We start from the raw sequence: 141,696 nt of genomic DNA, 5'->3' as shown, positions 1-141,696 counted from the left end.
CAACATATTTCACTCAATTATTCAAAATAATAATTTGTTTTATATCTAAACTTGTTATTTTTTATTTTCTTTTTTCAATTGTGAATCATAAACTAGTTTGGGGGTTTGGGGTTTAGGGTTTAGGGTTCATGATTTACAAATTTCGTACCAATATATTTCACTTAATTATTTGAAATAATAATTTGTTTTATATCTAAACTTGTTATTTTCAATTTTTTTTTTTTCAAATTGTGAATCATAAACTAGTTTGGGGTTTGGGATTTAGGATTTAGGGTTCAGAGTTTACAAATTTCGTACCATCATATTTCACTCAATTATTCGAAATAATAATTTGTTTTATATCTAAACTTGTTATTTTTATTTTCTTTTTCAAATTGTGAATCATAAACTAGTTTGGGGTTTGGGGTTCAAGGTTTACAAATTTCGTATCAACATATTTCACTCAATTATTCGAAATAATAATTTGTTTTATATCTAAACTTGTTATTTTTTATTTTCTTTTTCAAATTGTGAATCATAAACTAGTTTGGGGGTTTGGGGTTTAAGGTTCAGGGTTTACAAATTTCGTACTAACATATGTCACTTAATTATTCGAAATAATAATTTGTTTTATATCTAAACTACTTGTTATTTTAATTTCCATTTTCTTTTTCAAATTGTGAATCATAAACTAGTTTGGGGTTTAGGGTTTACAAATTTGGTATTGACATAAAAAAAAAATTTCAAACATATTTCACTCAATTATCCAAATCTAAAATTATAATTTGTTTTATATCTAAACTTGTTATTTTCATTTTTTTTTTTCAATTGTGAATAATAAACTAGTTTGGGGTTTAGGGTTTACAAGCATATTTCACTCAATTATTCGAAATATATCAAAATTTCAAATATCTCTACATAGAATACTCAAGTTTCTCATTTACTCCTTACTCTTTTTTTCATACTCAATCAAATACTCAGGTTTCTCATTTACTCCTTACTATTTTCATACTCAATCAAAACCCAATCAAAATCCTAAATTGAACACAAAGATGAAGAAGAAGCATTTGAGGTAATGTTTGAGGTGCAACAACAAATTAGAGAAGGAGAAAATAGAAGAATTGAAGGTGAAAAACAACCAATAGAAAATGAAGAAGTGGCAAAAAATATTGAAGGTGAAGGTGAAGAAGTTGAAGAAATAGAAGATGCAACTAGTCGAGCAAATGAGATTCTGAGAAATTGTCGACGACAAAGACAAGCAAACCTAAATAATGAGGTAACACTTGATTATAATGAATACAAAACACTTGATTGATTGAATGAATCTACAAGAGAGCATTGATTGAAATGAATGCAAAACACTTGATTGATTGAATAAATGAATGAATGGAAAACACTTGAATGAATGAATCAACAACATTTAGAACCCGAGCCCAAACGACACCTCTGGTCGTTTGGGGACTCTAGCAACCAACATGGCTGGGTCCGGAACTACATGACGGGGTCGTTTAGGAACCCTATTGACCGGCCGATGTGGATGGGTCATTTGGACCCTCTATAGAACTACATGACTGGGTCGTTTAAAAACCTTATTGGCCGATGTGCCTGGGTCGTTTGGACTAAATTTAGTGAGAAGTTCATTTTTTTGGTGACTTTGAAATCTCTCATTACACAAATTGTTTTAGACTCTTGTTTTATTCTATATATAGGATCCTTTGCCGCTATCCGAGAACTGGTCCTCTGCAAACTCGAATGATGTGGATTGTCAACCGATTTTAAGTGATACAATAGAAATATTTACTACAGAAGAGGTATGATGGAGTAGGCATTGATTTTATTTTTTATTTTATTTTATAAATGTAATTTTATTAGTGTATTAATAATAGTTGTTGTTTTTTATTTGTTTAAGTCTTTCATACACGTAGCGAGGCAATTGGTTTGGCAACCACTAGAGGAAAACAAGTTAATGTGGTTGTAGTAATTGAAAAGTCGAAGTATGCTAAGGAAAACCGAGTAGCAAGATTGAATTTGGCTTGCGAGTGTTCGGGTGTGTATCGGTCACACAAGGAGGAAGACGAAGGGAGGGCTAATAAGAGAAAATCGGGAACCAAGAAATCGGGATGCCCATTTAAGTTAAAAGGTGTTTTCCAACGCGGCACTGTCGATAGTTGGAAAATAGAAGTTAGAAATGGTATTCACAACCATGTATTGGCGAAGACCCTTGAAGGACATGCATTTGCTACACGTCTGACCGTTCCAGAGTTTGAGTACTTGTCAGAGATGAGAAAGTGTGGAATAAAGCCTAAACAAATTTTGGATTCCATAAAAATAGGTATCATGAAAACATATCTAGTATATCCCAAGTCTCCATTGCAAGGCAGAAGATGAGGAGATTGGATATGAATGGTCTCACACAATTGCAAAGATTACATGAGTTGTTAGCAAAAGAATATTATTTTGAGGAGTTGAGAGAGGATGAGAATACCGAGGAGATAACGGGTTGTTATGGGCCCATCCAGAAGACATTAAGTTGGCTCGGACTTTTCCAACAGTTTTCATGTTAGATACTACCTATAAAACTAACAGGTATCAGTGGCCTTTCGTACAGTTGGGGTGAGTTCAATGTGGAAGTCTTTCACCGCGGTGTCGTGTCGTCTTTGCTTCACCAAAACAACAAATGACTATGAGTGGGCCCTATGTCAATTTAGTGGCTTGCTTGGTGACATAAACACATCCGTGATCATGTCTGACAGGGACTTGGCCCTAATGAGTGTTGTTGATAAAGTTTTTCCTAATGCACACAAGCATCTATATAGATGGCATATCGTTACGTGCGTCTTTTCAAAATGTTACGATATTTTTCCAAGCACAGAATTTGTAAAGAAGGCTCAGTTCTCGTAGAACATTATAGTCAAATTGAAAACAGAGGTTATTTTCCAGTGTAGATGGGATGCTTTGGAAAAATATTACAGGGTTGAGTACTCCAATTTTGTTAGTTATTTGCGAGAGACTTGGTTTCCTCACAGAGATCGATTCGTATGTTATTAGACTGACCAACACATTCACTTTGGGAGTACAACGATTAATTGAGTTGAAGGGTCTCATGCTCAGATGAAGCGTGCACTAAGAAATGCAAACTGTCATGATTTTTTGAGTATGTTTAGCTTAATCCACCCGATTCTAGAGATCCAGATGTCCGAGATTAAAGCTACCTTTGAGAGGAGTATGATTGTAACTCAGCACCACCAGCAGATTCTTTTGTTTCATGAACTTAGAGGTCTTGTCTCACGTAAATGTTTAGACTTGCTATTTGAATAAATAGATACCCGCGTAAAACGTGTTAAAGATGGAGAGATCAGGTGTTGGTGCTAGCTATTTGCACACGAGCCATGAACTGCCATGTGCTCATGATTAATTGAGTTTGAAGAGCAAGAGCGGTCCATCCCTTTTACTGCTATCAACCCCTTTTGGAAAACATTGTCTGCTTCTCCCAATGTGTCAGTGGGTGTTGGTCTCGATGTTAGACCTTCGATCGACTTGTTCATAAAAAGGTTTGCAATGGTTTCTGAAGAATGGCAGAGGGTTATGATTAGGAAGCTTATGGAGATTGTCGTACCATAAAGTACATGGCTAGTACCGCCTTGTGAGGAAGCAAAAACCAAAGGTTTGCCGAAAGGTAACTGCAAGAGAAAGCTTCCAACTGAAGATGAGAACTCTTCAAAGTGAGATCTATCTCATTTTAAACATTCTCAATATGAGTATGAGGAGTGGGTCTCGTCACAACAAAATACTACACCCACCCAAAACATCCACACCATACCAAGAAAGAAACATTCTCCAAAAACACCAACCCAAAACACCCACACCACACTAAGAAAGAAGTTTTCTCCAAAAATAACCACCCAAAACACCCACACCACACCAAGCAAAAAGGTTTCTCCAAAATCACCAAAAACAACCACACCAAGAAATAAGGCATCTCCAAAAACAACCACACCACGAAATATGAAAGATGCGGTAGACTTTGAAAAGACGAGGGATCCTAAGGGTTACGGGTTGGATATTCCTGAAAAATACACAAATAAATTATTAGAGTTAATGACCCTGTTGACGATGGCAACTGCGGTTATAGAGCTTTATGCATTGCATTGGGAAGAAGTCAAGAAGATTGGCCGCAGATGAGAAAGGACTTGTACCAAGAGCTTATTGACCACCTCCCCATTTATTATACTTTGTACACTCAAAATAAGGTTGTTTATGTGAAGAAAATAATCCCACATGAAGAAGGTTATGCACCCTTAAATAAGTGGATGAGCATGCCCTTTGTTGGATACGTATTTGCTTTAAGATTTAATATTGTCCTCCTTTATTTAGAAGCTCGTCAGTGCTTTCTTATTATGCCACTGAGAACCCAAGCAAATCCTGAGAAAATGAAAAAAGTGTTAGGTAGCGCACATGTTGGTGGAAATTATTTTGTCAATGTTGAACTTGTTGAAGATTGTCCGGTTCCTCCATTAATGCACCAATAGCTTAGAGCTCGATATGATATTGTTGAAAGTTGGAATTTGACATTCACATCAAGGCAATTGCAATTTATGGCATTGAGCATTCCCAATCTAATATGGGAAGACGAGCCCGTTGAAAACCCAACAGTACATGTTATCGACTAAGTTGTTCATATGTTGTCGATATGATATTTTGATGTAATTTTTAAATTCATTTTGACATGTTATTTTGATGTAATTTTGAACAAGTGGAATTTGATTTTATTTTTATATGTTATTTGGAAATAATGTTTGGGCTTTTATTTGATTTGATTTGGAAATCGAGTGATCGACTAAGTTGATTCGGATGACAATCGAGTGATTTGGAAATAATGTTTGTATGTTGTCAATATGATGTTTTGATATAATTTGGATTAAGTGTAATTTGATTTGATTTGATTTGATTTGATTTTACTTGATTTTACCCCAAACGACAAAATCAAGTCGTTTTACGTTTGAACCAAATGATCTGGGCTGGTCGTTTGACCTTTGAACCAAACGGTCTGAGCTGGTCGTTTGAGAAAAGTTCTTTATTTTTTCATGAAACAATCTGAGCTGGTCGTTTGACCTTTGAACCAAACGATATGAACTGGTCATTTGACCTTTGAGCCAAACGGTCTGAGTTGGTCGTTTGAGAAAAGTTCTCTATTTTTTCATAAAACGATATGAGCTGGTCGTTTAGGAATTCTAAGGAACGATGTGGCTGGGTCATTTGAGAATTCAAGGGGACGACATGGCTAGGTCGTTTGGACAAAAAAAAAATTAGAATTTCATTTTGTTTTTACAACACTTTCATATCCATACAGCCACACAAACATCCATTCATTCCAAAATGCATTCATTCAAATAACAACAAATTTCACTTAATTTAACATCCATTCATTCCAAAATCAAAATTCATTCATTCCAATCACCACACAAACATCCATTCATTCCAAAATTCATTCATTCCAATAACAACAAATTCCACTTAACATCCATTTATTCCAAAATCAAAACTAATTCATTCTAATCAAAATTCATTCATTCCAATCAAAATTCATTCATTCATTTAATCCATTCATTCCTTCCAAAGTTACAAATGACAAAGTTAGAAACCCCAAACTGAAACAAATCATGAATTATAACGCCCACCACTGTATTTGCACCTAGTCAAGTTGTACACCTGTTCGAAGGAAGACCTTGCTTCCTCTGGAATATTATCCCTAGCCAATTGTAGACCTCTCTCTAGCATGCGACTAGTTTCATCGATAACGTCATTCTGTCGAAAAAAGGGAAATCAAGATAAGTTACCAATCGAATGCTAAAAATCACAATTAGAGAAACTTAATTAAAAATCACCATACTCACAATCGGTGTATAGTTGGGAAGTGTCTCTAGGGGAAATGAATAAGAGCACGCTCAGGGTTTACCAATCGAATGTGAGAATTCTTCGCATACCAAATCATGTAGTTTTGATGACACTCCCATAGATAAAACGAGATAGGTCATCGATTGCAAGGTTGGATCACGTGATTCTGTCATGACTCCCAATAAGTTGGCCTAATATTGTTCCATCTCACCTCATACCCGCGTCCTGCTACAATTCTTGTCCTCTAATTTGGTGTTGGAGGATCTATGGGTATAAGCTGTACGTGACCCAACTGACGCACAATTCTTGTGACAACGTAAAACTCGACAATGTTGAAAAAATATATCAATCCCTCAAAAAATGTAATGTCATCGATCGGGCTTGTAGCTCTAACATTATTGTAGGGATGTCAATCAACCTGAAACAAAATCAAATGTGTTATTAACAACTCCAATGATCAATTACTAATATAAACCCTAAACCCTAAACCCTATATATATATATATATATATATATATATATATATATATATATATATATATATATATATATATATATATATATATAAACAAACTTAAATACTTACATTAAAATAATTTAATTATATCATCAAGTATCGCCTCAATAATACTGCAATGTATGCGTTGTATCGTCATAGTCTTGAGGCAACCATCGTGTGTGTCTATGAGCACGCCTGAGACAAGCTATAGTCCATGTTTGGGATTGGTCCGAATATCGGAAGTACTCATAGATCAATGCCTATATATATATATATATATATATAAATATAACATATATATAGCAAACATTAAAAATAATCTAAAATACTAAAGTTTTACTTGTAAAAGATTATAAGCCTAATTTCACCTTCGCAAAATAGCCCCAAGACCTTTATACAAAAACGCCAAAAATTGATGCACCCTATGCATACTCTCTATCTCACTTTTCAACAACAGACCTCGGGATAACATAGAGGTACTCCAGGTCCCGTTGTTAGTAAAAACGCACATCTAAAGAAAAACAGGGATAAAAGCTCCCTCCACTACCTTCCCAAAGAAAAGCTTATCATGAACCTTATTAGCAAAATGATTATGGAGGAATTCTAGCCTTATTTTTGAAGTGAACTTGCTAGCTTCCATCTCCACCTTAATCAAAGAAATGGGGAGACCCAAGCACGATGTAGGAGATTTATCGATTGTTGTAAGTTCAACTCACTGTCCCCTTACACCGCTCTTCTTCGAACTGTGACTCCACAGATTTGCACAATATCATCCAAAGTCTCCTATCTCACTGAATTTCAACAACAGTTAGTAAAAGAGGTACTCAAATCACATAGTAAAAGAATCTAAAGAAAAAATGGGATAAAAGCTCGACTGACCCGTTGGACTTCCTGCAAACTCGAGGCCTTCTCCACTACCTTCCCAGCAGCGTTACATATGAGCTTATCATGAACCTTATTAGCAAAATGATTATGGAGGAATTCTAGCCTTATTTTTGAAGTAAACTTGCTAGCTTCCATCTCCACCTTAATCAAAGAAATGGGGAGACCCAAAGCACGATGTAGGAGATTTATCGATTGTTGTAAGTTCAACTCACTGTCCCCTTACACCGCTCTTCTTCGAACTGTGACTCCACAGATTTGCACAATATCATCCAAAGTCACAATCATCTCTCCAAATGGCATATGGAAGGTGTTGGTCTCCGGATGCCACCTCTCCACAAACGCAGAGACCAATGGTGGATCCATATGCTCGTGATAACTTAATACGAGATCATACAACCCAGTCCTTCTCAGCTCGTGGGCAAATCTCGAAGACTTTCTAAATTCATTCATGAAATCCTATTGGCACAACTTCACTAAGTGCGAAACACACTTCAATGCTCCGCGATCCTCTTGAAACAACCAAGCACGCATTAGACTCAATGAGCAGAAACAAAAGATTTTGTAAAAGAAAATCAAAGTACTAAAGAAAATCAAAATATTACCATTTTCTCTTAAACATCGCGAGCGACATGCACCGTATAGTCATACAACAGCTCTGACTCATACGGGCCACCCCCATACTCATCTCTTTTGAACTCCAAATCAGCATTGGATTTTCTCACAAAATTCAATACTAGAGGTGTTTCTTCCACTAGTGGTACGACTTCTACCACATTTTCTTCCACATCATCATCTTGCTCCTCCTACTCCTCCTCATCCCCATTGTCATTCTCTTCATCACCCTCCTCATCACTCTCCTCTTCCCCCTCTTCACCCTCCTTATCACTCTCCTTTTCCCCCTCCTCACCCACCCTCCTTATCATTCTCCTCTTCCATTATACTCTTCCCACGATCCATATTTACATCTAAACCTATATTGTTATCGCTATCTACACTATCTTTACTTAGAACTTCAGGAACCTCAGGAACCTCTTTTTCTTTGTGGTACCCTCTACACGCTGATGTCGTGGTGCCTTCTCCCCTTTTTCTCTTTCTTTCAGCTGCGTCACCACTAGAGGAACCGCCGCCAAATAACTTCTTCACACCATATAGTTTTCGCTACATTCTTTTCTTTGATCGATGACCCATTGCTACAAAGAAAAATAAAACAAGTATTAGTAACTATAATAAGTTTAATCAAATCTAAATTATTTCGAGCTAAATTACAATTCTTTCGACATTACAAATACTACAAAAATCCCAACAAGAATTACTTCGCAATGAAACAAATGCCATAATTGGTATACCACTAAAATTATTAAAAGAAAAATCAAACACCATTAAATTCAAACAATTTCCAATATCATTCATCTTGAGACCTACTTTGAGTAGCATAGATATTAGGACATAAACTTTCTTCCCAAAAATTTCAATCAAGAAAGCAAAATTTATCTCAAATAGCCGTCCAATATCCTTTTTATTGCAACCCAATTTTTCAAGAAAACACATCATGTCATGCATCCTACTCCAATTATATACACTTTCATATGACAAATGCCCCACAAACCAATCACTACTAACTCCTAGACCCTTCAACTTCTCAAGAACTCTGACAAAATCATCATTAACATCACCAACTAATAGCGATGGACTACAACTTACTAACTTAACAACAGTAGGTGGACTCAAACCCAATTTTTCATAACCCTGAAGTTTCAAAGCCAAGACTCCCTCACTGTACCCAAAAATATCTCTCACCTACATTCTACCAATTTTATTATTCATCTTGCATTATATAATAATCAACAATAGAAACCACAAATTATTTAACAATACAAAAATATTCAAGAATATTAAATAAAAAAATAAAAAAAATGGTACGGATGTGTTATTGTGGGCATAACACAGCCGCCCTCTAAACCCAACACTACGGATCTTACACTCACGATACCCTTAATAATCTTGGTAATGTTTTGCATCTTGATGAGACATTACTTGATAGTGCATTCCGTATACTTTTTCGTACTGTGAAAAGTATACTACGTGCTTGTCATTTGGCATTTTCTGGTGCACTGAAATATGCTCTCTGGGATATTACAGCTGATCCTGGTTCATTTATGCCCTAGGTTCGTCTCCTTTTTCTGCAGCACTGTACTCTGTAAGTTTTTCAACCACAGAATCGTCAGGAACGTCGTTCTGGTACTAGAAAAAACCTTCAGCAGAAATAGATTCTCCGTGCTTTGATGACATGGAATGAGTCTGGTGGGATGTTTCGTCTCTTAGAGTCTGTAATAGAGCCTCCTTCAATCCATCCACTCAAAGATTTGTCCCCATTCAGAATGTGCATCGATGCTTGCAGAAAGTTGCTGATAAATATTTTGCTGCAGCAGTAAAAGTGTTGCCTTCATCAGGAGTTGCCTCCAATACTGCGGAGACCATATGTGCATTAGAGGAGAAGCACCCGATGCAACAACCACCTGTAAGAACAACTGTTCCTTTTGTTGAGCCCCCTTTAGTGGTAGAGAGAGACGCCTTATTATCATGTATTAGGTCATTTCCGAAAGGTACTTCTTGTGTCCGTGATGGTCTTCAAGCTCAGCACTTGTTGGATTTCATGAGTGGTGTTGCAGCAGCTATATCGTCTGATTTGCTAGATGCATTGACCCCTGTGGTGAATCTTTGGTTTTAGGGACGATGTCCACAGCTGCTAACAGAGTTAATTGCGAGTACTCCACTTACTCCACTTCTTAAGCCAAATAATAGTATTCATCCTATAGTTGTGGGCATAGTTTAGCATCGTCTGGTCTCCAAGATTGCAATGAAAAGAGTTTCCAAAGACGTGGTAAGGTACTTACAAGATTTTCAATATGGGGTTGGTGTTTTTGGTGGAGCAGAAGCAATTTTGCATGTTGTCAACCGTATAGTGTATGCTAACAGGGACAATACCTCTCTTTCGATGCTGTTTGTAGATTTTCAAAATGCCTTTAACATGGTTGATCGGACTACCATGTTAAGAGAGGCTCGTATTCGGTGCCCAGCTATTGCCCCTTGGGTCGAGTACTTGTATTGTCAACCTGCAAGGTTATATTTGGGAGATGGCTACATATGGTCTGCTACTGGGGTCTAGCAAGGCGACCTTTTGGGTCCCCTTCTCTTTGCACTGGTGCTGCATCCTCTGATTCTACGGATCCAGTCCAGTTATCAGTTATTGCTATAGGCTTGGTACCTAGATGATGGGACTCTGATCGGAGATACAGAACAGGTGGCGACAGCTTTGGGTATGATTCAGGAAGAAGGACCTTCTTATGGGATGGTACTTAATGTGGCTAAAACTGAGGTATTTTGGCCATCACTGGATCCACGTCACTCCACTCCAGGTCTTTTTCCTTCAGATCTGTCCCGTCCTCAGCAGGGGGTCAGGTTGCTTGGAGGTGTGGTTAGCACTGATCCATCTTTTGTCAGGGGCCTTGCTCGAAAGTGTGTTGAAAAGGTTATGACTTTGATGGACCGTTTAGCTGTATTGGAAGATCCTCAGTGTGAGTTAGCGCTTCTACGAGCTTGTGTTGGGCTATCTAAGTTGGTTTTTGCGATTCGTACTTGTCCACCATCGCTTTTCAGAGAGGCAGCTAAGACTTTTGATCGCGGCATCTCCGCAGTGTTCTTCAAGGTATTATGGTTTCTGATGGCCCTGGCTTCAGTGATTTGCAGTGGCGTTTATCGACACTCCTATTACGTCTTTGTGGGTTAGGTATCTATTGTGCATCTGATGTCTCTATTTTTGCTTTCGTGGCCTCCCGTTGTCAGACTTATGAGCTTCAGAACCACATTCTTAGGAGTTGTGGCCCAGTGCCTGTTGATGCGATTCTTGATGTTGCTAGCGGTATCGAAGTCTCTCTCTACCCGATCTTGACCTTTAATTCTTTGGTGTGAATGCTACCGTCCCCTCAAAACCACAAAAAGTTTTGGTGGAAGCGTTCTACGGTAAGATTGTTGCTGGTCTTGAGAGGGAGTTTGAGTTATCTGCTCGTCAAAAAGCAGTCATTGGATGCTTGCAGTCAGAACACGGAAAGGATTTTCTACTTGCTATTCCGATGGAGGGACTTGAACAACATATGTCACCGGTGGAGTATCGTTCTATTCTCCGGTACCGTCTCATGATTCCTTTGTACTCTGACGGTGGTCTATGCTCTGTTTGCAAAAAGAGTAGACTGGATGCTTTCGGGGACCATGCAGCACATTGTCGACACTTTCCAAGTTTTAAATATCGATATAATCATGTCAGAGACATTTTATGTGATGTATTTTGGATGGCTGGGGTACAAGTGAAGAAGGAGGCTCCCGTCAATTTTCTCACTGATCTGAATGAGGAAAGATCGACACTTCGGCTTGCGGATGTATTGATCTACAGTTGGTCTGAGGGGAGGCATGTGTGTGTTGATGTAACTGGAGCCTCTCCGTTGGTAAGGATTGAGAATGGAGTTTTTGAGGTGGGTGACGCAGCTAATAAAGCAGCGGCAAGAAAGATTGAGAAACACGAGGAGGCTTGTAGGGCTAACCAGGATTGTTTTATTCTGTTCAATTTCGACACTTTTGGTTTCTTGACACAATAGTCTATTGAGCTCCTTAAGAAATTGCAGAAAGTTATGGACTGCAACGTAATGACAGCTGGTTCTAACGAGTTTGTATTTAGGAGGATAAGATTTGTCATTCAGAAAGGACTTGTGGCTCAGCTTGTTGCACGCTTGTCCTAATTATTTGTAAAACTCGTTATCATTATCAATAAAATTTCCACTTCTTAAAAATCAAACGACCTCACTAGGTCGTTTGGGCCATTTCCAAAACGACCTCACTGTGTCGTTTGGTAAAATAATCAATAATATAAACCACAAATTATTCAACAATAACAAGTTATATAATTGATTCACAAAATACCTGTAGTAGACGAGTGTTGCCCAAAAGAGAAAACGAGTGTTGCCCAAACTCAAATTAGATGAGAGCAAACAAGTGTTTTTATCAATGCCGCTTTCTTAACAATAGTTCAGTTTCTTAACAATAATAATGGTGGTTGCCCAAACTCGAATTAAAACGGTGAGAAAAGGTACGGTTTTTGGTTTTTGATTTTTTTTTGTGAGTGTGCGAGAGAGATGATATCGGTTGAAAAGGTTTTCCTTATCGCATTTAGGTTTATTGGGCTTTCTTTGGACTTCGCAGCTATTTGGGTAGTTGAAGGTGTCCATTGGGCTTTCTTTAGAGGATACTTCCGAACAAAGAATTTTTTATTTATTCTCGATGGTAATCAATTGTTGAAGGCTGCCCAATCCAATTTATGTTGGCGCCCTTCAAATTTGACAATGCGGACTCAAAAAATATTTGCCTGTTTTTTTTCTCACGGCGCCAACACATCTATTAATTTGCTTGAGGGGACTTGCACACTCAAGAGCATTTGGTGAATTTTGATCAAACAAAATTCCATCTCTAGGTGGTGCCTTTTTGTTCGCAAATTTGGCAATTTTGATTTTTCGCGGGCTTTTTGCAAATGTCTTTAGAGGATACCTTTAATGTCTACCCGGCCTGAACAAAGAATTTTTTAATTTGGTTCTCGATGCCAAATTTGCGACATCTATTGGTAAATTTGGGATTGCTTCTTCAAATAGGGACTTGCACCACCTAGAGATGCTCTAAAGTATCAACTCTGTTATTAGTCAAATAGTCTAAAAGGTCAGACCGTCAGAGTTTGCTAGCTTTTGGTTATAACCGATTCTGTTAGAATACAGATGTGATGCTGTCATGTAATCTGTTGTCTATCAAATTATCAATACTTGAATTTGTACATAGAGAATGGTAATGAAAATATTTCTATTTGCTCAATCCTCATTTGTCTATTACACACTACTGATATTGAAAGTTTTGCAACATGACAACATTGTTCTTACACATATGGTATCAACCGTCGATTGAATTTTGAGACATTTTCGAGGGCATAATCAATTGGCCTGTTTGTGTAACTAATTGCTTTGTTTATTTATGTTCAGCAAAAAAAGAATGACATCTAGGCTAAAGATCCTGTCCACCTTTCCACTATTATGTTGCTGGAAAGTATCAACTGAAAGCTGATAGGCTAAAGAGGATGGACATTGGACAAAGGTACCTGATCACAGTACTATTGATGGATAACACGAGTACTAATAGTGCCAAAAACTATCGATGATAACCATGCATATATCGATATCTTGGATTTTCAGGAAGATACTTGTCAGTCATTTAGTTGGGTCCTGCATGCATCATAATCATTCAGAAACTGCCACATGTATATCACATCACATATTTATTGGAATATTCACTTGGAAATTCATATAGAAATGTACAAGTTTGATTGTTTACATGACAATGCAATTTTGTAAGACTCCAAGTGAAGCTTCCAATGATATTGTGACCTAAGCAATTACAGAACAGTACACTGTGCACAAGGCAGGGTGATTGAAAGCAACAGTTTTAGATCCTCTATTCCTCTTATCTCTCTTTTACCTGTGAGGCCGGACTTTCCAATATGTTTCCTTCCCATCTAAATCGGCATTTCCAACAAACACTACGGTTAGATTCACGTGCTCTTCATTTTACAATTTCTTCCTTTTTAAGGCGAAGGAAGTTTGCTCTGTCCATGCAAGAGTGAACCCCAACAACTTCCAAACTTTTCATATCAATAAACTTCAGTATGTATTCCTCCTTTTCTTGGACATGGACTTCCCTTGTGTTTGTACTACTTTCTTATGTCTTCTATGCACTGACAAAGAAACGAAACAACAAATATTCAGAGAGTTTACCTCCTGGTCCTAAAGGAATACCAATCCTAGGAAACCTTCTAATGTTAGGTGAACTTCCCCATCGCGATCTCCATCATCTTTCCAAGCAATATGGCTCCATAATGTATTTACGTCTGGGCTTCATCCCTACCATCGTAGTTTCATCCCCTCAAGCAGCTGAATTATTTCTCAAAACCTACGATCTTAACTTTGCTAGTAGACCTTTCAATGAGGCAGCTAAATACATTTCTTATGAAAGAAAAGGATTATCATTTGCGGAATATGGTTCTTATTGGCGCAATGTGCGAAAGTTATGCACATTAGAATTACTTAGTAATCTAAAAATTGAGTCATTTAAAACAATGAGGAGGGAAGAGTTGGGGCTCTTCATTGAATCACTCAAAGAGGCTTCAAGAGATCATGTCGAGGTGGATCTAAGTGCAAAGGTGCTAACTCTTAGCACAGATATGTCATGCCTTATGGTGTTTGGGAAGAAGCGTATACACAATGAACATGAGCAGAAGAGTTTCCATGCTGTTGTTCAAGAAGGGTTGCAATTGGCTGCATTGTTCAATATAGCTGATTATATTCCTTATGTAGGGGCACTTGATCTTCAAGGTTTGGCTAAACGAATGAAGGTAGTGAGTAAAGTCTTTGATGACATGTTTGAGCAGATCATTGATGAGCATGTTGACGCTGGTGATAAGGGTCAGCATCGAGACTTCGTTGATGTTATGTTGTCCTTCATGGAATCCAAAGATAATGAGTTTCAGATTGAACGATCCAATATCAAAGCAATCATCTTGGTAAATAATCAGATTATTCATATTTACATATCTAAGAATAATGCTTAAAAATAACGAATAACCTTCTTGAGAGAAATATGGTCACAGACATGCTTAGCCATTGGCTCAGCTCATTTTCTGAAAAATACACTTCACTAACGAAACAATACCTAAAGTACTGCAATTAAGTTCATCTGTTTTTCTTAGGTAAAAGTGAAAGCACTGAAGATCCTGTAAGATCTTCTTAACAAAATTAAAACCTTAATTAAGTCTCCATAGTAGTATTCCTGAAGGGTTCACTTATATTTTTAATTTCTTGTTTAGCAAAGAGATGATGTATATTATCTGCTAGCGAAAAGTATGAACAACTACTTATAGCTTATACTCTTTTGTTTTCCTTTCGATCGAGTTAATTGCATTTTGTGATTTTCTCTACTTGTATGTTGTGAAATTTGGGTATTTGTCAAGAAAAGGGGGTTTATGCTTAAAACATGGTCACAAACTATAACTTATTCTCCCACTTGTAGGACATGCTTGTGGGCTCAATGGACACTTCATCAACTGCAATTGAATGGGTATTTTCTGAACTCCTTAAGCATCCAAATGTAATGAAGAAGGTGCAACAAGAAATAGAGAGAGTAGTGGGGCAAGACAGATTGGTAGAAGAATCAGATCTTACGAATTTGGAATACTTAGACATGGTTGTGAAGGAGGCTTTACGGCTACATCCAGTGGCACCTTTACTGATACCTCATGAAAGCATTGAAGACTGTACAGTTAACGGTTACCACATACCTCAAAAGTCTCGAATCATCGTAAACACATGGGCAATAGGACGTGATCCAAGCGTGTGGGACGATGCAGAGAATTTCATCCCAGAAAGGTTTATCAGTAGTGATATAGAGTACAAGGGACGTGACTTCCAATTTCTGCCTTTTGGTCAAGGAAGAAGAGGGTGTCCTGGAATGCAACTGGGTCTGACAGTAGTGAGATTGGTTGTGGCACAATTAGTGCATTGTTTTGATTGGGAGCTTCCAAATGGTATGCCGTGTACTGAACTGAACATGGATGAAGAGTTTGGACTTACAATGCCCAGGGCCAAACATCTATCAGTTATTCCAACATTCCGCCTTCGCATATGAGACCACACGCATTTTGGATCTTTGTGAAGATAAGCTGTAGTTTTCGCTTTTCAGTATGTTGTTTAGATATATCTGGCACCATTACTACAAATGCTCTTTTTGCATTAATTGCTTCGCATCACAATAGCTAATTAATCTAAGTTCAGATGCTCAATCATGCCTGTAATATAATATTTGTGCTGATACAACATGACAACCTAGGAAACCGGCATAAGTCTAATCCCCAACAAAGTAAAATGGTTAAATTGGTCCGAAAACACTCGATACCAATGAAATTAAACCATTACAGTAAATTATGATCAACCAGGTGATAACAATTTCAAGATTAAAGCCTATATTCTGTAACCGACTCTGAACGCTAACTATGTATCTAGGGTAACACTCTTTACGATGAAAAACCAGGGATAACACATCTAACTATGTCTCTAACACTTTTACTGAAAAACTAACCTCTGATAAAAAATCTGCCCGATTTATTATTCGGGATATTACCAAATTATGTATACATCTATTCAGTTAAGGAGAAGGGTCACAATATTGAAGAAGAACAGTTGTTAGACTAGAGAACACAAAGGAACAGAAGAGTCATTCATCATGCTTCGTCTTTTAGATGCCTAAAGCTTCCTTTCAGATGAATCCCTGAGGTGTCACCGATGGCTTAACTGAAATTTCAAGTTAAAGTCATCCCCACCTTTATTTGATACTCTTGGTATCAACTTATATCTCACCAATGCTAGCAGAAAAAAGGGACAGAGGACAACAAAACTGTTCTGGAAGGTTGAAAAGCATAACCAGGAAAGATAAAAATAAAAATAAAAATTAGGGAATGCTTTAACTAACTATATCCGTCTTCCATACTTTACTTTCAGAGTTAAAATATACAACCAAGAAAGACAAGGAACCTCAATGGCGATTAGTATATAACTCAAAAACATTTAATTATCCTCCGTCCATCATATACTTTCACAGTTACAATCTACAGTAGTGGTATTTTTTTTTTCTGTAAGTGGAATCAGCCTTCCATCTTCTTCGCGTCATTTTAACATACAAAGAATACAAAAATACAACCTTCTAAGTTACAAAACTACAAGAATGCATGGCAATAACAGTAGCAAGAGCTGTATCTCACGCAGTGGAGGTAGCAGTACCCTCATATTCTCTCCTTATGATTTCAAGAACAATCTCATTCCACGTATCGACTGGACCTGGCATGCACCAATGCAAGCAATCCTGGGGTGGTGGTTCCCCGTGCGGACCACGTTTTGTTTTCTTGTTTGGATCTGGATTTCGATATGGGCCTGGATGACCATCAAGCCTGTATGAAAATGCCTCTGTGATGTCCATTAACCTCAACTTTGACCGGTTAGACACCTTCTGGATTGCTTTGTTGAAACCTCCCACTTGTTTCTCATGCATAACATTTGTAAACCCATTTTCAACTAGTTCCCCTTCCAAGGTAGGCCGTGACTTCCCTGTGCATGAACCTCCTGTGTTCCAGGCACCACCCTCGTAATGATCAGGTGAATATGAACGGACTATAGTCAGACCAGTGTAATTTGGATGAGTTCCCATAGCCGTGAGAATTGTGTCTACAGAAATTCCAAATGCTTCAACATTGTCAATTTTCTTTGGCCGGCTATTGTCAGGCCACCACAACTGCCCCCCAACTATCTCATTGTTCAGGACATAGACAGATTGCTTTGCAAACCAGTGACCAGAAGAGAGGACAACTACATCAAAAGTTGGGAGTAAATCCATGAAACCCTCGTCAGGAGCATCTAAGTGGAGTTTAACCACTCCAGCCGGAGCAAAATCAAGGGGTGCTGATGTCTGGTGGATGAGCCAAGATGACCATATGCGAACAATGTTCACAGAGGTTGACTTAAAGTACCAACGTTGCATTCGTTTGTTGCCACGATTTCTTGGAACTTCCACCTGAAGTGTTAACCAACAGAAAATTAAAAAGATCGTGTCAGAGAAAATCATGCATGCACCTGGCTCTTATAAAGTCAAAATATTTTGAAGGTTTTTGCTGGAGCTAAGCTAATGGAAATACAAACTAACAGAGATCAGATATTAAGAGTTTTGATTTATTAAACAAGTTAAACAAGTTATAGAGACTTATGATGGTAACCAAGTATTTTTTCGAAAAAGAACATAGCAGTTTTCCAGTTGGCAGGGCTATTTTTCCTCATAAGTGAAGCCAGTGTTTCCGGCAAACTTTGGGCTTCTGTAGTTAAAGTTTTACGCTTAACATTTCCATATGACATAAATCTCAGTCTAGGAGGGATAGAATGGTAACCAACTGTAGGCACCTAAGAGATACACAGTCCTGATGGAAATATCCTGATAAGAATCAATTTTGTCTTACCTGCCAAAGAATGCATAACATAGATTCCATCTGGTTCCGGGCAACGGAGTCGCCAATAAAAGCTAGTGTTTTTCCTCTCATTAACTCCAAGAATTTCTTTGCATCAAAATGTGGGAGGTTACATTGAGAGGGTTTCCATCGATAGCTCTCATAATCCTTGTCAGGCCTGCCATTTCCCTGACAATTCTGCATCTGTGTCAGGACAGGACACGTGTTGTTTGTGTATAAGGGCCCGGATGAATCATAGAACCATTTTCCATGGTAAAGATCACAACTACCTACAAAACACACCACAAATAGCAATTTCACAATGTAAAAGCTAAGATAAGAAGAAAGAAATAAAGATGACAAGAATAAATAAGAACCCCCCAAAGTTTGTATCCCCTTTTGTGAAAACCCACCATTTTCAAAATCATTAGTGATTGCCCCCCACTCCATCAATTTTATGTGTAAAAGATGTTGGTATTTTGTATATTGGCAAATTTGGAAAAAGTGTTTTGTAACTTCACAATTTGTTTGCAAACATTAACTGAGAGGAACCGTAGTATGTTTGCCTCTATCCTAGACATTACATAAAGAGATTAGGGTGCAAGGGCAGAGACTAAATCATCTCCTATGTTTGCCTCTATAAACATAAAACCTAACACAAGGATGCTATAAGTATTTCAATCACTTATAGATATTGGATACATAGGTGATGGTCCAACATATCCCATTACATCAAATAGAATAGCTTTGACTTGAAGAACTTGTTTATTGTCATTTTGCTCACATAGGGTATTTTTTATCTTCATTGTCATTAAGTGCTCTTTCTTATATATACTGCTTGTTGAAACAGTATATATAATTCTTTATCTTCATTGCATAAAGGAAAATACAAATTATATCATAAATTTCTTCACTCTTCCAAATTAGTAAATTAATAACAAGAACACTGCAAAACTATATACCAAAACTGCAACAAACATAAAAATTCACCTGAATCAGCCTTGCTCGAATTTACAACCAGTTCCGAAGACGTGGAATTCAACGACTTCACAGAAGTTTCCTCATCTGTTTGATTATCTACACTAGTTGAATTCTCAACGACACTCTGAACCTCTGACGGGGCTATCTCCTTCGACCAAAATTCATTCTTAGAAACAGGACCAACTGAAATTTTCAAACCAGTATATATAAATATAACATATAAGACCATAAATCAAAATTAAACATAGCATTCCATTAAAACATATTGTTTACCTGATTCAACCTTAATATCAGAAATTTCCGACGGCGAATTTTCTGAAATCTTCTCAGGTGTTAATACATCACCACTCTTCTTCTGTACATTATTTGCACTAGGGGGAACCACAACTTCGAGCAATGTAGGCACCACCAGTGTGTTGGTATTTACAGAGTGGTCAATACCGACACCGCGGCCAAGGAAATAAACTTGAACGGTAGAACCAATTGGAGATGAAATTAAAAGCAATGAACCAAATATAAGAAACAAAGCTAATCCTCCTACTGATATTGCAATTGATGATATTGTCTTTGGCAATGCAGCTAGTGTAAACGCTTTCGGTGATGCCAACTTCATGGCTTGGCCTTCAACAATTCATCAAAAAAATTATAAAAAAAAAAAAACACCCAGCCCCTTAAAGAATGATTCTTTTTTTTTTATCTAGAACCTCAAATCTTGGATCTTGTTTAACAGAGTTGTGGAACAAACACTTGGTTTGCAGTTTCTCTATCGGGGAAATCTAATCTTGGATCTTGTTTTTTTTTTTTTTTTTTTTTAATAAAGGCAACAAAATCTGATTATGAGAAAGAGATCTGTTTTAAGTATGATTAATTAATGTTGTCAAAGTTGTTGGGTCTTTAATAACGAAAGGTTGAAATATTTCAGATTTTTTCCAAACTAAGAAGTCAAAAACTGAGTGGAAATAAATAATTTAAAATAAAGTCACGAGATTATATATGATGGGTTTGTTTTTCTTTTCGATAATGAAACGGATTTGTTTGTTGGAAATTGGAAAGTTGTATTTATTTATTTATGGTTGATGCATGTTTTAAGACGGATATTATTTGGTTAATTAACGTCCTTTTTAAAGTGACATGTTGGATGTCTTCCTTTCATGTGATTTTTGTTTGTCATGGCGCGGTATGGAACTTTGTTTATTAATGCCTTTGTGCCGACTTTGGCTCACTTGTAAATCACCGAAACTTAATTTTCACTGATTTTGGTGTCTGTGTTGTAGATAATGAAGAGTGGACCGTCGTCTCAGACATCCGCCTTCGACAAAGATCGACATCAATGAATTCGGGGATCTTGACTATGGAAAGGGAAACTTTCTAAATCCGACGTTGAATGTAAAATTAGTGCAAAGCAGCCTATGTATTTTCCGGCTGGACGTGGCCTATACCATAAACGGTTTTGATGACTTTATCAAATAATGTGAAGTACTCCTAATACTTATCCACATATTATTGTTTGTATTTTGAAAAAATAATATTATATTTAACCAGTTGCATATAAAACCCGTCTCATAGCTAAACAAGTTATTCTATCTCTCCTGTTTTTTCAAGTTTATTTTCGTTAGTTTATGTATGATTGTCCTCGGTTTCTCTTTTCTTATCTTTTTCTTCGCCCCAAACTCACATTCTCTCTCCCTCCTCCACTCTCCGCTCACTCCCCACTGCTAGCAGTTATACTAGAATATATTAGAATGTGAGGTCTCATTTACGTAAACGGAATCCGGATTCAACATATTGAGTGCAAGAAAATATTATACAACATAGTAATAATTGAAGTAAACACAGTAATAATTGAAGTAGGAGTGCGGGGTAATAGAACTTTTGTAAATTTTTTGGGGGTGCAAACCGTTTTAGTTTGGTGATTTTTGTACAAATCTTTGGGGGAGCCCTAGGGGTGTGCATAAAAATGGCCAAACCGAGAAACCTGACCGAATCGAATCGAACGGGTCGATTTCGGGTCGGTTATATTTATTAGTCGGTTTGGTTCGCTTCGGTTCAGTGTATGTGAAAACTGATAGAGTCAGTTCGGTCGTCAATTTAGTACAAACCTAACCCGAACCGACCCCCCATATATAATATATATTAAAAAATATATATTTAATTTTAAAATATGTGAAAATCTACCGGTTCGGGTTGGTTAATATCGGTTAAACTATAACCCAACCAATTTGATTCGGATATCGGTTCAGTACCCGAACCGAACCGACCCCGTTTCCATCTACGCTCATTTCTTTATGTTAAGAAAGTTTAATTAGACCGTAGTTCCATGATTCCACAATCAAGGCATGTATAATACACTACCGGACTAAACAGCTACTAGTAAACCACTAGCTTCCGAACCCGTCCTACGAACGGGTGATACTGCATTAAATTATTTAGAAAATTATTAGCAACGAACTATGCAGAGCTATGAGATGTGGATATTATATTGATCAGTCATCCAAATTTCTTGCAACGTGAAAACCTCACTCTCCATAAAAAGAAATAATACACTCTTGATAATACCCTTCAACTTCTTTTTGTTGCTTAATAATAGAAGTTTGATTGAAGTTTTAATTTGCGATAATGCCCAATGAGGCGAAGATCATATTGAAGCTACGTTCCCAATCATACAAAAAGAAATACGATAAACATCATTTACAAAACTACACTTGTCAAGACATTTCCACTACATATAGTACAACTACGTTTTGATGTTAGTTCAATGTATTTGCATCTAGTTTTTGATTTTCCGTTAATTATTCTTTAACGTTAGTTCAACGCATTTGCATCCAGTTTTCTATTTTCTGTTGATTATTCTTTGGGGTTAGTTCAATGAAGTTGTATCCACTTTTCAATTTCTCATTAATTATTATTTTAGATGAGTTCAATACAGTTGCATCTAGTTTCCAATTTCTTGTTAATTATTCTTTGAGATTAATTCAATACATTTGCATGCAGTTTTTTATTTCCCGTTAGCTATTTTTTTAGGTTAGTTAGTTGGATACATTTGCTTTTAGTTTCCGATTTTCCGTTAAATATTCTTTGAGGTTAGTTCGATGCATTTGCATACAACTTCTGATTTCCAGTTAATTATTATTTGAGGTTAGTTCTATGCAGTTGCGTCTAGTTTCTGATTTCCCGTTGTTTATTATTATTTGAGGGTAGTTCAATGCATTTGCATCCAGTTTTCGATATTTTGTTACTTGTTATTTGAGATTATTTCAATGCATTTGCACCTAATTTTTTATTTCCCATTAAATTATTATATTTGAGATTAGTTCAATGTATTTGCATGCAGTTTCTGATTTACCGTTAGTTACTTTTTGAGGTTAGTTAGTTGGATACATTTGTTTTTAGTTTCTGATTTATCGTTAAATATTCTTTGAAGTTAGTTCGATGCATTTGCATACAATTTCCAATTTTCTATTAACTATTCTTTGAGGTTAGTTCTATGCAGTTGCGTCCAGTTTCCGATTTCCTGTTGTTTGTTATTATTTGAAGGTAGTTCAATGCAATTGCATCCAGTTTTTTATATTTCGTTACTTGTTCTTCGAGGTCAGTTTAATGCATATGCACCCAATTTTTGATTTCCGTTTTTTATTTTTTTTAATAAGTTAGTTCAATATATTTGAATCCGGCCAGTTTCCGATTTTCCGTTAATTATTATTTTGATGCACTTGCTTCCAATTTCTGATTTACCGTTAAATATTCTTTGAGGTTAATTCGACGCAATTGAATCTAGTTTATGATTTTCCGTTAGTTCAATGTAGTTGTGTCAAGTTTCTAATTTTCCGTTTATTATAATTTAAGGTTAGTTCAATGCATTTTCATCATGTTTTCGATTTTCTGTTAATTATTTTTTGATGTTTGTTTAATACAGTTGCATCCAGTTTTCGATTTCCGTTAATTAATTATTCTATAAGGTTAGTTCGATGCATTTGCATTCACTTTCCGATTTCTCGTTAATTATTCTTTGTAGTGAGTTATATGCAATTCCATCATGTTTATGATTTGTCGTTAATTATTTTTTTAGGTTTGTTTAATACAGTTGTATCCAGTTTCATATTTCATGTTAATTATTCTTTGTAGTGAGTTCAATGCAGTTGCATCTTGTTTCCGATTTGTCTTTAATTATTCTTTGAGGTTTGTTTAATACAGTTGCATCCAGTTTCCGATTTTCCGTTAATTATTTTTCGAGGTTAACTCGATGCATTTGCACCCAGTTTCCAGTTTTCCGTTAAATATTATTATTTGAGGCTAGTTCAATGCATTTGCATCCAATTTCTAGTTTCTCAATAATTATTCTATAAGTTAAGTTTGATGCATTTGCATCTAGTTTATGGTTTACTGTTAATTATTCTTTTAAGTGAGTTCAATTCAGTGCAGTTGTATCCAGTTTCTGTTTTCTTATTAATTATTCTTTGAGATTAGTTCAATACATTTGTATCAAGTTTTCGATTTCCCATCAATTATTCAATTAGTTTGGTTCAATGAAGTTTCATCTACTTTCCGATTTTCCGTTAATTATTTTTCAATATTAGTTCAATACAGTTGCTTTTAGCTTCCGATTTTATGTTAATTACTCTTTGAGATTAGTTTAATGCATTTGCATCCATTTTTCAATTTTTCGTAAAATGCATCCAGTTTCCGATTAACGGTTATCCAGTTTTAGATTTTCCGTTATTCTTAGAAATTAGTTCAATGCAGTTGCACCTAGTTTCTAATTTCATGTTAAGTATTTGATCTTTAAGGTTAGGTCAATGCATTTGTATCTAGTTTCTGATTTCGGGTTATTTATTTTATGAGGTTAGTTAGATGTATTTCCATCGAGTTTTCAATTTTGCGTTAATTATTCATTGGTGTTAGTTCGATGCAATTGCATAATGTTTCTGATTTCCCGTTAATTATTCTTTGAGGGTAGTTTTTTGCATTTGCATCCAGTTTATGATTTCTTATTAATTATTCTTTGAGGTTAGTTTGATATTCGGTGCATTTTCATTTTTTTTCCCCAATTTTCTGTTAATTTTTCTTAAATATTCGTTTGATGCAGTTTAATCTAGTTTCTAATTTTCCATTAATTATTATTTGAACTTAGTTCAACTAAGTTGCATCCAATTTCTTATGTCCCATTAATTATTATTTGAGGTGAGTTCAATGCAATTACATATAGTTTCTAATTTTTTATTAATTATTATATGAAGTTAGTTCAACGCCAATTGCATCCGCTTCTGTATTCCCGGCCCCGTTAATTATTCTTTGAGGTTAGTTTGTTTGCATATAATTTTCGATTTCTCGTTAATTATTCTTTCAGGTTAGTTTTATGTCGTTGCATCCAATTTCTGATTTTTCGTTAATTATTATTTGATATTAGTTCAATGCATTTGCATCACAAATTAAAACTCATTATATGTAATGAACCGCCACAGAGTTAACATATTGGTTACCCTAGAAATGGAATACCTTTAAGCTCAGCGCCAGCCCCCAGTGTACCTTGTTCCCAAAAGGAACCTCATTATATATAGATTTTATAACGAGTAGAAAGCATTAGCTTGAACAATGTGTCAATTCAAAAGATTATACAATCAACCATTGTTGAGAAATATGAAAAAACATTGTTCAATCTATTGGTGTTTAATTTTCTGAGCGACATATTTTTAAGTCCAAATTAATTAAGCAACTGAATTTGTAGCATATTTGAGCCTTTGAAAGATAATTTCTAACACCACCTCTTTTAATTTCTAACAACACCTCTGTTAGATTACATGCAAGAGACATATATGCCTTAGGCACTAATTTTTTATTTAAGGATACAAATATATTATGTCCAAAGTAACATATATGTCTTAGGCACTAACTCTAAAACATGAATAAAGTTGATCCACACCATATGAAAAATCACTAATCACCAAAAAAAATCATGCAGGACCTACAATTCTACAAAGGAGGTTCCAGAACTGCACATATAAAAAAGTTGCAAATATTACAACCAGTGGATCAAATCATACCGACATTGTCGATTTCTTCGCTGGCCGATCTCCTCTTCATTGAGGTACCGGTTAGGGCTGGTCATCGAGCTACCCGAGTCGAGTTTTGCTATACTCGAGCTCGACTCGCACATGCAGAAGCTCAACTCGAACTCGCATTCGAGCTTAATATTGAAGCTCAAGCTCGACTCGTCTAGTTATACTAATAGCTCGAGCTCGACTCGGCTCGACTCGTTTTACACTTTGAGCTCGAGCTCAGGTTCGAGCTCGAGTTCAGTTATGCTTGTTTAAACTCAAACTCGAAAAAAAATGTATATAAAATATTAAAACTAGTATAAATTGTAAATTATAGATGGGTATAAAGTATAAAATGACGTATAAATTATAAATTATCTACTACGTATGGGTTTATAAAACGAGTAGCTCGTGAGCTACTCGAGCTCGAGCTCGACTCGAGTAACTCATGAATAGCTCGCGAGCTAACTCGAACTCGAACTCGATCGAACTACTCGTTATCTAGAATGAGCTTTAAATTAAGCTCAAACTCGACTCATACTTTTGTGCGGACGAGTTTGAGTCGAGCCTTCGATGAGCTGAGCTCGAGTTACTCACGAATAGCTCGACTCGATGACCAGCCCTAGTACCGGGTACAAATATACTTAATATGAGTTTCCATCGTTATTTTACTGCTCGGTGGCCTTAGACTGCTCCCTTCACTATCAATTCTCCGTATCAAACTTTTCACTTTCTAGCACCCCCCTCGACATAGATAGAATAAACTTGAATCAGAGCAAGTAGAAGTCAATACCTTTTGAACATTAAAGCAGAGTCCAACAACGTCTGCTCCATACGATGCCAATTTGTCAACTTTAATTTAAGCAAAAATCAACTAAAAAGAACCAATGAACAAAGGGGAAAAAAATTGTAATAGGATGCAGGGAATCATATAATAACTCACATTAATAAATTTGTATATATGTTATATTGGTGTTAGCTTTGAAAGACACAATTATGGTTGCTTGAAGTTGTTTGATGTGCTTAAGTTTCAAGAACAATTGTCAAGCATGATGAATGGAAATTGTAGCAAGTTCTTACGAATAGCGGAAACGTGATTGGGTTTTTCTTATGTGATTATATATAATAAACTACTAAATAAGCTTAAGGGTAAACCTTCTAATTTGTGCTTCCGTCATACTCATAGCGATAGTATGGTAAACAAACATCATTTATAATATTTAATCAATAATGTTAATTCTAAATTATAGAAAAGATGAAAAAGTGGAAAAAGCATTTGTTGCTAGCTAGAAGGTCATATTTTTTCTCTTAAGGAGGTATTCGATACATACGCCCTTATCTAGTAAGTGGAAATGATAGAACCATAGAACATTAACTCCAATTAGGATCTATAATTTACCATGTAGATGCCTTAGATTTTCTGTTGTATCATTCCTCGCTTAGTTAATGAAGCTTTCAATTCTTTAAGAAAATAGTTTACCAAAAAAAAGATCTTTAAGAAAAAGTAAAATGAAAAGAGCGAAAAAATGACAAAAAAGAAAAGCAAAATTGTACCCACTTTTCATGGAACTTCGTATGTACTATCTTTCCAACAATTTGATAATTGCACTTTGAGATATTCGTGATAGATCTAATGCTTCAAGGAAATGTTTTTTGCTCTAGGCTATGAAAGCACCTTAATCTCAATGATCAATTTGAGCTATTCGACAAAGAAGTGTGATTAGACACGGAGTACTTACTCATAATTTAAGAACTATGCACAACATAAGGAAAATATGAAGAATCACGGTTTCTGAATTAAAACTAAACATAGATTTATTTCAAATCTTAGGTAGATGTGTTTCTCTTATCGAAAGTTCATGGGAATAGCTTGACTAATCTTAGATGGTTACGACTTACGAAGACACAAAGACAGGAAGAAGTTTTGTATATATATCTTAACCAAACTTGCTAAATCATGTTTACATTTATTTTGTCTGTTTTTTGGTTTTTTTTTCCGATGATATATATACAAAACTTCTTCCTGTCTTTGTGTCTTCGTAAGTCGTAACCATCTAAGATTAGTCAAGCTATTCCCATGAACTTGAAGTATATATTTGGATCAGTATTGAATAATGATTGAAGTATATTGAGGTTTAAGTGAACTTGGTAATAAGAATCATAATGATGGTAAGGTCAGACCTTGTCCTTTGGGCTTGATATAGATAAAAGTTTGGGTTTTTTAATTGTGAGTTGGTTTAATATTTTTTATTTTTTTAATTGTTTATAACAAGTAGGGTAAGTATTGTCAAAGAGTTTAATAAGGAGTTGGGTTCTCGGGGATTGTGAGTGATTTTGTTATTTGGTAGATGATTTTTATTTGTTTTTTTTAGATATAGATAAAAATATAGGTTTTTTTTTAACTATGAGTTGGTTTAGTATTTTTTGTTTTTTTTTTTAATTGTTTGTAACGAGTGGGGTAAGTATTGCCAAAGAGTTTAATAAGGAGTTGGGTTCTCGGGGATTGTGAGTGATTTTGTTATTTAGCAGATGAGTTTTATTTGTTTTTTTAGATATAGAAAAAAGTTTGGATTTTTTAATTGTGAGTTGGTTTAGTGTTTTTTGTTTTTTTTTAATTGTTTGTAATGAGTGAGAGTGGGGTAAGTATTGCCAAATAGTTTAATAAGGAGTTTGGTTCTCGAGGATTGTGAGTGATTTTGTTATTTGGCAGATGAGTTTTATTTGTTTTTTTAGATATATATAACATTTTGAATTCTTTAATTGTGAGTTGGTTTAGTGTTATTTGTTTTTTTTTATTGTTTGTAACTAGTGGTGTAAGTATTGTCAAAGAGTTTAATAAGGAGTTGGGTTCTCGGGGATTGTAAGTGATTTTGTTATTTAACAGAAGAGTTTTATTTGTTTTTTTAGATATAGATAAAAAATTGGGTTTTTTAATTGTGAGTTGGTTTAGTGTTTTTTGTTTTTTTTTAATTGTTTGTAACGAGTGGGTAAGTATTGCTAAAGAATTTAATATAAGGAGTTGGGTTCTCAGGTATTGAGGGATTAATTGAAATCATGTGTTTATTTTTTTAAAAAATATATTTGGTTAATTTTTTGTCCTAAATAAGTGGCAACTAAGTGAACTCTTTATTAGAAAGTTGATTGTTTTATGCCGATAATAGTGTGACCCATATTTTTTGTTTTGGTTTGGTGGCCCAAAACAACTGCTTGAGTCGCTTTGCCTCAGGGCCGACACTGCTCAAAGTGCTTTTAATAGTCTTGAAATATTTTTTAAAATTTATTACACATCCTTGGAGAGGAAGCTGATAGAAAGCCATCTTCTGTACCTCAACAAGCTTTATGTCTTCGCCAAATTGCTTCCCACCGGATTCAAAGACCTTCCACGTTCCCATCTCGTCATCACCTTCTCTTACAAACACCATAGTTTTAGCATACTTCCACGCATTCTTGGTTATTTGGTCACTTACATTAAAACAGTGTTTTGGGTGCCAGAAAATCATCAACACATTTGCTTGTCGCTGAATTTCTAGCAATCTATCCATCAAATCTTTAATGTCGGGGTCAGATGTTTTGTTCATAGTAGAAGACGAATGGTCACTCCACAAGATAGTGGGAGGATTAAGAAGAGAGAAGCCTAATTATGTCAATTTCAATACCATTGTTGTTCCTAGAAAGATTGAATATGATTCGCTTGAAGTACTTTTCTTATAGGGGTTCCTACCCAACCACATTGCTTTGATCTCACCAACACTAAAATTTGCGATGCACCCACCCGCTCCATCTCTTGATATACCACTAACCACTTTGTGGCTGGCATCGGTGATGATGCCAGTTGTAAAAGATCTATCCCTAAGAAATCTGGTAAACATTGGGGACGACAACGGCAGGGTTTTTTTAGATTTAGGGCTGGGCCTTTTTTGAGTGTTGTGAAAATATTGGAGACTTTGTGAATCAACGAAAAATAGAGCGAGAGGGTATATCTATAATATATACAAGGTTTTAGACCCAGCCATATGGCCGTAATCATTTTTTAAATTCACATCCCTTAAATTTTTGTGAGAAATTCAATGACTGATAATTATTAACATAAATTTTTGGAGTTGATTTAGCAATGTTTTCTTATTGGAGTCGTATAAAATTTTCTTGTCAGATGTTGATTGACTTATTAGAGTTAGGGGTGCCAACGGGTCAGTTTTGGGTCGGGTTTTAACGGTTTTGGTTTGGGTTTTACTATTTGCGGTTCTATCAGTTTTGGTTCTCAACGGTTTTAGTATGAGAATTATAGAACCCAACCCAAAACCATCAAAACCCACAGTTTTTTTTTTTTTGTTTTCGGTTATAATTCGGGTCTTTATTATTTATTATGATTATTAAACAATTTCAATCATTTAAATACTAAAACTTGTTTTTATTTTTATTTGTTTATTTTTCTACATGATAATATTTTATGTATAATTAGTGATGTATCAACAATCATATTTACATCAATCTATTAACATATATCAATCATACACGTTAAAACATTTATCATTCATGCATGTGATAATTTCAAGCTTTGATATATAAATTAAAATAATTAAATATCTAACCCCAAAAATTTGATTTTTTTTACGTGCATACACATATATTTGTTATATTGTTATATTTTACGTACATACACATATATTTGTACACGTATATTATCTCGCATTATATTTTAAATCGAACATGCGAGTACATACGTCTTACGTACAATTACATCTTATCACTAATTTTTAACATGAACACTACATATTGGTTTATAATAAGTGCGTGTACCACAATATATCAAGCATGTGTATCCAATTTAAATATACACGTGCATAAGTTAATAAATATAAAATGTATTAGTTAGTTCAGAATATACATATTGACTTATTAACATCCATCTATGATACACTTGTTTAACGTATTGTTATAAAATATACATTTAACAACACATTCACTATTATACTATATATATTTAATAAACTTTTACATGTAAAAATATATTTTATATTATAATGTATGAGCATGTCTTCAGTGCGCAGGTCGTATGGGCCTTTGGATCAGTATTTTTGTCTTGCAATACACACGCACTCCTGTGATGAGTGGCCGAGATGTGAGGGCGTACCCTACATCTCGCGCACAGTAGATTTAGCCATAATGTACTAGTTTGATTATCTTAAATGTAATATAATACTAAATTTTATATATCGAAATCATACTAATTAGTTCCGATTTCGGTTCGGGTACCATGAGTTTTTTACTATTCAGTTCTTTATCGGTTCGGTTCTTAATGACTAATTTTAAATGAGTCTAACTTTTTAAGACCAAGAACCCGAATATTTGGTTTCGGTTCCGGGTAATGGGGTACCCATTGGCACTCCTAATTAGAGTTTTGTTGTATTAGGAAACTTCTTAAAATTAAGAGTTCATGTTGTATTAGAAAATTTCTTATGATTAATTAAGAGTGTCAACGTGGCACACCTATGTCAAAAGAATGCGCCACCTAGAAAAGAAATTGTCCACATAATATGTACAAAGAGAGAGGCGATATGAAGAAGATACACACTAATTTCACGAAATATTATGGTATTTCACGAATTTATGTGTCGGTAAATATTATCTCTCCACTTTCTTAATTCAGCAGCCGTGTGACTCCGAGGCTTTAAATCAATATAAAAATACCGCCAAATGGTCATCCTCAAATCCTTATTATTCAACAGAAGAGCTTGTTTTTTATTATCATTTCATCGAAACATATCAACAACAACAAGAACAAATCTCTCTTCCAAAGGTAACCCTGCCTTCCATTTCATTACTCTTACGTCCAATTTTATTCATATATATATATATATATTTTTTTCCAGTGCAGGTTACACAGCAACAAGTAAAGGAGTAGACACAACAATGGTTGACAACGTAGGTGAAACTAATAATAATATCACACGTGTACTATTCTGTGGACCCCATTTCCCTGCTTCACAAAACTATACAAGAGACTATCTCCAGAGCTATCCATTTATACAAGTTGATGACGTGGCAGTCGATGCTGTCCCGGATGTCATCGGGGACTACCAGATTGGTGTAGTGAAAATGTGCCGTTTCGATGCTCAACTAATTTCCCGCGCAAATAAAATGAAGCTTGTGATGCAGTTTGGTGTCGGGCTGGAAGGTGTTGATGTTGATGCTGCTACAAGGTGTGGGATTAAAGTTGCTAGAATCCCTGGAAATGTTTGTGGGAATTCAGCATCGTGTGCAGAAATGGCTATATATCTCATGTTGGGCCTTCTCAAAAAGCAAGTATGTTTAGATTGGCCTTTTGTTTGTCCATTTCTATTTGCATATATTGTTTACTGATTTCAAAATCATGATCTACTTGTGCAAGAATGAGATGGAAATTTCTGTTAAGCAGAGAAGACTAGGGGAACCAATTGGAGATACATTACTGGGAAAAACAGTGAGGTTTCTTATTTTACTACTAGGTAGTTAGCTTATATTTTCAAATCAAAGCACCTTTGCATTTGAACTTAATCATCAGATCTGACAGCCATACTTACTTCTAAAGACTATGCCTGCAGCAATCCTGTTTACTTAAAACAGCCCTCAAGTCAATATGACTTGGTCCCAGTGAGAGCGTCACTATTATACACAAACACATGTCTTTGTGCTTAGGTATTGACGTGTTGGAAATGCGTACATTTGAGGCCTTTTTTCCTCTTTGTTTATTCTTTCTTTCATTTTTTTTTGGGTGCACTTGAGGCCTTCAAATGGTAAGTTTAACTTATTCATAGTTAGTGGATATATTTAAGCTAACAACATACTCAATCATAAAGTTATGAAGATATTATTGGAATGTTAAATTGCCTCTTGATAAGTGACAATGTGAAGTCTGTTTGTTTCATGTAGTAAGATAGACATTTTTTTTTGCTTTTGATTGGTAAGCCTGATTTAAATGAGATCAGTAACTCTTTGATGCCGGTGGGGTTCGAGCCCCAGACCTCTGGTATCATCACCCAAAGGTTTTACCGACTTTGCTAGTCGGCACCTGCTAGTAAGATAGACATTGCTTGAAAGAGTATTGAATCTGCAGAGGCCTTTGGAGTGATTCCAAATTAGTCTCACAATGAGAAATAGGGCCCTAGAGTAATACATACATAGTGCTCAAACTAGCATTGAAGTTAAGGAATGGTGGTTCTTGTTGGAAGGGTCCTAGATCCCTTAAGTGAGCAACAGAGTCATTTTTCTGTTGATCTAGTGCAGTTAGTTATGGTTGGAATACTATCAGTCTAATATGATTCTTTAAAATAGACATTTGGCAGATTTGTAAAGCTCGTTTGAAAAGAATTTACTGAGCAGTTGTTTGTAATGAAATTTTCTCATGTCTGTGCAAAAAGTTAAATCAAAACATGAAACCGTGAGATCGCATGCCTTTCTTTGATAGGGTCAGAATTTCCTGAAAGGAGATCATCAAAGGAAAGACCACCTGTATACCCTGCTCCATTTAGGGCCCTATAAACCATGCACACAATTGATGTTTTCATCTCATTGTATTACTAGATTGCATATTCTACGATCGCATTATGAATGGTTCTATGTATCTTGTTCAGGTATATATCATGGGATTTGGAAATATTGGAACTGATTTGGCAATACGCCTGAGACCATTTGGTGTTAAAATCCTTGCAACAAAACGGAACTGGGAATCAAATTCGCTAGAGTCTTGTCAACCTAATGGTATAGCACAAATATTTACATAGTCTGGAAAGTAAAAGGCGTAAGCCATGTATTACAAGCCTACTAACTCTGCACAAGGAAGGCGCAACATGAGTGAAGGAAAATGCATCAATTTTTTTCAGTTAATCAAGAATTATTGTTAGTATGATTTTTATTTTGAAGTCTCCTGTAAGATATAAAAATAATAAAACAGAAAAAATTATTTAGCACTTCAGTCTCCATATTGCAGACGGCCACTTAAGCTTGGTTACATATTCGTTGAGGAATATTGGCCACGTGAGTTGTTGTGGAAGAAAATTCTGTTCCTCATTTTTTTTTTCCACACTTCATTTCTAGAAGTCTTGCATGCTCTATACGAGCCTTACATTATTTTATTCATTCTATTAGGTTCCTGTGTTCCATCTCAAGAATTTGACCACGGAAATAATTCCGTTGATCATCTTGTCGATAAGAAGGGTGGTCCTGAAGATATTTTTGAGTTTGCGAAAGAGGCTGATATAGTTGCTCCTTGCTTGCTTCTGAATAGTGAAACGGTCAATCTTTACTCCTTATGGCTATTTCATTTTATATATTTCTTTATAGTAGGATATGCATAATAATCCCTGACGTCCTTTCTTATTGTTGTTTCAGGCCGGAATAGTAAATGAGAAATTCCTCTCTTCAATGAAAAAGGTTTGCTGTCTATAGCATACATTATTGATTTTTCTAAAATTAGGAGGTCAAGGCTCTATTAATACCAGAAAAACATCATTATTATGAATCAGTATAAGTGAGTTCTTTTTATCGGCAAAGAGAGTATGAATTCTGTTTAGCTGAATAAAAACAGAGAGATTAATATAACCTCAAGGTACAAGGAAGAAATACAAATAACATAGCATTATAGTGATCCCACCCGAAAGCATGATACTCCTCACCCATCTAGCAACAAAATGCTCAATAGGAGTCTCCCTCAATTCTAAAAGCACCTTGCCAATAACACTGAATCCCCTTGATGGTAATTACTTGAAGGGTTAGTTAGTGTTACTCCCCCCACTAGATGGGCAATTACACAGTCAACTTGGGTTGACTGTTTTTTTTTTGTGTGTATTTGGGGGGGAGACCCTAATTGCCCATCAAGTGGGGGGGAAATCCTAATTGGCTCATCTAGTGGCACGGGGAGAGTGTAATACTAGTTAACCCTTACTTGAATATATTTATCTAGTTTCTTATTTATTTTTTTGCATTTCTTCTTCCTTTTAAGGGTGCCCTTTTGGTTAATGTTGCTCGAGGAGGTATTCTAGACTACAAAGCAGTTGCTCATCACCTTGAGTCGGGTCACTTGGGAGGCCTTGGCATTGATGTGGCTTGGACAGAACCATTTAATCCAGATGACAAAATTTTGAAGTTTCAAAATGTTCTTATAACTCCTCATGTTGCTGGTGTTACAGAATATGCTTACAGAACTATGGCCAAGGTATTATTGTTTTCAATGGTTATATTTTTTTTTTCGTGGAATATATTTTCTCATTTGACTTAAACCTACCAGTTTTAACGTAATCATTTAATGCATCCTCTGTAGAAGTTCTCTCTTCGATTAAAATTTTGATATTGAAAAAGTGAAACATTTCGATGGTGTAGATATTGCATTTTGGGAAATTTGATGATATGTAAGAAAAGTGTTGGTGAGTTTATGGAACTCTTAAGTGAAACATTGAGATATGTTTTATAGCAGAATAGGAAATATTAGCGGACTCATCTGTGTGCCATTTTCCACTGACTATTGGAAGTGTGTTTTTCAAATTGTGGTAACAACTCAGTCAGTCGCCGACAGAAATTTGTACTTGTTAACAATATGAAACAAGCACCTTTTTATTTTATCTATTTAAAAGAAAAAAAAAAAAAAAAAAAAAAAAAAACAATCTAATTCATAAGCCAATGCTGACATGACACAAGATTCAGTATCATAGATATTGGGGAATGGATGGCATACTTGTATATAACCAGTCATATTAGAAGTTGGATAAGGTGTCACACAAGTCTATGTCGTACTACACATACTATCAAATTATCAATAACATTGCCATAGGCTGGTCAGATCTAGTCTCAGCACATTAGAGTCCATTCCGTGATTCCGTTCGAAATGCACATCAGAGTCTAAAAACATCACTCTACCGTCATGAAATGGACATTAAATTCTGTCGTATTTATATACGTCGGTAATAACAGATAGTCTGCCTTCAAGGGACCTGTAATTATTGGTAACACTTCAAAGTATGTTTTTCTCTTGATTTCTCAACTGATATCGTTGTGGATTCAGTGTTCAAGTATTCTTGAGAACTACTCCATTTCATCCGGTAGAGTTCCTCTTTCACTATCATGTAGATCTAGGATTTGAAGGATGGTTAGTGGAAAATATGGGGGGCGCAGGAGGCAATTTCTGGTTGTTGAAGGTAAATCTTATATTTTTGAATGGTGGGATACCTGCTCAGGAGGGGAAGAGGTGGGGATTACTGAAAGAGGTAGAGGTGGTGTCTTTCAAAGTTCTATTACAATAGGAGGGGGTAAGTGGCTGGGAAGATTGTTGTGCCAAATCTCTTTAGGTTTGGCAAGTGTGGAGGGTGCAATTAGACATTTCGACGACCACTGCACACTGATTGGTACAGTGCGGCGAAATGGTAGGGGTGAGTTTCTTCAGTTGCTTGTTCTTCCTAGAAGCGGATTAAAAGCAAACAAAACTCTGTGCTTTCCGGCTGGTACTAATAGAGAGGGATGGGCAACTATCGGATCTAATCTTTTGAACTTGCTCGAGTCTGAATTTTCGGCTCGAGCAAAACCATAGTCATGGAGTGGCTCGACCCAATCGACCCAATCCTCAAGTTGGTCCTGGAGATACTTCTGTGTATGGTCAGGCCAGTTTAACAGAATGCTCTTGAGTAGCTGGGAAACCTAGAATCTTAGTGAAGTCCAATAATACCGTCTTGAACTCTTCGTGGTGGTCCTTGGCTATTGTGTGTTCCCCAAAAGGAGGATTACCAGACTGGGGGTGGGTGGAACGGAATGTGGTCTCAGTTTTTGGTCATATTGATTTGAGATTAGTGGAGGGGGGTCATGCACTCATATTCTTTCAATCAGAGAAAGAGGCGGACAAGATTACGAAAATGCTGCCTCTACGATATGGAGAAGGAGAAGTTACGTTTAGGCGGTGGAATCCCAAGAAACTTTGAAGTCCAAAGAGGTCTGTTTGAGTTTTATTGGTGTTCCCTTGTATCTCAGAACTAAAGAGATTGCCCTATCCCTAACCCAAGCATGTGGTAGTTGTGTGGAAATTGGTGAAAACATTCTGAATAGCTGTGTTAAGAAGTTTATGGCGAAAGCCAAGGTAGATGACCTGGGAGGAGAGAAGGTATGTTTTCCCCGTGTGGGTGGAGGTGGAACTAGATGGAGAAGAAGCGGAGGAGAATCTTAGCTGGCCGGAGATTTGTGGTAATGAAGATGACCTGGTTCCAAGCAATGTGGGAGATGATGAGTTGCACCAAGAACAATATGACAGTTGTCAGTCCAATAGTCCACATGTCAATCTTTTAGATGACACATCAAACCTTAGTAGACCGCCTGGCTTTGGAAATTTTGAGGTGGGAGCTACTCAGAATTTGAATTTTGAATCTCTTCTAGTTGATGAAGGGGTTCTCGATGATGTAGCTGACGCATCTGACCTTAGCAGACCTCCGGGTTTTGGAAGTTGTGAGATAGGTGCAATTGCACAATAGAATTTTGAATGTTGAACCTTATCCAGATAGTGGGGCAGGCTTTGTGACAGCAGAGATAGTTATACCTTCTCCATCTCGTATTGGTCAGCAGGGAGACAACGTTGGTGGGAACCGTTGTCGTGAGAATATATGTGACTACAATTTGAATTTGAATTTGAATGTACGTGGTTCTACTTTGACTTGTGGTGCGTGGGTTACACGCTGGAGATTTAGGGGACATGAAACCAGTTTGGATGTTGATGTGGGCTATGACAAAAGATCAGGCCCAAGCCTAGGCGAAAATGGTAATGGGTTTACTTATCAGTGGGTAAGGTCTGATCATTCTTCTAATGGGGCTACAGAAGTGGGCTGTGGACTAGATAAAAATGATATGTTGGGATCTTTAGGCCATACTGATAGGGCTCTTTTAGACAAGTTGGACTTTTTGGCTAACAAGATTAAAGAGAAAATAGAGTTACAGATATCTTCACACAAGAGTCAACAAGCTTATCGGAGACATAGATGGACGAAGAAGATAGATAAGTTGGAGAGAAGAGCCAGAAGTAGTAAACCGCAGGAGAGTACATCGATTATGCTACTTAAGCGAGACAGTGAAACAGATTTTTTGGTGAACATGGAAGGTGAAGCGCAGTCTAAACAACCCTCTCTTTTTGAACCAGTCTCAAGAAACCAGTCCAAAAGATGCATGTTTTAGTACACAATTAGAGGGGAGACCTGGCTATGAAGGTGAGCAAAACATGGGCGTTGCATGTGAGTTTGTAGCAAGTGAGCATAACATGCTAATGTTACCGGCTTCGTGGAAGTTGGTGAGGTGGCTATCAAAGGAGTGGGTGAGACTGAGCTATGCGGTAGTGCTAATTTTGCTAATGTATCACGAAGTGGTGGTGCGAAGCCATCAAATATTGGAACTGGAGGAGAGATAGAAGCTAGCGCAAATGACAATATTGTGGGGAATGATCGCTCTCAGCAAATGCGAAATGGATATCTCAATGAAGGTAATGTGAGTGATATTGCGAGTAGTATTTATCAAAACATTGACAACCCTCATGATTGGATCAAGTACATGGTTGTGCCACTAGTAGGGGCATGGGAAGATCAGGTCTTGAAAAACTTTTTGGCAAATTACATGGAAATAACAATGAGTGTGAGATTGGACAGGCTAGGGATTGATTTGGTCACCAATCAACCCATTATGGAAAGGGAGAATGAAAACTACTTTGTAGTTTAAATATTTTGTAGTCTGTTGTTCACTTTCGCTAGGGACTGGGTAGTCAATTGGGAGCTTGTTTTTGGGTTGCTAGGAGTGCTTTAAAACGGGCTTTAGGTGGTGGTCTCTCGGTAGTACCGGGTTAATGAGATTCTCTCACATCTGTATTCTGTTTTTTCATTTTTTTTCCATCCTAATCAATAAATATCACTTGTCAAAAAAAAAAAAAAAAATCTAGTCTCAACACTTGAGAAGAGTTCATGCAAGGATATCTTGCCAAATATTTAGGAGCAAGATGTTTGCAATAATAAATCTTTGTGCATTGCAATCAAACTTAAGCTTGCGCAGCCTTCTGAATTGACCATTTCGTTAAGAAGTTTAGGTTTTTGTTGGTGGGGATATTGGCTCTGGGTGTAGCCAAATTTCTAGCAAGTGTTACGTCCATGCCCAGCCCATAAAAACCTCGAATCAATAATTATGTATATATCCAAAGTATGACATCATGCTGTTGTACGGTTGTATTCTTTCTCGTGTTAATTGTTGCTATGTTTGATATGTACAGGTTGTCGGTGATACTGCTCTTCAACTTCATGCAGGAACTGCATTGACAGAAGTAGAGTTTGTGAACTAAAGAGGTAGCTCAAAACAGATTGTTTCAATCTAGTAATTGATTATCATGAACTTTTGTACTGTGAAACATGTTTCATGAATAACAGGCACCTCTCTGAACCCCCATTTGGTCGGGTTTTATTCAAATAATCCTTTTGATTTTACTGAAGCTAAATTTCCCAAGTCATAGTCTCTAGGCCGAATGCACAACAGAGGCCCGATCATAGGTGGTTCTACTTTTGGTCTCTCATAGAGTCATAGCTCGGGATTTTGGAATCAAAATTCCAACCTGGAATCATTGAAATTGAGACCCTATATTAGTATTTTAAGTATTTCAACGCCGTTTTGTTTTTACCAAAATATATATTTGTTGGTATTCTGTTCAGAATAGCGAACACGGAACACTAGGTCTATGTAATTGCTTTGTTGTTGAACTATTCTGCAGTTGACGGACCCAGTAATCTGAGTTTAGGTGCACAGTGTACATGCAACGCCAGTGAAAACTCACAGAGCAACCCCAAACACCATAGATGTTAGTCTTTGGTTTCATCGCCACAGTTGACCTGTTTGGTTATACATCAAGGGGGCGAGGTATTCATCCAAGGCAAGAACTGTAAAACAAAATGGAAAAGTTGGAACCATTCGAAAATATGAACACTGGACCCTACATAGTAGTACCAAACTATCTTCGTTTTGAGGATCCATTTAAAAGACCGAGGATAGGAGAGGACAAGTCGGGGTTTACACTGTTTGAGAAAGTGTGAGTCAGAAAATGTGCATGCCTCGAGTATTTTACATACCAGATAAAAACCTACTAGAGTCGATCCTTTTGGAGTTGGGCCTCCAACCTAGAATTATTGTAGTATCAATTTGTATTTGCAGCAGCTATGCCACTTCAAGCACGAGATAAAACAAAGAATGTTTTATGAAGGATTTGCCTAACACACTCAACTTCTCATGTACCAACAACTCACAAATACATATACAAGAACCTCTAATAGTCTAATGAGAAGGTATAATTTTTGGCTAAATATGGTATAAATCTGGGCCACTCATACCAACCTCTAATCCAAAGTCTATATCCTCTGCGAGAAAGGTATAATTTTTATAATTCATTGTTGGTTTGTCTGATTAATGAGGCTAGCCTGAGCTCTTACTTTTGTCATCTCTCTTGGAAATTTAACTTCTAAGAGTCCTCGATTCCCATTGACTGAATATCCAATATCAACCAATTTATTAAAATAATATTTTATAACGAGTGTAGAAGTTCAACTTACCAATAAACTCTACAAAGAAACGTGTATTATACTATTTACTTAACTCAAAAACATTGTGTATAATCTTATAAAAACTTTGATCTACACTTGCACTTTACAGGCCTCAAATCCACAAACGCCATTCATCAACATGGTCATGTCTACTTATTAACTTAATCAATTATGTACTACAACATACATAATTAGTGTTGTGTGATTTTGGTGATTCATAAGGGTTTAGAAGGAAACTGACAAAGGCAATAACTTAGTGGAGAGTTACTTCATACTAATGGCACAAACTCACAACAAAATTAATCAGGAAAAGGGTTTGATGCCTTGTGGATCCCAATGGCTTATGTGAGTCTGCTAATCCAATGCCATGATACTTGCATCACCCTCCAATGGTAAGCAACAAGGTGAGACTTCATCGCTCAATATTGATGGGCAACCAGTGCCATGGCATTGGATTAGCAATCTTACAAAAGAACATTTCCTCATAGTCTATCTATTTTCCCAATGGTCGATCCATTGGGAGCCCCACAGGATCTCAAAACCTTGTAGCTTTGCATGAGTAAATTTTCACCACTACTCTATTGCCGTTGACCTCCTCTAAACCAATTTAAATCACCAAAATCACACATCCCTAACTCCATACAAAACTAAAAGTATGCAAATGATACCTATGGGGATGATCCTTAGACATCAGACTTACCATTCCTTTGGCTGAACCAAAAGAAACACACCACACAAAGACAACAACAACAAGCAGAACAAAGTTTGTTGGATGCTTAGGACCAAATCACAACTTTAAACTCTAGTGCGGAGTTTGGAAATGGCTCGATCTCAGCTGGAATACCTATGCATTTAGAAAGCTTGCCTTGAAGACCCCCTTAGAATCACCAGAGCACATAACCCACACTTGCTTCTCCAAGACTGCATCTGGGAATGCTATTTGCAGTGTATGTATCTTTTCTATCACTTCGACAAGAGTAGCAGAAGACAAAGGAAAGATCAGGACTTAACACAAGAATTTTCAGAATAGACCAAACTATAGAGCCAACGGTCGGCTGTAGCTTATAATCAAGGCGGCCTCCAAGGTGCTACTCATGCAATGCCATGAACAAATTCTGCTTTCTAGCATGCTCGGGAATCAGCCGATTAAGATTCTGGGGCGGAATGCCTGAGAGCTCTGTGCAAACGAAAACAAGAAGAATTTACAATTACAGAAATAAAAAAATTATGTTGCTTCAAAGAGGGTTGTGAGAGTACATAAATGAGTTTTAAACGAAGGAGTTATAAGTATAGTAGACGCTTTTCCACTCTCAATGTGCCTTCAGCCTTCTTACTTGGGGAAGTACTTCCGACTAAAATATAACTCTAATTTGTGAAGATAAAGGGGGTTATTTGGTGCTTTAAGCATTAAAAATAAAACAGAAAAAGGTTGTTGATGACTATCTTATGCTTAGTGACACTATTTGTCTATAAACAAAAACAGCATGGCACAGAGACCTTACCTTGGGATTTGAAATTGAAGAGTGGAGGAAGAGGACGACCATTAGGGAGGCGGGTATTTGGGTCTCTCAACTCATCAAAGAAAGGGTGGATGCAAGCTTCCAACTGCCACCATCAATTATAAAAATGATAGATAGTCAACTTTGTGAATCAACAACATCATGGCACGTGTCTCATAGAAATAAACTTACAGCAGTGCAGCGGAGATTAGGAGAGTACTGGAGGAATCTGGAGACCAAGTCTACAGCTTCTGGAGGTAGACGCTTTTGGAAAACCTGGTCAAACAAGAAAGAATTTGCAGTAAATCTTTAATTCAAGAGGTGAACCTTTTTCATCCAGTAGATTCTGACCATAGAATAAAATGTTGTGTTTTGATGACCTGACACTCTGACCAAAATATTGGATGTGTCCAAAACCGACATTGTTGACAATACCAATAAATATATGCTAGTAAGATGAGGTGTTGGAATAAAAGACAAGTAAACAATTTATAATTGTAATTCATTTCTCAATTTTCCATTGATTTTTTTCACCTTGATAATTTCCTGTCCCCCTTCCCCCTGCTATTTCCTATACTCATTACAATCTCGTACCAGTATTTGTTTTGAATGGTAGAAGTATATGTATTATATTGATAATATGAAAAGGTTAAGGATGGGTATCTTATTTTACAAACAACATAAAAGTAACGGGTTGCATCAAGTGTCCACACGACATCGCCCCAAAAGAGAGTCCCGTCTAAATGAAAAAGTAACAAAAGGACTATCCCTCCATCCCTCCCAAATCAAAGCCGGTGAGCCACCAAAACTTTTGATCGAAATGACTATCTACTCCACAGTTAAGGATTTATCCTCAAATTGTCTGTTATCCCTCTCCAGCCACAGACCCCACAATCGCAAATGGTAGTATGTTACCCCCCACACCAACATAATCGCAAATCGTAGTATGTTCCATAGTTTGTAGCGCTTTGAAGAATGCACCCTCTTTCAGTCTTTTGGGTAGTATAATGTCCAGAGTTTGGTCGATCTCTTAAATGTTTCATTCAACCAAAAACGGAAGGAAAGCAACTAGACATATAAATCCACAATAATTACGAGAGCCCACAATAATTCCGATTCTTCAATCCTTAAATGTGAACTATTAAGAAAAAAAAAATCACGCATGCAAGCAGGGATCAATCCACATTCCCACTTTCAGTCTATTTGGCAGTTATAATTAGGAATGAGTTAAGTAGTTTACCTATTGTAGGTGTTGGGTTTTGGACACAGTTCGGTATTATGCTGTTTATACAGTTACACACGTTTTCTTTCTTTTTCAAATAAATCCGTTCGTCTGAAGTATTTTCCTACTTAACAAGAGAGTTTTCAAGGTCAAAAGTTATCAAAACAAGAGAGGGAAAAGAGAAAATGGATTTACTTTGTGCCATGGATGAGCCTTTATCTGTGGAAACTTAAATTCTATATAATTTGGATTCATGCATTTTATCTCCTCCCTAGTAGGCGTCCCCAGAACCTGTGCCAGGACAATGGAGTCTACATAAGTTCAAATTTATTGATTCCAGCAAAATAAAGATATTTGGCAATTGATAACAATTACCTTGATGATCTCAACAAGTTGGTCAACTCCACTTTCTCCAGGAAACAAAGGCTTCATGAACAATCAGATCAAATGCTCAGAATAAACGGACAACAAAGAAACGAGATGAGAACGAGTAAGAAAGCTGCATATACTACAGAGTAAAAGATCACCTGCCCAAGGAGTAACTCGGCCATCACACAACCCGTGGACCACATATCTATAGCTGTTGTGTATTCAGTTGCACCGAATATGAGCTCAGGAGCACGATAATATCTTGAACAAATGTAAGATATATTAGGTTCTCCTTTCACCTAAATAAAACGAAAACAATAGATCCTCAGAAAAGGTGTGGTAGTCCTAAACCCCGCCTGGCCACATCAATTTGTCATTATTAATATCTAGCAAATATTGCACATACTAAACTTACCAGTACTTTTGCGCTTCCAAAATCACAAAGCTTTAGCTGATGAGTATGAGGATTCACCTGAAATTATCATTTCAATCTTACAACAGGCAAAACCACGTAGAAAGAAATAGTATATTGTTCCGTCTATTCAACCCTGGTTTGGTAATTGAAAGATATTCTTTGAATACCAAATATGTAAAGAAAGAAACGCGCAGAGAATACAACAGCAATACACAAGGTTCCTATATGCTAGGACAGTTATCAAGACCGAACTCTACAGCTTTTCAATTTCAAGGAAAAGAATCCCACCCTTGAAATTGTCTTGTCACTTTCAAGATGTATGTTAGTCCTTGGTGTATGGCATTACCTCTATCTAGTCTAAAAGCTTAATTAAAGACATCGTAGATGCTTGAAGCAACTCAAAACAGTGATAAATTGTCTATCTCCAGAGGGAAGCCCAAATTCTCGATATGAATGTTGACAAAAACAGACTAACTCCATCAAATGCGTGCAAACAGGATTGGAGAATCCCTTGGTGAAATCCAAGGGCTTAGATACAGTAAGTTTCAGATGCATACAAGGCCTTCGAGAGTAAGTTCTGATTACTTTGGAAGAAAAAAAAAAGAATCAATCTTACCAGTAAGTTTTGTGGCTTAATATCTCGGTGACATATACCAACGGAGCTATGTATGTACGCAAGTGATCTGCATATCTGCACCAAGAAAAGAAGTCTATTGAGATAACATCTCGCATGTGATCTGCATATCACATGGACACTGCAAACACCAAACAGAGTGGGTCCTCCATCAAAAAAAAAAAAAACACTAGCAACAGAAACATATATAGATGATCAGCACAAACCTGATAGATATAGAGCTTCACATAAATTAACGGCATTCGTTGGTTGATCCTACTGTAGTTCCTAGCAACACGGTTAACAGTCTCAGGTACATAATCAAGTACAAGATTCAAGTAAAGCTCCTCCTTGTCTGTTGTTGAGAAAAAGCTATGCTTAAGGGCAACAATATTAGGATGATCCAACATTTGCATAATCTGCAACTCTCGATTCTTGTAACGCTTGTCCTGGAGAACCTTCTTGATAGCAACAATTTCTCCAGTTTCTCTACATTTTGCCTACATAAAGCAACCAACTAAACTATGAGAAGAACATGAAATAAACTAAAATCTTTTTACCACCTAGAGTAGCATCATTAGACCATGTATGTGAAGGTCACTTTCCTATTTCCAGTGCTCCTACTTTACTAGTACTTAAAACAGGTCATGCAACCACGATGGTTATTATGAAGACCATTAAAAATACTTTATAACATGTTCCTTGATCATCATACCAAAACAATATTCCTTAAAACACCTAGAGTGAAGTCTCTATTAAAAAAAAAAGTAATTTCTCATTATTTTATGTTTGGTCTGTGTATTCTTATGATAAAATAAGTCCAAACATAACTAATAGACTCAAGTAACACTCTACCGTGACGATTTAATGATATTAAGGATTAGTAATAGGATACCTGGAAAACAACACCAAACGAACCAGTTCCAACCACATGCTCTGCGATATAACTGACTCTCTGTCGATCCATACATAACATATAATGCAAAAGAGTAAGTAGCACACCAAGCAATCACATAATATCTCTAGAATCAAATTTGCTTCCGACCTGCCTGGGTTGACCGCTTCGACCACCAATGCTAGTTGCTATTATATGCCCTGCTTCAGTCCCCATCCCATCAACTACTTCCGGTTCACTATCCTGCAAAAAAAAAAAAAAAAACTCTTAAGTAGTCCACATGATCAAAATCAAAACTAAAAGTATCTCAACAAACTTACTTGTTCATCATCTTGATCTTGCTTATTGTCCCTTAATCTCATTTCAACCATCTCTCTTCCTAGCCAGTCAACTGACCTCGATGAATTATTATTTTTTAAGCTACCATTTGTCCTGGAGCTACCTACATCACCAACACCCACACCCACACCCAAACTAGAGGATGCCATTTAAGATGATGGCGTTTTTATGTTTTTCACAGACACCAAAATCTAGTAGCCTCCTTATTATTATAACTCCATCTCAAACTCTCTTTCATCTCATCCACGCATCAAAATTACCCTTCTTCTATTCAGGATCACTAACAATCACAGAATTTAGTGATGAAATATCAGATCTGCTAATTTTGATTGGTTGATCGCATAGTTAAAATAACGGAGGAAGATGTTATTCTTACCATGAGGGTGGTCAGAGATCTGGAGCTGCTTTTTGATTTTTGATTTTTGATTTTTGAGAGATAACAAGACTCAAAAGAGTGAGTGACTGAGTGAGCCTGCCATGTGTCTCTCTCTCTCTCCTCATGCTTTATCACTTTCTTTTTTGACATCTTTGCTGCCTTCAGTTAAAAAAATATTATTATAATATTATATATATATACACTGTCCATCTGTCTTTTGCACAACTAATACCGACATTCATGGGTTGATACTGAAAATCTGAAATTTGACATTTTCACCAACAAATTTTATCCTCCTATCTCTTGAATTAGTCAATTGTGGACCATTCTCGATATTAGCAGTTTCAACAATTTTGACACTTTGGTTGCTCGTATGACCCACGATCTACCTTCAATTATTTAGAAATGATGTCATGGGATATGTCAATTTTTATCACAATTTAACATATCTCCTCTTCTTTTGTAATCTACACTAGTATTAATAAAGTAGACCACACTTTCATGAATGGAAATGATCACCGGCCAAATATGAGAATTTCTTTAGGTGTATCTGCATTGGGCCAGAAGTCTAGAAATTTACATTCTAATAATAATTGCGCGGTCTGGTACAAATTTTTTTTTGTTTTTTGTCCGGTACAATTGATTACAAGCAAAGGACTGAATAGGAATAATGGAATATTCATTCTTCAAATTTAGTGGTGCCCACGTTTAACAGTTACACTCCCTCTCTCATTAAAAAAAAAACAACAACAGTAGCACTCCCCACCTGGCCACCTATATTCTATCCTCTATATAGTGCAATAGTGCATGGCATGCTTTCATTTTCCTTTTCATTGTTTGTTAGAGACATATCTCCATGTCTTCAACTGATATGCTAAGATTCTCATCTCTAAATTGATTACTAGTACCCCCATACATAGCAAATTCATCATTTCTATCATCCCAGAATTGGCTAACTTGAATCTGATCATTCCCTACACTGGCCACAGGCATCTCACCAGTTCCTGCTTGCATTCTTCGGGCTAAGTCCTTATCTACGGCGGCACCTGCGTCAGTTGCTGCCTTTTGTATCGACTTTGGTGACATGTCGTTGCCAAGGTATTGTGGTAGATACATTGGAAAATTGAGCTGGTTTACTACTGAAGGACCTCTTAGACAGAAGATAGCAGTATCATGGGCAACAGCTGCAGCCTCAGGGGTGCTATATGAGCCCAACCATAGACGTTCTTGCGTGTTTGGCACTCTGATTTCGGATACCCATTTGCCCCATTTTCTACATCGAACTCCTTTGTACCTCGGATAAGTGGCACTACTTTCTCCAAATTGACTCATTTGCTTATAGACAATTCACCAATGGAAGGACGTATGTCGTGTAATGAACACGAAAAATGTTAAGTGCGTTGCTTATTCCCCAGATATCAAAGATTGCGCCTGAGATTCACTGAACACCAGATTGAATATGGATAGGAGTGGAATAGATCTCAGAAAGACTTGTTGAATGAGGGAAGCACATGAATAACTGTATATATATAGGTTGAAGAAGTGAAAAGTCATCCATGAATTTGAATTTTTTCGATTAAAGAATGGGTTGACCGCATAAAAATGATGTCAAGTTGATGATGTATACAGAGTTTTAGATTGTTTGAAGGTCAATATATTCAATGGTCAATACTGGGGGATTAGTAGTTATGGACGGTGTTCATAAGGGCGCGAATAGCGTATAGTGTTCAAAACTTCAAATTGCAAAACGTGTTAGAGATTCACTTTTGATATTAATTGTGGCAAGTGGCAAGTGACAAGTGACAAGTGACAAGTGACAAGACAAGCAAAGAGTTCAAGGCCACTGCTCTCAATTATGGACTCAGTCAGATCGGACTTTTTAGGGTACTGGTTGTTAGATTTATTGGGCTGGTCGTGTAAGTGTGTAGCATTCAGTCATGCACGGGTGAGTGTTCGGACATAATTGGTGGCATTATTCTCCATCAAAATTGAGCTGTATCGCGCCCTTATGCAGTTAAGGTCGCCTTATAAGATTTTACCAGATTTTCAATCTAATTTGGTATTTTTAGGCTTTTAGCTGGCATTCAGCCTGGACACCCAAGTGACCCAACAATGCATTGGGCGATCAGTAACATTTCCACGAGTAAAAACACTAAGAAATTTCTACCAAAAAGTGTCTTTTAGTGGGTAGTTTCTATGCAACATTGCAACTCCTTAGCGTATATGTTTATCAAATGCCCAAAATGGCGAAAATGGACAAATACTTTGGTAAACAAAATAACGGTTTGATGGGAATCTGAACCATAGTACAAAATATCGTTCGCGATATATATTGAGATTTCATCAAAGGATATGCATTCGATATTTTCTAACAAGACTGAAAATATCAGTTGAAATATCAATATATTGTCAATAAATTTTGATTTTGAGATATCCGATATGGAAATAAAGTGATATATCGGTAAAATATATTGATCCATTTTTTGGACCGATATATATCATATTTTACGATATATCAATATATATAGCATTAATATTTCTGATATATATTGATATTTTGAATGTTTCACTAAAAAAGTTGGTATCTCTTATATATCGATATAGACCGATATATGTTGGTTTTTTGGGGTTTCGATATATCGGTCGATGTGGGAAAATTGGGCCTTGTTTTATTGTGTAAAGACTGCAAATATCCTCTATATTGTCAAATATCACGATATAAGTTGATATTTTGTAAATGTCATATATATTTCATCAAGTATCGCAATAATATCTTTATAAGTTGATTTTTTCAAAATATCGTGATATATTCTTTTCCCAAAGCTTGACTTGGAATTTTTGATAACACTTCGTCATCTACTTTTTTTGTTCCTACTCCCAACGTCTTAAGTTCTCAAGCTATTTTCCATCCTACACTAGTCAAAGTTTACTCATTTTCTCTTCATAAAGTAATTAACAATGAAATCTTAAAAGAGAAAACAATGATATATATATTTTTTTGGATAAGGAGAGAAATAACTAATTATAAATAAAGGTTAGAGGTAAGGGTGATTGGTGAAGATAGAAAATTTGACACAAATCAGAGTTGTACTTCTCATTTTCTTTAGATCTAGATTTGAAATTATAAGATTGAAATATATATTTAATGCACTTTCCCCTTTTAAATTTGGATGAATTATCTCACCTAAATACCTAATTACTCAATCAATTAAAATTTTCTTTTATTAGTTTTTATAGAAAATATCAATAACAAATTCCTTTATTGTTTCTAATTTCTTTTTTATGGATCAATTTCCATTTAAATCTTATTAACTTTATAGTCCACCACTAAAAGAGAGAGTGAATGGTTATTGGCTTTATTTGGAGCAACTCTTTGGCACATTTAGTTGGCAAGGAATGAAGTCAGATTCAAAGGAAGTAAAGTGGATCCTTCAATTTACTGGAAGAGACTGATGTCGATGGCTCAGAGTACTTGAAAAAGTTCCACTTCGCACTGATCAAGACACCACTCTATACATCCTATACATCAAATGGTGGCCACCCCCAGAAAATTGGTTTAAATTAAATGCAGATAGTTCGGCAATGGGGAATCCAGGAGCAGCAGTGGCTGGCTGTTTATTGAGAGACAGCAATGGATCCTTTATTTTTGGCATTGCAGCACCTATATTGCACGTGCACATGTAATATTGCTAAATTTTGGGGTCTCCTGCTTTGTCCAAGAGTTTTGAAGGCCATTTTGAATAGAGTGATCCTTGAAACAGATTCAAAAGTTCTTCTTTTGGCGATTACCGAAGATGAGTTTGAATCACATTGGTCTGTGAAGTCGTTACTCCAAGAAATCAAGTTATGTCTTCATTCAATTGGGGAGTTCAAAGTGTGTGAAGTTTTATAAGTAATTGGGCTGAGAGCTCAATTTTCAAAAAAAAAAAAATCACCCTAATAAGTCCACTTGAATTTTAATTTCGTCCGAAGTCTAAAAACACAGCTGATGTCAGCATGGAAATTTAATTTCCATATGTAAAATCTATATCTTAATATTAAAGCTTCCACAAGGGGTATTTTTTTAGCTCTATTAAAATTTCAGTTCATCTCCTATTAAAACTATAATTTTAATACTTTTAATTAAAGTGGAAATTCTTCTCCAATTAAAACAAATTCTAACATTTTTAATTAAAACGAAAATTCTTCTCCTATTAAAATGAGAATTCCTTCTATATTGAAAATTAAACGAAAATCTAACGTATCTAATTAAAACGAAAATTATTCTCCTATTAAAACATAATATCTATCCCAATTGAAAAAACGGGTTTTTTAAATTTAATTTAAAACAATTAGTTAGAAAATTAAAATAGATTAGCGACTAAAATGGTAGTTCTAATTTTCTAAAAAAAATATAAATATTTTCAAAAGAGCCGGTGCGTATGCACGACCTACAAGCTAGTACTATGTAAATTTATCCATATGAAAATTTAATTTTATATATATGAATTGAAATTTTTATATATAAATTGAAATATGTATATGTAAAAATACTAAATAATTAAATTTATATTGATAAAAAAAATTGTGTAAATGTAAATTTTTATACGTAAATTTGAATTTATATATGATGACGTTAACCCAATTTATCCTTGAGTTGAAATTATTAATGAAAATGTGTTATTAAACCAAAATTATAAATAAAAAATGATGACATGTCCGATTTTGAACTTACGGCGAAATTATTATTGGGATTTGTGCTTAGGCTATAATCTGTTAAAAATATCATAAACCAAACTCTAGTTTGGAGCAAGTACACGAGACTAATCTAAAGGCTAAAGCCAATGCGGGATTGCTTGGAAGTTGGTACGATGCAGGTAAATCTAGGACCACCTGATCACTATCCATCTTAAATATCTTCCCATTAGACACGTGTTCACCATATCAGTAAATAATGGGTCCACTAAATATACAAAGACGCGCGCACGTAGGAAAAAAGTAAAACGAGTCCACAGCTTCTTCTCTTTCTTCCATGCAACTGAATCTCTCTCTGCTTCTTCACACGACAACCTCGTTTTCTCTCTCTCTTTTGTTTAACTTAGTTATAGATAGAATTTAGAAGTATAGGATAGAACAATATGTCTTCGAGGAGCAAGAAGAGAGAGAGAGTGATGAAGTCAGCATTATATTGCATAACAAACAAAGCCCAACCTGTTAAAAAAAAATTATATGGTTCATCGCAATTATAGGAGTTTCAAAACAGATTCATAAAACCATACTATTACAACTAACATTTTCCTAATTTAATATAATAAACACGCACTGTTTTTTTTTTTTTTTAATCTTCCTTTTCTTTCTTTTTTTTCTATATTCAGTTATTATTTATTTATTTTTCCAAAAAAAAAAAATCTGACTTGGAACAGCTAGAAAATTATTCGAACTTGTCCAAGTTCAGTTTTTGATCTGCTTTTCATTATTTTCGCTGGAATTGTGGGTGGGTTTTCATTGTTTCGTTTTTTTTCTTTTCTCTTTTGGGATTGGTGGGACTGTGTTTTGCCGTTAGTTTTGAGGAAAGATTTGTGATTTTTGATACTTGAGAGTGGATTGAGAAATGGGGTTGTGATATTTTTGGATTTGGTAAGGTTTCCATCTACCTTTTTCTTTCTTTCATGAATTGAAAAAAAAAAAAAAGGCTGGATTGGAACCCTTTGTTTGAGGGTTCATTGGGAATGCTGGTTGGAATTTGATGATCAATGTATTAAGGATTGTTTTGAATTGGGAAAAGTGTTGAGGAGGGAATTGCATAGTGTAGTAGTTTAGTTAGGATTATGGGCTGCATTTGCTCAAAGGCGATTGCAGCACGACATGATAAGATTAAAAAGATAGATGGAGAGTCAGGAAATATATCGAGTATATTGGTTTCTTCTTTAAAGAGGGAGAAGATTATAGTTGAAGTTGATGAGGGTGGAGGTGCAACCAATGGAACGGCAAGGTTGATATCAGACTCTCCACTAGAGGAGAATGAGGTTTCCACTCCAGTTTTATTAGATAAGGGGGAGAAGAATGTTGATGTGGTTGAGAAGCCTACCAAGGCTCATCATCAAAGACGGGCAAACGTAAATGTTAGGGAAAATGGAGGAGAGCAGCCGCTTGCAAGGATCATTAGTATGCCTCATGCAAACAAGGGGGAACAGGTTGCTGCAGGTTGGCCAAATTGGCTGTCATCTGTCGCAGGAGAAGCTATCAAAGGGTGGGTGCCTAGAAGGGCCGACTCATTTGAGAAATTAGACAAGGTTACTTCTGTTTATATGTTTCTTTATTATGATTTTAAAGTTCAGTTAATTCCATGGAGATCTCAGTATCTGTTGCTAGTGACACACTTTATTGTTCATGATGATAATTCATAATTATTACAATCTTAATCTCGTTGTCATCACTTGGAGACATCGCTACGCCCAGCATCTTTAGAGAATGGTTGGCTTTATTGTCATCTTTTAAATCTCGCATTTTAATAATTGAAATGCATTGGTCGCCTCTATGTCGACCATCCAATCCTAGTTCCATAGACAGATTCCTAAAAGATTTCCACATACACATTTATGATAAAAGCTTGATACTGAAAATGTTCCCATCTAGCTATATATGTTGTGCGTTAAGCTTTGCTAGGACAAATATCTATGTACACTCATACTAGAGTTCCAACTCTATTGTTAAACCTCTTGAATAATCCATGACTCACTTTTTTACTCACCAATTAATATTGCCTCATTTGGGAGAGAGAAGACAAAAAGAGAAAAGGAAAACGAAAGACAATGGACCATTATTTATCTTCTGTTGTTTTTTATGTGAAGTTGTTCTAGGAAGTAGGACCCTCTCTCACATTCTTCTTGTACGCAGTTTTCATTTCTCTTTAAGGGATACCTTGTAAAGGATCAAAGCATTAGATTATGAAGTTGAAGAAGTTATAGTTTGATTACTAAAATAAATGCATTTGAGTAATTAGGACCATTTGAGTGCAGTTTCAGTTGAGATTATTCAGACTTGGTACTATTTGGTGCTTGAATTATTGCTTGTTCTGCCGGATACCAGTTAATTGTTACCGTTTCCATGTTTAAAAATGATGAATATCAAATGCTATATATGCAGATTGGTCAAGGAACTTACAGCAATGTATACAGAGCACGAGATCTTGAGACTGGTAAAGTTGTTGCACTGAAGAAAGTTCGATTTGTCAATATGGATCCAGAGAGTGTTCGTTTTATGGCTAGGGAAATCACCATTCTTCGTAGGCTTGATCACCCCAATGTCGTGAAGCTTGAGGGACTGGTTACCTCGCGTATGTCCGGCAGCTTGTACCTTGTATTTGAGTATATGGAGCATGATCTTGCCGGTCTTGCAGCAGTATCATCGACTATCAAATTTACGGAATCACAGGTATTTGTGTTTCTCATTACTTCTACAGAAATCAAAGTTTTGCCTTAGGTAGAAGTATAACTAGAGGTGGTACTGAACTACTAATGAGTGATAGCATAGTGTGCTTGGTATGAGGCATATCCGCCATTTTGACTGTCCTGCCCTACCCTAAGGGCCCTTCTGCACAAAAGAACCACCCAGATGTGCGCCACTCAAGCAATCCCTTTAGGATTATCTGCAGAATTTTGTTGTGTTGTGAGTATGTAACAGAGCAGTGTCTCACTCTGAAGGGCTAGGAGAGAGAATTTTTGTATCTTGGGGATGATTTCATTTTGTGTCCTTTCCTCATTTAAAGACCATGCTACTGTCTAGTAGCGTACTGGTCAAGCTTTGGGAAGTTGGGGTCAAGGTCTTGGGTATGTCACCTTCACCAGGGATTCAAGGGATTTAGAGAATAAACTTCTAACTGTTAAGAAAAAAAGGGTAGTAGCAGTTTCAACACTTGATTCTTACTTGTAGCTTGCTCTGGTGATATCTAGATCTAGTGATATTTTGATTCCCTTGGATATATTAATCTTGTTCTTCAAGATACCTTCTGGTGGACCAAGGAATCAAGTTCTTAATTTGGGTCTGCTACTTTTTTACCACCAGAACCAATGCAACTTAGTGATCTGAGTGATTACCACATATAAGTGTACCCAAGGGAATACGAAATTGATCTTAGTCTTCAGTCACTGATGCCGAGATTCTAAAAAGTTTGAAAGATTGATTGGACCCTTCAAATATGGTACAACCTATGCGTCCTTTTTCCTAATAATTTGATAGAGCAATCAAAGTCTGCTCGACTTGGTCCTTAAGTTTCATCTTTTGTTTTACCAATGTATCTAGCTATTCTCTTGCAGTTTGTATATGTTCTAATTTGACTGTCTGTTCCCTGCAGATTAAATGTTATATGCAGCAGCTACTTTGCGGCCTTGAGCATTGCCATAGTCGTGGTGTCCTGCATCGAGACATCAAAGGGTCAAACCTTCTGATTGATAATAATGGCATTTTGAGAATCGCTGATTTTGGGTTGGCAACCATTGTGCATCCTGGTCAAAATCAGCCACTGACAAGTCGTGTCGTTACTCTTTGGTACCGGCCCCCTGAGCTTTTGCTTGGTGCTACCGAATATGGGGTTGCCGTGGACCTTTGGAGTTCTGGTTGCATCTTAGCAGAGTTGCTTGTTGGGAAGCCTATAATGCCAGGGAGAACAGAGGTATCCTCAGTTATTTGTGTATTTGTTTCTTTAATATGTTACGAGACTCTTAAAAGTAACCTTTAGAAGCGTAGTTTTATTCAGCAGCCTCGAATAGATAACAGCATAAAACATGGAATGCTCATTGAGCTGCTAGAGATGAGATATATAAACTATGAAGGAAAGTTAAAGGCTTAGACATGAGGGAGCTTATTGAAATATCTTTGTTTCCTTGAAAGTTTAAATGCTTGGATCTGGTTGATAATTGTGATTTCATTGTCATACATTCCTAGGTGGAGCAACTGCACAAGATCTTTAAGCTTTGTGGTTCGCCTTCGGAGGAGTACTGGAAAAAATCAAGATTGCCGCATGCAACAATTTTTAAGCCTCAACATCCTTACAAGCGTTGTGTTTCAGAGACATTCAAGGACTTCCCTCCTTCCTCTCTGGCCCTTCTGGATGTTCTCCTAGCAATAGAGCCTGAAAATCGGGGATCATCCACTTCTGCACTGCAAAGTGAGGTGAGTGTTTGGTTTTTCTTAGGTAATTTTTTTGTAGCAATTGCCTCAATGGTCATCTACTAGGAATTGGTAAAACTCCAAATTGGTTGCTCCCAAACAATTCGAGTCAAGTTTGTTATCTGGTTCACGTGGACTCACATTTTACCATATAAATGGCCTCTAGAGTCTACACTAGAAATGCACTTTTCACTTGGGAAAACTTACACCAATTGCAGGTTTACTCTTTGGATAGAAATGAATTTACCATTCCTATCGCCATATGAAAATTTACTTTGGTTTCTCTAGCAATACGATTTTCCGACTAGTGTAATGTCGAAGGTGAACTTTTAGGCTATTTTATTTTATTGTTTTTTTGAAATTTTGTTCCTTCCATTCATTCATTCTTCAATTTCCTATTATTCTAAATTATTAAAATTTACTTTTAAGAAAATTATAACAATAAATAAGGTCACACAAGGATGCATGAAAGTAGAAACCCATCATAACTCTATATTTGTATGGGTTCCTCCAAGATCTTGTGTCAATAAGTCTATCAGTTCTTATGATATCAACTTTCTGCTGGTGCATGTTGTATCTCTCTTTAGGTATTTGTGCTACCATTGTTTTCATCACCTTTGTTTTATTTATTTATTTATTTTATATATTTAAATAATAATAATACCATGTTTATATCCTCTCTTTTCCTTTTTCAGTTCTTCACAACAGGGCCTCTTCCCTGTGATCCTTCAAGTTTGCCTAAATATCCACCAAGCAAGGAGTTTGACGCAAAACTTAGAAATGAGAAAGCTAGAAGGTATGTTACTTCTTCATGGTTGGTCTTTATTTAGGTGGATGCTTGGGGGTAATGTCTACCATAGGTAGCAGGTACCCGCTACCCACTTCCATTGCTAAGATCACTCGGAACATGCACTTGATTTCTTCCTCCTTCAGATCCTTTATATAACTTGGATTGGGTCATTCTAAAGTCCCTGTCCACTAAGTACTCATTGAATTCCTTTGCTATTACTGAGTTTAATATCCATCAATCCATGTCTGTATTTTTCTAGAAAGATTTGTTAGTTTGTTTTCTTAATCATATTTTCTCGATTCCAGGCAAAAAGCAGCAGCAGCAAAAGGTTCTGGATCTGAATCGGGAAAAAAAGGTTCAAGAGATTCCAAAGCAATGCCAGGACAAGATGTTAAACTACCAGTTCCTTTGCAGGTAACCTCACATCTTTGCAGTTCTATGGTTGTCTTAATACATCTCCACCTTTCAACTATGCTAATTCATAAACTGCAGGGACATGCAAATCCCAAAAGCATTAGCGAGAAATACACATTACAGGAGGATAGTGCGTCTGGTTTTCCAATTGAGCCACCCAGAGGAAACATGCAGAATGGTATTTCTGATTCCTGCCAATTGCTTCCCCCTAGTGCGTATGGATCTTCATCGAAGAAGAAGGATGATGGATCTCTGGGAGGGTCCAAGAAATCATATGCATCATCAGGTAATGGTCGAGACTCTGACGTTTCAAATATGAATTATCTCGTGTTACCCAGGGGAGCTGCTAACTTCTCCCATCTCTGGTTTGGTGGCAGCACGAAGCAGTGGACGGTTGGATAGCCACAGTGGGAGGAGCACGCATTCCCAATGGCCCGGGCATTCACTCGATCGGCCAACCTCTTCTCACAAGCAGAATGATAGAATAGCTTCCCAGGAATCTAAGACGGTAACAACTTACATTTAATCGGCTGTCTTGTTTCAGTATTAAATTCACTGGTGTGCTTAATTTATATATTACGCTTAATTCATCGTGTAACTAACTAAATATGCACACCTCAGCTCTCTTGGGCTTGCTTTGAGTTTCGTGAAACCCCTTGAAAATCCTTTTTTCACCAATTTTCTTAAATCTTCTTTAAAACCTACTTTTCATTTCAGTGTGTCACCATTGATGAGTATGTAAAGTTATGTAGTTCACTCCTCCTAGGTCTTATAAGTTTTTGCTTGGAGTTAACTAAAAAATAATATGGCTATCAATCTCCCAAGTTTAAACTCATTTTGTTTTCAGAAATAAAAGGAAACAAGTTACCGAAAATTGGCATTGTATAGCATGGCCACGTATACCTAGTGTACTCAAATTTTCTTTTGGTTTGTGCTCTCAGGGTTATGCCCCCAAGAAGAACAAGATCCACTACTCAGGACCTTTAATGCCTCCAGGGGGTAACATCGAGGAAATGCTTAAAGAACACGAAAGGCAAATCCAAGAAGCTGTTCGTAAAGCTCGTCTTGATAGAGCCAAGACTAAGAAGAACTACGCTGATAATGCCACCGTTTGAAGTGCAGCTTCACCCCTGAAAACATGGTATGTGTCATCTAATGTGGTTCAGTTGAGAAGCAAGTGTGCTCCAGGAACTGATTCATGTGGTTCCATAAGAAGCACCAGCTCATATTACAAAGGATTCCACTGACTTTGTTACCAATTGGAGAACGTGCATCCCTAGAACTTCAATATGTGTGGGGAACATACACATGCTGTCATCCTCCAAATGAGATGGTAGAGCGCACCTATTCAGATTCACCGAACAACATATTTTGTTTTCAAAGGAAGACTGGCATCTCAAAGCATTGAGGTGCTCGAGAAATGTATAGAACAAAAACAAAGTGGGTTGATCTTGACAATGCAAGTTTTGGTGGTGGTGGTAACTTAGAATCGGGTTGCTTCTGCAAACTGCTGTAAAAGTAGTGTGCTAAGAGGAAGTCCAATACACAATTACTTGGAAAGTGGTGGGGAATTTGTTTATGTAACCCAGGTTTGCTGGATTCGTCATTCTGTATAAAGAAAGGTATATAGTAAATTTGAAAATTTGAGTCAACAAGCTGCACAGGACTATCGTCCATTCCTTTCATGACTCATGCTAACTGCATCAATGAATCCATAGTCAAACTGATAATTACGAACCTAAACGTTTCCATGATTAGGATAGACGCAATTCAGGATTTCAGGTGGCCTATGTTTCCTTTTGCTTATTTGTTCATTGTGTTATACATTGCTTTTTTGGTCACGCCAGTAAAACTGCGATGATATATATATATATGCACATTGATAAAGTTTTCTGAACTGATTATATCAAGCGGTTATCAATAGTCTAGTGATGATATATATATATATGTACATTGATAAAGTTTTCTGAACTGATTATATCAAGCGGTTATCAATAGTCTAGTTTCTGATCAGTTGGATTCAATCAATAGAATCAACCTCCTTTTCATTTATGAACCTGCCCTTGATTGAATTTTTAAAATGTCTAGACGTATCAAAATTACCTTCCAAACCAATTCAGTTTTAAATTTCAAAACTTTAAAATTAAATATTTTCGTTTGGACTGATATTTTATAAACAAATTCTTATAAAAAACCATCTTCAAAAAAAAAAATCTGCCCTCATTTCATCTTATAAATCCACTTTTAGTGGTAGAGTTCATATAAAACGAATTCATCTTATAAATCCACTTTTGAGAATTCATCTTATAAATCCACTTTTGATCACATGGGCTCGTTTTATGAATCAGACTTATGTCAAAATTGTCAATTCTCTGAACCTCCTGTTGCTATAAAAATTAGGCAAACTGAATTACGATCGTTCCATCAAATAAATTTCTTACCAATCATCTAAAATTTTTTGTACTTTAAAACACCTCTAAAACAATATATCAGTTTCAAAATATCTTGAACAATTTTTTAGAAAATTAGGAAAAGGAAAAGATGGACATCAATAATATGTTGCGATTTGTTCGAGGCCTATTCAAAACTGAACGAATTTGAGAGGCACGGAGAACCGCTTGTTGTTTGTTATTGCCAACCTTCAATGCAAATTACGCTATATGATTTATAATCAAACGCCTTTGCTCTGCAAATTGGCTCAAAATAAATTTTAAGTCTTTCATATTTGAAACAAAAAACAATCATCCCATCTAAACCCTGAATCAATAAAAAACTGAAATTGAAAAAAGAAAAGAAAACAAAAACATTTTATCAACCTACTACTATAGTACTACTATTCGAAAGAGCAATGGGAAGTGTATATATAGCAAAAACAAGAGTGAGATAAACCCTAACCCTAAAACCCGAGTACCCAATAGTTGAAATGACTAAGAAACCCTTGGCATGTGATCGTCTTAGTAGTAGGTTTTTGAAAATTAAAGCCCATTAAGAATAACAAGCCGCAAAGTTTGAAAATATACACAGCCCATTGGGCTGCTTAAGTGGCTGCAGTAGGAAAGCCTTAGCCCACTTGAGAATGTTTTTTGTAGTTGGTGTAGATAATTGTTTTAGGGTCTATTATTGATAGACCCCATATTGTGTTGGGCAAACTCCGGCTCAACTCGGGGTCTGTAATTGTGTTGGGCACTACAGAGCATAGTACAAAATATCAGGATATGGGTATTTATCGATATTCAATTTCTGGATATGTATCGTGGATATATCCAAAATATCGACAAATATCGTGGATATTGTAGATATTTCTTGATATATCATGATACATTATTTATATTTATTTGAAATATAATGGTAAATATTAAATAAAATTGTTATATATACAAAATATCGCTAAATATCACAAAATATCACAAATATTATCGAAATATAATTGATATTTGTAGAACTGCAGTCGTATATATCTCTAAACATATCGTGATATTTAAATATCTTTTTCTAAAATATGAATAGATATCTCTAAATATCGCGATATATCGGGATATTTTGTACTATACTACAGAGAGTCTCCTACAACCCCCACTAAAAAAATTCAACTTGAAATAAAATCGGGTAATCGGTTAGAAATAGTTTCCCATACCCTTCTTCTTCTCTTCGTGCTTGGTCTTAGACGTAGAGTCACTTTTTGTTCCGAACAAGTATTATGATTGTAGAACATGTGCTTAGTTCCTTTGGCTCTGCGTCAAGAGCGGCATCTGAAGAAGAAGATTGGTGGCCTTTTCTAATAATTTTTTTTTCTTTTTTTCTTTTATATTTCTTTATTTTTTTGCAGGTTTTGATATTGTTTTGGTTTTGTGTTGGAAGATTATGATGGGATATTGATTCTGGTGCTGATGAAAGGTTCATTATGCTGGTAAGAATGTAAAATGGATGTAAAAGAGAATGGTGCAAAGACCTGAATTGTCAAGGCAATGTATCAAACTATTCTGTGTCATCTATGGCCTTTGCCATGTCGGGTGAGCTCGCTTGGCATAGGGGTGGGAATTTGGCCCTAACGACCCTAACCCGGCCCTGACCGACCCGACCCTAAGCCCTATAAGGCCCTTACAACTAAAGCCCTCCACGAGTTTAGAGGCGGGGCCGACCGCCCCTAATGCCTTCTAAAGGCGGTCGTCGGGGCTAAGGTTACGAAATATAGGCCCGACCCTAACTAAGCCCTAACCAAGCCCTAGTTATAATTTCACTATAAAATACACAACTAAAACTATTCAACTCCTTGTTACATATTTTCAATTAAAATAACACTGTCCTTTGTAATTTATCACTTACCGTATGGGTACTTCTAATAACTTGTCTTATATCATAAAAACTTGTAAACCTAATTGTTTCTATCTCACAACTCACGTACACCTCACATGTCACAGCCCGAATTTCTAAACAATTAAAAAAATGAATATTTGAAATATAAATATCTCAAACATCACTATATTCAATTGTCTAAAAACCCAGGCTATGACGGGGTGGATACAACACATGTCAAAACCTAAAACCCACATCACAACAGGATCAATTTAACAACAAAAAAACTTTCAAATTCCTCAACTATCACTTTATTAAAAACTTTCTTCCATTCCAATACAAACATAAACAAACTTTAAGAATAACAATTTCCAACATCGTATTCTCATGTCATATAAAAATGTAACCTACGTTATTACATCCTTCCAAAAGATCATCCTAATAAACTAAACTCCTAAACTACTCCAGGCGAGAATCCCAATCACACGCCGCGGTTCCACTGCCTTCCACCTATGTTCCCAAGAATACACCCACGTTGCCAAAACAAAGCAAACATGGGTCAGCAAATTGAATTTGCTGGTATGAGTAGACTAAACACATAAAACCATTATCATACTTTAATTATTCAAACAATCACTTTATCTTATCCCATAACTTAATCATTCACAACTTGGAAGACAGGTAGTTCCGTCATTTTAACCGGCATAATTTCTTCCCAAGCAAAACTTCCATTTTATTAACTTCCATCTTATTAACTCATTCTAATAACTCCTTTTAATATCTAAATAATTGAATTACACTTACCGATATCCATCACCAGATAAGGGTAGGACCGGCGTCCTCAGACAAAAATATTATTAAGTCCTACCCTCCTGCAAAAGAAAGTTAGAACTTGCATATATCATATGTAGATATTTTATTAGGTATTCAAAAGAAAACCCAAACACTCACATAATCAAATTAATTTCTCTTATTAATTAATCAATTACTTTTCTTATACACATATTTCACAACCTATGTACCTTAGGTCATTCCCGCCACATTTAAGGAATACCCAACCTTATATTCCTATACACTCAAGGAATACAACTAACCCGCAAGGCGAATACCTTAGTTCCTCTCTAGGGTAGTCCAAACAATCTGGTCATTCATGGCACATTCAATGAATACCCGGGTCATTCATGGCACATTCAATGAATACCCCTATATAACGCTAACGGGCCATTTATGACACATTCAATAAATGCCCACCTAACATATGACATCAACAGTCATAAACTAAAATTCCAAAACTTGAGTCGTGGAGTTCTAAAAGAGTGCGGTAAATTTATTTACGCATTATTGAACTTTATTTCATGTATCATTTCAGAGAACGAATGAGTATCTTGATTCCTGTATTTTTTATTTACGCGTTATTAATTTCAGGGATGTCTTAGTGTCATAACGTTGCATATCATAAAATACTGCAAAATCACATAGTAGTTAATACACATACACACGTATATATAGAGGTCTTAGCCTAAAGTCAAGTATGCTAATAGCCCTATACCTATCCAAATAGCCCAAATCATAATCCGGGTTAAAAGTCAACTCTGGTCAACAGTCAAAGTCAACTCTAGTCAAAGTCAAAGTCAACACGTCATGGTCGAAGTCAAACTGTCGTTTTCATATTCGACCGGTTCAGGGTCATAGCCATGGTTCATGACTAAGGTCAAAGGTGTATGACTCATGGGCTCATGGTTAAGGCCATGGTTCGGACCCAACTGGCCAAGCCCAAAACTTAGAACCCGAAAGTCTAAAAGTTGGAAGACCCAAATAGATCCATTTTAAGTCCTATGGACTGGCCCCAAGCAATATTAGAAACGGGCCTAAAACACAACAACCGAGTTCGCCCAACACAAACAAAGAAAATCGTCCCAAAACTTAACTTAAACCGGGCCCAAACTAAACTTAATTAAACCGATCCAAAAATACAAATGGGTTCGCCCCCACAATTTAAAATAGAATCCGGCCCAAACAAAACAATCTAAACCGCCCAAAACAATCTAAACTAACAAAGGCCCAACAAAGGCCCAACTAAGATGAACAATGTCATCTTCTTCCTCCAAGCGACTCCACCACCGGCTCACGCGCCACCATCTCTCACCTCTCCATCAAGTCGGTTCGACTCCTTATGAAAAACAAAAGCACTTTCATAAAACCAAAACTTCGATTTACTCACATCACTCACTTCCCCAACTGGATCTACAATCTCGGACCGCCATTTATGGCTTCCCAACCTTTTCAACGCCCCATCCACATTCCAACATCAAACAAACATCAAATCCAAACAAAAGCGGTTCAAACGCGATTTTTAAACGCGCCAACCCCAAGTTCCAATTATCAAGAACGCCATTAACGATGGCTCAAGCTTTCTCCAAGCTTCACTGCCCTCACTCGACATCCCCACACACACAACCCAACAACCATTCAAGCCGACGAAATTAAAAACAAACAAAACGATTTACGTAGGTCGATGCCATTGTCGTCATCGAAGCTTCGGACAGAGCTTCTCGAAAGCAATATCAACCAACGAATTTCAACCAAATCCACAGTTCAACTAAAAGTATTGACACCAATATCAATGGGTCGACAGTATAGACACAGTATCCCAGTTCGACAGTTTAATTACAAAAAACGAAATTTAACAAAGTTAAATAATACAAAGACACGAAGTCCAATACAACAGGTTTTAACAATGCTACGAGGCCGAGTAATGAAATAAATAAAATTAGTGAAAACATAGGACAATAAAAACGGTTTTCAGATTCGGTGAAATAGCAAAAGAGCTACTCACCTTAACTAATATTTCGGCGAATTTTCCTAGCCGAATCGTCGTGCTCCACCTCTCCAAAGAACCCGACTTCTTTCTCTGCCTCCATTTTTTTTATATTTTATTATCTTCCAAACCCTATTCTCTAGAACAATGTGTTTATATACTTGGGTCCGAAACCCAAGCCCAACACCGACTCGGGCCCAAAACCAAGCCCACGTATCCCGAGTCCAATCCAACGAATTTTTAAAATAAACAATTAAATTAATTAATTAAATAGAAAAATACGTATAACAAAAACACGGGGTGTTATATCACAACTCCCCGTCTAACCTAGTCGCCAAGAACAATAATGAGCACTGGGCACTAGCCTAATGAAAAATAGGTTGACGTCAGTAAAAACTCATTCCATACTCTTATTTGTCTTTGTGTTCTTCAATGTTAAATGTAATTTTGGTGAGATTTGAGTACAAGAAATAACGGATTTATGTCAGTGAAAACTCATTCCAAAATGTGTCTTGTGCATTTTAACTGTAATTTTGAAATATAAATATGAGTCTCTATGTACTTCAGTTTATTAGATTGTGAATATGCATTTTAAATTGTTGGACTTATCAAGAATTATTACTAGATTGGTTGTAATTCAAATTTCAAAGTGGTGAGACTTTGAGTTTGCAAATCTTTGAATTTTTTTTGTAATATAAATGAGTTTTAAAACTGATGCAGTAAAAAGAAGAAAATATATAGGCCCGGCCCTAAACTGTTAAAGAGGGCCTAGGGTAGGGTCAAGGCTTGAAATTTAGACTTATGACCCGACCCGACCCGACCTTATGGAGACTTTAGGGCCGGGCTGACCCGACCCTAATAACTGAAAGGCTTTAAATATTTAGGGCCGGGCTAGCCCGACCCGGCCCATTGCCCACCCCTAGCTTGGCAGGTCAAAAAACCATAATAAAAATTTATCTTTTTGGATTTTAGAGGAGGTTGCACCAGAATTTAGCCAGGGACCTACCTCTGGGTGTGTGTGTGTGTTTGTTGCCTCTTTCTTTTCATGGTTCCTTCATATTGGTCAATAGTTAATTGCCTATTAACCACCAAGCACATAGACGAAACACCAGTCACCACCTAATGCACAAGCATTGTTTTTCCTATTCTAATTGCTCCAAACAACCTAGCTGGGTCGCATAAACTACTTCTAACCGATGCCTCACTGTGGCCCCAAGCCTAAATTGAAGACATTTCCAACCGACTCCACCATGTTTTGATGGACATACCCCAAACGACCTAGCTGGGTCGCATAAACCACTTCCAGCCAATGCCTCAGTGTCGCCGCAAGCCTAAATTGAAGATATTTCCAACCGACTCCACCATGTCGCTGGACATACCCCAAAATGACTCTACCACATCGATTCAGTGTATTATACAATGATTTGGCCATCCAGTGACTTGTTTTTGGACGACTCCCACATGCCGCACCACCTACTTCAAAACGACTCAGCAGTGTCGCCATAGCTCTACTTTGACGACTTCACTGGGTCGATTGAGTGTAATATGAATTACACAGTAATTTCTTGGTTGCCCAGAGAAACTTGTTTTTGGGATTTCTAGAACTTACATCGATTGGAACACATACAATTTGATCAAAATTACAATTGGAAAACACATATAACTAAAAAAAACATACTTACGTTAATTGAAAAACACAAACAAAAACTTGATTTTATTACATGGGATAATTATTACATTGTTCCTCAATTTCATTACTTCCACCAACTATTTTATATATATATATACTTTAAAATGTTCTCCATCATTAAGTGGTGGAAGAATTTTGATTTTTGAGGGTTAGAAGAAAGAGTGAGTAAATGGGTTGAGTTTTGAGAGTTGGAGGGAAAAAGTCTTGGGTTTTTAGGAGGTGTATGATGATGGTGGTGGGAAAGAGGGTAAGAGCAATAGTTTAGGGATTAGGAATTAGGAATGAGGGAGAAAAAAAAAAAAAAAAGACTAAACAGGTTGGCTCCAGGCTACTTGATGTATTTAGTTTGGGGGGTGCCCAACACAAATTACGATTTGTTTGGTCAATGACAAATTTGTAAAATAATTTTTTTTTGGTGTCCACCCAACACAAAATGGGTTGTGCCCATAGCGAGTACCTTGTTTTATTTCTTCAGTGATTCTAATTAGCAACTCCATAACATGGACTTATAGTGCATGTAAGTTTACCTGAAATTGACCTAGTTTATCGAGTTTACTAACAGTTCTAATCTTTATGGACGACACTGCAAAAGTGGATTTCAACCTAAGACATTTCTATACCAAAAATCATGCCCTTGGTAGAATGGTTCCCATAATAACTAAGCCACAAAATGCAACCACCCAATGAAACAATATAGCGATACCACTGCATACAACTCATGATAGAATTCACCTTTTGAAATATTGTATTGAATTATGAAAATATTGTTCAGCCTTAAGTCAAATGTGTTGGGTTAACTGAGCTCCTAAGAGTCACTTTTTGAGGGGAAATAACAACTTGTCACCCTTATGAGCTAAAAACAATGGCCCAATGCTAAAGTGACAATAACAATAGTTTTTCACTAAGTAACAATGAGGGTAGCACTTCCTACTGAGATAGTTGTCGACTTGTGATCTTTGGGCGAAACTTTTTATTCCGTCTCAAGTTTTTTTTTTTTTTTTTTTTTTCCTTCGGACAAGATGTTTCATTCTGTCCAAAACATTTTTTTTCGTTTTTTACATTTAGACGGAATAAAACATCCCGTCCGATGTTTAAAGTTACGTCTGCATTGCGCAACTCCTAACAGTTTTTCACCAAAAATATAAGAATGAGAGGAAATAGTCCTATATGGAGGTAACAAGTTGTTGTTTGTATTGAGAATGCTCTTTCTCAATTTTTAGGGAAACACTTTCCATTGGTGCTAAAATAAAAGTAGTACAAATCTTAATGGTTGTAATGACAAAGTTCAATTTGGTATTTGGTATCTACACCATATCGTAAATAAAACAAATATAGGAACAATACCTAAACTACCTAACTGGCGAACTCACTCCCCTAATTGGCGAACTCACTCTCGGCCTATAATAGGAGTTTAGGACTTAAGGAGTTAAAACATCTCTCTGTAGTTGAGGCATCAAGTGTCATGTTTGAGGCAAATATCCGTAAACAATGACCAACTCTATGTGGGATGCAAACTTAGTCAGACCCATTTTAGTAGTTAACAATTAAAAAAATGGGTAAATTAGCGATTGCCCCCAGTTTTAAAGATTGGTTTTGCGATACCCCCCACATAATAATTTAATTCGGATTACCCCCCACATTCTAACTTCCGATCAGTCAAACAGTTAGTTGACTTCGTTAACCGTGGTCAAGATTTCTGTTCAAACTACATGATGAAAATGCCCTTGATTAAATGTGACCGTAGATGATATAGATGGGAAAATAAAAAACCACGTATTCATCCCTTTCTCTCTCTTTTTTTCAGCAAGAAGAACTACACACGTCTCTTTCTGCCAACTAATATGAAGAGAAAATGGGAAATCAACATTAAGGATGGAAATAGCGAAGAAATACCAAGGTTAGTAATCTATTAGAAAAAAAAAATTGTTTTGTGATTTGGAAATTAACAAGTCCACCTTTCTTTTTTACTGACAAATTGAAGTTCAATGTTGGTATATTTCCATCTAAGAACATTAGGGTGCACTATGGTGGTAGTTGGAGTGAGAGTCCCAAAGTTTATGGTAAACTTTCAGCTTATTATTACACAGGAGGTAGAAATATAATGCTTGATATGATGATGTTAGCGAGGAGGGCATTTTCTTAGATGGTTGGTTATTATCAATATTGGAGTCCATTCCAAATCCTTTTGGGTATACCATTAACTTGGTTCCTGATCCACTTTTCCTTAGAAATGGAGTAAGGATCCTTGTGGAAAATGATTCAGATTGCTTGATGATGATGGGAGAAGGTGATATTGATGATACTGGGTTCCTAAATGTTTTTATTAATTTTGAGGTTCTTGTTCCACCCCCTAATGAAGATATAGATGAACTAGACCATATATTCCCTACTCCACATATTAGTGAAGTTAAGCATAAGAAAAAAAAAAAAAAAAAGTACATTTGTGTATGATATTAATGACTTGTCAGAGGAGGAGTTGGACCCAATTCCACCTATGGTTGAAGATAAAGATGCACTTATTGAAGAAGAATATGATGTTTTGAACCCAAACAATATCAACATTGATGAAATTACACCTGAAGAAGGCTATCAGAGTGATGAATTGGAGAGTGAAGGATCTAAGGGTTATGAACCATATCATGAGGAGTTTGAAAAATTGACTCATGAAATTATTGATGAAGCAGATGGTGAGCTGCCATCTATGCAAATTGAAATTGAAGAGCCATATGTAGGCATGGAGTGGTCTACTATACAAAAATGTAGGACTTATTTGAGGACATATGCCATTGCAAACAAGTTTGAGTTTAGGGGTAAAAAGAATGATGGTGACAGAGTGAGACTTAACTGCAAGGGAGAATAATGCACATGGATGTTCTATGCAAGGGCTAGCAAATCCAAGAATGGGTATACTACCAGGTGTAACAAGTATCAAGGGGATCATGATAAGAAGTGTAGGGGTGATAGCAAGTTTGGAAACAAATTGGCTAATGTTGTATGGGTGGCTGAGATGGAGGATACAGTTAGAAGACATCACAAGACTTTTAAAGCTAACATGATCAAAGAAGAAGTCTGGGACAAATTAGGTGTTAAGATTTCATATTATACAACTTGGCATGCTAGGCAAAAGATAATGGAGTTGGTAAATGGTTATTATGAGGAAAGTTATGCAAAAGCTCCAGAGTTATGTGTCCAAATATTGAAACGAAATCCTGGTTCTGTGGCTAGCTGCTCTAGAGAAGATGGTACTCTTGAGTTTAATCATGTGTGTATTGCATTTTCAGCTAGTATTAGAGGATTTTTCGAGGGGTGCATACCAATTATAGGCCTTGATGGTTGTTTTTTAAAAGGCAAATATGGTGGTATATGTCTAAGCATGGTAGCTTTAGATGGGAACAATGGGCTATTTCCACTGGCCGTCTTCATATGCACAGGAGAGAACAAGGCTACATGGGGATCTTTCTTGGAAGCTATGCACTCACACTTGTCAAACCATGAACAAAACCTTACATTCATGTCAAATATGCAAAAAATACTTAAGGAAGTGCTTCCTGTTATCTTTCCACGTGCAGCTCATAGATTTTACTTCAGGCACATGTACAAAAATTTCAAGAAAGATTACAAGGGAGGTAAACTATTTGAGGAGTTGTGTTGGGGGGCAGCTAGGGCATTTAGGCTTAGTGACTGCAATAGATTTCTTGATGATTTGGAGAAGGTTGACAAGAAGGCAGTCGATTGGTTGAAAAAGAGGGATGTTACCACAAGGTGTAGATCACATTTTTGGACTCATACAAAATTAGAGCATATAACTAACAACCTTAGTGAAAGTTTTAATCAATGGATAATGGATTTGAGGGACAAGCCAGTATTCACTTTTGTAGAGGAATTGAATTTGATGTTGATGACTCTTATGAGAAAAAGAAGAATCAAGGCAATGGAAATGGACATTAATGATGTTCTTCCTAGGTGAAGGCAATACATGAGAAACAAATTTTTTTTATTAAGGAGTATACTTACATATCTGCTGCAGACCACATGTTTACTATGCTTGGATCACATAGAAGCAGATGGTTAGTGAACCTAGATGCACACGAATGTGAGTGCAAGGTGTGGCAACTCACTGGAATACCTTGTATGCATGTTGTTTGTATCATTGAACAAAGGAGGTTGAACTATGATAGGTTAGTTTTTCCTGCATCTTCTTACATATTTTTATTATTATATGGTCTTCGATTATCTTATTAATCAATATTTTAATTTTTGATGTGTAGCTATTATAACACCCCGTGTTTTATTCGTTTTTTTTTCCTAATAATAATAATAATAATGGATAATAGATAAAATAAAATAGGATAGGTGTTAGTGGAAATAGGAGACGTGGGTTTATGGGATAAACCTTCTTCCCTATTTAGGAGGTTTTTTAAAAAACAAAAAGAAACAAAATAGGGTTGGTAAAAAACAGAGAGTTTTATAGAAAAGAGAGTTTCACAGAGAAGAAAAGGAAGATTTTTCTGGTAGTTGGTTGATAGTCGGAGCGCGCTAAAGGTGAGTAGATACTTTCAACAATATAAAAGATTGCACTTTGAAAATCTTTAAAACACTGTTTTACTGTTGGATCATTGTTTTTTTTGTCGACTGTAAAATTATTGGAAATTTGGTTGTATACGTATGTAGCATGTATTGTTTTGAACTAAATGGTCTAACAAAGAAAAACTAGACTTATAACGCAGAACAGATATACTGCAACTTCGTCGTCTGATATCGATGGAAGGTTGAAAACTAGTTTTATCTTTTGTTTAACCATGAATGGAATCGAGTATTTCATTGTTCTTAGATTAAATCAAAACTTGCCACGAGTGTAAACTATTTTGCTTGATGAAGTGATATCTTTGTTTTCTTTTACTGTGGATTGAATTGAAGGGTGGTATTTTTCCTTGGTTGTTGGTTGTTGTCTGGTGAAGAATAGATGAGGTGTTGTTGTCGGGGAATGATTGGTGGTGGTGGAATCGAGGTATGAGTGCGGTGAAGCTCTGAGCAGCCATTAATGGAGGCAATATCGCGAGTTTTGATAAGAGAGGAATTCGAGAGTTGAGGGTATCGACATATGGGGTTTTTGGTAGGGATTAAAACCGGGTGGTTTAGTAGTGGTGGCGAGTGGGGGTTGTGGTAGCTATGTGGTGGTGGAGGCGCTGGTGAAATGAGGAAGAAGACCAAGAAGACCACTCACTGTTTGTGAGTTTTGTTTAGGTGGGCTTGGGCCGAGCTAGTATGTGGGCTTCTGGGTTTTTTTTTTCTTTTCTTTTATGGGCTTAAGTTATGTTAGATTGGGCCTAGGAAAGACTAAACCCTTTGGGCCTTAGTCTTTGGGGTTTTGACCAGAGTTGATTGTTGACCAGAGTTGAATGTTGACCAGAGTTGACTTTGACTGTTGACCAATGTTGACTTTGACCAATTGACCCAGTTTGACTTTTAACTCGGATTATGATTTGTTCTATTAGAATAGGTCTAGGGCTATTAGCATGCTTGTCTTTAGGCTAATACCCTTCTATATACGTGTGTACGTATATTAACTATTATGTGATATTTCAGTATTTTATGATATGCAACGTTATGATACTTAGATATCAATCTAATTAATAATGCATAAACAATAATACGTGAAACAAATTACTCATCCGTTCTCTGAAATAATATATGCAATAAAGTTCAATAATGCGTAAACAAATTTAATACACCCTTTTAGAACTCTCCACGCCTCAAGTTTTGGAAATGAATTTTATGACTGATGATGTCATATGTTAGGTGGACATTTATTGAATGTGCCATAAATGGCCCGTTAGTGTTATAAATGGGTATTCATTGAATGTGTCATGAATAACTAGATTGTTTGGACTGCCCTAGAGATGAACTAAGGTATTCGCCTTGCGGGTTAGTTGTATTCCTTGATTGTGCGAGTATATTTGGGTTTACATTCGAATACATATAGGATATCTACATATGTTATATAAAATTTCTAACTTTCTTTTGCAGGAGGGTAGGACTTAATAATATTTTGTGCAGGGACGCGGTCCTACCCTTATACAGAAGTGGATATCGATAAGTTGTAATTCAATTACTTAGTTATTAAAACAAGTTATTATAACGAGTTAATATAATTGAAGTTTTACTTGGAAAGAAACTATCCCGGTTGAAATGACGGAACTACCTGTCTTCCAAGCTGAGAATGATTATATTATGATATATTTAAAGTGTTAGCTGGATAAGTAAAGATTGGAAATGTTTATATGTGGTTAGTCTACTCATACCAGTAAATTCCATTTTTTTGACCCATGTTTGCTTTTGTTTTTTTGCTTAGCGTGGGTGTGTTCTTGAGAACATAGGTGGAAGGCAGTGGAACCGTGGCGTGTGATTTGGATTCTTGCTTGGAGCAGTCCGTTAGTTCTTTTATTAAGTTTGATTCTTATTGAAAGGATGTAATAACGTAGTTTATATTTTTCAGCATGACATGAGAACATGGTAGTGAGGACTATTATTCAGAGAGTTTGTTTGATGTTTTGTTTGGACGGGAGATAGCTTAATAAAGTGATGGTGGAAACTTCTGGGGTTTATTTATTTTCAAGTGGTTTCTTTTATGATGTGGGTTTTAGGTTTTGACATGTGTTGTATCCACCCCGTCATAGTTTGGATTTTTAGACAATAACATAGCGATGTTTGAGATATTTATATTTCAAATATTTATTGTGTAATTGTTTAGAAATTCGGGTTGTGACAGCTATTGTAATGAATACTTAACAATGAGGGCATATGTGAAGACATATAGCAAGGTTGTTCTTCCTATACCTAATGACAAAGACTAGGGGAAACCAATTACTCAAGTTCTCCCACCATCATTGAAAAGACAACCAGGAAGGCCAAAGAAAAATATAAGAAAGGATGCAGATGAACAAACACAAGCGGTGATGGACATAATGCTTCACAAGTAGTGGTCTTGGGACAAAATGCTTCACAAGCGGTGAGGGACAAAATGATTACGAACCAAAGATCAAAACCCGTGCAAATAAGAAGATGTAGCAAATGCCACTCCTTAAGCCACAACATCGGGACTTGCCCGGAACAAGCAAAGCTTAATGTCGAAACAACACAAGGTCAATCGATGCAATGAGGGCCCCACAAGCACATGAAGGAGCTCAAGCTAGTGCATCAAATAAGAAGAGGCCAAGGAATAAGAAACAACCTAGTACAGTAGTACACCAGTTGTAGCTGAAGTTGAAGTGCCCCATACTGCAGTACCAGAAACACAAACACATGAATGTGCAACTGAACCAAAGAGAAGTTAAAAAAAAAGACTTTATTTCAAGCCACCACCAACAAGTAATAGAGGAGGGTGGGACCATTTGAACATGTAATTTCATGCATTTTTGTAGTGGGTTTGTTAGTAAACCATGACTTGAGCAGTTGAATATCTCTCATCTTTTTTTGTGTTTTGGGAACATGTGACATGTGTTTTATGTGAAATGGTTTCAACTGAAATTCTCTCTTAATTTCTCAGAGGGCAAGAATGTTGTGTATCTATGCAAGTTCAAGAGTAGGGTGTTAGTTCTGTGTTTGGGCTGTTAGAAGTTTCGGTGACAGTTTTGGTGATGTGTGAGAGTAGGGTGTTAGTTCTAAACCATATATATTTTTTTTGGGCTGTCAGAGTTTTGGTGATGTGTTTGGTGCTTGAAAAAAGGGTTCAGTCTCTTGAAGTTTCGGTGAGAACAAGGGCTGTCAGAACAAGTTTTGGTGGGAACTTTGGGTCAGAAGCTAAAACTCTGACAGAACCAAAACAAAAAAACACTTTGACAGCCCCAAAAAAAAAAACTCTGAGGCATCATTCCTTGGATTTAGTTTATGGATTCAGTTTTGAAGTTTTTAGATTCACTTGGATTTAGTTTATGTACGCACCAAAAAACTTTGTGACTAGTATGACAAACAAAAAAAAAAAAAAACTCTGATAGCCCCAAAAAAAAAAAAACTCTGAGGCATCATTAGACCCTTGCTCATACCAACTCTGAGTATAGCAAAGTTGGTTCAATCACGAGCCTGACATTTAATTAGGTGGCACTATGACCTTAGACCCTTGCTAATACCACTGGAGCTACCTTACAACAACAACAACAACAACAACAAAAGGCTCTTTTCTTTCTTGATTTCTACTTTTATTTACTTTTATCTGAGGAAGATGAAAATTGTTTGAGGAATTTTCCAGTCAAAACTTTTAGCAAAGCTATTTGTCTTTGGCAATGGGTTCTTTGGTGAGGCCGATCCATCTTTCCCAGCTCACTTGGTACGTCAAATCCCGGTCACTCAAAAATGAAGTTTTTTCTCTTGGAGCCTCTTACTCGCTAACACCTTGAAGCCCTGATGGAAGTAAAACTTACCAAGTCTCCTATATTTTTATGGTGTGGCAACAACATATTTCTATCATTTGTTCATCTAAAGAGAGTTGCCTATATGTTATGAAATCTCAAGCAATAGCACCACCAGTTTTGCAGCTCCACCTCAGATCGACAGCAGCTGCATCTTGGCCAATATACTTGTAGCACTGAATTGTTGCAATCGATGTTATCATGGAACAACAACATCTTCAATAGCGGTCAACCTTCAATTGACCAAGTAAAAGTTATATCATATTGATTTATGAGCTACCTTACACATAGTTATGCTGCCATCATAGTAGGAATGCTTGAAACGAGGCTGAATTTTGGGAACAATTTATCCAAATAAAGAGAGAAACATTGAGGATACAGTGTCAATACAATTGTTGCACATATATTCCAATGGAAATTAAGCTCTTTGATATCAATTTTCTAGTATCTGTAACAGAATATCACCAAAAAACTCTGTGAACTCTGACAGAACCAAATACCCACCAAATACGCTCTATGAACTCTGACAGAACCAAATACGCACTAAGTTAAACTCCCTGTGAATGTAAAAGCTATGAACTCTGACAGCCAAATACTCACCATAACCAAATACTCTGACAGCCAAATACTTGAACTCTGACAACCATAACCAAATACTTGAACTAAAACTAGAAGCTAAAACTTACCATAACCAAATACTTGAACTAAAAACTAAAACTGGAAGCTAACTTAATAGCCAAATACTCACAGTATTAAAAGCTATGAACTCTAACAACCAAATACTAAACCTGGAAACTAAAACTCAGACAGCCAAATACTTGAATTCAATTCATTGTCTCGCATCAATATAGACATAAACAGTTAAATCAAAATATTTCCATTACAAAGTTTATGTTGTATCAATATAGAAGAAGTAGATTACATGCCTTACAAACCACAAAGTTCTGTCAGATTACATGCCTAACAAATTCCCTAACAAACAACAAAACTCTAACAGATTACATGTCCATTACAAAACGAGTCTTATGATAAAAGGTAAAAAGATAGTTTTACCTACGCATAAATGATGAAACATAAACGCAAGTAAAAGGTAAAAAGATAGTTTTACCTACGCATAAATGATGAAACTTAAACACAAGTAAAACTAAAATTGAACTAAGTCTAATTATCAAAGATTTTTCTACTCTCGAATCTATCGAGAGTAGTTTTCCCTGGCAGCGGCGCCATTTGATAAAAGATAAAAATATAGTTTTACCTACGCATAAATGATGAAATTTAAACGCAAGTAAAACTAAAATTGAACTAAGTCTAATTATCAAATATTTTTCTACTATCGAATCTATCGAGAGTAGGGACAAGCCCGAAGCCCGATTGAATCCGAACCGATAAGATGAGGACTTAGACTTTAAATTTAGCCCGATAAGATTATTGGGCCAGGTCTGGACATACCTATGTCCGATCCGATAATGGCCCGGCCCGAAATTTATAATAGTTTATGTGTTTTATATTTAATATTATTAATATATCTATTATATTTATTGAAAATTGACATAGAAAATTGGAAGTCATATTAGTTAGTATTGTGCCTGCCACACAAGAGTTGTGGGTTCGATTCTTTCCACTTATAAATTTGATTAAATTTTAGACAAAAATAACAGTTCCCATGTATTGCTAACGGACCTAGGCCTGGCCCGAATCCGAACTTACCCAATAGGACTTAGGCCGGGATTGGACTCAAAATATCAAATATGATTTGGGTGAGGCCTGGACCTAAGTGTGTCCTATTCAGGTCCGGCCCGTTGACAACCCTAATCGAGAGTAGTTTTCCTCGGCGGCGGCCATTTGATAAAAGGTAAAAAGATAGTTTTACCTACGCATAAATGATGAAACTTAAAAACAAGTAAAACTAAAAGTGAACTAAGTCTAATTATTAAAGATTTTTCTACTCTTGAATCTATCGAGAGTAGTTTTCCCCAGCAGCGGCGTCATTTAATAAAAGGTAAAAAATAGTTTTACCTATGCATAAATGATAAAACTTAAACGCAAGTAAAACAAAAACAAAAACTGAACTAAGTCTAATTATCAAAGATTTTTCTACTTTCGAATCTATCGAGAGTAGTTTTTCCCGGCAGCGACGTCATTTGATAAAAGGTAAAAAGATAGTTTTACCTACACATAAATGATGAAACTTAAACACAAATAAAACTAAAACTAATTTCTGCTAAGGGTTTATCAAAGATTTTTCTACTCTCGAATCTATCGAAATAGAGTTGGAGTAAAAGATTCGTTCAACTCCTAGTTTTTAGAATTCGTGTTTCCTAAGATTATCAATCTATCCAAAATCAATAAGGGTTTTATAAATTTATACTACGATGCAAGTTATACTCAAATACTTACCTATGATAATTCAACTACGACAATACTAAATTGATACTATGATAAGGAATTAGGGGGAATTGATTCCACCTTAACTCGACTTAATTTACTAACGAAGAATCGTCGTAATTCGAATTGAACTGGTTTCGCATAACAATTGGTTCTTCCTAATCCCTAGTTGTTCATGGTAATCTCTACCAACTAACATCTAGCATGTGAAACAATCAAACACATTCTCATAGTGAACTAACCGTTTTCTATAATGGAATGGAAATTACGACTACTCTACGCTAACACAAATCAAGCTTCATCAAGGCTTCTTCAACCCCCTCTAATGGAGGTTTAACCTAGAATCATTAAACTATCATTTCTCATCAAATTTAAGCAAGACATGGTATAAAGATTCCAACTTTACTTATTTTAACTAAATGGAAATCTACTCATGCAAAATTTAATTGAAACTAATAATGATAAATAACTTAATTCTATGAATTGAAACTAAATAATTAATGGAAAATGAAACTATATTATGAAGAACTAACTAACTTTATTAATCTAATGAAGAAATAACAATCGATTCAAATACTAAATTAAAAAAAAAGTAAATGAAAACTAATTAATTAATGGAGACTAAATCTAGATCTAAACTATTCTCTAATAGCTACTTGCTACCTAAACTCTTCATTGCTTCAGAGTTAAGTCTTGTGTTTTGAAATGGAGGAGACCATATCCACATTTTCGTGCATGGCCTGAGGAGCCATGTTTTGGGCCGGAAAATCAAGCCCAAAACCCAATCTCTTCAGTCCACAGGGCCTTTTTCAGCTGGATCTGACTTTAGCAGATTTTTCATCCACTTCTGCTCCTTTGATTGGGTCAAGGTTTGCACCATTGGAAATCTCTCTCTGAGCCGGTCGTTTTGACATAAGGTAGGCCCAATTCTGAGGTATGAGTCAAAAATACGGTCTTTGGAAGTTCTGCTGACTTTTGTGCAATGTCTCTACATGCGTTGACTTTGACTTTTCAGCTTTGACCGGGCTTTACAAAGGCTTTTTCTCCTTTAATCTTGACCTTTAATCACAGAACTTCTTAGTATCCAACCCTTGCTCCTTTATCTCGCCAAAGTGACATATTTCTGCACATAATTGACTTCAATGTCTGAAATACATAAAAACACGTAATCAACATTAACTTTTATTTATTATTTGCATAATTGGTCTAAAAGTATTATTGTTAAGGGGTTAAAACTATAGTTTTGGGCTCTTATCATCTTACAAAGCTAAAACTCCGACAGAAGTTACAGATTAAGTTGACAGAGTTTTGCATTCCAAATTCCATGTTCATCCATTGATATTTAGTTTAGAAAATTCTGACGGGTCATTTTTAGGGTAATAGTGGGTTCTACAGCCAAAGTGGTTGTCTTCTTTCTTGCCTCCGCCAATATTGCATCACGAAGCCATTCAAATCCCCCATAGCTTTTGCATTTCAAGTATTTTTTTTCCAACATTTAATCCATATATACTTAGTAATCTTAACAGTCCTCCTTCCCTACGGTCATTTCTATTGCATTCAGCGATCTACCCAAGGGCAATCGACTATCCAATGGCCCCTTGACCACACTTAAAGCATTAAGTTTGTTGGCGTGCTTTATCCAATCCCGAAAGTTTTTTCATAAACAGCTTCATCCAACCATTTCAAATAACTTCGACATGTAGCATGATGACACTTCAAGTATTTCCTTCCTAGATTGTGAAATTTTTTGCGATATGCCCAACAATCGGATACCATCACATGTAGCTTCTTTACATGGAGAATATAAAAATTGGCACTCAGTAGCTGAGTGTCCAACTTCATCACAAATCTGACATTCAACCTATGAACAAAACAATTTAGTCATAGTCCAATAGCATATGTACAAACATAAAAACCATAACACATAAAAATTCATCAAACATATGCATTAGGGTATCTTCATCTCACAACACATAAAAATTTAACACAAACATATGCATTAAGGTATCTTCATCTCACATATCCCAACATCAGGACCAAAGAAAACACAAGAAATAAAGACCAACATCATTTTTTTTTCTTCTTCATTGAATTCTTGAAATCTTCATAGCTCTGAGGACACATCAGAGCTTGCATCACCAGTCTAGGTTGAGTTGAACATTGACTTGTCTCCCTAGCTAATCTAGCTTGTTCAAATTCCCAACACTCCTGTATAAGCTGCTCCTCCTCAATTTCTTCTGGATATGCAGTAGGAAGTCCCCTAGCCACCAAAGAAGCATCTCTTGCATCTCTCCATTTCATCGCATGAGTAATTACTTCATCATGTGAAACTTCATCACCATGCTCATCAACATAAGCTCTAGCAACCATCACTTCTACTCGAGCCATATTGTTATATCCAAATCTCACACAAGACATTAGATGACATGGATATTCCTCACCCCTTCTAGAATTCTCACCCTTGTTCTACAATTCTCAACCCAAAAATAAAAATAAAAAATAACATAAGAGAATTAACACATAAAATTTATCGAGAAGCACAGGTAGTACAAACAACCATACTCAACAATAGAATGTCGCATTAAGGTATCTTCATCTCACATATCTTCATCACTAGTTCAAAACTACATTAAAACCATTTTTGAATCCAATCAAAAGTGACCATCCAAGTTTTTTTATTATTAACTCTTGTGTCCATCACTCTTTGCATATTTTGTCCCTAGTTATTTCTCAAAAGCCTCTACATCAAACTTGACATCTACAACCTTAAGAATGACATTACTGTTTGTTTTTGCAGTGAATTTATAAGAAGATGCTCTATAAATGAGGAAAGGAAGAAAAACAAAGAGAAAAGGGGACGCCCCAAAAATGCTGTGGAAAGAGGACGCCCCTAATGCTGAAATCGTGAGTGATTCAGTGGACGCCCCAACAATTACCTTCATATATTCAAGCCCTATATTCAACAAAAGTGATAAATTTAATCAAAGTGACAAACTTTATCTAAATTACCTTCATTTTTGGTAAAAACAACTCTTGATTAGCTTTGTCATTCCTTGTTTTGCAATGGATCTTTTACTCTATATTTTTTCGATTTTTTTGGGTAATTTTTTTTTGGTCTGTTCGTAAGTAATTGGGTTGTTTAGGTGCTAATCAGAGAAACCCAGGTCACGTGGTTAAAACGTGAGGTCTCTGTGGTTTTTCTCTTTCTTGGTCACATTTAATCAAGGGCATTTTCATCATGTAGTTTGAACAGAAATCGTGACCACGGTTAATGAAGTCAACTAACTGTTTGACTGACGGGAAGTTAGAATGTGGGGGGTAATCCGAATTAAATTATTATGTGGGGGTATCGCAAAACCAATCTTTAAAACTGGGGGCAATCGCTAATTTACCCAAAAAAATTGTTCTTAAAAAATATAGTGTATTTTGGTTAAGTGAGTTCCATTTTAGATTTTTTTGTATATACTCATGAGTGTCGCACCATATTTGCAAACAAAAACAACAAATTTGCTTCCATAGATGCGGCTAGACACTTGATGCCTCCATATTTGAATCCACCTAGAGTTGGATTTAGCTGAAATTCCGAATGGTGGAAGCAAATTGACACTTGATGCCTCCACTAGACATCCTCTTAGGAGTACATAACAATAAGATAGTAGTTTCATTTATGCCTTTTATGTTTTCGAACCATATATATTTTTAATTTAGTATATATGCACTTTGAAAGATAAGTTATATATATTTTTTTTTGCTACAAATCACACATTTATATATTATAGAATTAAAGGGGTACGCTGAGCAAAACTTTAGTAAAGTACTCATGTCAGATGAACTATAAGCCCATTTAGCTAGATCATGAGCCTCACTATTAAAACATCTTTTTAGCCATCTAAAACATGAAAACTTAAACTTATTAGCAGTTTTGATAATTTTTTTCGTAATGCTTTGTAAAGACCAAGCAATATTGATAACGTTGATGTTGTTCCCCTCAAAAAGAAATTTTCCTCCTCCTAAGTGTTAACTTTTTTTCCAACTTCCCATCTAGCTATCTTCTTCTTACTACAAGAAGTTCACTCTCCTTTGCTAACTTTGTCAGTTTAATCTCATTTAATTCAAAGGTGAAATTAATTGATATAAGAAAGTTGCTTGAAATAAAGCTCCTTCTTGATTCCAAGCCATAATAGCAAACTCCTATTTTTCCTCCCTTATTATAGCGGCAGATCTTCTTTTGGACGTATCTCGAGATCTTGACAGAGATCTCTTATTGTTAAAGGACCCAAATTTTTTTTTCCTTTTGTTTTCTCTCCCATCTAGTCTTAAACTAAATTTGTTAATATACAAAGTGAAACCAATGAATGCAGGGTGTATTCCTGATTTCATGTTCTCTTTTTAAATATTTTAAACTACATATCAAACCGATCTAAACAGAGTTGCTTGTTTTGCTTCCTCACTAAATTCACTCCATCTTCTTTTTTGGACGTATCTCGTCAAACCTAATATTTATTGAGAATGAATCAAGCATGTAACGGTCACAAAATTGAGTGTTACTTATATGATAATATAAAATAGATATATTATTATTGTTACTTAGTATATGTTCAAGCATGTGGGCTATAATTTGAATTTTTATTCCTTACTTACAAAAGATATAAGTTATATCTGCACTTTCATCTTTACTTGCAATGTGGTTCACGCTTGATATCAGTAAATGTGAACTGCTTAGAAATCCACACTTTTCACATGTGTATGATACTACGATGAGTGACCTAAACGTTTTGCTTTAAATTCCCTCTTTTGGTGGGTGTCTGACTCAGTGCTGAGAAGACATTTAATTTATCCACTCATTGACAGAGCCGGAATGCAGGTCAGTGAGGAAGAAATTAAGATCACGTTAGGCGTTCTTTAACTCGTATTATGACAATAACTATACTATTTGACTGGTTTAAATATCAGATCAATCGGGCACTAAACCAGTGTAAATGATGTAATTTTGCTATTTGCCAAGATAAGATCATAATAAGACCAGATTTATTTTTCGGTGAAGTCGTTTCGTTGACTTCAAATCTAGAGGACGAATGGGAATAAATCGAAGACAAATAAATGACAGCTTTCTAAATCATGCTAATAAATATTCTTGATTGATGAGAATGTTTATCATGCGTATTATAGGGAGAGCTAATTTAGCTTACATGATCATCTTGCACGCGTTCTCTTAATTATTGTCTATTTTTTTGTTTATTTTTATCACACTGTCTTCCCGAAAGAAAGTAAAAAATTGTAATCACAATTTAAAATTTGTAGATAACATTAGTAAGTGGTTAATTCCTATATAAAATAAGGGGTCCCTGATATAATTGAATTAGTTGTACGCATGTTTGTGTAATGTGGATTGTTTAGTTGGGTCTTAATTTTGAGCTAAGCATTGTTGCTAAAGTCTTAAATATTTATTTAGAGGTTAATTGAACCTATATTTTATTCCTATGGTTAATGTCAGCCTCCTTTTGCCATTTTAATTTATAAACCAACAATTTATAGCCAACTGCAAAATAATGAAAAAGGTTTCCTCATTCTCCGCACCTATACAAACTTAGGTTAAGTCCTTAATTATACAGGTTTATCTTTATGAAGTACTGGTTATGGTTAGCATTTTCTTGTCTTGGCCAATTCAGTTCATATTCCTCGTTCCATTTTGATTTGGTCAGTTGAAACTTGAAAGTTCAAACCAAACCAATCAAATTATTTATTAAATTCAGTGGATGATAAATTAAAATCTAAAATTATTTAATCAAATATATAAAGTTGTCACAAGTTACCACTGGTCAGCTCTTATAAGTTAGCTTGCAAGTTTGCAACAGTATAGTAAGTCCGGGTTTTAAATCCTAGTGCTATAAGCTGATAAGCAGTGAGGCTAGGCACCCACCCTAATCTCATAATTAGGGCTGGGACTGGTACGGGATCAATTCGAATCCGACCCATATTCGAATTTATTTTTATCCGAATCTAAATTATCCGATTCAAATATCCGAACTATTTTAACAAAATTTATATTTTAATGCCTAAAAATAATTTATATCTTACATTTATATATGGAAATTATTAAAATAGTGTATTTTTTTGTGTGTTTTTAGTGGATATGGATATCCCAAATCCGAATGAATCTAGATATGATAAAAAGTTTTTAAGTGAGAATCCGACCCGAACCCGCTCCATTTTCTGCTCTACTCCTAATCTATGCTTTCCCAAAATAGAGTAAGAAACTATTTTTTTCGATAATAATTATATAATTATATTTGAGAGAGTAAGAGACTCAAACACGCCTTAAACATCTTAAAATCTTTTGTTTAAAAATTTCAAACTCTAAATGTGACAGTAAGAAAATTAATTACAAGTGATAATGAAGCCGCTAATGACTGTCAGCAGCTGTTTGTGAATAAAATTATACTCATTTTGGTGCGAGCTTAAGGGGGTGTGTCTCCTTTTTTTTTTGTTTTGTTTTTGGGGTGTCTGGATCCCGTTAATTAGGGCAACGATTTTATTTTTTAGCGTTATACACAATTACACGCATGAGAACACGAAAAATGTAGCCACCAAACACGATTAACTTAATCATCTGGTCCCACACACAATTTAAAGCCACATCAGACAATTCCGTACCCCACTTTCTCGACTCGAATGCTTGACCCAAAAATATCTACTTATCCACGAAGATAGTCAATCAAATTACGGCTTTCTTCCAACTCAATTTTACATTTTCTCCTCAGTCTGAGTAAAACTTATACAAGACAAGCTGGACCAATTATTGTCGGAAAATGGCTAATAAATAGTTGTCATTGTAGCTTAAAATGACAGGAATGGTGAGTCTCAAGATCCATTGGTGATTGGTGCACCTTCTTCTGGCAATTGAAATTAAACAGTCATGGAAGAAGGAGGGTCTTTTCCGGTTTTATTACATTTTTAGGTGTTTTTTATCATTTATTCCAAGTTACAGTATACGGTATGGAGCTAGTTGTAGTAAAACGTCATTGTGCATGTGTTCTTCAAGTTTTCCAAATATGTTATTTGATGGATACCACAGAAGTATTAATTTTGTCTTATTTGCAAACTTATTATATAGCACTTCCATGCTAATGCTTTCTTTTTGATATAATGATCGACTTCTCATGATCCAACATTCCAACCTTAGAAATGAAATATACCTTTGATATAATCCAATAATTTTGGATATATTGAAACATGCTGCTTATTACCTTAACATCTCATTCACACTCAAAGGAAACTTCCCTTTGACATAAATAAAGGATAAGAAAATTAACTTTCTCTACAAGCTTGTGAATTTAACTAATTAAGTACGAAAACCCTAATCCATTAAACTCATATAAAATAGTAACAATCCAAAACCTAGAAAAAAACAAATAACCGTGCCCCCAAATAGTGAAAACTTCAATAATACAAGCCGTCAAAACACTCAAACCTTATTTCCTGTCTTTATCTAATCCACGTGTCTTAACCGGTAAAACACTTGTGCGTCAACCGGTATAACCAGTAACATTCTGACAAGTTCTCTCTTCATTACACATTTTATTTTTTTTCTCTCTCTTGCTCCTCACTTAGTTTTTTTTGTCTATTTATATCCTTGCTTCACCAACCATGTTCTTTTTTTTTTCTTCTTCTTCTCTCTCTGTCCTTGTTGTTGTTGTTGTTGTTGTTCATCCCTTATATTTTTGGCTTTTCGTTGGGATCTAGCCCTTCATTTCTTCCTTGCGATCTTCGAGGTCTGACTTCTTTTCATTTTTTTGGTTAACTTTTTCATTTTCTTTAGATCTATGCTATGGTTTGTTTGGATCAGCTTGATCTAGCTTTTTTTTTTTTTTTTTTTTTTTTAAAATGAAATTATTATGTTGAATGATTTATATGACTATCCAAACAGACCCTTCATGTTTTTTCACACTACATTTGTTTTTATAATTTTATTACATTTTTGGCTCATTTGTTTATGTTTTTTCAATTTGGGGTTAAAAGGGCATGTATGGTTGACATTTTTTCGTTTGAAGGAATTAAAGTTGGTTCATTTGTGAGTTTAATTTGTTTGTTTGGGATAAGTTTGACCTGTTTTTGTTTTAGCTTAATGTTAAGATCATTCAAACCATGCCCTAAGGGTGTTTTAATGTAACAGTGAGTAAAATATGTTTATAGTTTATTAATGACTTGTTTTAATATGTAATAATTAGAGCTAAAATGGGCAATTAAAACATGCCTTTAGTTTCTCTCCATTTGGATGCTCCCAGTATATTAAATGTTTTTTTCTTCTTCTTTATGCTAGAGTTTATGAAGTTTGATCTCACCTTGGTAAAAGTATAGCTGCCTTTTAAGGTTTGTTTTATATTCTGATTATGTTTTGCTTGTTTGTTTGTGTTAGGGAGTGAAAGAGAGAGGAGTTGGACATGGACGGAATTAGGGAAATGGGGCTTCGAAATGTGGCTTCACAATGTTCAATTTCGGAATCTGATGATTACGATTTGTCTAAGCTTCTTGATAAGCCGAAGTTGAATATTAAACGAGAAAAATCGTTTGATGAGAGATCGCTTAGCGAGTTATCAATTGGTTTGTCTAGAGGAGGATTGGAGGTCTACGAGACCATGTATTCACCTGGAGGACGGTCTGGTTTTGGCACTCCTGCTTCGTCAGCTCGAAATTCATTTGAGCCTCATCCTATGGTTGCTGAAGCTTGGGATGCTCTACGCCGATCTTTAGTTTCATTCCGTGGTCAACCAGTTGGGACTGTGGCTGCTCAGGATCATTCAGAGGAAGCTTTGAACTATGATCAGGTCAATGACTTTGTACAAAGTTTTGAACTGAGACCGTTTATGTATTGTTCTGATTTATGGTCTGTAACAAATTGTTTGTAATTATTTATGCAGGTCTTTGTTCGAGACTTTGTACCTAGTGCTTTGGCTTTCTTGATGAATGGTGAACCCGATATAGTAAAGAACTTTCTTTTGAAAACTCTACACCTACAAGGGTGGGAGAAAAGAATAGATCGCTTTAAGCTTGGAGAAGGGGTGATGCCAGCAAGTTTCAAAGTACTTCATGATCCTATAAGACAAACGGATAGTGTAGTTGCAGATTTTGGAGAGAGTGCAATTGGGAGAGTTGCTCCTGTTGACTCTGGCTTCTGGTGGATTATTTTGCTTCGCGCATATACAAAATCCACTGGAGATTTATCTTTGGCAGAAACACCAGACTGCCAAAAGGGCATGAGGCTTATTTTGTCCCTGTGTTTGTCAGAGGGATTTGACACATTTCCAACCCTTCTTTGTGCGGATGGATGCTCTATGATTGATCGAAGAATGGTAAGACTTTCCTTTGTGTATTCATATTTTTTATGTTTTTTCTAACATGCTATAGAACCAATTTGAATTAAGTACCATATATGACTGCAGTATTAGTGTTGTTTATCTAGTATCCTAGAATGGGAGGTTTTAATTTACCGATATAATAGTAATAAAGAATAAAAAAGAAAAAGAAAAAGGGATTTGTTCATTCTAGATTCAGGCATCTTCTATACTGGTAACTCGTGTTGATTTTCTTTGATGTTTTTCATTTACTAATAACATCGTAGCCCCTCTCTAAAAACTTCTATTTACATTGAATATGTTCTTATGATGGAAAGAAAACTTAAGTCGGGTGGAAAGTTCTAAATAGAGCGTTTTCTTTCAAACGGTACAACCTGCAACCAAAATTTCCTTCTTGTTCTTTTGTGTAGTCGTAGGACATGCACATTTACATTGTCTTTACATGGCGGGAGTTCGTTAAGTAAATTCTTAAAATAATTTGTCATGTGTTGGTGTTTGAGTTCGACACAGGATTGTAGAGCCATTTGCTCTTAAACAGCATAATCTGCAACCAAAGTTTCCTTTTGTTGTTGTTGTTATTGTAGGACATGCTCATTTAGTGTCTTTAGTCTTTGCATTGCTTGACTTTGCAAAATAATTTTCTTAACATAATTTGTTGTGTGTTGGTGTTTGAGTTCGGCACCACCCTGTTGTTTTTTGATAAATCATTGTAGAAGGATATTAAATTCACTGCATTCTTTGCTTGTTGCAGGGCATTTACGAAACTGTCATGTTTTCATTTTGCAGGGAATTTACGGTTATCCGATTGAAATTCAATCACTCTTCTTTATGGCCTTAAGGTGTGCTTTGACATTACTTAAACATGACACAGAAGGGAAAGAGTTTGTGGAGAGAATTACGAAGCGCTTGCATGCCCTGAGTTATCACATGAGAAGTTACTTTTGGCTTGACTTTCAACAACTCAACGACATTTACCGGTATAAAACGGAGGAATATTCTCATACAGCAGTTAATAAGTTTAATGTCATACCTGATTCCATCCCAGAATGGGTATTTGATTTCATGCCAAATCGTGGAGGGTACTTTATTGGAAATGTCAGTCCTGCAAGGATGGACTTCCGATGGTTTGCTCTAGGTAACCTTGTTGCAATTCTATGCTCCCTTGCAACTCCTGAACAGTCTATGGCTATTATGGATTTACTTGAATCACGTTGGGAAGAACTCGTAGGAGAAATGCCTCAAAAAATCTGCTATCCAGCAATAGAAAGCCACGACTGGCGAATCACAACAGGCTGCGACCCCAAAAACACCAGATGGAGTTATCACAACGGAGGTTCTTGGCCAGGTTAGTTCATATTTTCTTTTGGATAGAGTTTTCATCTCCTAGCATAAAACTTATTTTCATATTCTTGCAAGTACCAAACGTGGTGTTGTCCTTTCAATGGTTGTTCCATGAACCAAGGGTGTTGCAAAATGATCAAATCCATTGACATACACCTTTTGTATGTCCGCAGGACACCAGATAGTCATCGGTGGATTTGAATTTTCAAGCAAGAACAAAACCGTAAAAAGGTTCAAAGAGTAAAATGATAAAATCACTTTTTGAAACCAACAAAACACCATGTGGTGCCCTTGGCACATACAATATATGTCCATAGATTTGCACTCTTCTGAAATCGAAATGTACGGTGCAATATGGTGCTATCCACACACCATTGAATCCCTTGTATCTATTGATCTCATCCCTTTAAATTCCTTATCCAAATAGAGAGCTCACTATGTTGAGTGTACATGGTCTAGACCAGGTGCAATGCACTTCTATGTACTGAACCGAACACCATATTTGTCCTTAGTCGGAGTTTTCATTTGTTTCCTGCTTCTAGGAACTACGAAGAGAGTACTTAACTGCATTATCCTTGCAAGTCAATTATGGTTCAAGATTGCCTATTCAATAGATGTAGTGTTTGCAACAACTTTTTCTGTTTTCTTGGGACAGTGCTTTTGTGGCTGCTGACAGCTGCGTGCATTAAGACGGGAAGACCACAAATAGCAAGACGGGCAATTGATCTCGCTGAGAGTAGGCTGTTGAAAGACAGTTGGCCCGAATATTATGATGGAAAAAATGGGAGATACATTGGGAAGCAGGCAAGGAAGTTCCAGACTTGGTCCATTGCTGGATATTTGGTCGCAAAGATGCTGCTGGAAGATCCATCACATGTGGGCATGATATCCCTGGAAGAGGACAAGCAGATGAAACCTCTTATCAAGAGATCAAGCTCGTGGACTTGCTAAAAGGCTCAAAGAAACATCAAAAGAGAAGAATAATAGACAAATAAAAAAGGAAAATGAGTTTTTAGTTGTATCCCACGACTATTCTTGACGCATGCTTTCTGTGTTTAGGCATTTGGTTTAAGATCTTTTTTCATGTACAATAACATCATATTTGTTAGCCTTTTTGTTTCTCAAATATAGACACTTCGATAATTTATCTTTATGTTTGGCTTGCATTGGGGGTTCATTAGTGCCGGAAACGGCAGTCATATTAACATGTTTGGTTCTGGTGCAAAGGTTTACCTATCTTGCAGTAATCATTTGCATTTGAAGGAGTTATGACTTGCGAGGTTCCCAAAAGACATACAAATTAAGAGTAAGTACACCGTTTGGAATTTAGATACACAGCATGTTTCGTTAAGGGAAGAGAGATTAGTCCTAATGAAGTTTGAAGTGTAGCAAGCATGTACTTAAAGCTCTAAAATCATTCTGCTAACATAAGCTCTAGAGACTGCTCCTCGGCTTGTTGCCCTTAACTCCTAAAGTTCGTATCATCTTGAAATAGACATGGGTCATATGCATAGATGGAACTAGGAGGGTGCGTGTGGGCGGGGTTGCCACCTCCAAAAATTTGTAAAAGTCACAAATGTAATAGTAATTTGCTAGAAAAATGGCTTGACTATGAGGATTCGCATCTCCCAATTTTTTTTTATAGAAGCAAGCTCCACTACCGCTAGTTCAATTACTGGATTGCATATACTCTTGCATCCCTAGACATTGAATCCTAATTCAAGTAAAAGTCGAACCCCCGACATTGAATCCTAATTCAAATAAAAGTCGCGAGGCTTTACTTGGATAGGGTGTTTTCTTTGGTTGTAATATGTTGTATACTTGTATGTTTAAAACCGTGTGTTCTCCACTTTTACAGTTTATTTGTGGAGCTTTTAAACCAGTAGTCAATATGCGTGTATCCAACCAATCCAACCTAATACAGAAATGGTGACACAACTCCATAACCCATGTTCACTAGTTGGTCACAACTCACAAGTCACGACAGCGTTGTGCACTTACGATAAAGTTTTAACGTAACTTTACCAAAAAAAACGTACATCGGCTATTGATGTAAAATATTCCAAAGTCAACTTGACCTAAAGCAGAGTACCTTTTTTTTTCGTTAAATAAAGCAGAGTACTTTTCAAACGACCAAATGTGGTATAAGAATTTCCCCACCAAGAATTGTCTTTAAAAGGTTAAATTTTCCTCATATTTGGTTTATTGGTTATTGTTATAGCACATTTCTAGACTATGGAGTCTAATGGTCCATGGTAAGGGTGAAGTGACTTGGCTCAAGGGAGTCCGCGGACTAGGAGTACGCAAAGGGTAAATAACAGATATGTACGAGATGATTGAGAGTGGCAGTGATATGTACGTGGCACATTCATGATATAGGAGTGGACTATGTTGTGGACTGATTTGGGATTAATGGACCCAAAGGTTGGGAGGAGTCTATGAGCTGATGGGTCATCACGGACTGGGAGTAGGCAGCGAAGCATGGAGCAGAAATAGAGAGGATACCACAAAAAGCGGTGGACAGGTGTGCAAAGTTAGAGAGGACACGTGGGTTCATTAGAACGGATGGATGGAAGGAAGATCAAAGAGAGGGCGCAGACTATGGAGGAACCAAGTATAAATAGGAGGGAAACCCTACAGAGAGAGAGAGGTTCAGACTAGAAAAGAAAGAGAGTCACAGAAAAGAAAGAGGTCACAACAGTTATGATCTAGGGGTGACTTCGGATCGGATTAACCTCTTTCGGATTTTTTCCGAATTTTTTCGGAACCTAATATGCTAGCCAAATCTAATCCAATTTTTTTTTCGGATTCAAAATATATTTCCAATTTCAAAAATTTCAAAATACTTAGTAACTTTTCAAAAATCTCTTTACTTTCAATTATTTTTGGAATATCATACGCCAATGTTCATTGTAGGAGAGAGAAAACCATGTCCACAACACCAATGTACCAACAACAATACACTTGTTTACTGAGAAAACTCATTTTCATTCAAACAAGTGATTCAAAAAAAAAATCTACAGCCACTAACAACAAGCATTGTATTATGTTGAGGTCTGACTATTTGTAATGTTTCAATCTTTTTTCGTGTGTGAAAATTGAAGTGTGAAGTCTCTACATGAATAATGGATTCTGGTTTTGGACTCTAAATAGTTTTACATAACATTCTATCTATTGGAATTTGACTTTTGGATTGATCTAAAAGTGTATGACTCAATGACATTTTTTTTTATATTATTATTGTTATGGCAGACGGTATAATGACAGTAGAGTGGTCCAATTCAAGTGGAGAAGTAACTACTAGGTTGAAGTGCATATTTTCGAAATAAATTGGCAATAATATCAAAAATTTATATCGGCTTTCAGATCGGATATCAGAGTTATATCCCAATCCGATCCAATTTTTTTTCGGAATTTTCGGAAATCGGAAAATCGGCCCATGAAAACTACACCCATAGCCAGACCAATTTCGGGTCGGATTTCAGAAAAATCGGAAATTCGGCAAAAAGAGACACCCCTATTATGATCAGAAATCACTTCAGATTCCCACTTAAACACTGCATCTTCGTTATTCACTTCAAAGTTCAAACCCCACTGCTCCTCCCAATTACATCAACTTATTTTCCCAGCAGCTGTGCTGAGGAAAATCATTAATCCATAAATCATCAACTTTACCTTTTACATGCTACTGACTTGATTAATCATTAATCCATTAACTTCCAAACTAGAGTAGCTTAACGCATGCTCTTAATTTTTTTTTTATTTTTTTTATTTCAGCTGCAATTGGTTTTATATGCACTGCTTAATGCTAGCTAACTAAGTCGCGTATCATGTCAATGGATAACTTAAAAACATTGAATAGTTCCCAGCTACATCCCTTGCCCCGAGCCCCCGACTAGTTATTATTCTCTGCGAAATAACTACATACCACTTCCTCTGGTTGGACGACAAACATGGTTCCTCTTACGAGCATGTTCTTCACTATGATTCTGCGTACGACATGCATGCCCATACCAGCAATCTTCCCTTGCAGAAACATCAGGTGGCAGAGCCTACAACAGATTCCAGTTTGTCATTCGATTCAAAATGTCACAAAAAGCAGTAAATTATCGGATTCAAACTACAATGCCTTAATAAAAAAGGAATTTTTTTTGTTATGGTACCGTCATGCATTATTCATCAAAGCTTCAGCTTAAACAGAAATGCTTTCCAACAATCAGGAGGATATACAGATCATCACTAATAGTTCTATTATCATCTTAATTAAAGAATACAAAAAATTATAAGAACTTGGCTCCCTCCCAACACTCGAGCCATTTAATTAAAGGATTTATTCATGGCGGCTCCAATCAAGTTTACCAAACGACATTTGATACCAATTTACTGGAATGTAAGAATCACTGACTATGGCATCCATCACATCCATACGATCATAAGTTATGACTACATAGGGATGTCCATTCTGCCCGAAACCCGAAACCCGCCCAAAACCCGAAAAAAAAACCCGCACCGAACCCTGCCCAAGTCCGACAAAACCCGAACCCGAACCCAGACCGAAATACATAGGGTCGGGTTTGGTCACACTATCTAAACCCGGACCGACCCGATAATTTGGCCCTAAACCCGTTAAAAGGGTTAAAAAGCCCGAAACCATATCCAGACCGAACCCGAACCCAAAACCCAGTTATATAGGGTAAAAATGCCCGACCAAAACCCGAACCCGAACCAGACCATAATTCCCAACAACTATATTTTCATTTATTATCTATTTATCTTCAACAAACTTTTAGTCTTTTTCTCATTAGTATTTACTTTTGGTCTTCAAGACAAATTACCTTTCAACAACTCCCCAAAACAAAGACAACCCAATCATTCATGATGAAGAGATTGGTGGGTTTGATGGTCTTTGCTAAGTTTGCATTCAATTAAAAATTTGCGGCACCTCCCGAATATCTCTTTCTAAATGTGGTCACCAAGGCCGAAAGAATCAACAGTCGGATTTCACACCACCACAAGAAACTGAAACTCCCAAAAAGCCATCAATCTTATTGTCAAATCAACAGGTCAGATTCACACCACCACAAGAAGTCGAAACTCCCAAAAAAACCATCAATCTTATTGAGTTATTGTCTTGGAATTGCTTGCTTTGCTTGGTGAAAAATGCAATCCTATGTGTTTTGAATCTTTGATGAAACATTTTTACGATGTTAAAGTTAAACAGATCAAATCCAATAAAAGAAGATGGCTTTTGATTAATTAGATGAAAAAGAGGTTTTTTCTTGAGATCTTGAGATCTAATAACTGAAAATGACGTTCCTGATGAAGAGATTTAATATTCTTTTATTTCATATATTTCGGGTTTTACCATACCCGAAACCCGAACCCGAACCCGACGGGTACCCGAAATATAGGGTTAGGGTAGGGTTTGGTCACATGTATCCAACAAATACCCGAACCCGAACCCGACCCGCAAAGAATAGGGCGGGCCCGAAAACCCGATAAAAAATCGGGTTCGGGCGGGTCTATGTTTGGACATCCCTATGACTACATCACCTGCCAACTTGCGTTTGTTATATCTTGAATTTAGATCACATAAAGTATAGAGCAAATTGACTTATTTTAATAATTTTATCCAACTATATACAAAAGGAAACACCAGTGAAATGTCATTTCAAGTATTTAATCAAGTTCGTATATATAAAAAAAATTATCTCAATTCTCAAGTTTAATCACACGAGTTTTTTATGAAATAACAAATAGAAACATCTATGTTCGAAACTTCCAGATGTGAAAAAAAGGTGAAAGAAACACACTAGTACATAGAAACACAAAAGTGCGAAACTAAGAAGGAAAACAGTTGTAACATATTTGCAGGACCAATGTAGTGCACCAATCATGATAATATCAAATCTTAATAATCCATAAATGAGTACAAGAAATGATAATGCATGCAATCAAAGCACTTACAAAACCACGCGTTGTAATTCGAAACCAATACAAGAGAAAGGAGACCAACTTGTCATAGCATTCACTGCATCCAAATGGTCAAAAAATCAGGATACAAAATTAAACCCACAGTAATGCATATTATTAAGCTAACCCTTGCCAAGGAAAATAACATGCTCACAAAATTAATCCTAAAACATACTCATTTCCAAAACAAAGCTCAACTGTAGAAATAACGATTATATCAGTAACTTTACAGGTGTACGGAATAATCATAAGAAATGAGCATGTCCAATAACATCCAAAACATCAAGATAAGGGCATATAGATTATAGAGTGAAATAGGAGTGGCGGGCAGACTGGAGCAGGCCGCAGGGTTACTCTTTAAATCAGAAAGCACAATAAAAGGATTTTTGACGGTTAAAAATTTCACTTAATGGAAAATTTAAAATACGAGGCTCAGGATTGCCCATTTTTAATTCCAGGGTTTCTCATAGCACGAACATAAACAGATTTGCAGGTGCCAACTAGCAAAGTTGGTAAAACCTTTGGTTGATGATACCAGAGGTTTGGGGCTTGAAGCCCGCCAGCGTCAAAGAGTTATTGATCTCATTTAATAACAGGCTTGCCAATAAAAAAAAAACATAAACAGATTCTTCCACTATATTTTATATTTCTTTGTGATTGTGATGGTCAAAAACATGTCTAGAGTTACAGAGAATGATTGGAAAAAATATATATATCAAAGAAGCATAAAACCACGTTCAATGATAAGGGAGAGGGGTAAATAAAAACAGTACTAACTACTAACTCAGAGAATGTAGTTCTTGAAAATGCAAAACAAATATAGCGAAGTGATGACCTTTTAACAAAGTTGCAAATTTACTTAATTCCACATTAGCATATGATGTGCACCTAATATGATAAACTTAAATTACTTGATAACATGAAAAGAACTTACTTGCAGACATGTGTTCCTGATGTTATCATCTCAGCATGGTTGAGTGGCATTCTCGTTCTATCTGCAAAAATTATGAGAACCACCAAGGAGGATCTAGAAATTTGAGAGGACATTGAGCCATGCGAATGTGAGAAGGATTAAGTATTAAACATGTTACCAATTTCTCTTTTGTCCAGTTTTAGAATCCAATCTGAAATAAGCTCTTGCAAAGTTTTCCCTGTCTGTCGAATACACCTTTCTGTGATCTGAAACCCCAATACAAGCGATTAATTTGATATTATATCTAGACTACATTTACAACTAAGAGTTTTCACAGATTGATGTGGAAAAGTACATACATCTTGTTCAAATCGATTACTTTGGTGCGTCAACAATGGTATTCTTGTAACAAAATGCCCTGAAATCTGCAACAATAGTTAAAGATCATATTTCAAAGCAAACCAACAAAAAAATGATATAATAAAATAAAAGCATTTCTATTTCCGTTTTCCCATCTAAGCAAACAAATTTTATGTTGAAAGAAAATCCCACGACTAATTAAACAAATCCATTGGTTATGACATTAACGGTTCTTCCTATATTCTTTGGTCAATCCAAATAATCGCAGCTTTCAAATAGGTATGCCCAAGTAAAATCAAGGAAAGCTGTGGGGATGGTCCTTTCATTTGACCATTTGGGTGGTAATAGAATCTATCTGTCAGTAGCTTCATTTTTCAGTGGTAAAATGACATATTCATGTATGATTATGACACACCCACATAAATAGACTTAGAGGCCCACGAGACTTCCTAAATGGTTAGTCCCGTACTTCACTGTTTATATAGCAGCGAAAATAGTGATGCACCCCTAACCCAATTTATCCCCAGCCCCAAAACTTCCAAAGCTAATCGACCCTTCTAACGATCCTAATGACAGTCACCACCAAAAAAAATTAAAAAATAAAAATAAAAGACAAAACAAGGTTCTCTCAATACCTCCTCTGTTAGAAAATGAGGAAGCAGAATAATTTTCAATTTCAATGTACTTCGAAATCGAGCTGAACATTATCAACAAAAAGTACAGCAGCATGAACAATTCTTACTGGCTTGAAGTTCTCCCGACAGCAAACTGTGTTGGAATCACTTGGAAGAACTCCTTGTGCTCGCCAATAAGCCCAACAAAATGCCCTATCACATCCTACACCTGCAGGAGCGAGAATAGACTAAGAGTACTTAAATATAGATACAACCATTTACAATCAAATTTAAATCTCCCTGTTATTCAAAATGAGCAGGTTCATATGATGCTTTTTGATACACTGGTATGGCATCCCTCAAGGCCGGCTCAAGCCAAGATGTGGCCTTCGGCGAAATGTTAAGGGCGAGGCCTTTATTTCCTAGGCCATCTATAATCACCAAAACAAATCACTATATATTGCAAAAAAAATACAATTTTATAATAAATTAAGAGCTAAAATCTAGTATCAAGGCGCAAATCAAACAAAAACGATGAGAACGTAACCACATAAACATCAAAACTATGAATAAATAAAATAATAGATTCATATTGAAAACAAAAAAAAAATCAAGTTTCACAAGAACTGTGAGTATTAGATGATGATTAACCGTTTAGAACTCAAAGAGTGAAATTGACAAATGGTTAAACTTGAAATTGGTGAAATAGAATAAGTGAGAGAAAAAGACTCAATGAGAGAAGTGCAATGACAGTTTCTTTAATTAAGAGAGAAGGACAAAAGGCATAGAATGTGGAGATTCTATTACTAAACGTGGGATTTCCCCATTTGTTTTTATTCTTCCAATGAAAAAAATTGATTGAATAAGGGCACTCCTACAAAAACTGAAATTACTAAGTGCTTGTAGCCATTGGATTCATATTAATACTTCGAGATGTCATTTGTGAGATGGACTATTGGATTGTATACACTCCAAATTAATTCACTCCGAAATTTAGTGCGTGGATAGAAAACCCATTTGTAAACAAATTGACTGTCATGTCCTTTTTTGGTGTTTTTTTATTTATTTATTTTAAAAATAATAATAATAAACAAATATGTGGATACATTAGGAAATATGAGGCCTTCTAAATTTGAGGTCTTAGGCGGCCGCCTAACTCGCCTAAAGGTTGAGCCGGCATTGGCACCCCTTAATGAGGCACACACAAAAAGTGAAGACAAAGATTGCTTTCACATCAGGGTAAAGGCAATGGGACAAGGATATAGAACAAGACTCATACAAATAAAATGACTTAAACAACATAATTAGCAATATATAAGACTGAATGGAGAAAATAGGAATTATTTGGTCACCCCAACAGTTGGAATAGGATATCAAAACTAAGATGACTTTCCACGACATTTAAATTAATAAATGGGGAACTCACTACAAGTATGAAGTGGTTAAGATTTCTTTTCATTCATACCAAGTTAAGCGAGCTGCACAACGATGAGGTTCTAGTGCACAAACCACAGAGGCCAAAACACACAAAGAGAATAACAAAGCTCAATATAATAAGACAAAATATGCCAAGGGATATCAAAATGCTACAAGGTTCAGATATATCCCATTCTTGCACAATAAATGTAAAAGCAAAAATAAAATCATACACTTTGCACGCTTCCCACCTTCTTTAAGAAAACTGGGAGACCAGGCCACATAATAATATATAAGTAAGATCAAATATAATTTAATTATTTCAGTGATAGAGTGTTTACAGTGTTGGGGTACACTGATGTCAGTTCTGGCTGGCATCATTCCTCCACATGCTTGGCATTGTAGATGGGAAGTGCTCTGGTTGCACTGGAATCCACCAAATCTGGACCCTGTAGATTGTTTCGAACCGGTTATATGTATGATGTAATCTAATAAAACACCTTTAAAACAGCAAGTAACCTAATGCTTTGTTGTTGTAACTATATCAATAGTAAAAACCAAATCAATTTCCCAGACACTGATTTCTAGAAAAGCATAAATCCAATATTACCACATTGAAGGCAGGGAAGCTCTACAGTTTCTTCCTCACTTGGTGGCAAATAAGGCCTTTTTCGACAAGGCAGTTTCCCAGTCCTCATGACCTATCACAATTTAAAACACCAAGAGAAATTCAGAGATTGAACTGATGTACAGTAAAGAGTTCCCTACTACCGCCAAATACTTAATATTTATAAGGATGTTATATTTTCCTAAACAAAAGGCCATATACTTTTAATGCATCACTTAAGAATTTGAATGTTCGTATATGATCAATACGAAAATATACATTTAATCATTCAAGAAGTAAGAACTTATTTTGACAAATTCATATTTGAAGAAACTCTAACTACTCAACAGGATGAGAAATGCAGCTACTGAGATGATCGAAAAATAACAGAAAGTCTAAAACTGACGACAAGAATACTAAACACCTCATACTACTGCCCTACAAACAGTCCTAAGTCCTAAATCACTAGGATCCCGACCAAGCAGCTAATTGCTAAAATCTGATAAGATCTATGCAACATGGACTGTTGGTGTGGAGCCCCACACGCCAGATGATCCAACAGCCAACAAACTCTCTTTCTCATCTCAAAACCCCAACCTTTAATCTATCTCAAACTCAACTCACAATTCACGGTTAATATTGTTTACCATGCAATGCCCAAATGTGAATGTATTGGTTTTTGAGAGGTAAAGAAATATTGAAAGACTGGAACATATGGTGAAGAATGAGTCCTACACGTGGTGGAGATTGAAAGTTGTTGTACTTTTCATTTCCAAAATTAAAAAATGATGTAACTTTTGATCCACAAGACGCGGTTCCTACAAGATGATCCAAATGCTGATTTTGGGTGAAAACAATTGATCAACCCGACAGGATTAACCTTACAAAAACCAACCCATTTAAGATTACTAACCATGTCAGAAGCTGTACTCAAGTTCACGAAGTAAGGGAAGGATCATATTTTGTAACTTATGGGACCCTTCTTTACCAGCAGTTCAAATGAGTTGATTATAAACAATATAACTGAACTAAACAATAACAAATAAAACATAAAAATAAATCACGGTATGAAGATCGACCCCATCAAATTTTAGCTCTGACCTTTTATCAAAAAGTTGTGGTATGGAAAAATGATGACCCTATGCACAGTTTAGATTCGTGCATGCATGCAATTATGCATATATTTGTGAATGCTAGAACAGCATTCCTAATTAGAACCAAGCAGATTCTGTATCCCACAACATACTTCTACAAAAAATTAATAATGTGCCTAGGCCCTTGGAAGAAATATAGCTGAAGGTATGGTTTAGCAAACTAATTTATCTTCATAAACATTAACATTTTGGACATGGAATAGAAATGAACACAACCCCCATGGTCTATGCCATGTATCCTTTACAAAATAACCACTCACAAGATTTGATTGGATTGATGCACATCCATCTAAAAGTGCAAGTTCATCATTGGAGCGTTTCAGTGATAAATCACTCTCAAGTATACCCTACAAAAAAAAAAAACACGGAACAAGTGCAACTCAAAACAAGGAATAAACTAACATAAACAACCAACTAAAGTAATTAAAAGTTGGTTAAATTGTTGAAAAATATCTGCATGAATGTACTTGTACAAATGTCTTAGCACGTATAGGTTTTACTATCCACCTGTTACTTTAGATATGACGAATTATATTTTTGCGGGTATATGCCCATATATATATATATATATATATATGTTTAAAGATGAGAAGAAAAAACATGGCCGGAAAAACCTAATCTAACTGCAATGTACCGGAAAAAAAAAGAAATAGAAAAAGAAAAACAAAGACCACTTACCTCCTCAATATTACGCAAAAAATGGTTTCTTCCTACAAAATGCACATCTGCCCGGCATTGGGGACATGGAACGGTAGGGTTTTCCTTCTGAGACCGTTTTAACCACTCAGAAAAGCATCCGTTGCTGCAAAAGGACAAAACCAATATAAAAAGGGGGCTAGGGGAGTGAGACTGCTCTATACCAAAGAGATTGGATTTTCTGCCACTGGTGGTCTAGATTGGATCCCAGAAAACGCACAATTTCGCCACAAAAGACCCACCTCTTGACGTCGTCTGACATCACGCTATGTGTAATCCAATTTGACAACGTTGAGCGGTGCGTACTTTTGGTGATTTTGTGTGGTTGCTGTGATCCAATTTCTATCACCTGTGGAAAAGGCTCTGGTCTCATAATAAAAAATGGGTAAAATAATATTCTCACAAATAGTTTTTATATTACATACCAGAAGTTGTGAAGACAGGGAGCAACAGTCACAACGTCATGCCATATGTGTAAGCAAATGCTGCATTTTGCATGCTCAGAATCTATAGGTATCTAGTAAGAAGAAACAACGAGATAATACACTGTCAACAGCCTATTTCAAATGCATAAATAGCTAGGAACCCATTAATAACAATAGATTTTTCACCTTCAAATGTTTCCAATAACCTTCTGGAACTGCCATTACTCTGAATCTGTAACTCAAATACCCTGAGAAACATAAAAAAAGAAAAAGACAGAAATACAGATTACAGACAACGCGAGATTATATGGAGTATAACTTTACCTTCGAGATAACACTGTTTGAGTGAGAGACATTTTTTAAAAGATCATTGAATGTTCGAGATCAGTGTTAATAAGTGGACATACTGAACAAGTATAGTGACCACAACTCAAATAGTGAAAAGATGAGATCAGTGTTAATATTTAACTAACCTTCTTTATCCAACCCTGAGATAATTTCAGTTCCACATTTTACGACTACTTTATCATCCTTCTCAACACAGGTTCCGTCAACAAGTAATGCAGTTGAGCTTTAGTAGCAAACACAACAATTAAATAAGCAAACCTTAATAAATAAAAATAAACGGACGTTTCAAAAAAACCTAGAGAAAGCAACACATACCTTAAATTTTGCAGTGTCCCTGAACAGAGGTCAGAGTTCCTTGTTATTTTACACCATCCACGTTCACCGATTGATAATAACTTATTTTCTGAGCATATTACCATCTCATCTACTCTAATCTCAATATCCACTTGCTTTGAATCTAACCGTACTGAATGCAAGGAAAACAAATATCTCAACAAATACCCAATAGTAAATGATCAAGCCAGTGTCCTAAAATGATCATGTTAATGTATAAAAAAAAAAACTATTGTTCTTCAAATTATTGGAAGCTCAGCGAAAGTCACAATAAACTACTCAACAGTAAATGCAGCACTGTGAAATCAAGTACCAAAACGATCTCAATTACAATATATTATATCATATAAAAAATGTAACTGAAACCATAAATACCAAGATTGAAAATTTGATGAAGAAATAATTACCGAGTTTGGCCCATGGTTCAGTGACGGGTTTATCTGAGGATTCACCGGGTTCTAATTTGACAGTTACGGGTTCTGATTTGACAGTGATGGGTTTGAGTTTCACCATCTTCAGTTGAGAGAGATTTGAGAGGGCTTGTTAAGGAAGAGTGGGAGTGGGAACTGTTTTATATACCACCCTTGAAGTTCCGTTACACGTGGGTTGTGGTGGGCTGGGCCAATCCGCCTATTGAGTTAGTAAAAGGTTGGACTTTTGGATTATTCAACTCTAAACAAGTATGCGAACCCTGCTAGGCATCCGTGTTTTTTCAAGTATTTAAATCTGTTGTTGTTCTGTTGCTCTAATATTTATGGGATGGTATGATTTTTTGAATTTTAGTTCTAATCTAAAAATAATATATAAACATTATGAAGAGTTGAAAGACGTTTTTTAAATTATTTTAAATAATATGAAACTAATTCTAATTTTTGTAAAATGACAGAATTTTTTGTAAATTGTTTAAAAATAAAAGAGTTTATTAAAATAATTAAGAGAGAGTGGTTCTAAAATCTTAAAATAGAAAAATTAGAAATATACTGTTCGGTTGAAAAGTGTGCCTCCAAAAGACCTGGCTATCATATAGTGTAGAGATTTGGGAGAATTTTTTTATATAGGTATTAATTTGGTCATGTAAACCACATTCATACTATACACTACTAAGTAGTGGGGCGTGATTGGAGAGGGAGAGATTGAGAGTGCGTGGAGAAGGACGGAAATAATAGAAGAAATGAATACAAACAGACTGAAACCAACCAAACACTTTTTTGTCCACACACCTCCTTTTCTGCCAGTTGATTATAGACAATATCGTGTTATCTCTTCACAAAATTATTTAGGGTTAACTAGTATTACCCCCCACTAGATGAGCAAATTAGGAATTTTCCCCACTAGATGGGAAATTAGGGTCTCCCCACTAATACATGGTCAACTTGGCTTGACTGTTAACTTTCAAGTCAAACAATTGAAAATTACACAAATGCCTTCATTGTTTTCAAAAATAAAATATTCAATTTTAATTAGGTGGGGGCATTTATGTTATTTTAAATTGTTTGACTTGAAAGTTAACGGTCAAACCAAGTTGACCGTGTGTTTAGAAAAAGACCCTAATTTCCCATCTAGTAGGAGGAAAATCCTAATTGACTCGTCTAGTGGGGATAACACTAGTTCACCCCAATTATTTATTCAACTACTGTGCCCATATTTGGTATTTGGAAGTGCAGGATTGACAACACAATTTGTGAGCTTGGTGATTACCTCAATTGTTTTGTGCATATAACAATACATGTTCCAGCCAGAATATAAATGCGGCAACATATAAAGTTTCCAAGTAACACTATCCTTAGATGGATCATTGTAACAGGCATGTGTATTTTTGAAAGCTACATTACTCATTACTACGGTCCGGATAAAATATTTGCGTGACAAATGTTTGTCTAAAAAGAAAAAACTTTTAACAAACATAAAAGTGAAGCGGATATATTAAAATGGTTTTATAAAGAAGATTAGTGAAAATTTCATGTTTGAAATATATAGTTAGACGATGATTGACAGCAATGAAACAATAGGATATATTGAGAATATTAGAAGAGTAGCTATATCTTATTTCTTTTAATCTCTCTAGGTGGGCGTATCCGTGGTGCCCTTCAAATTTGAAGAAATGCGTCCGAATTTCCTAATTCCAACTAGGTGGTCGCGATTCATCTCACCGCTGCTTGTTCGAAGACAATTTGGATGCTCATATATTAAAATGTGGTTTTTTTTTGATAGAAGAAAATTAGTGAAAAACTTTTTTCATGTTTGAAATATATAGTTTTTTGAATTTGGGGGCGACGATGATTGACAGCAATGAAACAATAGGATATATTGAGAATATTAGAAGAGTAGCTGGAAAGATATACTTCTTTCTTTTTAACACCAATTGCTTTAAACCCAAAAATACTATGTTTATGGCAAAGCGTCCACAATGTGCGGTTTAAACCCAAAAATACTATGTTTATGTCAAAGCGTTCACTAGTACCTAACTAGAAAAGGCTCAATCCATGCAAGCATGCAGCTTCTTGTGTTTCAAGACCGCATAACAATTTAATACAACTGTGGGATAAAATCATCAGTCGCTTTACGCCTTTACGTCAAGACGAAGGCCTAATTGGTAAGACTGGACCTGATAACTAGCCAACATAAGCAAAGCACAATCCGGATTGTTTCATGAAAAGAAATGGCAAGCATAGCAACAAAATTTATCCGTTTTTTTTCAAAAAATCTCGAAAGTTACGGGAATTGGGGTCATTTTCTGGCGAATTAACTTCACTGACGATGTTTATATACTTTCTATGATTCAAATTGTTCTCTTAAGACAAAATGCTCCAAATTTACATCCGTATTAAATATTAATCTGAATGACACAAATTAATACCTCGCCAAATTAATGCCGAACTTGTTGTTACTATGATGCTAAAACTAACCAATGAGTTGCTTACATACCACCTCACTACCTGAAAAGGGTTTCTTAGTGAGGCAGCATGCCTGCCAGTTCCTTACTAGCATTCATCTTTCATAAAAAAACAAAATAATTCACATTCCAACACAGAACATCAAAACAACGTAACTAATTTTTACATTTGAATCTTATATCAGCCACTGCTATTTTAACTTCAAATTTAAAAAGAAACAATTTGTTTTTATTCGAATCTCAGGCACGAGAACAATGACCAAATTCAAAAAGGGAAATTACATAAGCCAAAGCTTCAATCAAGTATCAACCCTTGGCATAGTCATACCAGAACAGAAGCAAACTACAGACTATGTCTGAACAAGAGAAGGAAAATAACAAAACAAATTTCCTATCGCCACTATTAGTCACGGTCATCAACCCGAAGAAGTCTTCTTTTGCTGGAAGATGACTGCATATATTGGAACTCCGACACCAATGCTAAAAGCTGTAAGCACCGCAAGAGGCATGACAATTTTCTGATGCTTCATCCTATCCAAGTTATACATGTGTTTCGCATGAAGGTAGTATGGTTCATCATGGCCATGTCCTCCCATCTTTTTCACTCCAGTTGAGTGAAACCCTCGAGAAACTGTGTCACATGTGTCTCGTTAAGGTTAGTACATTTGTGTAAGAAGGTATTATCAAAGAATCATTCCGTACACTGGAAATAAGAAAATAAAGGACCAATCTAATATAGACATAATGGATTTACTGTAGCACACACTGCAAACATTAACACAGATAAAATAGTATTTTTACAAATAAGTGTATCACCTGAGTAATTGCACAACATTCGAACCTATAACCAAATAGATCGAATGACCAAGTTTAGGTATTTGACTGGCTCAAATCCTGTGCAATTATTTAACGACAAACAAACATACAACTATATAAGCAACAATCCACTATGTGGCATGTCAAGTTCTTTCTGTGAAGTGTCAGGTAGATGTGATATATTCTCTACAAGGCAAAGTACAGGTTTACATTTGAATATTAAGAGAGAAAAAAACAAAAATGCGTGTTGGTTTAGATAATTACTTTAACTCCAATAAAATTTTATTAAAAATGAGGAAGCACCAGTTCTAGGGTCAGAATCCTTGAATCATTCAGAAAACGTTCTATTCTAAGTTACAGAATTTGGTACTCTGTGAGACAAGATGAGAATCGTTGACGAAAAAAAACCTACACATTGGTTCACATCATCATAAAGGAACTTGTTTAGTCATTTCAATTACTAAATTACAATAATGCATATATCAAATTTTTGGCATATACATGTCATATTTACAACAATCTAGCATAATTAACCATTAACCAATACAATCAAATATAGCAGGCATATAGGCAAAGAAGAAGCCAGCAAATAAACACAACCATATAAGACACTGGTTGAACAATGGAATCATCTCTAAATGTCACCAGACACCAAATAAATACTTGGCTGATATCAAATAACTAAAAAATTCTGAAATAGGAAAACAACTTCGTAAACGAAACAAAATACATATTTGCACACTTAAAACACATATACACATGCCATCTTCCTTTTCTACCATATCTAACCTTACTCTTAAACCAACAATCAAGAGAAAAACCACTAACCAAATCACACCTAATATTTCCAATCTCTAGCTTCACTAGTCTACTTTACCATTCATTCCAACACATTAGTGTCTTTCCTCAATGAACATCTACGACATATCAATTTAATACAAAAGAATAATTCAGTGAAACATTAAATTTCATAAAAGTGGGTTTCGTGGTTTTTACCTGATTTCGAAAACGATGTTTCGACAGAATTGAGTAATTTCAAACCAGATCTTAATCCACTGTTCAACGCCATTAAATATGAGATTAGATTTGGCCTAATATGTTGATCGATGATGCCCTAGTTCTTCTGACGAGTAAGCACCTTTGCTGCTTTATTGGAGTGTCGTGGATGTTGGACCGGGTCTGGATTCGGTTCTTTCTTATGTTGAAACTATGGGGGCCCGTTAAAAGTATCAATATTTGTTTTCGTTTTGAGGCTGTACTTAGATATTTTGTTCCAGTGTTGTGATATTAACAAATTACAATACAAGGAATTAGATATTTTGATCGAGTTCATGCGTTTGTAACTATATTATTATATCTATATATAAGACAACCATTTCATTATTTGCCATCAAACATTCAACAACAAAAACGAATTTTTTTACTATGCTCGCAATTGCTATTTTGTTTGTGATGTTTCTCTTGGGGGTCAACTTCAATTGAATTAAAATCAGTGTTTATTATCATTTGAGTGCCATCACGATCTATAGTTGTCACAAGTCTATGGAGGACTCAGGGAAATATAAAATCAAAAATTGTAGTTGAGTAATGAATTGTTGAGGATTCTGGGAAATATAAAATAAAAATTGTAGTTGAGTAATGAATTGTTGTCCAAGTCAAAAGAGTATACAGTATGAACCGTTGTGATTTACGAAATAGGAGTTACATTTGAGGAAAAATCATCTCTAGAGAATTTAGAGACAAAAATATATTAAATCTGGAGCATGGAATGATTTAGAAAGGGACATTCATCAAATATATTAAATCTGGACCATGGAATGATTTAGAAAGGGACATTCTTCTTAATGTTGAGCTTGAAGTTGTTGATGAAGGTAAAACTCGAATTGTTATATGTTCATAAAGCTTAAACAAAAATGGTTTCAGGCAACAAACAATCAGATAACTACTGTGTTGTTGTCTTAAATCTATGATATTCTTAGATATGGTGTGTTTTTTCCCAACTTCTCCACTGTTTATAAAAAAATAAATAATGTTTTAAATTACAATTATAGGACATAATAAATTTATTTTCTTGATAAAGAGAGCCAAAAGAAATTTCTAATTGTGAAAAGTCCAATGTCCAATGACAGGCACAAGTGAAAATGCCAAAAACAGAGCAAGTCTGAGCTGGTCCAAGCTGGATTGACCAACCCCACCCAATAGCAACGACAGATCTTACCAAACGAGAACAACAACACCACCACATTATTATATCATTATCATCATCTCTCCTTCTTAATTCATCCTACAAAATACAACTATTCATTCCTGTTTTTATTTATCTATTTTCCTAATTAATTAATCGCCACTTGCACCCACTTTCCCCTTTTTGTTTCCCACACACAACACACAATAAGCCCACCCCCTCCCCCATTTCATTTTCTAGGGTTTGTCATAAGAATAAGAAGAAGAAGAATGAGATCTTTCAATCTCTTGTTCGGGTAATCACATTTTTCTCAATTGGTAATTTGACGTTATTGTATTCTGATTTGACCTGCATTTGATGATGTTATTGTTTATGTATTTGTTTATTTTTTGTGATTTATAACATTGGGTTTCAGATCGTTTTCGGTGTTATATTGACACTGAATGTAGCTTGTTGATGAATGGCAAGTTTCTTGTGGGTAGATAATATAGATTTAACAAACTAAGTAGCTTTGTTAAATTAAATTTTATCAAATAAAGTAGTTTTTTTGTTGCAATGTAGATGAAACTGAACTGAATGGTAATTGTCTAGGTGGATGAATTTGGGATTGGGTATATATTTATATACGAGAAGCAAATCGGACAACCTTTTTATTCATTTAATGATTGAATGTGGCGCAACGAAGTAATGAATTTTTTTCATTGCGATTCTTTTATTTTGTTATAGTTTTTAATATGAATTAGCAAGTGAACTTATCATGTGTCCATTTGTATCAAATGCATTGAAGGATTAACATATATAGCAACACGTTAACGCTCACAGCGCAGAAGTAGAAAGCTAATAAGGAAAGGGGTCTCTATACAGTTTATGACGAGTCATAGATTTTGCAACTTTATAAACTCCCATTTTAAGTCACCAGTCTTAACTCTTAGTGATACACAGTATTTGTAGATATTTATATTGTTACTTTCTGCATTTTTGTTTATACTAGAGACGCGACAGCGGTAGTTGATTACTTATGTTATTATGTAAAGTCTTGTTAGGTATAATTCACTCGTTGTTTCTGATATATTTCATTTCAATTACTCTTTTTCAGCTAGTTTGTTATGTGCTATGGCAAATCAGAAAGGGTCATCAAACTTTAGAAATATGTCATATACTGGAAGGCAATCACTACTTCCTCCAAGAATTCCATTCCCAAGCATTTCACCAGCCTATGCTGATTATGGCTCTAGTTCTGCTTTAGGAGCAAAAGGTGCTCAAAAGCCTAGAGAAGGACTTAGGCACCACCAACGTACATCTTCCGAGAGCTTCCTTATAGAAGAGCAACCCTCTTGGGTTGAGGAACTGCTTGATGAGCCAGACACACCTGTGAGAAGAGGCCACCGGCGTTCATCAAGCGATTCTTATGCATACCTGGATGCAGCCAATGCTTCCAACATATATAACTCATTCCAAGAAGAATGCAAGTTCAACAATGTAAGACAAGTACCTTCAAGGGGATCTCAAGACTTTGATTACTACAAAGATGTGCGGCATGCTCCTTTCTATCAAGAGCCAAATTCTTTTGGAAGACAGAAGAATAGGTCATGGGACTCATCTTTGAGTCCTTTGACCTACCCTGGTGGTGTTTCATCTGCAAATGATAACGTCGGACTTCAGAGCTCCGGCCCCTCGGGTGCTTCACGAGAACCAGATGGGGTTCTGCCTATATCCAATGGAAATCAAGAGCTAGAAGAATCTGCTCCGAATGATCTTAAAGGTTCTGCTGACAGAAGGGAATGTTCTCAGACTAAGCCCGCTACAACTGAGACAGATCCTAAGCGTGCCAAACAGTATGCCTCTCTATTGCTCTAATATCAGTGTTGAACTATCTAACTTCACCCTCTTTACAAAATACAGAAAGACACCCACACTTCTTTCCTATCATGATTTACTTATATACCTGGCTTAACGGAAGCGAGTTTTACTTTTTTCTAATTGTTGGTACTTCCTTTCAAAACAAATTTAAGCTATCTTTATATTCCTAACGAATTATTATACTGGGACCTGAATTGCCATTTGTTGCAGGCAATTTGCTCAGCGTTCACGTGTGCGTAAGCTTCAGTACATAGCAGAGTTGGAGAGGAATGTTGAGGTGTTGCAGGTAAGTCCTATTTAAGGCTAGAGTCTACTTGCTTTTGCATTTTGTTCTCAAACAAGAAGGTACTCTTTTGGCCAGCCAAAGTTTGACACACATTTATATGTAATTATTAATACAACAGGCTGAAGGATCTGAAGTTTCAGCTGAGATTGAATTTCTGGACCAGCAGAATCTTATAATGAACATGCAGAATAAAGCCCTGAAACAGCGGTTAGACAGTTTATCCCAAGAGCACGTCATAAAACGCTGTAAGTACCTTCTCCAAGACTCTAACTGGTTTGAGATCTGACTTTGTAGTGTATAAATGTGTCTGTATATTGTGTGTTATGTTTGGGAGCAAACGGAAAATGCTATGAAAATGCAGAATTCATTTACTTTCATGCACTTCAGAGGAAAATTTCATATTCGGTGGAAGGTTTTTATGAGACAGGAAACATGCACACTATACTTTTCCACCTTGAACTAATTTTCATGAAAAGCTTATCATTGGGATGGCAATTGAATATTGTTATTGCATTTAGGCAGGAAAATTATATGGCAAGGGAAAACAAAAACAAATTAAATGCAGGAAAGCTTTTTATATTCTAAAGAAAGTTCTTAACAGATAAAGGTTTTCCATGATTTTTTGTTTCGTACCCGGCAGAAGTCATAATACTTGATTTCCATACATATTGCCCTTTTGTATTAGGGAATGAAGGTTCTATCTGTCAAAAAAAAAAGAAAAGATACAAAGCTTATGTCAGAATAGGGACACCGCTATGGTGGTAGAGCACCCAATTAAGGATGGCCTTTTTTTAGGGTTATATGGCACACATTTAATATCGCACCTTCCCCAAACAAAAAAAAGGGGTGGATAAAGTGAATAGAGCATATAGTTTACATCTAGTAGTGGACAAAATACATCTGTAGGAAATCAGAGGGAGACTTAAAGTTCTGAGCTTGTGGTTTCAGTGGAACAAGAGATGTTGGAGAGGGAAATCGCAAGGCTTCAAGCATTGTGTCAGCAGCAACAGCAACAGCAGCAGCAGCAGCAGCAGCAGCAACCGCCTACTCATCGACGTGCAAGAAGCAGGGATATAGACTCCCAATTTGCCAACATGTCTTTGAAACACAAGGATACTAGTTCTGGACATGACCCGGTCAGCGGTCCTCTTCACATTTGAAACATGATGGTGAGAGCAATAATGCTATTTTGTAGGACTCATCAACAACAGCAGCTTGTTGAAGTGATTCATACTGTCAGACCAAGCAAAGACATTATCAGTTTCTCGGTACCCAAGTGAGGTGCATAACTTCTTGATTCTAGTGTTTGTTGTGTTTTGGATATCTTCAACTGGCACCTGGTGGTCTTTGCCCGAGAGTTGTTACTTTTCTTTGGCAGGAGGTTCATCTGAGGTGATAACTTTGTAGTTCCAATGTTTCCATATCAGGTTTTGTACCATCACATGTTATCAGGCTTAATTTATTCTTCCTTGCCAATTCTCGTTTGGTCCCATTGGACAGCACTAATTAAGTTCAATTGAGGATGTGTCAGTGTGGTTTTATGCCGATTATCAATATAAAAATTTTCTGAAGTTCTGTTGCTGGAGTAGTCTGATAGCTAGGACTTAGGAGGCATAATTTTACTCTGATAATTTGCACTTTTATGAGCATACCAGCTTATATTGGTAAAGCGATTCAATGGTATGGATCCAAAACTCACTTTCTTGGAGTATCCACCCAATAAATGTATCCAATTCGGTTAATGTTGAAGTTCATTTGTTTTTCAAAGCTATTATAAACTCTAGAAGTTTAGATGGAGTTATCAGCATGGGGTTAACTGCTTTTTAAGTAGTCATTCCGAGTATCAGATCGGTAACCATGACTAAATCAGTTAATCTAACACTCGACTCTATGAAAAATCTGCCTTCGTTTAAGTTGCAGAGAATAAGGTGTCATGTACTCATGTGTTAAAAGTTATAACCTGTCTTAGGAAGCCATGCATGGGATGTGTGGGTTCATATGAAAGCAGCTAACTGGTGCAAATGTGGCAAAATTCTCAAATCCAAAATGTTAATACTTCCGACTTTCACGATGTTGGTCCATTGGATGGTTGAAGTGTGCTTGTTAATTTCCCATGGGATTTATCTCGACGACTCGTCTTGCACTACCTTTTAATCGCTGGACTTGAACCCACCTTGGAGGCTTGGTGTGTTACTCCGTATGCTGTTCTTAGTACAGTATTAGCATGTTAGGGTTCAAATTAGACACTAGCCCCCTTGAGCTACAGTGGCAGGCTGGCGTCAATACTTAATATGGATTTGAATTAAAAATTTCGATTTAAATTTCCAGAATGGTTCTTAGTTTCTTACTAGTTTATAGAACATAGAACAAACGCCAAATATTCCATTTGGTGTATGAACTATTTTCTCATGGTGAACTTCCGTGAGGATGACCGGCCAAGGAGATTGATATACCAAATTCAGGCAATCCAAGGTTTCTAACTTGAATTGAGAGTTTATAAATTTTCCACTGGTTTGGGCTTAAGCAACTGTGGCATGCACTGGGCTCATCTATCATTCAATTAATCACAAAACTAGGCCAGCCCTACCCAGGCCCAAAAGTAAAAACCATGCCTTCGAAAATAGTGGGCCTCAATGCAGATGTCCACCATTTGGCCCACATACAAATTAGAGTCACTATGAGTCTACGAAGTATTTTGGAGAGGAGATTACCTTAAAAGCAAAAGCAAGGACTTTTTATTTCACCCCCCAAAGTTTGTACCCCATTTTGTGAAAGCCCCTAACTTTCAAAATTATTAGTGATTGTCTTCCACCCCGTCTTTCATATGTTATCCAAATGTTGATATTTTACATAATAACAAATTTTACCTTTATAATAGCATTTTCTTTTTTCTTTTTTTTTTTTGATAGTATTTAAGACCAAAGTTGGACCAAACTCTTACTCTCAAAATTGTTGTTTTCTCCAACGCGATCCTTCTCAATTTGTCTTTCTCCATAGTTTCATCTCCTTCATTTAAGTTTGGTTAATAGTCAAAGGCGTGTAAAAAAAATGGGGGTTAATAATTTTAACTTTCTTGTTACAAAGAAAGTTAAAATTGTCAATAAATAAAATATCAACGTTTGGGTAACAAATAAAAAATATAACATGGTGCAATATGTAATGATTTTCAAAATGGGGATTTTTCACAAAAGGTGGTACAAATTTTAGGGGGTTAAGTAAAAAAAAATCCTTGTCTTGTTGGTTTAGTTTAGTATGAGCCGATGAGATACAATAGTAAACTTGGACAGTTGAGCTCCATGTTGTTGTCTTTTTGTTGTTGTTGTTGTTGTTTTTAATGTAATAATAAGACGGGTTTTGAGTCTCAATAAGCACATGTTGACTAAAATCCTAAACCAAATCTTAAAACTCAAATTGCAGAGTGAACTAGAAACATGTGGAGCCCCAAGCCCCAAGCCAACACCGGTGAGCATAGAATGTTTTAGTGCAGTTAGTAGGCCGTCAGTAGGTTAGGGCGACTATGAGGGGTAGGCAGCATAGGTAACTGCCTATGGCCGACACTAAATAGTCCACTAATACTACACTAGGCCCAATTTTGTGTTCAATTTGTGAAAAATGCATCTACCTAGAGTCGAACTTAAGTTGGAATAAAGAAATTATAAGGTTATAAATATCTATCTAATAAAAATGCTTGGTGTGGGGCTGCAGGCCCTATCCGACGGCTAACATTGTATTTCACAAATTGTGACATGATACTTTCAAGTGAGCTCAAATAGTGTGATAGTTAGCTAAAGATTGCTAGGTGACACTGGATCAGACTTACAAGTCAACAAAAGCTACTGGGTTTAGGCCTATGGGTAAAAAGCTTCAAGAGTATGTGCCTTGATTGTTCATTGCCAGGTCGTAGGCACGGGCAATCCCTAGTATTTTAATGTTTAGTGAGCCATAAAATTAGTTATTACTTATAAACAATACAATATGCATATGATTTTTCATAATTTCACTAGATATTTTGTATTTTACAAAAGCCCCAATTTTAAAAACTTGCCCACGAACCCACAATCTCAGAGCCGGCCCTGAGTAGGTGCAAGCTCAACTCATTTTAAAGGCCAAACTAGAAGCTTATGAGTCGAACCCCAAACCCAAGTAGTTACGTTTGCCGACCAGCCTACCATTAGATTGATGAATTAACTTGGTCTGAAGAAAGGCATTCGTTTTGAATCAAATGAGATAAGAGGATAGGTCTAGAATCAAGATATTTGACCACTGGGGACCAGTGGAATCAACTCAAAAGGATGAATGAAAACGAAATGACATTTGGGGAATCATCTTTATTTCCCTCATCACCCCAAGTCCCCAATTACCAGATATATGTATTACTCTTCCAAAATTACATATGTTTTACTGCTCAAGAACTACCTTCCATTCATAGAGATTGCCAACGGTAAATCAACAGCTGAGGTTCAGTTTCATTGCTGCTAAATAGTGGGATTATGAAAAACCAAATGATAAAGTATATTTCCATTGTTCTAAACGTGTTTATAAATCCATTGGATATTACTTACATAAAGATAATCAAAAAGTATATATTCTTAAGGAATCCTTAATTTTGTGACTTTCGGTAGGTCGCATGCTCTCACTAGATCCTCAATGATACTAAGACAAATTATGTCTCATTCAGATCAGATATTGATATTCGTCCCTATCTTGCTTTAGAGAAAATGTTAAGACCTAAGAATCATACTCCCTTTAAGAGTTGCATCATGACCCCAAAATCCATATTAATGCATAAACAGTGACAGTGGGTCTATGTTAGTTTTAGAAAATGTGATAATTAGTGGGGATTATTATAAAAAATTCACACAACATGCAAATTTTTCTGGAGACTGACATTGATTGAAAATATGACGTACTTCTCTGTTGAGTTTTATTGGCATTTGATTTTCCTTCTGTAGATTCTGTAATTCGCTGAGACCATAATCCATCCATAGTTAGCGATATATGCCGATTTTGAGGAGCCGGCATTTTGAATTGTTAGAAATCTCTACACTATATGATAGCCGGGTTTGTAGGAACCACACTTCTCAACCGAACAGTGTATTTCTAATCTCTCAATTTTAAGATTTTAGAACCATTTTCCTACGTTTATTTAAATTATATCTCTCCTATTTATTAATAATTACAATTGACTCCTTGATCTCTATTAAAATTGAACCACCTCCTTCTTCAATAATTGTAGAATAGTCTTCTTAATTTAAAAGCTAAAATTTATGTATAAAAATTATATATCTTTTTCATTTTTAGAAAATTGTTTCTCTTTTCTTAGCGAGAAATTCACAAAAAATTGTCTCTTTTTAGTTTTTTTTAACAATTTTCATTTTAGTTCTTTACAACTTGGCGAACTGATGCGTAGTACAGGGCACATGCTAGTGTCAAATGTGTAGCAGTGTCGTACTATCGAAATGGTACTCCTTCACGGCTTATAAATAGTGGGCCGAGGCTTGCGCTGACGAGTTATAATTATCAAAGGCCTTCCAAAGTTATTACAACTGTATTTGACGTCATAAAATCAAAACGAACTTCACGCGTGGGCCATGGCCCAGGATCCGCGGAATGCTGAATCATTAGGGCGCCCATGCCTTTAAAAAGTCTGATCAGAGGGTACTTAAGCCAAAAGTGGTCCCATACGTAATTCAGTAGAAGATTTTAGTTTAAAAAGAGGAACTTAATGTAGTTAACAATCATGCACGGTGACCACAAAGGTCTAAGAGCAATCAGAGCATACCCCTGCCTGAGCCCTGAAGACATAAAGAGGTACATTAGTTTCTATCTGAAGTTCAGCAATCAGCAGATACTTCATATATGCAAGTATGCAACTCACATTTGTTTAACTTTTAAGTATAAGCAAATCTCAAAGGGATTGCGTTCATTTTTTAAGAGACCAAGGACGATACGATAGAAACTAAAAGCATAATGAAGCATTTATGAAGAGACGACAGCGGTTGTGAAATATGTGGTGGGCCGTGGGGTGCTTATTGACTGTTATATAAAAAGGGTATTTATACCTGTGTTTCTTAAATACACAGGACAGGGTCCCTTCGTGACTTCGTGACATTCCACAGTAAAGATAGCCAGTTTGAATGGTAAACGGGAGTGACATATTCCCTGTACAGTAGCTAGCAATAAAATTGTGACTAGGCAGCTCCACTCATTCCACATGTGGTGACAAGGTCTGGTATTTGAATTTGTAGACAGCAAATTCAAACAAAAGGACCAAAATTTCCAAATTCAGAGTAATGTAAATTGTATACTGACATACCGTATGGGACATTGTCTCTAAAAGGTGAAAGATGTTGTCTAACTTCCCTGATGCAAGATATATATATGTAGAGTATAGACAAAGTAAATCCACTTAAGATACAATGCACAATGCAAGCAACAATTTGCTAGTTGCTATCCCACATAGGTGTTATATAGGAGTATTTTCTTTCATAGTTATTTTTTTGGTGATAAGTTACTAAGAGCATTTTTAATGCCAGCAATTTTGAGGGAAAATAATAATTTGTTATATTTATGAGCCAAAAACTAATAGCCCAATGTAAGGGTGACAATGAGAGTAGTTTTTCACTAAATTACAATAATGGTGACACTTGCTATTGAGATAGTTGGCAACTTGTGATTTTCGGACGGAATTTTTTATTTCATCTCGCATGTTTTTTCAATTTTTTTTCTCAGATGGAATGTTTCATTTCGTCTTGTAAATTTTTTCATTTTTTTTTAGACAGGACGTTTCATTCCGTCCGGCGTGTTTTTTTTTTATATTTTTATATTTAGACCGAATAAAAATATTCTGTCTAAATTTTAAAGTCACATTTGCATTATGCAATCCCTAGTAGCTTCTCACCAAAACAGTAACTATGAAGGGAAATAGTCCTATGTAGAGATAATAAGTTGTTGTTTGTATTGGGAATGCTTCTAAGGGTTGTCCAATGCAAACGTGACTTTAATTAAAATTTGGACATAATATTTTATTTAGTTTGAATATAAAAAAATATGTCGGACGAAATGAAATATTCCGTCCAAAAAAAAAAAAAAAAAAAAAAAAAAAAAAACTCGCAAAACGGAATGAAACATTCTGTCTAGAAAAAAAAAAAAAAAACGAGACGAAATAAAAAGTTTCATTCAAAAATCATAAGTCAACAACTATCCCACTAACAAATACTATCCTCATTGTAACTTAGTAAAAAACTATTTTTATTGTCATCGTTGCATTGGGTATTGTTTTTTGCTCATAAATGTGACAAGTTGCTATTACTTCTCAAAACTATTTGCATTATGGGAAATGCTATTAAAGTTCTCAATTGTAACAGGAATCAAAATCAGATAATAAAAAACTACTAATCAAAAGCAACTAATATCTTATTTGATTTCAATCATTTTCTCCCATATAATTTTTTTTTTTTTTACAAATCACTTGAAATGAAAAATGATTAGCAACAGAAAATGACGTGGCATTAAGTTTTCTAAAATCAATATCCACGTTAATACCACCGGTTATTATAGCTAGAATACGTAAACAATTTTCCTCCACTGACACTACAGATAAAAAAAACCACAAGGAGATTATTGAGTACGTCAGGTGTCAGTAAACAGAAGGTCTCATGGGTCTGGTACCTTGGGAGCCACGCTGCCCAGTATAGTCTCACACCATGGACCCCACCTCAAAGGCATGGCAGAAAAAGCGTGACGTGTGGATAAATCCTTATTTGCCCATACATTTCTCTCGTCATCCTCTGACTCTTAGTCCTTTCACCGTCCGATTCTTCAGATTCACGTACCTTCATTTGACCCCACCTCAAAACTCCATTATGGAAACAAATTCAGAAGCGTGAATGACTATTATGACTCACCCACTTAATACTCTCCACGTGTGTCAACGATTATCATAATCAAGAAATTAAACTAACTAAATCGTGATAAAATCTTAATTAACACGTGCGAATGTGCACGTGTGATTAGTTTTAAAAACCTTAGCATGTTGAGACAGAAAATTAGAAGATTTCATTTCTCATAAGTAATATTTTCTCTTAACAAAAATTTTCATTTTCTTTTGAAGATCATGAAAGAGGGGGGTTTAGACTTAACAGTAGTTCCATTCATGAATAAGAAAACTGAGTCAAGCAACAATGAATCGTTCGTGAGTTCAAAGCAAACAGTTGTGAGGTATAGAGAGTGTATGAAAAATCATGCTGCTTCAATTGGTGGACATGCTAACGATGGTTGTGGTGACTACATGCCTCTAATTCCTCCTGGTGGTGGTGGTGGTACTGTTGGAAATGAAGATTTGTCGCTTAAATGCGCAGCGTGCGGGTGTCATCGGAATTTTCATCGTAAAGAGTTCTCTGGTCCAGTTGGATGTAGTAGTAGTGAAGTTTATCATAACCAACTCCTTCATATTCCACCACCACCTTTGCCTTTAACATTACCATCACCACAACCAGTTTCATTGTTCTACAATGCTGGAGGTGTTGGACCAACTTCATATAAGAAAAATTCTGTTTCTTCTATTTCTGTTTCACCCTCTTTTTCTACTCCTGGAAAATCTCCTGCTCCTGTTATATCACAAAATCAGTTTTATCAAAGATTTGGAGCCGTTGATTTGAGAACTCAACAGAATGAAAGTAATCAGGATCGACGGTCGGAAACACCTGATGATCAAATGAGAGAAGAAGTTGGTGGCGGTGGTGGTGGTGGTGGTAGTAGTGTGAAGAGTAAGAGATTCAGGAACAAAGTTTACACAGGAGCAGAAAGAGAAAATGATGGAGTTTGCTGAGAGATTAGGGTGGAGAATACAAAAGCATGATGATGTTGCTCTTAACCAGTTTTGTTTGGAGAATGGATTGAAGAGAAATGTTTTGAAAGTATGGATGCACAATAACAAGAACACTTTGAGAAAAAGAGATCAACATACTAGTAATGTTGAGGTTGCTACTACAATGGGAGGTGCAGGGTTAGTTGTTACTTCTTCTTCACCTTCTTCTTCTGCTTCTCCTTCTTCGTCTCCGCCACAGAACAACAATGAAGATGTGTTCTGATCTAATTCTTGATGATTTTTTTTTTTTGATATTACTATTTGTAGCTTATTATGATGTACCAGTTGTAATGAAAACTAAACGAGGAAAATTTGTCAATCAACCTCCCAATGTTTATTTTAATCTTTTAATGATTAGTAGCTTACGGTTTGTTTTGTTGTGGGTCGATGTGATCTGATGGAGACCCCGAGTAAGAATTGTGCTTAATTGTTTTTTTATTAACAAATCTATACTATGCGAAAAGGTTATTGTATGTGGATTGTTACTTATATGAATTTCTCATGAATTGAATTATTGTAATAAACTGTTGGAAGTGGTAACAGATAAACTGCATAGTTACATCTTCTAATTTTGATGTTAATAAACCTATCATGGATACATCTAACCAAACCATTTTCTATAAACACAGTTCAACACTTCAACTTCAACCTTCAATCTTCCCTTTCCACCAAAAACCACCTTGAATAGTTGAATCTTCCCAAGCTTCCCAAAACATTTTGTTTCCACCAAAAACTAATATCAGTTTTGAGATTGTATAATTAATCTGCTAGATATAGGATGAGAAAGTGGATTGAAATGTGAGGAGAAGAGAGATTGTGAGGACATGGAGTGAGGTGTGAGAGGATCTGATCCCATTTGAAACAACAAAAAAAAACTCATATATCATGTTATTTTGAAGGTTTATTGGATGGCATTGAACTGATTTTAGTTGCCTCCAACATCTCATATATCATTTATCCCTAACCCAATTTGTCTATAATAATAATACAGAGAATAATTTGTGTTAGTTGAATTTGTAGGAATGAGGAAGGCCGATAATAACTATATATAATATAATAATTCCCCTATTAAGTTTTATATATGTAGGGAATCAGACACATTGGATGGTCTGGGAGGTGTAGTTTATATGAAAATGTGTTCGCAAGGCATACTTATGTTGTTTGCTTAACAGTATCTTCTCACGAAAAACCGATGTTCTTAAACTTACCACTCGCAAAATGCTGAATGAGGAGTGAATCTGGAAAAATGAAAAAAAAAAAAACTAACGATATGAGGTAAACGTCTATGAATGGTTAAGATGCAATCGGGATAAAATGGGCCAGGTCTGTATTTTGAGTTTTTACCAGGATTGAAGTAAGCACACTGTCAAAATCAAGACTGGGTTAGTTTGGATTTGTTTCATGTAATTTGGATAAGAGGAAGAGGAATGTTAAAAGCGTCTCCAATGGATCGAGGAAATAAGCATACAAATGATACAATACGATAATAGTCGCATGGAAATACCATTTCACTATCGAGAAAGGAAAATGAGGAAATCGGACACCATTATGGCATTGCCACTGTAGGTGCTCTTGGCAATGCACGAATCAATTTAATTTCAGACTAATCTCTGTATTTGTAGATGAAAATATCGCGTAGCCATTAGAGTGTGGTAGGTGCGAAAACACCACCAGAAGTTCTAGTTCTTACCCCCTGATCCTGAGGCAGTGAGACTTGACATTAGATGGTTAATCTGAGCCGTCTACGCACCCACATACCTCTCCTTGATTAGAATTCTATGCTACAAAGTGACTCAAGTTACCTAATAGGGAGTAATTGAGTAAGGGACAACTAGTTGGATGCTTTAGAATTGAGATGTCAACTAGTGAACTAGGACATTGGTTTCAGTTGGCTTGTTCTGAATTCCATCATAGGTTGGCAGTTGGCACTGACTTTTTAACTCGAAGCAGAATTTTGTTTTCTACCAAAATTTAGTTCCAACTGCCAAGTCATTGGCTTTACCATTTTGATAGATTCTCTCATTCTCTGCATAAAAGGTGGACGTGTTGGTTTTCTTGAACTCTTTCACGAATTGTGAATAACCAGTTTCAAACCAGTTAGAGTGCAAAACGAATTACAATAGACCAATTCCATAGGAGGAATGCATTAGTGCATTACATCTTACATCCCCTCACAAGAGCTTAATGTTCTCGATGTAAAACCAGAGGATTCGATTCAATTCAATTCAGTTATATATTTACTTTATTGAATTCTAAAGAGGTTACAATTGTTTATATAGAGGTTACAAAATAAGGAACAAAACAGTCGGTGACTTCAGGAACACGAGGCGAGGTTCGCGCTCTAGCTACTGGAACTCGGTCACGCTTGAGGCGCAGGTCGCGCTCTATACATAAAAAGCAATATATAGCTTTCTACACTCCCCCTCAAGTTGATGCATAGATGTCAATCATGCCCAACTTGCCAACTGAGCTATCAAACACCTTGTGAGATACACCTTTAGTAAGAACATCAGCTAATTGCTCCTCTGAGGTTACGAACGGAAAACGAATAACTTTCTTGTCAAGATTTTCTTTAATAAAATGACGATCAACCTCCACATGCTTTGTTCGATCATGCTGAACTGGGTTATGTGCAATTTGAATGGCGGCTTGATTATCACAATGTAAATCCATAGGCTTTTGAAGCTTGAAGCCCAATTCCATCAAGACAGTACGGATCCACAACAATTCACATACTCCCTGTGCTAGACCTCGAAATTCAACTTCTGTACTCGATCTGGCAACAACTTTCTGCTTCTTACTACACCAAGTTACAAGATTTCCACTGACAAAAGTGAAATATCCTAATATAGAACGTCTATCAGTTTTATCACCAGCCCAATCTGCATCTGTGTATCCTACAATATCCAACACATCATACTTTCCAAACAATAAACCTTTGCCAGGTGCCTTCTTCAAATACTTCAAGATACGATAGACTGCATCCATATGTTCTTCACTAGGACAATGTATAAACTGACTAACCACACTCACATCATAAACAATATCAGGTCTAGTATGAGAGAGATAAATTAACCTTCCTACAAGACGCTGAATACCTTCTTTTATCAGTAGGAACTTGATCAGGATGAATGGCGAGTCCATGATTCATCTCAATAGGTGTCTCCATAGGTTTGCAATCCAACATTCTTGTTTTAGCAAGCAAATCTAGGACATACTTCCTCTGTGAGAGTGAAATCCCTTTTTTAGACCTTGCAACTTCAATACCCATAAAATACTTCAGTTGTCCTAGATCCTTCATTTCAAATTCTTCCGACAAATACTTCTGCAATTCATTTATTTCCTTTGGATCATCCCCTGTAACGATCATGTCATCAACATACACAATTAGAGCTGTAATCTTACCATCCCTGTGTTTGATAAACAAGGTGTTTCAACCCCCACCTATGTGGCAAACGTCCATTAGTAGGGGTCTCTATTTTATTCATTTAATCAACAGGGTTAAAGCCCAATTCGCAATATCATGGATCAATGTACAGACCCATTTACTCATGTGTCTAAGGCTGAACCTTAGCCACATGGCTTGCCACTAATATATACGTTGATTTATGTCCGATTCATTTCTTATCAAAGAGATAGTTATCGGTTAGCGGTTATACTCTATCCAATTACTCAAGATACAAGATTACTTGAGCTACAAGGACTCTCTACTCTACCTATATAAATATCAAACTATTTTTCATAAGGAACTACGTGGAAACTTGATCCCTAGAGAACATATCTTGGGTACATAGGCAGCCATTATTTGGTTCAGTTTCATCTCCCCCCAACATCAAATTTCTCTGTTTCTTAGTGTGTTATTTATCATTGCTCTCGTTGTGTTGAAGCAGTTTATTGCCGAAACATAATTGGCGCCGTCTGTGGGGATAGAGAATTCATTATCACGTGAAACAATCAAGATGGTAAGCACGAGAAGTAGACCAAATAGTCAACATATTCCTCCTACTAACAAGAATCGCAACCCTCGAAATTCAAATTGGCCGATGCATGAACCGTTGAACAATCAAGTTGCTCCTAGTAGTAGGATCAATTCTCATCCATCCATTTGCAATAAGAACCGCCACCGCCTCCCGCCTCCGCCAAAGGCGAGAAGTGCCACCACCTTTAACACCTTTGCAACAAGAAAATCGACAAGTCGGTAATCCTCCATGCGGTCCGCCCGTCCATGTCGATCCTTCAATTGACATGGATATGGGCGTGGACATTACTCTCCATGAACTAAGCGGAAAAGGTGATAGTAACGACCAATTCACCCCTAATTCGGTTGGCGGGAGTTACGACGAGTCAAAAATTTAAATAGGAATTTGAGAAGGAAGGCGGGCAAAAGGCAAAGGCCGGGCGGCGATGTTGCAAATTCAACAACATCAAGGCGACCCTGCAAAGGGACGATGCCATTCCAGTGTATGGGACCGTCTTGACGATCCACTTCGTCGTCCCGACAGCGTGCTATTTCTCAAGCACAATCAACCCGGTATGCGCTCTAGGAGTAATGACCCTATTACCCGTGCTTATGGGGAGAATCGGATTGGCGGGGATAACTACTATCCTAGACATGTCCGATCTCAAAGGGAAGATTTACCTCAGAAGCAATTTCGGGGAAGACCGCCCCCTCCGAGATATGTCCGACATGACCGAAGGCGGGCATCCCGAACAAAACTACAAAACATGGAGAAGGGGTATAATTATTCCGACCACCCGGCGAGGGTGACTACCCGCCTATCTGAGGCTAGTTCTACGGGATAGACAAAGACAATCACCGGTCGGTTGATCGTATGCGTCAGCCAAAGATCTCTAACTCGATAAGAGATAATGGAAGGTATCCTTCTCCACATGGGCACGACCGGCCCGGTTATTCGAGCCAATACTTTAACTCTAACGAACAACAACCGAAAGAGTTGATTGCAAAAGAACTTAATGATAGAGAGTCAAGGGATGTAAGAATGAAAAACTTGGCGATCGATGATGGCGTGCTTGATAAGTTTTCGGTTAGACATTCAAGAAGCTTACCACCATCCCGACTTCAAACAACCCGATTTTGAACTTTATGATGAGTCGGAAGGAGATCCTGGCTTGCATGTTCTATCGTTCAAAAATAAGTTGGTGTTATGGGGTGGAGATGATCCGCTCATATGTAAGCTCTTTCCATCGACTCTAAAGGGAGAAGCATTACAATTTGGTTTAGTGAGTTGCCTTCAAGATCAATTCACCAATTCAATGAACTAGAAAATCGGTTTGTTAATCGTTTCCGCCACAATTGCAAGACGCCAAAAGGATGTCGACTCACTTCTGAACATCAAGCAACAACGTGGCGAAGTTACGTACTTTTGTTACTAGGTTCAAAAAGCAGCAGCAGATGTTCGAAGTTTACGATGGGATGCTTCTTTTTAAGCCTTTAAAGAAGCATTATATTATGAAAGAGACGAAGTTCGAACTTCATTGTAAGGGATCTTTACCACTCTCTAATTAAAGATGTCCCTAAAACTTCGATATGATCGTATGTTAGGGGCTGAACAACACATCCATATCGAGGAGAACCTATCGGCAAAAAGCAAAAAGGACAAAGATATTCGGAGTAAAGATTTTTCCGAAAAGCAAAAATTTTAAAAAGGAAACAAGAACGATCGGATCAACAACATAACGATGGAAAGAATGACAATCGAAGCAAGTCAATTTCAATCGTGATGGAAAAACTCTACTGAGCTAAAACCGACCCGCTCGATGCCAAGTACTCGTTATATATGAGAAGTTGAAAAGTGGGAATCTTCTTTCCCCAGGTATCCACTTTTAGAAGATACCAAAGCGACAAGGGACAAAGCCTTATGGTGTAAATTCCATAATGACTATGGCCATGAGACGAACTTTGTCGCTCTCTCGGTCGGATTTAGAAATTAGTGGAGAAAGGACTTTTGAGCGAATATCTTCTTAAAAACTCTCAACAGTGATTCTTTAACTTATTATGAGCATGTCATTAATGTCTCCCATTCTCATGTTGAGTCTCTTTCCAAAAGTCGAGTAAGAATCAAAAGCGTTTGAAAGTTAGTTATGTTGGTGAATTTAACCGTATCAACAAAGTCGATTTTGTCAAAGGAATCGGGCCGAGACTTCAAGAAGAGCCCCTCCGATTCAGCGATGATTATCTTAAGTGGTGTATATCACCCTCACTATGATGCGTTATAATTTCTGTGTCTATAGGTGCTTCTCGTGTTCAACGGGTAATGATCGACCACGGGGGCCACTTCCAGCGTCATTTTCGATGGATGTTATTCTCGGATGCAACCGCGAGGGTATGATCATCATCGAAGACAATCCTATCATCGGTTTTGATGGGACAACATCTTCAGCGGTTGGAAGAATTACCTTACCGATCAAATTAATGAACAAAGAAGTTGAGCTCGATTTCTTATTGATGGATTTGTCGATCCCACTATAACGCAATTTTGGCAGAGATTGGATACATTCCATGGGGTCTGTAGTCTCCACATTTCATCGGTGTGTCAAGTTCCCATTCTCACGGGCATATTTGCAAGGTTTGTAGTGACGGTTATCTGCCCATTCTGTCATGACAAAGCAATGGATGACTATAAAAATATGAAGTTCGAGGTAATCTGATCCTTGCAAGTGCCCACCTTGAGATTCTGATTACCAAAGCGTGCCCTCCATCTATAATATTGAGGCTCATGTGCAAGGGCGCCGACGATGGATCGACTTTTGGAAGTGCAAGTAGGAGATTCAGCAGAAAGAAACCACTTTTATTTCCGGTGAACTTTTCGGCGTAGAACAACAAGAGTTGGTTTCCCTTTACAAATGATAAAAAGTATCTTAAGCTTGGAAAATTGAGGAAATGCTGGGAATAGACCCCATACATTTTCTGTCATAAACTTGACATTGATCCAAGTTTCGGGCGGTTCGCCAAAACCAAGAAGAATGGCACCTTTGATCGGGAAGCTCAAAGTTAAAGAGGAGATTGATAAGCTACTTGCGGTTAACTTTATCCGACGAGTTACTTACCCAAAATGGCTTGCTAATGTCGTCACGATGCCAAAAAGAATGGACAAATCAGAATTTGTATTGACTTTACAAACCTTAACGCGGCTTTGTCCGATTCATCCGTATCCATTGCCACGAATTTCGAACTAGTGGATGCCACCGGATTCCAGTAGCCTATCTTTCATGGATGCTTCTTCAGGGTACTACCAGATCTCTTTGAATGTTGATGACCAAGAGTTCACCGCTTTCATTACTGACCAAGGCATTTTCTGCTACACTGTTATGCCTTTTGGTCTGAAAAATGCCGGTGCAACCTACCAAAAGCTTGTCAATACAATTTTTTCCGATCTGCTGGGAATAATAATGGAGGCTTATATTGATGATATAGTCGTTAAATCGAAGCTTACTGGTGATCATCTTTCCGATCTTCAACTTGTTTTTGATAGGCTTAACAAGTATAACATGAGACTCAATCCCGCCAAATGTTCTTTTGGCCTCTCTTACCGAAAAATTTAAGGATACCTCATGACTCGTAGAGGTATTGAGGCTAATCTGATCAAATCCGTGCCGTTATTGATATGCCATCACCAAAAATAAGAAGGAAATTCAACGGCTTCTTCTGGTCGGGCTTGCCGCTCTTCATAGATTTATTTCTAAATATTTCGATCGTTGTCATCCCTTCTTCCGGACTTTAAAGGGGGCAACTTGGAACATTGATTGTGAGATGGCATTGCAACAAATTGAAGAAATACTTGGTCGATCCCTCCTATATTGACAAGTCCTTCAACGGGTCAACCCATTGGCATGTACCTAGCGGCTACAACTCAAGCTGTTAGTCTTTGTTCTTTTCGTCGATGATGGTAGACCCGTCTTTTTATCGATAAGACATTAACCGGAGCCGAGTCGTTATTCAAAGATGGAAAAATGGCACTTGCATTGGTTCATGCATTTCGTCGGTTAAAACCATACTTCGGGGAGGTTGGTCGAGTTTATCTTGGTATCCCTTTACGCAAGATCTTTTGTAATGCACGCGAAATCAAGCATTAGCCGAATGGGAAAGTTATCTTAGTGCATATAGCATTGTCTTTGAAAGTCGTACTGCTGAAAAAGGACATGCTCTAGCTTCTTTGATAGCTGATTTTCCGATTGATGATTCTCCTATTGACGATTTCTTGCGCCAAGAAGAATCTATGGAAGACATTCTGCCACCAATAATTGGGGGCGACGAAGACCAACTTGCAAACGCAATTCCTAATCCAATTGACTTATGGATTGTTTATTCAGATGGCTCCCATAATAAATCTGGGTCTGGAATTGGATGCGTTTTTGTTAAACCCGGCGGAGAGAAGATTGAGAAATCTGTGCGACTTGGCTTCGCCGCTTCAAATAACGAAGCCGAGTATGAGGCTGCCGTTTGTGCCTTGAGAAAAGCTTTGAAACTGGGCCGAAAGCTCGGTTATATACCGGATTCTCCTTGTAGCCAATCGGTTTGGCGGGTCTTTTGAAGCAAGAGATGACCGTATGGCGGCTTATCTTGGTTTGATACATAGCCTTGCTCGACAATTTGATAGCATCTCTATCACTCAAAGACCGAAATGACATCGTCATCTTGATTCAACGGCTTATCTATCCGCCGCCGTTAGAAGCGAAGAGTCAAGACACATCAACTGTGGAGTTCGGAAAAGAGCCAAGCATTGACTTTACGAAAAAGAATTGCATGACTTGTATGTACACGAAAGCAATTACTTGTTTTGCTTGTATGCCTTGCAATAAAATCGACCCACGATAATCGCACCAATCATGACTTCGGAAGCGGAAAAGGGAGATGGAAAATTCACAACATGACCATACTTTGGATCTTCCATTAGAATCTAGATAGATCCATTTGTTCCTCTTGAATTAAATCGAAACAGATAGTGAGTTGGTACATGAAGCGGATGATAGTCCCCGTTCCGATATGATACTATCGAGCCGATGATAATCTCCGATCGCATAAGATTGGCGTCTACCTTATATAGACTACTTGCAAGTTTCTTCGCTTCGCGGAACCAAAACTTCGCTTGAAAGAATCAAACGCGATGCATGGAAGTTTTGGTGATATCACATTCTTGACGGAAGTTTGCACTTATATCGCAAAGGCTCGGACTTAAACCCTATGTTCGCGATGCCTCTCAAAGCGGGAAGGACTTCAAGTTTTGGAAGAGATTCACTCCGGCTTATCGTGGAAGCCACTCAAAGGGCGAAGTTTAGCTCATAAGGCTATGACCGCGGGGGCTATTGGTGGCGAGATGCAAAAGGATGCAAAACACCTATCGAGAGGTGTGAGCCATGCCAAAAGCACGATAATATGAGTAAACTACATTCTTGAGTTGCATCCCATGCTAAGCCCGTGGCCATTTGCCAAATGGGGCTTAGACATTGTTGGTCCTTTACCTAAAGCTCCAGGTAGTATACGATTCCTTCTTGTGGCAACCGATTACTTTACCAAATGGGTAGAAGCAAAGCCTTTGGTCCAAATCCATGCTTCCAATGTCAAAATGTTTTTGTGGAGAAATATTGTTTGTCGTTTTGGCATCCCTGCGGCACTTGTATCAGATAATGGTAAACAATTTGATCTTTGAAGAAATTCGTCGGTTTCGTAATAATTTGAAGATCTGGCATAACTTCTCCGCACCTTATCATCCATGAAGCCAATGGGCGGGGCGAAGCCACCAATAAGGTGATTTTGGCCAACTGAAGAAGCGTTGGTGGTGCCAAAGGAAATTGGGTCAAGGAGTTACCAAATTTGTCTTGTGGGCTTATAGGACAACGCCAAAGTATTCAACTGCATTATCACCTTTTAACCTTGCATATGGTCTTTGAAGCGATCTTACCTACTGAACTGATTTCGGTACATCTCGGTCGATTCTTTGTTGAAAGCGAGTTCTAATAATGACGCTGCTTTGGCTCGGTCAAAAGCTCTTATTGATGAGGTTAGCTTCGAGGGGACTACTACAGCTTATTAAGTATCAAGCTGACATGAAGCGGAACTTCGACAAGAAGATCCGTCCTAAGTCTTTTGCTCTCGAGATTTGGGTTCTTTGTAGAAACCCAAAGCTTGTAGAATCGAGGAAAGTTTGGGGAAAATTGGCAAGGACCCTACATCATAGATCGTCCGATTATCTAAGGGGTCATATTTCCTCCGTTACTATTTACGGAAGAATAATAGAAAGCCATGGAATGCTTACCACCTTCGCAAGTTTTACCGTTAGGAAATTTTTGCAATTTTACATTACTCCATCAATAACAAATCTATCCATCTATGTAGTTAGTTCTATGTTATCCATCAATAAAGGCATTCAACTTCCATTCTCTTAGTTTGGTTGTCATTTTACATTTCTCTATTCGATGCGTACTTTTTTACTTTAAACAATGTCATTCATTAACGTTCATTCTACGGAGGTCATTCATATTATGCCTTTTTCGGTCCAAGTAAATTAGCATTCATGCCTACTTGACGGAAATCCGAGTCAATAAGATGGTTATTCTTGCTCGGAACAATTATTGCAATACTCCCACAATACAATATCCGTGCTAATTCCACTACTAAAGGCAATGGCGTTGTGTTTTAGTTTGGTCCCGGCCGCGGGTGGCGACTTTGAACCTGTGACAACTCAACAGGTTAATCGGGCCTTGATTCACGTTCGGTACAAATAATTTAACACCTGAATAGCTAGGTTCATTGAGGACAATCATGTCCCCTTTGCCTTTCAATAATTTTCTCCAATGGTTTTATATTGGGAGGTTTATTCTCTCTACATGGGGGCGTCTCGTTCTTTTACATTTATAAATTAACAACACAAAGTTTTATGCAGGTATGTTATCTGACATCACAATGATATTCAATAGCCAACACATACTTTATTTTTATTTTCATAAAAAGAATTTTTAGCTCTACGGTATTACATACTCAAAATCACATGATCATTGGTTTGGGAAAATCCAATGGTTTCTTCCCAACTTTTCGCATATACAACTCGTACAAATCCTTGTAATTCATCTTCTCACGTTCTAGTTCATCTCCCGTTTCTATTAAAGTCTCATCGGTTGTCTTCGGATGATTCACGATTGTGCCATTTGCACGTGATCTTGGCCGAGCAGCTCGTTTAAATCTGTCATTAAACTTTTATTTTTCTCAACCTCTTTTTGCGCCGCGTTTAAGTTCCCGATCTTTGGTCGCCACGACTGACTTCAATTCTATCACATCTGCTTTTAAGTGTTTGTGTTCCTCCATTATCTCACAGGCTTTCCCAAATTCTTCGTACATCATCTCCTCTGCTTCTTCCGTCCGCTCGGTTAAGCTTTTGTTTTCGTTTTCTAACTCTCTGATGGTTCCGCTTAACGCTTTGTTTGCCTCTTCCAATTTTTGGTTGAGTATCTTCACTTTCTCTATTTCTTCTAAGGCATTGACTTCATTCGTAACGATATTTTTCTTCGCGACTGTTTCATGAATTTCTTTGGCCCGTACTACCGCCGTTTTAACCTGCGGCAAAAAATATCTGATTTCATCAATCTTTCAGACTTAAACACAAGTTTGCAATAACTGGAAAAAAAATAAAATAATACTATCATACCTGATTCATACTATTGAAAATCATTGACACTGCTCTGTCATATTCTCCGATGTTCTCCGTATTCTGGTCACAATTTTGATATTTTTCGAGCCCTTCCATTGGCGTAATCCGGCGACCCACTTCGCCGTCTTCCAAACTTGGCGGTCTACCGCTTCATCTACCAATTTCATCGGATTAGTGTTGGACACAAATTTTTTTACCGTCCTAACGCAATAGTAGAATTCAACGGTCAACTTACTGTTAACAGATTCTGTGGTTTTCCTCCATGATTAGTATTACCCCTGACAGTACTTGTCAGTGGTGGTTGGATTTTTTGCTCCTGCATTTTGTTTTGCCGGTTGTTTTCTTTCACCGATTTTGTGATCTTATTTGCACTATCTTTTGTAAGTATCAATGTTTTAAGTTCTTTTCCCCGCATTCTTTTCACCTGTATACCAAACCCGAACGAGATATTACATCTCACCACACTTTTACATTTATATGTTTTCTCACGGTACATACCTTTTCCTCTTGATGTTGCGTATGTATTATCTTTAAATCCGAATGTTTTGTGCATTGTAGTCTCGTCCCCTCGAGGCATCATACATTATAACGTTGGTTTTTCTCTTGATCTCCGTTAAGCCCGTTTTCTTGTGGCACATCTTCTTTTGTACAATTCACTTTTTTGCTTGGCAAACTTCGGCACTAGTTCTCGTTGTGTTAACTCCGTTCCATCTTCTTTTTTCTATCGCTATCGGCTGCCAAATATTGCATTTTGAGACTCTTTACTCTTCTTCGCCATTTCACTATGTGCCTCCTTGGACCTATCGGGCCGTTGTTCTATACCCCCATAGTGACGAAAATCAACAATATCATCAAAGTAGCTCAGATCTACCAATCTTTCGTCGAGCATTCATGAAAGAAGAAACGAAGGTTGTTCTCCACTTCCTTGTCCAATTCAATGTCGGTAGTGTACTTTCGCGTTTTTGTTAGACCACAACATGACTTCGTGTTAGTCAACGGTTTTTTTTCGTAGTACAATTTTCAATACTTATATTTGGGCTTACCTCGAAATCTGTTCGCACTTTAAACTCTGTCGGATTCCACTTCCCTCGCATGGCGATGCAATCTATCCCATCCGGTGTATACTTTTGGGAACCCTTTAAAACTTCTGTTTGAATCTTTGAATTCAACTTCAAATTTTATGTACCCTTTCGTCGGTATGGCTTTTCGGTCATTATCAACGCGAAGATTTCTTGAGCCCCGAACCTTCGGTAAATTCATTTTGTAAACGATTAAGCTCTTGTAAAGATTAACCGAATGATATTGGCGGTTGTCCCGGTGCAATTTGCCACCACTCCAGTAATTGCGCTATTTCTTTGCTCAACGGGATTGCATTTCTGCAATTTAATTGTGTGTAAGCCATTACTACTTCATCTTCTTCGACTTTCGTTTCAAATTCGTACACTTCATCCATCTCAAATTTCTCGACTCCTAGTATTTTCTGTATTTCCTTCAAATGACCATCGGTAGCGGTTCCGGTAGTCATTGTATATCTCACCTTCTTTCCACCTCACCAAGTCTGCGATCGTCATCGAGTTTTCTTCTCGAGTGTTTTTTCGCCCGTATAGTACGGTAGTTTCTACCTGAAAAACAAAAAGAAAATAAAATCGGGTCAGAAAGCTCAAAATCGGGTTCACTAGGCCAAATCGGTTCAACACAGTGCGGTGCCCTTCCTTTCTGGTATTTGCACCATATCCGCGAAGTATTCTTTTAAGTTCGGATGACCAGCCCATGTTAAAGCAAAGAAGGTGCGGTGCCCTTCCTTTGTGGGAGATGCACCGTATCATGTTTTAGTTCAAAACATAAAACGGTTTTGCAACTTTTGATCTTGGCGCCTTCATCTTCTTTCGTTCTTCACCATCTTTTCAACAAAGATGACGAAGTTCGCGCCAACACCAAAAGGTTACTTTTTCTCGTCTCCACATGTTCGAACCGAGTTCCTAAGGACATAGTTCAACAGGCCATCGCGTAAAAAACAAAAAAAAAAAAAAAACAAAGATGATATACCGCGGCGGTTACCGCAAAAAGTCGAAACACAACCGTCTCTTTGCAAAGAGGATAGCTAGATTTCGTCGGTTTTTTCTCACGTTCATTCAAGATCAAAGGTGAACAAACGTAAAGGTATGATGTCCGCGGCTGTTGGGTCTTGGTGTTAAGGTATCTTTGTTTGGTGTCGGTGCTATGTTTAGAGGTAGATTACAAAGAGGGCGGTATCTTTGTTTGGTCTTTGTGTTAAGGTCGATTCGCGAGCGTGTGGCACCGTCTTTTCGATCTGCTGCGGTACTTAATTATTTAACGCCCTCCACTTGCGTTATGAGTTTTCGTTATGAGCCCTCGTTAACAAAGATGAAGATCAAGAGAGACGTACCTGCTAGTCCAAACGAAGACGGAACAGTGCTGCGGTATGAGCCCTCGTTATGAGCCCTCAGCATGGACGCTTCTCTACTCTCTGTTTATATATTCTTTGAGCTGGTCCCGTATTTGAGTCCATGTGTGATTCTATTAGCTAACCCAAACCGACTTCATGTACACGCCTTGATGATAAACGTTATCCAATCCGGATTTAATTTAGGAGTCCTAGTTTCTGTAGTATTTTCATGTGGCATCTTCTCGTTATTTTGGAGATATATCGAATTCCAATTATTTCGTTCACCGTAATTCGCCGATTTATGTCCGTTCCGTCGGATAATTCGCAGATTTTTCTCCATAGTTTTCAACGGTCTAATCCTAGTATTGCTATTCGGCTAATGCGCATCATCGACATCACTTTAAACTTTGTTACGACATGCATTGATGCGATATTAATCACTCAATTTCTTTTTGATATTTTTAAACAGTATTTTATTTATGTGCATTTTTTCTTTTATCCGTGCATTTTCGGCCATTTTTTTCTTTAACTACGTCATTCGTCCCATTACCGCGTTAATTTAACATTATTTCGTTTCCGATAATTCCACGACTTACGCCCGATTGTCCATTTTCTTCTTCGATTCGTTCACCGACACTTTGTTATACACTCGCTTTACTCTTCTTTGCCATGTGAACTTTGTTAAGCGACAAAGAGGGGGGTGTTTTCAACCCCACCTACGTGGCAAACGTCCATTAGTAGGGGTCTCTATTTTATTCATTTAATCAACGGGGCTAAAGCCCAATTCGCAATATCATGGATCAATGTACGGGCCCATTTACTCATGTGTCTAAGGCTGAACCTTAGCCACATGGCTTTTGCCACTAATATACGTTGATTTATGTCCAGATTCATTTCTTATCAAAGAGATAGTTATCAGTTGACAGTTATACTCTATCACAATTACTCAAGATACAAGATTACTTGAGCTACAAGGACTCTCTACTCTACCTCTATAAATATCAAACTATTTTTCATAAGGAACTACGTGGAAACTTGATCCCTAGAGAACAGATCTTGGGTACGTAGGCAGCCATTATTTGGTTCAGTTTCATCTCCCCCCAACATCAAATTTCTCTGTTTCTTAGTGTGTTCTTTATCATTGCTCTCGTTGTGTTGAAGCAGTTTATTGCCGAAACACAAGGTATGGCCAGAATTGCTCTGTTTGTACCCAAAAACTCTCATTGACTGTGTAAGTCTTCCAAACCAAGCTCTTGGAGACTGTTTCAGGCCATACAAAGCCTTTTTTAGTTTACACACCTTCCCAACATCTTTGGGATAGTTCTTCACACTTGGAGGCATATCAATGTATACTTCTTCCTCCAAATTCTCATTTAGGAATGCATTCTTCACATCAAGCTGATGCAAGGGCCAATCTTTATTTCTTTGCAGTTTAAAATTAAAATTCGGACCAGTGATTGATTTCGCCACAAAAAGCGAAAGTCTCCTCATAATCAATTCCATAACTTATTTGTGTGTATCCCTTGGCAACCAATCTCACTTTATATATCTATTAATAGTTCCATCTGCATTAAGCTTCACAGTAAACACTCAACGACATCCAACAGTCTTCATTCCAACAGGCATATCAACTACCTCCCATGTTATATTCTTTTGAAGGGCTTCCAATTCTTCATTCATTGCTTTCTTCCATTTTCGATCTTTCAAAACATCCTGCACGTTACTAGGAATAGATACAGTAGATAATTGATTTATGACAAGTGCATGTGACTCAGAAAGGCTATGGTTAGACATAGAGTTAGCTATAGGATATTTGGCATTGGCTTTGATGTCTGGTTCATATTGTTTCTTAGGAACTCCCTTACTAGTTCTTTGTGATTGTCTAAGTTCAAGACTTTCTAACCCAACATATTCATTACCGGTTATAGGAGGTACCTGAGGCGGATCATTCTGATCGAGATCTTCAGTTATTGATGTAGAAGGAGAAATGTCTTGTACTACAGTTTCAGATACATCCGGATCATGTGCTTTTGTCTCTATTGCTACATGATCAATTTCTGCTTCAGGAACTTCAAATCGTTCCTCCAAGTGTTCCAATTCCCCAAAGACATCAGGATTCCCTTCACCGGCACTCTCCCTCTGAAAGGAAGATTGGGAAACTCCCCCTGAGTAATACGAGTCGGATTCATGGAATGAGGCATCAAGAGATATATGCATCTTGTCAGTAATTGGATCATAACACCTATACCCTTTCTGAAACTCGGCATAACCCATAAAAATACACTTTTTCACACGAGGATCAAGTTTACTTCGTTCTGGTTGTGGGATATGGACATAAGCTGTACATCCAAACACCCGAGGCTCCAAGTTAGGCATGGATGGGATGGACAAAAGTGTATGGAGTTTCTGATAAGGATTTTGGAACTCAATTACCTGTGAGGGAGTACGGTTTATAACATAGGCCGTTGATTTTATTGCTTCACCCCAATAGGATCGAGGTACATTCATGCAAAACAAGGAAGCACGAACAACTTCCAACAACTGCCTGTTCTTCTGTTATGCTAAACCATTTTGTTGGGTACCAGAATTGGAGGTTTGATGACGAATTCCAATTGACCGGCAAAATTCAGACGTGAGGCCATTCACAAATTCGCCACCATTATCAGACTGAAAAACCCTGATAGATTGTTGATACTGTGTTGCCACCATTTTGTAAAACCCAGTAAACATCTCATATACATCACTTTTGTTTTCAGTAATGACACCCAAGTCATGCGAGTGCAATCATCAATAAAAGTCACATAATAGCGAACTCCAGAAAATGAAGAAACTTTAGCAGGACCCCAAATATCAGAGTGAATTTTCATAAAAAGAACAGGACATTTATTAATACTTGGTGAATATGAAATACGGTGGCTCTTGGCCAGTTCACAAATGTCATAATGAAACTCAGAATCACTAACAACTGAAAATAACTGAGGTTGCAACCTCTTAAGATAACTAAATGAAAGATGACCTAACCTACAATGCCATAACCACACAACTTCTTTTGCATTCTCGACCCTATTGACCTGATTAGCTTGCCCCAGAGAATTCTTCTGTTTCTCTCTAGTTTCTGTCAAATCCAGATAGTACAGTTTCCCCCTTCTAACACCATAACCAAGGACTTGTCGAGTCAGAATGTTCTGAAAAACACAGAAGGATGGATAGAACGTCACAATACATGTAAGTGCTAGAATGATTTGATAAATAGACAATAGGTTATAAGCAAGGGATGGAACAACTAAGACAGAATCAAGAGTGAGGGTTTTAGATAACACAATAGAACCTTCTCCGCTAACCGGAGTTGGAGTGCCATCTGCAGTAGAAATAGCGGTTTGAGATGAAGCTCTAAGACTTTCCACAAGGCTAGGGTCATTTGTCATATGGTCAGATGCACCCGAATCAATTATCCATGTACTATTCGAAATAACCTTACCATTCATACCTGATTGAGTTACATTAGCTGAAGCATGGTCTGGATGTCCATGCACAACATTAGCAATGGCAGTCTTTCTTATATTTTTCATGGCCTCTTTGCAAAGTCCCACCAATCAGGATAGCCAATCACTTCATAACATCTCTCCTTGCTATGACCCAATTCTCCACAAACACTGCACTTTTTATCTGCATAAGGATTGGATTTACCTTTAGGGTGGCGTGAAGAACCAGAGAAACCGGGTGGAGTAATTGTCTTGCTATGAACAGCTAAGATAGAGGATTCAGTTGATATAGCGCGCCCCATAGCTTGTTTCTCTGATTGCACCTTGCGAATGTAAGCATAGCTTTGCTCCAAGGAAAATTTAGGGTCCTTGCGAAGAATCTCTCCACGCACCTGATCATACTCCAAATCGAGTCCACGCAAAAACATATGAACCCGCAATCTGGACATTGTTGACGTGTCCTGGACTACAGCTGCAACATTGTTATTCTGGGAGGTCACCCTTTGATCAATCTCCTTGAACATGGCCACCAATTCGTTGTAATAGGAAGGAATAGGTCTCCTATTCTGCTTCGCTTCAAAGCACTTCGTATTCAATTCAAAAATTTGAGTTTCATCAGAGTCATCATAGAAGGTCTTCTCCATAGACTCCCAAATGTCTTTTGCAGTAGGAAAACGAATATATCGATTCATAAGAGAAATATTCATAGAATTAATAAGCCAACTTTTCACCTTTTTCATTATCTGTTGCCCAAATTTCATATTCAGTCGAATTCATATCCGGTTCAACCTTTGCGCCAGTAAAAAAACCAATCTTTCCCCTTGCTCCAATACGCATCCGCATGAGAGGAGCCCATATGGTATAGTTGGACTCATCTAATGAAATATATTTTGGGAACGCTGAGTTGTCTTGTGGGGTGTAGTGGTGATGAATGACGTTTGAAGAATTGTTGTCAGATCTAGCCATTGCAGACAAAAAATGAAAAATTTAGGTTTAGGGTTTAGGTTTTGGATTTTTTTTTGGATTTGAGATTAAAGGATTAAAGGATGGTTTGATTAATGGTTGTAATACGCAGCGGATTTCAATGGTTTGGCTCTGATACCATGTAAAACTAGATGATTCAATTCAATTCAGTTCTATATTTACTTTATTGAATTCTAAAGAGGTTGCAATTGTTTATATAGAGGTTACAAAATAAGGAACAAAACAGTCGGTGACTTGAGGAACACGAGGCGCGGGTCACGCTCTAGCTATTGGAACTCGGTCACACCTAAGGTGCAAGTCACGCTCTATACATGCCTTATCTGAGCGCAGGTCGCGCTCTATACATAAAAAGCAATATACAACTTTCTACACTCAAATCTCAAGTAATTACGTTCCAAAATAACAAAGGTGTCTAATCATGCATAACAAGCTCAATCTCCTGATCTGAAATCAAACTTTGCCACTAAGAGCATTTCCAATGCAAACAAATTTTTTTCACCTCCACGTAAGACTATTTTTCCTCTTTGTTACCTTTGTGGTGAAAAACAAGAAAATGTTGTCCAATGCAGATATGACTTTAAAATTCGGACGGAATGTTTGATTCTGTCTGAATGTAAAAATAAAAAAAACGCGCCAGATGGAATGAAATGAAACATTCCATCCGAAATTTAAAAAAAACCCGAAAAAATCGAAAAAGCACGCGGGACGGAATGAAATATTTTGTCAGGACAAAAAAACTTAAAAAATTAAAAAAAAAACATACAAGACGGAATAAAACATTTCGTCCGAAGCTCACAACTCAGTGAAAATCTAAGTAGCAAGTGCTATCTTCGTTGTGACTTAGTTACAAGTCACCTCACCTTTGCATTGGGCAAGGGTTTTTTGGTATTCAAATGTGAAAACTCTCAATTTCCCCTATAGTGACTTGAATTGGGAATGCTCTAAGGGGCCATTTGTTTTTGCCTGGCATCTCCAATGGGGGTGTAAACCGTATAGAATGTAAAGTTTACACTCTAAGTGTCGAAAAACTCTTTTTAATGGGGTGATATACCGTAGGTAATAAACTATTAGTTCATAGAGGAGGTGGGGAATTTCTCATCTCGCTATCAATTGATAAATAGCTCGGGCGATACTTTAACTAACGTTGGAACATTTTTTTTTTAGGATGTCAATTTAAGTCATGTCTCTTTCTAACTCTAAAGTAATGATTTGCAATTTTTTTTAACTCGGACGTCATTTAAAGTGACGTCCCAATTTAAATTAAAGAGAGACACCACTTTAAGTGACCGTCCGAGTTTAAAATCAATTTTTTTTACACTTCTCCATTGGGGACTATAGAGTGTGGATATTTATAGGTTCTACAATAGTATACAATTGGAGTTACAAAATCCCAATGGCACCTACGTGGAGTCTACATGGAGATATAATTTTACACCCCACATTAGAGATGCCCTAAGAGGCATTATACTATAAGTACCAAAATTGGATCTATTTCAATTCTATAAGTCTTATAACTTGGAAACTGACTCAAACACCCCGGTCTATATGCCTCAAACCCCATTTCTCTATTTTCCCCTTTTTACTATCTTCTTTTCAAAATAACTCCATTATCTTAACCACCATCACCACTACCACCAAGCTATTATGACCATCACTGTTGCCGCCGCCACCACCACCACCACTGCCGCCGCCACCACCACCATATTTTTAAGAACACCACCACCACTATCACTATACTATTACGACCAATACCATCACCTCCACTATCACCATCGCCACCATCATCGTACTATTAAGACCACTACCACCACTGCCACTACCACTACCACTACCACCACCATCACCACCTTGCTATTAAGGTAATTTTCTAAAATCGATATTCTAATTATCAAAATTGATTTGAAACCGAAAATCAAATTATACGCTTGTTTCAAATTAATCTATTCAAGTTAAATGTGATGGAAATCAGGATTATATTCGTCAAATAACCATATATATAGAATGTTGTATATTTGTTTTTTATATTTTTACAAGTGCTTAGAAGAGGAACTTAAAATGAAAAGCAAACCACTTTATAAGACCCTCTTATATGGCCATGTCTTATAAGACGACCTATTATACTTAACCCAAAAACACAAATAGCCCCCAAATCGGTTGACAAGTTTGTCTCACTCCATGTCAAAGTAAGGCCACTAATATAGCACCAGTGTGCAAAGTTGTGAGTCGCCTCTAGTGCACTATCCCCAACAAGGCCTAGATTGACTAGAAAATGGATTCATGAGGAGTGAGATAAAATGTTTAACTCCTCAGAATTCAGGGTCAGGGTCAAATAAAGCTTTCTCGCAAACTGAAAAAAGTGAAACTCATACATGATCGAGACCACTGTTTCCATTAAAGTTCCCAGGGCCAGAAAGCTTTTACCCTTCATCCCTAACGTGAAAGAAATGAAAAATAATAGGGTTAACCAATATTACCCCCCACTAGATGAGCCAATTAGGATTTCACTCCTACTAGATGAGAAATTAGGGTCTCCCCCCTAAATACACACAAAAAAAATTTGGACTTTTTTTTTGTGTATATTTAGGGGGGAGACCCTAATTTCCCATCTAGGGGATCCTAATTGGCTCATCTAGTAGAGGGGTAACACTAGTTCACCAAAAATAATAATATTAGGAGCACGATTAAGTAAGAGTAAAACTTTTGGTACAAGTTAGAAACAACCAAAAGCAACGACATATTGAGAACAAAAACGTGAATAAAATAGACTATAGAGATGGTGCCAATCCAAATGGAGGTGGAAAGGGGAGATATTGTTGTTCAATGTTCTCATCTACCAAGTTGAAGACTCCCTTGTCACTTGCCAGATGGACATAAGCAACCTTCGTGTAGCTGTGTAGGTTATCCACAAACTAGATATAATTTGGCTTGCATTCTGGAAATCAGAAGCAACAGAGAATGAATTGTCACCAAGAAAGAACATATGTCTCGTTTAAGCTCGATCTTCGCCTTAACCTTGCGTCCCGAAAATCATCAAGTTTGAGGATTGTGAACCAAAAGTTCCGAATCCTTTTTTGTCTATTGAATCGCTCTGCATGCATTACATTTTGCAACAAGCCCCCAGACAACACGACAAGATAATTTGAGTCATAATGTCTAAGATTTGGTCGTGCTAATGGTAGTTGTGATGTATTAGAAAAATAGATTTGCACAAATCCATTGAGACATCAATGAGTAATTTGTCTCCCAAGTTTCCCTACCACTTGAAATAGCAAAAAATGGGCCTCAACCCCCTCAATCAAATCCGATTATATGTAAACTCCTCCATCACGAACGTACCCATATAACCTCCCTATTATTTACACATTGCCAATTAACCTCCCTGTTTTGCAGATTATGAGCAATTTGCGGTCTAATTTTTATCCCCCAAAATTTTATGTTTCCCATTCTATCCTTTTCATGAAATCAAGCCCTTAAATCAACTGGAAATCCTTACACTGAACAAGAACTACCTTTTCCAATAAAGCAGATAAGTAGCGAAGATTCTTTATCCTTACACTAAAGAAGAACACCGATTTCATTGTAATAAAAAGTGGCTATATAGGTAACCATTTTATAGGTACAAAATTGAGTGGGGGGAGAAGTTGAATCTTCTTATTGCTTGTAGTGTATTTGTGGAAATGTCCATGAGGAATATAATTGCATGAACCACAATCATTTGTCTATACATTTCTCTATTCGTCGTTTCTTTGATACCACATGTGTATAACATTGTGGTTTTTGGTTATATTGGCGAAGGAATCATAAAGATGTACAAACTAGCTACTTATACTCTTCTCATTAATTTCTTTTAGAGAGAATGGCTGATGCCTTGATGGATAAAGGACATCGTGATTGGAAGAGGCCATGAGCCTATTACTACTATATTCAATTTGTTCATTGGTGGATACGAATGAACTAGCCATTGACACCATATACCAATTTTAAAATCTGAACAAGCTCGACTTCTGATTTTCATGTTAAAATTTAAATTTACATAGTAGTTTGACATATGAAAATTTAATTTTACAAAGTAGTTTGATATATGAAAATTTGAATTTACATAGTAGTTTGATATAAGAAAATTGAAATTTACATATGAAAATTTAAGTTTGCATAGTAGATTTGTGAACAAAACAAACCTGATGAAAAAACGTATGGAAATATAGTTTTACATATTAGTTTTTGAAACTAAACGTGTCGGTAAAAACTTAGATAACCTATGAAATTTTATATTTGCATAGTTATTTAAGCTATGCAAATTTGTATTTATATATAAAAATTTTAATTACACAGAAGATTAACTTATGAAAATTTTAATCCGCATAAGATGTAGGAGTTTTTTTTGTTCAAGATGGATAATGACTATTTAAAAAATGAAAAGACTTTCAAATCCAGGAATGAACTAGCCATTGGCATCGTACCAACTTTAAAATTTGAACAAGCTCGATTTCTGATTTTCATGTAGAAATTTAAATTTTACAGAGTAGGTTAAGATTTAAATAGGTTAAGAAGACTATGTAATTTTATATTATCATATGTAAATACAAATTTACATAGGATGACGTCAGTCCAGTTTGTCATAGGGGTATTTTGGTCTGTTTTGGCTTTGCTTGTTTTAAATAATAGGGAGGTTTTATGCATTTGTTCGCTTTCGGGGGTTTTTTGTGCAACTATTTAAGTACCAGGGAGATTAAACCCGTTGCCACGTAAATAGAGAAAAACATTTTTGAAAGGGTTCACTGGTTTGAAACAGTGCATTATGTCGAAAAGGTGCGACCTTTCAAAATAGACATTGGTTCGAAATAGTACTTTATGCCGAAATGATGTGTCATTTCGAAATATGTGACTTTTCAAAGAGGTGCTTAACTTTTTTAAAGAGTCACTGTGCTGTTTCAAAAATGCACTTCTCACATATAAATAGTGGATGAATTTGAAGAGAAAGACACACTAGATCACACATTTCTGATATTTCTCTTCTCCCTATATATATTCTTAGTCAAATACTATGTTGTGTTCGTTGATTCTATAGAATTGAAGTGCTAGCTTTCTATAGAATAAAATCTGTTATATCTTGGGAGACAGTTTCCCATCAACCTTCAAGCACCATGAGGGGGAAAATTTGTCTTAAAGACATAATGTTTCTACACTAGGCTCGGATTTAATAAAGAAGTACAAGACACTTACAAGACAAAAGGTTTGTACTGTTTGGTGATTGGTAAAGAGTAAGTACATTTAAGTTGTATATTCCTAACATGATGGTTATGTGGTGGTGATGACGACGGGTCTCTTTCACGTTGGGACAAGAGCAATGATTGACATCAAATGCTAAAACCTCTTGTGATTATCAAAGACAATTCACTAGAGATTTGTATGAAATGATTGATAGAATAGATTGGAGATGAATGAAAATTAAAGTTTTATTGAATCAGTAATGGTGGTTACAAGATCGCTCTCTTTCTCTCTGAGTTACAAGTTTTTTCGTGGGGGAAGATAATGATTTCTCTCTCCTCCTTTAGTTTTTATATATATAGTCTTCCTGTTAGTCTAATAAGAAGATATGACAAAAGAACTTGATTATTCAATGAAGTCTCTGGTTCTTATAACCAAATACAAGCTAACTGTTGAATAAGGGAAATAACTAAACGTAGTGGACCACTATACAAACAACTACTAGGACTCAGTTACATAACACAAAACAACTCAACTTAACTAAGACACGTAGCATAACAATACTTATTCAAGCAAGCTACGCAACTTTACAAAAGGTTCATGTTTGAGGGGCTTTGTTAGAATATCTGCAACTTGATCTTCACTGTGGTAGTGGATGAGATCAATTGTCTAGGACTCGACGAGATTTCGTAAGAAATGAAATCTCACATCAATGTGTTTACTGCGTCCATGGAGAACAGGATTTTTCGAGAGCTTAATTGTAGAATTGTTGTCGCAATTAACTGGAGTGGCACAATCGCGACGAAAATGCATTTCAGAAAGAACATTCCTAGACCACTTTGATTGACAAGCACAAGAGGCAGCAGCAACATATTCTGCTTCAGTGGTGGATAAAGTGACAATGTCTTGCTTTTTGGAGGACCATGAGATGGCTCCTGACCCAAGCATGAAAGCATGACCGGATGTGCTTTTTCTGTCATTAATGTCACCAGTGTAATCGCTATCGGTAAAACCGATTAGACCAGACCTTGTTCCCTTCTTACAGAGGATACCATAATCTCTAGTACCTTCCAAGTACCTGAAGATTCTCTTGGCCGCAAGGAGGTGTAACTTTGTAGGGTGCTCCATGTATTGACTGATTAGACTTACACCATGCATAATGTCAGGCCTTGTTGCTGTTAAGTACATTAAACTTCCAACCATTTGCTTATACAGAGTGCTATCAACCTTCTTCCCCGCAGAGTCTTTAGTTAGCTTCAAACTAAAATCAGTTGGTGTACCAACTGAGTTGCAATCTTACATATGAAACCTGTTCAAAATGTCACTAACATATTTTCTTCGAGACATGAAAATTCCAGCGGAAGATTGATCTACTTCAATGCCAAGGAAGTAGTGCATTAGCCCAAGGTCAGACATATCAAACTCAGTCATCATGGACTGTTTGAATTCAGCAAACATCCCATTGTCATTGCCTGTATATATTAAGTCATCCACGTACAAGCACACTAGAAGAAACTTTCCATCAGCTCCAAACTTGATAAAGAGAGTATGTTCATAAGGACACCTTTGAAAACCTGATTTAGAGAAGTATGCATTGATGCGATTATACCAAGCTCTAGGCGCTTGTTTTAATCCGTATAATGCCTTTTTCAGCTTGTACACCTTTTGCGCATTGTCTTTGTTCACATAACCAGGAGGTTGTTCGACATAGACATCTTCTTTCAAATCGCCATGGCGAAACGCTGATTTCACATCCAATTGAAAAAGGGGCCATGAATTTTGAGCTGCCAAAGCAAGTACCATTCTGATGGTATCATGTCTTGCAATAGGTGTGAACACTTCTTTGTAATCAATGCCATATTCCTGCTTATAGCCTT

The 141,696-nt window shown here is 36.5% G+C and overlaps 12 protein-coding genes, 1 non-coding gene and 1 pseudogene across 17 annotated transcripts; 7 read left to right on the top strand and 7 right to left on the bottom strand.

Moving 5' to 3' along the window:
• Nucleotides 1–13,900: 13,900 nt before the first annotated feature.
• On the top strand, nt 13,901–16,178 carry LOC147491139 (cytochrome P450 71AU50-like). Its single transcript, XM_086568780.1, has 2 exons — nt 13,901–14,903; nt 15,410–16,178. Exons 1-2 carry the CDS (start codon nt 14,010–14,012, stop codon nt 16,022–16,024), a joined length of 1,509 nt encoding a protein of 502 aa, XP_086424906.1. The 5' UTR covers nt 13,901–14,009; the 3' UTR covers nt 16,025–16,178.
• Nucleotides 16,179–16,944: 766 nt separating this feature from the next.
• Nucleotides 16,945–20,234, bottom strand: LOC147491138 (protein YLS7-like). The gene is made up of 4 exons (XM_086566932.1): nt 19,638–20,234; nt 19,374–19,547; nt 18,396–18,673; nt 16,945–17,959 (listed from the first exon to the last, which is right to left on the bottom strand). Exons 1-4 carry the CDS (start codon nt 19,975–19,977, stop codon nt 17,150–17,152), a joined length of 1,602 nt encoding a protein of 533 aa, XP_086423058.1. The 5' UTR covers nt 19,978–20,234; the 3' UTR covers nt 16,945–17,149.
• A 10,801-nt stretch (nt 20,235–31,035) lies between these two features.
• LOC147491137 (D-isomer specific 2-hydroxyacid dehydrogenase family protein) lies at nt 31,036–38,859 on the top strand. Of its 2 annotated transcripts, none has more exons than XM_086566027.1 (8): nt 31,036–31,193; nt 31,272–31,699; nt 31,785–31,856; nt 33,007–33,133; nt 33,521–33,666; nt 33,764–33,805; nt 34,374–34,586; nt 38,649–38,859. In XM_086566027.1, exons 1-8 carry the CDS (start codon nt 31,091–31,093, stop codon nt 38,715–38,717), a joined length of 1,200 nt encoding a protein of 399 aa, XP_086422153.1. In that variant the 5' UTR covers nt 31,036–31,090; the 3' UTR covers nt 38,718–38,859. The 2 variants fall into 2 exon arrangements, with proteins under 2 accessions (XP_086422153.1, XP_086422154.1); XM_086566028.1 differs by having other exon boundaries at nt 31,055–31,193; nt 31,267–31,699.
• Nucleotides 38,860–40,006: 1,147 nt separating this feature from the next.
• LOC147491136 (shaggy-related protein kinase kappa-like) lies at nt 40,007–45,854 on the bottom strand. 2 transcript variants are annotated; one of them, XM_086565058.1, is made up of 13 exons: nt 45,692–45,830; nt 45,297–45,595; nt 45,127–45,219; nt 44,977–45,036; nt 44,309–44,581; nt 44,085–44,159; nt 43,469–43,525; nt 43,212–43,352; nt 43,060–43,110; nt 42,880–42,975; nt 41,655–41,738; nt 41,466–41,568; nt 40,007–41,140 (listed from the first exon to the last, which is right to left on the bottom strand). In XM_086565058.1, the coding sequence occupies exons 2-13, from the start codon at nt 45,462–45,464 to the stop codon at nt 41,052–41,054; spliced, it is 1,290 nt and encodes a 429-aa protein (XP_086421184.1). In that variant the 5' UTR covers nt 45,465–45,595; nt 45,692–45,830; the 3' UTR covers nt 40,007–41,051. The 2 variants fall into 2 exon arrangements, with proteins under 2 accessions (XP_086421184.1, XP_086421183.1); XM_086565057.1 differs by having other exon boundaries at nt 45,297–45,854.
• A 677-nt stretch (nt 45,855–46,531) lies between these two features.
• LOC147491135 (ethylene-responsive transcription factor ERF020-like) lies at nt 46,532–47,023 on the bottom strand. Its single transcript, XM_086567190.1, has one exon. The coding sequence runs from the start codon at nt 47,021–47,023 to the stop codon at nt 46,532–46,534; it is 492 nt and encodes a 163-aa protein (XP_086423316.1).
• A 4,346-nt stretch (nt 47,024–51,369) lies between these two features.
• LOC147491134 (putative serine/threonine-protein kinase At1g54610) lies at nt 51,370–57,694 on the top strand. Its single transcript, XM_086565056.1, has 9 exons — nt 51,370–51,963; nt 52,817–53,104; nt 54,024–54,341; nt 54,614–54,841; nt 55,534–55,634; nt 55,934–56,042; nt 56,121–56,328; nt 56,420–56,550; nt 56,984–57,694. The coding sequence occupies exons 1-9, from the start codon at nt 51,499–51,501 to the stop codon at nt 57,155–57,157; spliced, it is 2,022 nt and encodes a 673-aa protein (XP_086421182.1). The 5' UTR covers nt 51,370–51,498; the 3' UTR covers nt 57,158–57,694.
• Nucleotides 57,695–58,597: 903 nt separating this feature from the next.
• Nucleotides 58,598–58,729, bottom strand: LOC147491133 (small nucleolar RNA snoR86). Its single transcript, XR_015200463.1, has one exon. It is a non-coding gene; the product is annotated as a small nucleolar RNA snoR86 (small nucleolar RNA).
• Nucleotides 58,730–67,712: 8,983 nt separating this feature from the next.
• On the top strand, nt 67,713–68,810 carry LOC147491132 (uncharacterized). The gene has a single exon (XM_086567188.1). It carries the CDS (start codon nt 67,713–67,715, stop codon nt 68,808–68,810), a length of 1,098 nt encoding a protein of 365 aa, XP_086423314.1.
• A 14,391-nt stretch (nt 68,811–83,201) lies between these two features.
• Nucleotides 83,202–87,472, top strand: LOC147491131 (putative alkaline/neutral invertase D). Of its 2 annotated transcripts, none has more exons than XM_086565213.1 (5): nt 83,202–83,405; nt 84,050–84,458; nt 84,552–84,983; nt 85,773–86,331; nt 86,983–87,472. In XM_086565213.1, exons 2-5 carry the CDS (start codon nt 84,075–84,077, stop codon nt 87,276–87,278), a joined length of 1,671 nt encoding a protein of 556 aa, XP_086421339.1. In that variant the 5' UTR covers nt 83,202–83,405; nt 84,050–84,074; the 3' UTR covers nt 87,279–87,472. The 2 variants fall into 2 exon arrangements, with proteins under 2 accessions (XP_086421339.1, XP_086421340.1); XM_086565214.1 differs by having other exon boundaries at nt 83,202–83,805.
• Nucleotides 87,473–89,870: 2,398 nt separating this feature from the next.
• Nucleotides 89,871–99,776, bottom strand: LOC147491130 (RING/U-box superfamily protein). The gene is made up of 15 exons (XM_086566014.1): nt 99,574–99,776; nt 99,149–99,299; nt 98,959–99,056; nt 98,672–98,733; nt 98,486–98,577; nt 98,043–98,166; nt 97,625–97,711; nt 96,214–96,304; nt 95,945–96,052; nt 94,316–94,416; nt 93,573–93,638; nt 93,392–93,479; nt 93,235–93,295; nt 92,295–92,358; nt 89,871–90,379 (listed from the first exon to the last, which is right to left on the bottom strand). Exons 1-15 carry the CDS (start codon nt 99,677–99,679, stop codon nt 90,248–90,250), a joined length of 1,431 nt encoding a protein of 476 aa, XP_086422140.1. The 5' UTR covers nt 99,680–99,776; the 3' UTR covers nt 89,871–90,247.
• Nucleotides 99,777–102,266: 2,490 nt separating this feature from the next.
• LOC147491129 (TonB-dependent heme receptor A) lies at nt 102,267–104,059 on the bottom strand. The gene is made up of 2 exons (XM_086566305.1): nt 103,872–104,059; nt 102,267–102,690 (listed from the first exon to the last, which is right to left on the bottom strand). The coding sequence occupies exons 1-2, from the start codon at nt 103,942–103,944 to the stop codon at nt 102,476–102,478; spliced, it is 288 nt and encodes a 95-aa protein (XP_086422431.1). The 5' UTR covers nt 103,945–104,059; the 3' UTR covers nt 102,267–102,475.
• Nucleotides 104,060–105,043: 984 nt separating this feature from the next.
• On the top strand, nt 105,044–108,787 carry LOC147491128 (Basic-leucine zipper (bZIP) transcription factor family protein). Of its 2 annotated transcripts, none has more exons than XM_086566806.1 (5): nt 105,044–105,355; nt 106,157–106,895; nt 107,131–107,206; nt 107,325–107,451; nt 108,155–108,787. In XM_086566806.1, the coding sequence occupies exons 2-5, from the start codon at nt 106,174–106,176 to the stop codon at nt 108,364–108,366; spliced, it is 1,137 nt and encodes a 378-aa protein (XP_086422932.1). In that variant the 5' UTR covers nt 105,044–105,355; nt 106,157–106,173; the 3' UTR covers nt 108,367–108,787. The 2 variants fall into 2 exon arrangements, with proteins under 2 accessions (XP_086422932.1, XP_086422933.1); XM_086566807.1 differs by having other exon boundaries at nt 105,242–105,377.
• A 6,463-nt stretch (nt 108,788–115,250) lies between these two features.
• On the top strand, nt 115,251–116,438 carry LOC147491127 (zinc-finger homeodomain protein 2 pseudogene; annotated as a pseudogene).
• A 17,272-nt stretch (nt 116,439–133,710) lies between these two features.
• On the bottom strand, nt 133,711–134,388 carry LOC147491126 (uncharacterized). Its single transcript, XM_086567187.1, has one exon. The coding sequence runs from the start codon at nt 134,386–134,388 to the stop codon at nt 133,711–133,713; it is 678 nt and encodes a 225-aa protein (XP_086423313.1).
• Between the last annotated feature and the right edge of the window lie 7,308 nt (nt 134,389–141,696).

The sequence above is a fragment of the Coptis chinensis genome, chromosome 6 (genome assembly GCF_015680905.1).
Source record: "Coptis chinensis isolate HL-2020 chromosome 6, ASM1568090v1, whole genome shotgun sequence".
Lineage (NCBI taxonomy): Eukaryota > Viridiplantae > Streptophyta > Magnoliopsida > Ranunculales > Ranunculaceae > Coptis > Coptis chinensis.
Note: the sequence above shows the minus strand (reverse complement) of the source record. Positions and strands in the feature narration are given on the sequence as shown.

Coding starts and splice junctions, on each gene's coding strand:
- LOC147491139 (XM_086568780.1), top strand. CDS start 14,010: ATGTATTCCTCCTTTTCTTGGACATGGACTTCCCTTGTGTTTGTACTA. Junction 14,904..15,409: donor ATATCAAAGCAATCATCTTG/GTAAATAATCAG, acceptor TCCCACTTGTAG/GACATGCTTGTGGGCTCAAT.
- LOC147491138 (XM_086566932.1), bottom strand. CDS start 19,977: ATGAAGTTGGCATCACCGAAAGCGTTTACACTAGCTGCATTGCCAAAG. Junction 19,548..19,637: donor TGATATTAAGGTTGAATCAG/GTAAACAATATG, acceptor TGAAAATTTCAG/TTGGTCCTGTTTCTAAGAAT. Junction 18,674..19,373: donor TTCGAGCAAGGCTGATTCAG/GTGAATTTTTAT, acceptor TGTGTTTTGTAG/GTAGTTGTGATCTTTACCAT.
- LOC147491137 (XM_086566027.1), top strand. CDS start 31,091: ATGGTCATCCTCAAATCCTTATTATTCAACAGAAGAGCTTGTTTTTTA. Junction 31,857..33,006: donor ATACATTACTGGGAAAAACA/GTGAGGTTTCTT, acceptor TATCTTGTTCAG/GTATATATCATGGGATTTGG. Junction 33,134..33,520: donor AGAGTCTTGTCAACCTAATG/GTATAGCACAAA, acceptor TCATTCTATTAG/GTTCCTGTGTTCCATCTCAA.
- LOC147491136 (XM_086565057.1), bottom strand. CDS start 45,464: ATGGCATCCTCTAGTTTGGGTGTGGGTGTGGGTGTTGGTGATGTAGGT. Junction 43,526..44,084: donor TTAAGCCACAAAACTTACTG/GTAAGATTGATT, acceptor TGATAATTTCAG/GTGAATCCTCATACTCATCA. Junction 43,111..43,211: donor CCGAGTTACTCCTTGGGCAG/GTGATCTTTTAC, acceptor TTGTTCATGAAG/CCTTTGTTTCCTGGAGAAAG.
- LOC147491135 (XM_086567190.1), bottom strand. CDS start 47,023: ATGAGTCAATTTGGAGAAAGTAGTGCCACTTATCCGAGGTACAAAGGA.
- LOC147491134 (XM_086565056.1), top strand. CDS start 51,499: ATGGGCTGCATTTGCTCAAAGGCGATTGCAGCACGACATGATAAGATT. Junction 55,635..55,933: donor AGAAATGAGAAAGCTAGAAG/GTATGTTACTTC, acceptor TCTCGATTCCAG/GCAAAAAGCAGCAGCAGCAA. Junction 56,043..56,120: donor AACTACCAGTTCCTTTGCAG/GTAACCTCACAT, acceptor CATAAACTGCAG/GGACATGCAAATCCCAAAAG.
- LOC147491132 (XM_086567188.1), top strand. CDS start 67,713: ATGTTCTATGCAAGGGCTAGCAAATCCAAGAATGGGTATACTACCAGG.
- LOC147491131 (XM_086565213.1), top strand. CDS start 84,075: ATGGACGGAATTAGGGAAATGGGGCTTCGAAATGTGGCTTCACAATGT. Junction 84,984..85,772: donor CTATGATTGATCGAAGAATG/GTAAGACTTTCC, acceptor TTCATTTTGCAG/GGAATTTACGGTTATCCGAT. Junction 86,332..86,982: donor CAACGGAGGTTCTTGGCCAG/GTTAGTTCATAT, acceptor TTCTTGGGACAG/TGCTTTTGTGGCTGCTGACA.
- LOC147491130 (XM_086566014.1), bottom strand. CDS start 99,679: ATGGTGAAACTCAAACCCATCACTGTCAAATCAGAACCCGTAACTGTC. Junction 98,167..98,485: donor CCCTGTCTTCACAACTTCTG/GTATGTAATATA, acceptor GTCCTTTTGCAG/CAACGGATGCTTTTCTGAGT. Junction 90,380..92,294: donor GAATTACAACGCGTGGTTTT/GTAAGTGCTTTG, acceptor AATCTGTTGTAG/GCTCTGCCACCTGATGTTTC.
- LOC147491129 (XM_086566305.1), bottom strand. CDS start 103,944: ATGGCGTTGAACAGTGGATTAAGATCTGGTTTGAAATTACTCAATTCT. Junction 102,691..103,871: donor AACATCGTTTTCGAAATCAG/GTAAAAACCACG, acceptor CATGTGACACAG/TTTCTCGAGGGTTTCACTCA.
- LOC147491128 (XM_086566806.1), top strand. CDS start 106,174: ATGGCAAATCAGAAAGGGTCATCAAACTTTAGAAATATGTCATATACT. Junction 106,896..107,130: donor GATCCTAAGCGTGCCAAACA/GTATGCCTCTCT, acceptor CATTTGTTGCAG/GCAATTTGCTCAGCGTTCAC. Junction 107,207..107,324: donor GGAATGTTGAGGTGTTGCAG/GTAAGTCCTATT, acceptor TTAATACAACAG/GCTGAAGGATCTGAAGTTTC.
- LOC147491126 (XM_086567187.1), bottom strand. CDS start 134,388: ATGAAATTTGGGCAACAGATAATGAAAAAGGTGAAAAGTTGGCTTATT.